Here is a 144,179-nt window from a genome sequence, read left to right as displayed (position 1 = left end):
CCATTATCTAATAAATTCTGTAGGAGGGTCTTTTCCTTGCAACTCTTTCCATGTGAATCCTGTAATTTGACACTTTTATTTTATTTTACTTTATTTTGCTTAATCTCTTCACCTTTTTCACCCAACCCCTTCACCCCTTCAACAGCTGTCAGTCTGTTGTCTGTATCTATGAGTCTGTTTCTATTTTGCCTATTAGCTTATTTTGTTCATTAGATTACACATATAAGTGAAATCATGGCATTTGTCTTTCTCTGTTTGGATTATTTTACTTAGCATAATACCCTCCAGGTCCATCCATGCTGTCGCGAAGCGTAAGATTTCCTTCTCTTTTACCACCATGTAGTATTCCATTGTGTACATGTACCACAGCTTTTTTATCCACTCATCTACTGATGAGCACTTGGGCAGTTTCTATATCGTGGCTATTGTAAATAATGTTGCAATGAACATAGGGGTGCATATATTCTTTCTGGTTAATGTTTGGGGATTCTTAGGATAAATACCCAGAAGTGGAATCACTGGGTCATAAGGCAGTTTCATTTTTAATTTTTTGAGGAACCTCCATACTGCTTTCCACAGTGGCTGCACCAGTCTGCATTCCCACCAGCAGTGTACTAGAGTCCCCTTTTCTCCACACCCTCTCCAGCACTTGTTGTTTGATGATTTGTTGATGATACCCATTCTGACGGCTATGAGGTAACATTTCATTGTAGTTTTGATTTGTATTTCCCTAATGACTAGTGACATTGAACATCTTTTTATATGTCTATTGGCCATCTGTATGTCCTCTTTGGAGAAGTGTCCATTCAATTCAAGTCCTTTGCCCATTTTTAATTGGATTGTTTATTTGTTTTTTGGTGTCATTATTTGATACTTTCAAACCATTTCCCAGAATAGGGATTTGGAACTTTATCAGCTAGAAGAGAAATTACTTATAGAGCTGAAGAGAAATTGCTCTTAAAAGACAAAGGGTTTCTTTTGAAACTCAGTTGTTTGCCTTTTATGTGCTGCCTTCACCTGGTTAGCACTAAGCATCTGTGCAGCTCAGAGGGGGTTAAATGCTTCTCGTTTTTCCCTGTCTCACATTTCTCAGTGCACTATCTACATATAAGCTCTGAAGTCTGGGCAGAAAGTAAAGTAAACTATCTCTATGACCATGAAAACAGAGTTTCACAGCTAAAGACTGCTATCTCTGGTTGTCCATAAGATAAAATGCAGGTCATTAATATATTCTCATAGGGAACAAATCCCCTCTTGTATGAAATGCTGCTGCATCTCATTTTTTCTCTTTATACTATTTTAATCTGGTTGGATTGGGGATGGGGCGGGGAACAGAAATGAGCCCGATGCATTCTAACTTTGTGTAGGTGTCTCCCTGGCTTGGTTACCAGAGAAACCATTCTGTTCCACACTATTCAAATAATGGCTCTACTAGAGCTCTAAATACTGTCTTCTTTTTGAACCTGACTGCACTGCAGATAGAGAGCCACCATCTGTTGGCCAGCAAAAATGAAGGGTTTCTGGAAATGCCATGGCCCTTCCCACTCCGTTCTAGAACTCAGTCTCAAGATTCCAACCTGAGAAGTCTGTTTCCATGGCCAACATTTTCCAAGCAAACCCAGGACGCTGTCTCTGCACCACTGCACTGCTAAACTGCATCAGTGAAAGGTATTTGCAGACATCCTGTGAGGCTGCCAAGCCTCCTGCCACCCGTGCTATGCGGCTCCTCTCCTGCTGCAGTGGTGAGGGCATTGCTGCTGCAGCCCTGAAGTCCGGGGGGGGGGGGATCTGGCTGCAGTGAATGTTTGCCTGTTATTCCGGGTGTTTAGACTCAGTCATGTCACCCTCCCTTGGATGTCCACCGCTGATCTCTAGAGCAATGACTATGACAGCAGAGACCACCTGTTTCCATGGCTGCCAGGTTAGGCCGTGTCCTCAAGAACCTCCCATTCCAAAGAAATCCCAGGAACCCAGGATGCAAATGCCCCAACAAGAGATTTTCTGGAAAAGGACTTGGTTTTCACCCCCAATTGACAGGTGCCTCGCACCACCCATTTTTTTCCAGCTTTAGTGAGATGCAATTAACATATAACATATGTAAGTTTAAAGTGTACAATGTGATAATTTGATACACTTACATATTGAAAAATGATTACCACAGTAAGGCTAGTGAACACCTCCATCACTTCACATAGTTATTTTGTGTGTGTGTGTGTGTGTGTGTGTGTGCGCGCGCACGCGCATTTAAGATCTACTGTCTTAGCAACTTTCAAGCATATAATATAATACAGTGTTGCTAACTATAGTCATCATGCTGTACATTAGATTCCCCGTGACTTATTCATCTTATAAATGGAAGTTTGTACCCTGTGACCAACTCTTCATATGTATGGAGGCACAATGCACGTGGTGAATCCACTATGAATGCGAGGCAGCCAGGAACTAAGGAATGAGGTCTTCCTGTACACCTCCAGGTCTCTGTCACACAGGGCTCTGAGCTACTCTCCCAAGCAGTGAGGCCACACTTTTGGAGTTTTCACACAGATGTTAAAGGGCCTCCAAATTTCTCTCTTTGGGGCATCTAATTCTAAATCTGGTGAAATTTTGCAATCTGATTGTAACTTAAAAACAAGCAATTATTCTTAAAGCTAGTAGTTGCTTCCACTAAGACAAACCCACAAACACATATACCCTTTCTAAAGCAAAACTTTAAGCCAGGGGTCTCCAAACTATTCTGGGTCAAACATCTGACACATACAAAGAAAAAACTGTTTGCACACCACCACACATATGTACCTTTACTTATAAAGCACATACATGTTATCTTACACTAACACATTATCACATTACAAGACATGCTCCTAGAATTGGAATCTTGAAAATATTCAAAGTGAAAGTGCAATGTTTTTCATGGTACTTCATTTTGTTTCATTTATTAAAGGTACAAAACTCACTCTTGCTCTCACTGGAAAAAATATAAACTTTTAAGAGCAATTTGATCAAACATGCTATTTTATTTTTCAATTCAGTTTAATTCATAAGTCTTATGCTAAGTTCAGTTTGTGTTGCTACTTGGTTTTTACATTTTTGACAGAGAGAGAGAGAGAGATCCCACAAAGATATATAGATCCACATGGAAGAAGTAAGAGTAATTTAAAAACTTGATAATACCTTCTGTAAAAAATCTAATATCTTTGTAACTTAATATATATAGTAATATGCCCTGGTTGGTTTGGCTCAGCGGTTAGAGTGTCAGCCCGCAGACCAGAGAGTCCTGGGTTCGGTTCCCACTAAGGGCACGTACCTCAGTTGCAGTTTGTCCCCGCCCCGGCTGGGGTTGTGTGGGTGGCAACCACTCGATGTGTCTCTCTCACGTCTCATGGTGTGTGTGTGTGTGTGTTTGTGTATAATGTGTTTGTTTTTTTGTTTGTTTATTTTTTAGCATAAAAAATATATTTTTTTTGCATTTATCTTCAGATAGAGCAGGGGGGAGAGGGGGGGAAGAGAGAGAGAGAGAGAAACATTGACGTGAGGGAGACACATCGAGTGGTTGATATCCACATGACCCCAACCGGGGCCGGGGACAAACTGTACGAACTCTTAGTGTGAACCGAACCTGGGCCTCTCTGGTCCACGGGCTGACGCTCTAACCACTAAGTCAAACCAGCCAGGGCTAAATAATATGTTTTTTAAAAACAGATAAGATTTATAAGCCCCTCAACCAGATACATGTAAATTACAGTGAGTGGCAACTCCCTGAAAACACATGTCTGAGTCATAGGACCACTGTCAACTCTCTTCCTGCAGGATATATGATAGGTGAATGAGTAACTTACGGACTGGGTGTGGGCATCTGTGTCCATTTAGATATTAAATACTAGTAGAGTTGCCGTATTTTGAAAATAAAATTACTGGATGCCTCATTAAATTTGCATTTCAGATAAACAACAAATACTATTTTAGTATAAATATGCCTAATGGGACATATTTATACTAAAAAAAATGTTTATCTGAAATTCAAATTTAACTGAGCATCTGGTATTTTATCTGGCAACACTTAAATACTAGAAAAGCTTAAATTGTTTCTTCTCTTTTTTTCCTTTCTTTAACCCAAAATAAATGTAAATAGGAGTTCTATTTTTTTTTTCTGCATGATCTGCAATGGAGACCCCTTCTAAGAAGTTACCACGAGAATCCCTGGACAAGCCAGTATGTTCCTCAAATAGCTAACACTGTCAGATGCTAATAAGAAAAACATCCCCCTTTCACTTAAGTTCCTGAAACTACTCCCTCCTCAAACCTCTCAGAACACTTTAGTAACCTCCCTAGTCAATGTTATGATTAACTGATACCAAACCTTCATTTTTCTGACCATTAAGTCTATTCAAGGAAAGAGAGAAAATTACAAGTAAAGCAGAAAGAGGCTTGAGCCATAAATGTGTCAACTCACCCACTCCTGTTCCACTCCTGGGGTATCAGCAGGCACACTACCTTTTTCACTCCCACCACTGGCACCCAGGATGCTGATCAACATCAAAAGAGTTCACAGACCCTGGCCAGTTTGGCTCAGCGGTTAGAGCATCAGCCCGCAAACCAGAGAGTCCCAGGTTTGGTTCCCGCTAAGAGAATGTACCTCCGTTGCAGTTTGTCCCCTGCCCCGGTTGAGGTTGTGTGGGTGGCAACCACTCAATGTCTCTCTCACATCGAGGTTTTTCTCTCTTCCTCCCTTTCTCCCTCCCTCTCTATCTGAAGATAAATGCAAAAATGTCATCAGGTGAGGATAAAAAAAGAAAAAAAAAAGTGTTCATAGTATGGGAATGCAGTGACTGTGGCATAAAGAATCCAAGGGGACACCTGGTTGGAAGATGTGTCCTTGAGCATTTATATTATAAAATTGTGAAAGGTGAATATAACGTGACCAAAAGTGACTTCTCATTCATGCCTCCCTGCATACTCTCAATAAGACTGCCCAGCATCAACAAAGCATGGGATATGACAAAGCCAACATTACATAAAGGGTCCTAGGGAACTGTAGGTCAAGAAGATCTATGTTGTTCCAATATAAATAGGTTCCAAAGAGCTATGGTATTGTGGGCCAATCTCTTTCTTATGAAGAGAACAAGGAGCAAGGCGATGTCATCCAGGAATGGTGTTTTGTTTTTTTATATCCTCACCCGAGGACACTTTTTGCATTTCTCTTCAGACAGAGCGGGAAGGAGAGAGGGGGAAAGAGAGAAAGAGAAACATCGATGTGAGAGAGACTGGTTGCCACCCACATGACCCCAACTGGGCCCGGGGACAAACTGCAACCAAGGTATGTGCCCTTAGCAGGAACTGAACCTGGGACTCTCTGGTCCATGGGGCGACTCTCTAACTGCTGGGACAAACCAGCCAGGGCGGTGTATTTGACAATAAAGATGACTAATAGATGGTAGCTAAACCTGAACAAGACAAGATGACAGCTGAACACAACAAAGACTCTTCATGTGGGTGGATTTGACAATAACAAATACATAAATACCACAACTCTACCCACTGTCCTAAATCTTCATCAGTAAAATGCTACAACTCACAGACATTCATGAATCTTTGTAATCGAATTTTTGTTTAATTGCTCACATTGATAGAGGCCCCCACACAAAATATTTTGCAGAGGCTTCACACACGTTAGGGGTGGCCCTAGCACTAAGCAGTCCCAAAGTTCTGTGCTGCTCCAATATGCAATTTCAAAATGGTGCATAGCCTCAGGACATTCTCATGAGCAAGGTCATCCTCCACATCATAAGAAATAACAATTACTGAGCACCAACTCTGTGCCTGGCACTGTGCTCAGAGCTAAGCAAGACATCCTCTCATTTTATACTCACTAAACCATGATGAATAATAAGTCGCATTGTTTTAAGCCACTGCATCTGAGAACAATGCGTTAAGCAGCAATCTATCATTGAAAGAGCTTAATTTGAAGTTTTTTGTTTTATTCATTTCCCCGAACTGCTGTGGAGCAGGCAGGTCTCAGACCTTTCCATCTTTCTTTTACAACTGCAGAAACTGAGTCCTAGGAAGAAAAAGAAGGGAGACTGGCAAGAGCAGGTCAACAGATTTCTCCCAAGGAGGTGTGAAGACTGCAGAGCTGAACAAGAAGGCCTTAGTATCCCAGACTAGATCCAGGTCTCTGGACCATCTTGCCTCACTAACAAAAGGGGGAAGTTCTAAAATGACCCAATTGCCCAGGGCTCTGCAGCACCTCAAATATACCATGCCCGGCCCTGGCCAGTTTGGCTCAGCAGTTAGAGTATGGGCCTGCAGACCTGAAAGTCCCTGGTTCGGTTGCCACTAAGGGCACGTACCTCGGCTGCAATTTGTCCCTGGTCCCAGTTGGGGTTGTGTGGGTGGCAACCAGTCAATGTGTGTCTTTCACATCGATGTTTCTCGCTCTCTCTCTTCCTCCCTCTTTCCCTCCTGCTCTATCTGAAGAATAAAAAAAAACATACCATGCCCAGACCAGGAAAGCCCGTCTTCCTTTCCCTAGAGCCAGAAATGGCTGGGGTCATTTGTGATCTCTGAAATGCCCCTTGTATTATCAAGCAAACCTTCATTCTTGTAGTTTAATTCATGCCACACAGAGGCAAGAGAGTAACAGAGAGTGTGGGCACTGAAAACACACCTGGGTCAGCTAACATAGGGTTCGGAACAGGTGAGGTGAACAGAAAGATCCTTGCATGATTCTCAATTCATCTCAGCCCAACAGCTCAGCCTCACTTACTGCCAGCTCCCTTCAGAGAGAGAATGACAGAGAACCTTTCTTCCCTCATCAGTTGACCTCTATCAAGACAATCCATGAAGGTCATCATTAGTGCCTGCTGCAGGAAAATAAGAACCATTTGCCAACAAGTTCCCATCACACAGGAAGCTCCAGCATAAAAACAGACCAGGGAATATCAGGAACTTTGTCCTTTTTCTTCCTAGCCAAGTGATTTTTAACCTTTATTTCTAAGGTGGGTTTTAATCCAGTAAGACAGAGGCCAAAGAGAAGGGAAGCCCACTTATAACAATATACATGCATATAGTGTTTGTATGTGTGTGAGAGAGGGAGAGAGAGAGAGAGAGAGAATGAAAAAAAGAGAGAGAGGATGAATGAATGAATGAATGAATGAGTACAGGCTAAAAGAGGAGCAGACATGTCTCTGTCACTGTGAGTCTCCCTGGTCATTTCTCTACAAGCTAAATAGCTTGGGAAGAATCAGAAGATCAGAAGATAGAGCAGTGAATGAAACAGACATTCCTCATAGAGCTTACTTTAAATTGTGGGGAGAAATGCAAGAAAACAAGCAATAAATACACATACATAAATCATACGGTATGTTAGACAACGGTAAGTGACATGGAGAAAAAATGAAGCAGGAAGTAAGAATGAGGAATAAAGGTTTGGGGGTGGGGTGCACTTTTAAATAGAGTGGTGAAGCCCTGGCTGGTCGCTCAATGGTTAGAGCATCAGCCCTCAGACCAATGAGTCGCGGGTTCGATTCTGGTCAAGGGTACATACCTCAATTGCGATTTGTCCCCGACCCTAGATGGTGTCGTGCAGGAAGCAACCAGTCAATATGTCCATTTCACATTGATGTTTCTCTCTCTCTCTCTTCCTCTCTCTCCCTCCCACTCTATCTGAACAAAAAATGGAAAAATGTCCTTGAGTGAGGATAAAAAAAAAAAAAAATAGAGTGGTTAAAGAAGGCCTAAGTGAGTATACAGCATGCAGTATTTGCCAAACTTATTTGCCCAAGGAAACTTATCACACAGCACCTCACATAAGTTAGGAGATGCTGTTTTAAAAAGTAGTTTCAACTAGGGATGAGAAGCGTATCAATTAGAATGGTTTTTGGCTGCTAATAAATTGAAGTAAAATATCATGGTTTAAGCAAGGTGGAGGTTTCTTCAATTTGCATACAAGAAGTGTGGGGACAGGCCGTTCAGAGATATAGTAGGTCTCCATGTTGGCATCAGGAACTTGGACTCCTTTCTCCTTTCTGCTCCACCCTCCTGAATTCCTGCATTCATGGCTTCCACCTCCAAGCTTGCTTCAGCCCAAGACTGTTGCTACATCTCCAGCCATCACATATGTGTTCCGAGCAGAACTCTCCCTCTTACAGAGTCTCGTCATTGGTCCCACCCAACATGTTTTGCCTACGTCTCATCATCCACCCGTACTGATAAGAGAAGCTGGAAAAGTATTTTAGCCAGAATATGACTTTCCACAATAAGATTAGCACTTTTTTTTTTTAACTAAGGAAAAAGAATGCCAATTAGCCATATGACTCAGGAAGGAAGGAGGGAGGGTAAGGTGGAAGGAGAGTTCCAGTATACAAAACAGCAGCTTTCCATTTGAATGCAGCGAACAGTTCAGCCTCCCACAGATCAGTACCTATGGAAGCCTGTGGTTCAAACTTCATGGGACAGAGCCCCCAGGAGCAAGATCACTAGGTCCCCATCAGTTGGGTCAATGCTCCACCCATCTCCTGTTTTGTCTTTCATGACATCACTGGGCCTTAAGTTCTTCTTGTTGTTTTTTCTTAATCCTCACCTGAGGATATTTTTTTTCATTGATTTTTAGAGAGTGAAAGGGAGGGAGGGAGGGAGAGACAGAAAGAGAGAGAAAGAGAGGGAGAGAGAGAGAGAAACATTGATCTGAGAGACATATCAATCAGTTGCCATCAATCAGCTGCCTCCTGCATGCCCCCCCTGAAACAGGCTGGGGATCAAATGTGCAACCCAGGTACCTGCCCTTGACCAGGAATTGAATGAGCAACCCTACAGTGTACAGGCCAACACTCTAACCACTGCACCACACTAAGCCAGGCAGCTGACCCTTATGTTTTAAGGAACCCTAAAGTTCATCTAGACCAAACCTCATTCAACACTTGAATCTTCCTTGAACATTTCAAAAAGATTTCAAGCCACAAACCTAGGAGTAACCTGGATTCTCCTTTCTCTAACAGCACCCTCCTAGTATAACCAACTTCCAAAAAAAAAAAAAAAGATCCATCAACTTCTTTTGCCTTCTAACTGCTACCAGTTTCCATAAGCTCCACCATCCTTCACCTGGTGGTTAGCAGCCCATACTGGTCTCTGTGGTTCCACACTTGCATCCCTAAATGCCATTCACCACACAGAAGCCAGCGTGCCATTTTCATAATGTAAACCCAGCCACGTCACTTTCCTACTCAAAACCTTCTGGTAGCTCTTCGTCACACTGCAAGTAAAATCCAAACACCATGATCTGGCCACTCTTCCTCTTTGCTTAAGTCCTTCCCACTTTAGGGCTTTTATCTGGAATGCTCTTCCCCACAGAGTTGGATGCTTCTTATCACTCAGATCTCCACCAAAATATACCACCTCCTCAGAGAGACCTTCGCTGACTTACCCAGTCCATGATGTTCCATCCCCACTAGACACTCTCCAGCACATCACTCTATTTTCTTCAGGCATTTAGAGCTAGTTAAATTTAACATGCTCAGACATTTATTACCTTGTTCATTATTATCATTATTAATTCCATGAAGGCAGAAGCACTGCTTCTTTTGTTCTCCTTGTATCTCCAGCACCATAGTGAATGGCACATAGTAGGCCTGCAATACCATTGAGTGAATGATGTTATTTGAAATGCCCTCACTTTCCTAGTCACTCTTCTCTGAACACCCCTTCTTTACTATAAACCCTCTTAAGCAAGCTCCAAGAAATAAAACTCAATTCTTAGAATTGTAACATTAACAAAGAACAGCATGGTGTTCTTGAGCATTACTGTATAATGTCCCCAGTCCTGAGTTTTTGTATATGGATTTATGAATCCATTTTGAAAAATTTCAAGGCTGGGGGACCCACATCAGAAACCACTGCCCCACATCATGCCATATTATGCTATATGATCATGAGTCAAGGCTCCCATAGCCCAGCAACTGAAAGAGTCTCCCTAAAACCAGGCTGAGATGCACAGGTATACACTGGACACACCTCACGGCCAAAATGCTTACCACATAACCATTCTTCTGATTTCAATGGTGACTTTTTATCTTAAGAAATAATTTAGCAGATTTTAGACATTTTACTGTATATTATTCCAATTTTTGAGGTGACACAGAGATTTCTATGCATTCACAAAACATCATTTCTTTTTTTCTCCTGGGCACACAGCTGAATTACAATTAGCAGGGGTCATGTCATTGAGTTCTGGTCAATGAAATGTGGATGGAAGAGACTTATACCACATGATGGAAGGGACTGGATCCCTGAATGATTGAGTGGAGTAGAGTCACCTACACCCCCTACAGAGCTGTAATATGACATGAGTGAGAAGTAAACTCCTATTGTACTAAGGCAGTGAGATTCTCTGAATGGTTTGTTATGACACTTACCCTACCCTGATTTATAGAGGCGTAAAAGAAAGACCCTTTGATGATAATCATGTTAAATGTTCAAAGAGAAGACAATTCAACTTTCTGCAATCTCAGTCATTTTGGGCTGTTACAAATTATGTAGTTTCAACATCGGTAGGTGACAAGCAAAAAGCTATCGCCTTCTTAGATGACATAAACATGCTGTATTTGCTTTCAAGTGCTGGAAATGTTTCTAACTAAAACATGAAAGAAATATTTGAACAGGCTGACTTGGGAAAAATGCTCAACATGAAGAGACCAAAATGTTTTCCCAAAAGGGAAACAAATCAATACGGTCCCACAGCCCTCCCCAGGCTTGAATAGAGGAACATCCAGAGTAAATTAAAATTGCTGGATGTATTCAGAAGTTTAAGGAAATTTTATCATGAGGGTAGGATGCTACATAGTTTTTATATAATTTAATACTTATTTATCTAAAGTGATAGTTTAAACGAAGGAAACGGTCCGAAGTCTTTATCCTTACTTCCCTGGGATTAATAGGATCAAACTGAACCACCCTTCAACACGACCACCCTTCAGATATTTCCTGTTAACACTGTATAATCAGGCCATTAGATCTTCCAAAGAATCAGGAGACATTTTTCTGTGTACTTTGAGTTTTTCCACATTGACTTCCATATATTTAGAAAGAATAATAGTAATTAATAGTAGTAATAATTACAGCATTTGCAGCGCACATTAGAATTGACAAAAAGCTTTCATGTCCATTATCAAGTTATAATACTGTAAAATAATCTGTTTCTTTCTGTGTTCCATGTGTCGTGTTTGTGAAATTCTAATTTCCCAACTTCCTAATGTTTCCTGGACTAACACAGTTCAACTCACTAATTATATACAGTAGTTAGCATGCATTATATTTTGTTCATAAAATATGAATGCATTTTACCAGAAGAGCCAAAGTATCAATGATCTCTAACAAAAATTTAACTTCCAATGTATATTTTAAATACACTCACCACATTTACAGGGTTCTTTTTAAAATCCTTTGCTTCTCTTGTCATTTTCCATACACCCCATTCTCTTCTCCAGGAGTATCAGGTTTCCAGCCTCTGGTTTGAAATCCATGGCCTGTGAATGTTTTAAATAAAGCAAAACTATAGAAAAATATGAAACGACACACACGAGAAGGTTATCTTTGGGTGGTGTGATTACTTCCTGATTTGTGTTCATTTGGGTTTCCCCAGTTTTTTGTACTGAGCATATAATTTATTTTGAAGTAGAGAAAAAGGAAAAAAGAAATAAACATAAAGCACTTCTTTTGGCCATTTAGCTTTTGCTACATTATTCCATGTAACGTTGGTCCGGATTCATTTCGGTCTTAGTGATCTCTTGTCCTCAACTTCATATTGAGTGACACAGCAAAATGCACTGTTATCGAGCAGAATTCTTTCTCCTCCAAAGAAGACTGTTTAGAAAGCAGCATCTTTTGGAGGTACCTGTTTCCTTTCAATGGCAATGACGGATCAAGTTTGATTGAGAGAAATGCCAATCAGGTCATGAAGCAGATTGAATAACTTTCTAATGTTTCTTTCCTGACAGCAAACCTCAAGTTTTACTTCTTTGCTTCACAAAATATTTTTAGAAATATTGTTTGTTCAATAGAGATGATGCATTGGACTACTTCTAAGAGCAAACCATTGATCCCCATCACCGTGGCATTAGGTAGGCCTCACAAATCATCCCGGCATCTGCCCTCAGCCTCAAATAAATCACTGCCAGAGCAGTAAAGAAAAGGGAAATGCCCATCGGAACCAGGGAGTCAAGAAGAAAAGATTTTGTGGTATCTCTATTTATGACATTTCCTTTCTCTTAAAGACTTGGGTTATTCTAATTCCTTTTGCAATTTCCTCTTGAGAACTTCTCTCTTGAAATATATTGTTGCATAGCACAAATTTTCCCAGCACGTATTTTTGAGTTCTTGAAAAATTCTATGCAGACTCATCCAGAGTGAATTTTAAAATAACAGTTCAACTAATCATAAACAAAAATGCATGAAATTTACATATATGTGTTTATACATACACACATCAGTATTTATTGATTCCGTTTTAAAAATGATCAATTTTGCAACATAAAAATGCTCATCTACTTTCTTTACATTTGTTTTATCATCAGGGAGGCCAGGAAGAAAATATTTAAACATAGATGAACTCCCTTCAAGCTCCTTAGGGTTATCTCTCAATTGCTCCTTCCTGGGAAAGTAAATTTCTCTCCCTTTTCTTTCACCATGTCCCACAAGTTTTTTCTCTCCTGAGACTGAGGGAACATTACACTTCTGGGGCTTTCTTAGCACAAAAGAAAAAAAAGAGGGAGAGGTGCTGGCCCTCAAATGAAGGACCCATGATTAGGTAGCCATGTCAAGATTGGTGCAGGCTCGACCTGACTGGTTTGGCTCAGCAGTAGAGCGTTGGCCCGAAGACCAGTGAGTCACCGGTTCAATTCCGGCCAAGAGCATGTACCCTGGTTGTGGTTCATCCCCGACCCTGGTCGGGATCTTGCGGGAGGCAACCAGTCCATGTTGATCTATTGCATTGATGTTTCTCTCTCTTACCCTCTCTCCCTCCCTCCTAATCTGTCTAGAGATAAAGGAAAAATATTCTCGGGTGAGAATAAAAATTTTTTAAAAAGATTGGTGCAGGTTCTACAGTGGTGTGTGTTCCTAATCTTGAAGATGTCTGGCTACCAATAACTGCCATCTTCCACTTTGCCTTGATAAAGAGTTTGGCTATAGCAAAAAAAGAATTCATAATCTGATTAGAACCTGATTATAATAATTTCACTTAAATATAGTTATTTTTGCCCTAGCCGGTGAGGCTCAGTTAGTTGGGCATCGTCTCATGCACCAAAAGATCACTGGTTCAATTCCTAGTCAGGGCACATGCCCAGATTGCACGTTTGATCCCTGGTTAAAGTGCATGTGGAAGGCAACTGATCAATGTTTTGTCTCTCACATCGATGTTTCTCTCTCTCTTCCTCTCGCTCTAAAAATTGTTTTCTCGCCCTGGCCAGTTTGGCTCAGCGGTAGAGCGTCGGCCTGCAGTCCAGAGAGACCCGGGTTCGGTTCCCACTAAGGGCACGTACCTCGGTTGCAGTTTGTTCCCAGCCCTGGTTGGATTGTGTGGGTGGCAACCACTCGATGTGTCCCTTTCGCATCGATGTTTCTCTCTTTCTCTCCTTCCCAATCTATCTGAACAAAAAATGGAAAAATGTCCTCGGGTGAGGATAAAAAAAATTAAATTGTTTTCTCATATAATATCTTCACAGAATCCCACAATAACTTTACTCCCAGCCACAAAAAGAAAGACAAAGAAGAGAAAATGGAATCAAAACAAGTGATAAACACAAATCAGAAAAGAACCAAAATTCTGATAAGTAAAGGGAATGGTGACTTGCTGATGGGACTCCTTCCTTCACTGAGCTGGCAGCCCTCTTGGGGGCCATGAACAAGAGAGTTTACATTGTAGCCACCTCCCGTGGTGTCCACTGGAGCACAAGACAGTCCCACACTCTGGTCATGCATAAGGGTAGGAATGCTGGCTGTGCCTGGTACTCTTCCTCTCAGTTATGCATTCTCATCTCAGCCATTACCTCGTATGCCCGAATCATCATCCCAGAGCATCAGGCACACTGCTGGCTTCATGGCTCAGGAATCTTGGTTCAGGAAATAATCTTCCTCTCAGATTTGGAGTTGGGGAGGTTGCAGCAGTTCTGTCACCCCCGATTTTATAGGAGTTGACAGGTGGAACACCCCATAGAGAGAGGAGGGAGAAGGGATGGTTAGCACTCCATGAATCTCTAATCCCACCCAAAGATGGCCTTGTGACCTACAGCTACATTTTACTCGATGGAGGGGGAAGCCAGCAGATGGATGTGGGGCGTTGATGCCTGTTCTGCTGTTCAGGCAGACTCTGGAGGGAGATGACTGTTTCTATACATTGGTAATTCTCTGAACTCAGAACACCTAGCGTTTGGTGCTTTTTGTTCTCAGATGTGAGTTCTAGTCAAAATTCCAGGAAAAAGCCTGTTTCGTACTTCACAACATGACGCTGAAATAATTTCTTTGTCAACTGAAACTCTGACATTTTGGAGCATTGAACTTGTTTTCTAGCTGCCTAATCTGCAGGGTATCTCCAAGGGGGAAGATAGAAGTACCTTAGGAAAAAAAAACCGGAACTACTCTGTAACAGATAATTCCTACTATTCCATCCAAGAAAATTGCTGACTTTTGGACATACAGCCTGCTCCCCCCCCCACCACCACCACCATCAGAAAAAAATCTAGAGCAGTTTTACTTTTATGTTTTATCTAGGATGAAAATAGAAATGGCTATGTGTAATCCATGTAGCACATGCCTGGGAAATATCATCGAATTGAGCCAAAGTATTTGAAAAAAAAAATGAAGCTTCTAATTGCTTTATATGATTTGATTATGAACAATCCGCCACCAGTCCTTTGCGAAAATACTTGCTAAGAAACATGTGTAAATACTTTGCTCCAAAATCAGGTCTGGGAAACCCGAAATGAGGCCCAAAATGGGAAGTGCCCATTTTTTAAAGTAAAGTGGAATGGGGTAGGCATACACATCCCTACCCCCCAACAAACACAATTATAAGTCTATATATTAACAACAGTTCTCTAAATGACAGAATTCTGTTATTTTTAACTTTTATTTTTTAGTATTGTATATTGTACACATTTCTACAATGAATATATATTAGTAATAAAATGAATGATAAGAGTTTTGAAATTCTTACATCTACCAGTCATTGTGATATATTTCCTTACATATACCCTATTTAAACCTCAAAGCAGGACAATAATGTAGGAACTGCGATTCGCCTCATTTTATAGATGGGAAAACTACAACTTAGAGATTTTTTTTTTTTATCCTCACCTAAGGACATTTTTCCATTTTGTTGTTCCGATAGAGTGGAAGGGAGAGAGAGAGAGAGAGAAACATCGATGTGAAAGGGACACATTGAAGGGCTGCCACCCGCACAACCTTACCAGAGCCAGGGCAAACTGCAACCGAGGTACATGCCCTTAGTGGAAACTGAACCTGGGTCTCTCTGGACTGCAGGTCAATGTTCTAACCACTGAGCAAAACCGGCCAGGGCCAACTTAGAGATTTTTCATTGCACAGTTGGAAGATGAAACAGCCAACAGGTGGCAACGTGAATATATGAGTCCATGTCAACCCGAATCTACACTTGTCTCTTTCCACTACACCACATGACATAACTGATGTGGTAGAATCTTGGTTAGACCATGGATCAAAAGTGGCTCAACCATGATCAACATGCCCAGGTTTATTCTCATGAGTAGGAGGTAAAGTGCTACTCTCCTTTTGAAGGCAAAATAGGAGAAAAGCAGAGAGGAGACACAAACCAGGTTTCTGAAAAGTTGGTTTTATTTCCCCTACAAAGCACATAAAGCAACATGGAGTGAACGGAAGTGAATGATTTAGATACACACTCAAGACAATAGTAACACACAGCAGCTGTGGATAGGAGGCCAACAGTTCGGGGAAAACCTCACCTACCCAGAGGTCCAACTTTCAACCAGTTGTAACCCAGGGGACGCCAAAGTTTAAGGGACTTCTGTGAAGCATAAATGCCCCCAAAAGCTATAAACTTAATAATATTTGAAATATGTAGAGATACCACTGGTCTCCTCCAGATGGCCATGTGTATAAAAACCAGCAGTGGATTAGACACAAAACACACTAACTGCTAAAGAAAGTCTACCAGGACCCAGCCAGTGTGGCTCAGTAGACTGAGCATCCTCCCATGGACTGGGAGGTCGCCAATTCAATTCCCGGTCAGGGCACATGCCCAGGTTGTGGGCCCAATCCCCAGTGGGGGGCACACAGGAGGCAGCCAATCAAAGTTCTCTTTCATTGATGTTTCTCTCTCTCTCTCTCTCTCTCTCTCTCTCTCTCTCTCTCTCTCTCTCCTTTCCTCTCTCTCTAAAAGTCAATAGAGGAAAAAATTTTTTTAAAGAAAGTCTATCAGGGATAAGGAACAAGAGATGAACAGAACAGGCAGAAGTGCTCAAGCAGAGCGGTTGGATGAAGGGTGGACATTCCATGAATGGGTCACCTGAGTCCTTGATGTTTCAAAAGCCCCTAAAGACATCACTGTGTGGCAACACAATAAAGAAACAATACTAGAGCAATAAAGGACACTAGAGGTCACTGGAGGCCACCTAGAACCTTCCTTCTTTTACAGTTGGGTTGAACTGACAAAACTATTGCTGCACATAATTCCAGATAATAGTGCGGTGATGGCCAGACAGAAGGGGGGGTGGGGGCTGAGTGGAGGTGGGCAAAGGTGGTGGGAACATTTGTAATAGTATAAATAATAAAAATAACGTTTAAAAATGAAGAAGTGATGGCCCAGCCAGCATGGCTTAGTGGACTGAGCATCTTCCCATGGACTGAGAGGTCTCAGTTTGATTCCTGGTCAGGGCACATGCCTGAATTTCGGGCTTGATCCCCAGTAGGGGGCGTGCAGGAGACAGCTGATTGATGTTTCTCCCTCACATTGATGTTTCTCTCTCTCCCTTCCTTTCTTTCTAAAATATCAATAAAAACATATTTTTTTAAAAAGTGATGATTGTATCAAAATACTATGTTTAACAAGGCTACAAAAAAGTAAAAATAAATATAATGACATTTACACACATAAACATATTTTAAGAAAATGTTCTTTTGCAAAATATCTCATTCTCTGATGAGGTCAGGTATATGGGTCATTATGGTAAAACCTGGTAATAATTTAAGTAGAGGACATTCAGCTTTTTCGAAGTCTACCATCTCTTTTCATTATCAAACCCTTCCTATGAACTTGCCAGGATATATATTTGGTACAATTATCCTCACTTAATAGATCTGTCTCAGTGAAGCCACTTAAGTTGGCAGACCCACTGCTCAAACCTGGGTCTCCTAATTCAGAGCCCTGGGCACTCCCTTCCACATTCCATAGCCTGAAATTTTCTTCTCAGGAGTCATGCTAGAAAAAAAATAGATAGCTAAGAACAGCTGTCCATGCAATACCATTGATGCATTCGTCCTTTCAACAAATATCCATTGAGCATCTGCATCAGTGAGCCATGGCCACAACAATACTCCAAAGCCATGCCAAACTAATTGACTTTAAACACTAGTCATTACACTCTTGCAAATCTCTGTTGGTTGAGTGGTAGATGATTTAAACTCTGCTGGTCTCAGTTGTGGATGGGCTGATCTTGCCTGGGCTTGGCTCTGGTGCTACATCTCTGCTCCATGTGTTTCTCATCCTCCTCCTGGGGCACACAGGGGGCCCAAGCATGTACCTCTCACAGCAACAGCTGAGGTGCAAGGAGATGAGCCTCATTTTCAAGTGTTTTCCAAGTTTTCAGTCTCTCTCCAAGCCTTTGGCCTGCTGATATTTAATTGGCCAAAGCAAGTCACATAGCCAAACTCAAGCCAAGAGGTAGGAAAACAGATTCTGCCTCTTTAATGGGACAAACTGCAAAGTCAGGTGGCAAAGGATGTGAATACAAGAGGAGTGAAATGTTGGGCCCATGAATGCAGTCTACAATAGCAGCTACCATATTTCAGGCACTGTGCCAGGCACTGAGGAAACAGTGCTGACCATGATAGAAGCTGGTCTTCTGGAGCTTACAGTCAAAAGCTGATGGTTAAAAGTCCACCCACACGAACTCCACTGCTGCCTGCTACACCTGTAATCAAAATCTAATAATGAAGGTAAATCTGCCAGCTCATCGTATTTTGCTTTTCTGGGGGGAGGAAGAGCTTTAAGAGATTATCCATTGATTCTGAACTCTTTTCACCACTGCTTTCCTTCCATTGCCATGCCTTATCAAGATGATCTCACAAGATACATTTCATTCAAGTGAATAACTGAATTATAACCAATGGACACCGACAATAGTGTGGGAAAAGGCGGGAGGGAAGCGGGAGTGGGGAGGAGGGGGGTCAATGGGGGAAAAATGAGGAACATCTGTAATACATTCTACATTCAACAATAAAGATTTAAAAAAATAAATAAAGAAAGAACTAATGAAATAACCCTTCTCTGCTCTTTTCGCTATGGGTCTATGTGAGAATCCATGGGTAGTATTGGGAAACCCTCACTTTAAAAAGCTGAAGATCTGTATTCCAGGGCTCCACCCCTTACAAGCATCCTGTTTGCATCACAAAAGTTGTTACTTAATCCAAAAGCATTTACTGAGAGCCATTTATGAACCAGACTCAATGATCAGGGTTTTTCCATCTAATGATTCACTGAATCCTCATGGTAAAGTTGTGAGTAAAGCTATTACAAAGTTTATCCCATATTCAACAAATGGTTAATAAAGCACTAATTAAATGCCAGGCACTGGGCCTGCCACATCAATACATATATTTCTAGCCACATCAATACATATATTTCTAGCCCTCCAAAAGCTTACTTTCTATTAACACAGACAGACCTGTGCAACACAGTTCAAATATAATGAGGTAAGAGCCTTTATAGGAGACAGTACACTTCAAGACATTATGCAAATATAAGGTATTATCATTACACATAGCTGTAGGTCTGAAAGACCTCATCCTGTTAGAGGTGTCTAATTTATCTACAAGGAAATCTGTGGTACTGAGACGATCTGAAGCAATGGAGGCATACCCTGACCCAAAACCAAATGCCACCCCACCCCCTTTGCCATCTTTCTGAGAAAATCTGATTAAAAGAGAGAGAGGAAAAAAAGCATGATGCTTGCCAGTCCAGCAGATAAGTGACAATCTTTGGGTATTCAAGAGAAGACTGAAGAAATATACATGCCCAGGACAAGGAATAAGAAAAGAGGAGTAGCCCCGGCAGGTTTGGCTCAGCGGTTAGAGTGTCGGCTTGTACACCGAAGGGTTGTGGGTTCGATTCCAGTCAAGAGCACACACCTGGGTTGCAGGTTCAATCTCCAGCTCCTACTAGAGTCATGCGGGAGGCAACCACTTGATGTGTCTCTGTCACATTGATGTTTCTCTCTCTCTCTCTCTCTCTCTCTCTCTCTCTCTCTCTCTCTCCTCTCTCTCCCTCTCTCTCTCCTTCCCTCCCTTCCTTCCACTCTTTTAAAAAAAATCAATGGAAAAATATCCTTGGGTGAGGATTAATAAAAAAAAAGAGGAGTAAACTTTTCAAAAATCCTATAGATTGAAGAACTCAGGGCATGAATCTAAAAAATGAAAGTAGAGCATGAAATGGCCTTATGTGGGTATTGGTTCTGATTTCCTTGATGTGAAATCTATGTCTGTGAGTTCCAGACTCGAAAAAGAGTTATCTGTTCTAGCACTTCACAAACAATTGTTGAAACAAATAATCAACACAAATATTTATCCTTCTCCCTGTAAACTTGTTTCTCTACTTCTTTCTTTCCCCCAATATTTCCTAAAGTAAAGCATGTTAATTGCTGGAAGGTACAGGATGACATCAGCCACTGAGCCAGCTGATCTTATCAAAAACTTTCACTGACAAATAAAAATGTTTTTAATAAAGCAATACCCTTAGACATAAAAGGAGTTATTTATCACAAATTTAAAACCCCAAAAAAGCCCAATCACTGATGATGAGAGATGTTACTTAGAATATCAGCACCACAATCTCAGTACTGCTTTCATTTAAAAATACTTTGCCAAAGTTATGAAACCTTCATAATTCCATGAAAAATGGGTGTCTCAAACAATACCATGTATAATGAAGCATACATTGCTTTGCAGTTGGAAAATTCCATTGTCACCTGCATCAACCTCAAAGATCAATTTGCATACATGGACCAAAGGGAGCCTTACAGCTTGCTGGTTCATTTAAAAGTGAACCAGGATGATTTTTAAGACCTTATTAAATCCCTCAAATAAATCGGAATAAGAATGCTTTGACTTATAAACAACAAAGTATTTTATGAGATTATGAAGGAGATGTCTTCATCTATTGCTTGAGTTGAACTTTTCTGATGTGTTCCTTTTCATTCCTTGTTTCTCCCAAGCCTCAATATTCTTGAACCATGTTCAAATAAATGATACATTTTAAAGTCAAAGAAAAATTATATTATTCCATTCCATTAAACATGCAAGGCTTCAGCATGTCCTGCAGAAGTACAGGAGTGGAGAGAATATTGCTGACATTAAGTAGAAACCAAAGCCCTGCCATCTTCACTTGGTGTGATAGCCTTCCCCCAGCAACGGGGACAAGCAAGGATCAGGACAAGCTGGACAGTTCTTTGTGGCCAGGATGGAGGAAAGGAATGGAAAGCACACACCAGGGTTAAAGACAAAGACCCACTGCTGTTGGTGATAGAGCATCACTGTGACTGTTTTACCTGTTTTCTCAAGCTTTCAGTCTCTCTCCAAGCCTTGGCCTGCTGATATTCCATTGGCCAAAGCAAGTCACATAAACAAACTGAAAGCCAAGAGGCAGAAAAATGGATTTTGCATCTTTAAGGGGACAAACTTCAAAGTCACATGGCAAAGGATGTGGCTACTGGAGGAGGGAAGAATTGTGCCCATGAATGCAGTCTACAACAATACCTACCGTATTTCAGCTCTAAGCCCTCTTTTCTGTGCACCTGGAGCTGGGACTCTGCAAACCACATCTCCCAGGCTCCCTTGCTAGCTGGCTTCCTGCCCAGTTCTATGAGTGAGAGACTGAACCCAAAGGATCTCCTGAAGGAAAGGTGAACATGGGAAGAGGGGAAAGGAACTTCTTACTTCTTTCCCAGTTCCTGTCAGCATCACTCCCAAGGTGCCAGCCATGGCTGGAGGATCGGTCATCTGGGCCATGCCATGTAGGCCACAGGGCATCAACTGGATCACCCCCTTGTGGGGCCCAGTGCCAGCAGCAGGGCATCTGCTCCACAGAGGTCCAGGCCCAACAGGATCCTTTTCCAAGCTCTTGGGTTCAAAGACACCACTTCTTCCTCTTATCCTCCCAGCCCAGGGTAGTAACTGCTTCCTGCAACTCTCCATCCTTGGCTTCCCTGGGCTTCCCCTTTTGCTCTCTAGCCTCCTCCCAACACCTGTGTAGCTAATTCCTGTACCAAACCCCTTCCATTAACATTCCTAGTGTAGTTTCTCTCTTTTTTGAAAAGATAGATCCTGATAGTCTCACCAAGGCAGTGACTGTCAATGAAGGAAGAAGGTGGATTTTTCCATTGCTAATGAGGGATCGGGAAGGGATCAATGTGTTCTTTCAGAAGCTGGTGATCCTGATAATATCACCATTTCCTACCCTTATTCTTTCTACCTGTCTTCCTCCTTCTACTGCAATGTAGTTTCCAGGGCATCTTACAAGGACAAATGGTGTTCATCTAAAGGTGGTGCCAATGAAAGAGATGTAGTGGAGTCCTCAAGGTGTCCCTTTATGCATTAACTCCATAGGTAAATCCACCTATAGCACGTGTCAGTAGTGGCAATTTGGAATGATGCCTGAGCATGGACAATCATCCCTCCCTCACTATTCTTTTCATTTTTATTTATTTTTTTAATCCTTACCAGAGGACATTTTTTCATTTTTTGTTCAGATAGAGTAGGAGGGAGGGAGGGTGGGAGGGAGGGGGAGAGGGAGAGAGACAGAGAGAGAGAGAGAGAGAGAGAAACATCGACGTAAAAGGGACCCATCAAGTGGCTGCCTCCCGCACGACCCCAACCAGGGCCAGGGACAAATTGCAACCAAGGTATATGCCCTTGACCGGAATCGAACCTGAGACTCCTTGGTCTGTGGGCTGACGCTCTAACCACTGAGCAAAACCGGCCAGGACAACGATTCCTTTCAAAGGCTGCCCTCACCTGCCAGTCATCCGAGGAGCATACAAGGTGTCAACCCTCACAGGAGTAAGAGGCAACACATGTAATCATGCCCATACTCTGCCATGAGGACACAGTCAACCCCACAGAGGAGAAAACTAAACAGAACCTTAGCCCAGGGCTCAGGAAAAGGTTCCCAGTCCCTGACATTTAACAACCCATCTGTAACTGCACCAAAATCAAACTGAACACCTTCCAGCCTGGCATAAATTATATCCCAGAAATGAAGTTGAGCTAAAGGAATCATTTAGAAAACTGGAAACTCTTTAGCATTGGTTTTTACACATGAATGCCAGAACTACATCATTTTATCTGTAGGGTATCTTTATTGCTCTAGTGTTTTATGTTGTATTTTGATTAAATATTAACCAACAAATATTTCAAGAAATGTAGGAAGAGGTTTCCCTAAATAAATAACTTTGGTTCCAAAAAAGATCACTTCTAAAAATTATTAATGCAATGAATCAAAGTGAGCACTTTAAAACTCAGCTTGGGCAGATGTTGACTGCATCATTTAGCTTCCTTTCTAAGCATCACTGAGCCGCCCACCCCGACCCCATCACCAGAGCTACTATGACCTCAAGAAAATGATGCCAGTCTGTGGCTCAGGGATTTCGAGGCAGTGGGGGGAATTGGCAATAAATGCCACTGGTTTCAGTCCAACCCAGTGCAAAACATAAGCCCGCCAAAGTAAATATTTTTTTCTTCTTATGCTTCCAGTTGACATTTGTGTGACAGGTAAGGCCTTACCCTGATAAATAATTGTCTGAGTTACCAGCCTCGGCTTCAGTTCACCTTTTATTGAGGAAAACACATGAAATGATAGAAAGGAAATGGAATAGGAGACAAATGTTTCACAGTGGTTCTATTTTATTTCCCAATTCCTCAGGCTAGGTACTGGTCCAGCTTAAATTCTAGCCTTTGCCCCCACCTAACCTCAAACACACATGATACACATCCCCTTCACACGTCCACATTCTCTCCAGTATTTTTTTTTTTAATCCTCACCCGAGGACATTTTTGCTTTTATGTTCAGATAGAGTGGGAGGGAGAGGAGAGGAAAGAGAAAGAGAGAGAAACATCGACATGAGAGAGACACATTGACTGGTTGCCATCCACACGACCCCAACCGGGGCTGGGGACAAACTGCAACCAAGGTAAGTGCCCTTAGCAGGAACCGTACCCGGGACTCTCTCGTCTGCAGGCCGATGCTCTAACCACTGAGCAAAAACAGCCAGGGCTCTCTCCAGTATTTACCACTGCTCTTCCCAGCTCTTCATCATACATTTTTTTCCTTTAAATTATTTTTTTCTTTATTAATTTTAGATGGAGAGGAAGGGAGAGGGAGAGAGAGAGATAGAAACATCGATGAGAGAGAACATGGATTAGCCGCCTGCTGCAGGCTCCCCTCTGGGGATTTGGCCCACAACCTGGGCATGTCCTGGCCGGGAATCAAACTGGCAACCTCTTGGTGCATGGATCAATGCTCAATCACTGAGCCACACCGACCAGGCCATCATACACCTTTTAAGCAAGTATCATAAACCCTCATTTATAGGGTGAACTGCACTCACTGGAACAGTTCTTAAGCTTGTATCAAACAGGCAGGAAAAAAATATTTTTGATACATTTGTCAGTTTAAATCCACTCATCTTTTCCCTGTAAATTGTTGGAAAGTTATACGCAAAGCATATAAAGGTTGTTAAGTACATTTTTCTAACAATCATTTTGTAATGCCGTTGATATTTCTTAAACCTGCCCTCCATCCCCCTAATCCTGCTAGTTTAGGATGGAAAAGGAGCTCATATTGACTGCTATAAATACCAGTTTGCATACAGGGTACATTTCTTCCTAATCCATCTACCTGTTTGTATTTGCTGAAGATATCCATATGTCCTGAGTACTTATTGTATGTGTCCTATATATCTGCCTGAATTATTATCCATTTGGACTTATAAACCTCCAGCAAAATATTTAACTTTTTGCCACTTCTAGCAATGTGGTAGACACACAGAAATACCCCAGGAGAGCAGATACAGCAGAAGCTCAATTCTTCTGAAAGCCCTCTAGCCACAGGAGTATGCGCTGTCCACACATGGGGCAAGCAGGAGAGAGTCAGGAGCTAACACCACCCCAATGCTATCAACTGAGGAAGAATGGGAGTGGGTGGATGCACACCCCAGCTTCCTGATCCCTCAGACGGAACACCTCTGAGACACATTGTACACAGTCTCCCAGAGGCCTTCAGCAGGACTGAGGGGCGCTCACCCACAATAGCAGTGCTACCATTAACATGTATCTGTATCGGCTTCCTTCCTTTCCTTGTCTTACTTCTCCTCTGCCCTGGCAGTGCTTCCCGGGATCCCGCCCAAATAAACGACTTGTATCCGTATCTCATCTCAAAGGCTGCTTCTGGGGATCCCATGCTAAAACCACTCAGCAAGTGTTTTCAGTGATATGCACGATCTTTCTGCCCCACACACTTGAAAACTGAAAGCTCTCATATTTGGGAACAGGGGAATAAGAATGACCTTGGCATAAGAGAGCATTATGCTAAGTGAAATAAGCCAGTCAGAGAAAGACTAGTATCACATGATCTCACTTATTTGTGGAACCTAATGAACAAAATAGACCCAGAGACATGGAAGTAGCAAACAGACTGAGGAACCTAAGAGTTTGTAAGGACGGGGGACAGGAAGAAATAAACCAAAAAACTTACATGCATATATGCATAGCCCATGGAGATAGACAACAGTGCGGTGAAGGCAGTGGGGGCGGGAAGAGGGAGGAGGGTGTCAATGGGGAAAAAAAAGTGGAAGACATATGTAATACTTTCAACAATAAACATAAAAAATTTTAAATGACCTTGGTCCTGGCAGGTTTGTCTTCAATGGTCAGTGCACCAGCCCTCGAATCAAAAGGTCGAAGGTTCGATTTCTGGTCAAGGGCGCATACCAGGGTTGCAGGTTCAATCCCGGGTCCCAGTCAGGGTCGTGTGGGAGGCAACAAATCTATGCATCTCTCTTGCATCAATGTTTCTCCGTCTCTCTTTTTCTCTCTCTCTCGCTCTCCCTCCCTCCCTTCTTTCCACTCTCTAAATAAATAAATAAAAATTCAACGGAAAAATATCCTCGGGTGAGGATTAACAAACAAAAATTTGACCTTGGAGCTTTGTTTTCTAAATATACCACCCATTCCTGCATAGGAAGTGTGGGCAGGCACCAAAATCATACTCTTTATTACTATTAATATAATCTCACTTTTGACCCATAGGCCAGAGAAATATTTTGATAATGAAACACCTCGACTAAATTGGAGCCTGAGCGAATGGGGTTGAGTAAATCCCCCACCAACACAGACTGGTGATGCTGCCTGAACAAGTGGCCCAGGATCCTTAGCCCATGTATGAGTTCCTGTCCAGGAACAAAGAAGCACAGGAGTCTCCTAGAAGGAACAGTCCAGACCCCAACCCTTTCTGTGTGTGGTTCACCATTATTAATGTGACTCTGAGGTCCTGACCAAGGCTCCATGACAGAAAAGTGCACTGAGGCCATGAGGGCAGCAGAGACTGACCACTTAACTGGATTCAGCACCAAGGACCCAGGTGGGAAGAAGACTGGCACTTGGAGTCCTCTGGAAAGCTGGCACTGGAATCTGGTCCGCTCCTGAAAGCATCTAACACAGAGGGAAGAAGTGTTTGCCATTGCCCTCATTCAACAAATAGCATTGTGCTGGGCTAGACACTGCGGATTCAATGGTGAACACAACAGACCTATCCTTGCCTCTGGGGAACTTACAGAAGAGTATGGAAGACAGATGTTCAACAAGCAGGCCGACAGGTAGATACCTACCAAAGGTGCCTCCAAACAATATCAGGAGTCAGGGTCAGAGAAAGGAGGGCAGGCTGGAGGAAAAAGCATATGGGAAGGGCCCGGGGAGGCAGGGAAAGTGTGAATTTCAAGGAACAGAAAGAAGGCCAATGTGACCAAAGTCAGAGAGAAAAAGAGAGGGAAAACTTAGGACATTTTGTGACACACCAACAAGAATACATCATAATACCCAGCTGGTGTGGCTCAGTGGTTGAGCAAGGACCCATGCACCACGAGGTCACTGATTCAATTCCCGGTCAGGGCACATGCCCAAGTTGCAGACCCGATTCCCAGCGGCGGGCATGCAGGAGGCAGCCAATCAATGTTCTCTCTCATCGATGTTTCTATCTCTCGCTCCCTCTCCCTTCCTCTCTCTAAAAAAAATCAATCAAAAAATAATAATAAAAAATATATAACCATCCTGGCCAGTTTGGCTTAGCGGTTAGAGCGTCAGCCCGTAGACCAGAGAGGCCTGGGTTCGGTTCCCCCTAAGGGCACGTACCTCGGTGGCAGTTTGGCCCCAGCCCTGGTTGGGGTTGTGTGGGTGGCAACCACTTGATGTGTCTCTCTCACATTGATGTTTCTCCCTCTCTTCCTCCCTCTCTCCCTCATGCTCTAGCTCAAGATAAATGCAAAAAAAATGTCCTTGGGTGAGGAGGAGGAAGAGGAGGAAGAGGTGGAGAAGGAGGAGGAGGAGGAGGAGGAGAAGGAGGAGGAGGAGGAGGAGGAGGAGGAGGAGGAGGAGGAGGAGGAGGAGGAGAAGGAGAAGGAGAAGGAGAAGAAGAAGAAGAAGAAGAAGAAGAAGAAGAAGAAGAAAATTAAAAACCTATTTTAAAAAAAGAATACATCATAAGTATGCAAAAAATATTAGTTACAGAGGGATTCTTTTTTTTCCTAATAGAAAAGTTCTTACTTCAAGTAAAAACTCCAGCTTAGGGTGAATCTTTACAACACCTAACATTTTTTTTTCTAGAAATGCTGGTAGGTACTTGATATCCGTTAATTAAACTGAAACTGTCCACTAACTTAACAGGGCTTCTCCAACCTAGCTGCTGCTCATTAGAAATACCTGGGGAGCTTTTAAAAATAATGATTCTCTGATACCCATGGCCAATCACATCAGAAACCCTTTATCTACTACCCCATACTGCTTTCTAAGAAAGAGGTATATGGTTGCAAGCCTTGAAAAGCCAAAAAGGAAATTAGAGACCGAGAAGGTGGTAGCATTGAGAAAGGTCACAGGACAGGGGGGTCCGAAGACACAAGACACTGTACATAACTCACCATTTTCCCCTCGCTCAGAAATGTCTCCCCACATTACTGAGGAGCCATCCCTGATACCACTCTTCCTCTCATACTCCTTATCTAATTCCTCAGTAATTCCTACTGTCCGTGCCTCTAAAATTTCTCTGGAATCAGGCCACTTCTCACTACCTGCACACTGTAACCCTAGTCCAAGTCACAGGACTCCCCACTGGGAGACCGTATCTGCCTCCTTCGCACTCTTGCCCTGGCCAGTTGTCAGCGCCCAGCAGAAAGAGCTACGGCGGGATGCAGAAGTCAGTGTGCTGAGCAAGCAGGCTGCTTTGTTTTGAACCCTCCAGAGTATTCCCCTTGCACTCTGACTGAAGTCCTGCATCCTCACTATGACCGATGGGGTGCTCCGAGCTCTGGGCCCACCCCTCTCTCTGGCTGCATCTCCTGCAATGTTTCCTCTCTCACCCACAATGGCCTTCCACATGGCCCTCAACACTTGCTGCTCTCTCAGGACATCCCTACATGCCATTTCTGCCATCTGGGATGCTTTTCCCCGGATCTTTGTGTGGCTGCCTGCTCCTCTTCATTTAGCTCTCAAGTCCAACAGCACCTCTTCGGAGAGGTCTTGCCTGACCATCATAGCTGAAGGGGCTTCCACCCTTAGCTGGCTGGTCATGTGCCAGGCATTCAATAATTACTTGCTTACTGGTGGGCATGCTCTTAAAAGGGTAACTATGCCTGGCCAGTGTGGCTCAGTGGTTGAGCGTCGACCCATGCACCAAGAGGTCGCTGATTTGATTCCGGTCAGGGCACATGCCTCGGTTGTGGGCCCGATCCCCAGTGGGGGGCATGCAGGAGGCAGCCAATCAATGTTCTCTCTCATGGATGTTTCTATCTCTCTCCCTTCCTCTCTCTCTAAAATCAATACAGAAAAAAAATTTTAAAGTGTAACTATCTGCATGGGGCCAGGAGGATTGTGATTGTTTGGTTGGAAATTCTATTCATCACATTCTGTTTGACGTGTTCTACAGCCTTGAACTCATTGCCAGTCCTCTTTCTCTGTTTGCAAAATAAGAATAATGATTAACATGAGTCTCAAGGTGACCTTCCGACTGAGGGCTCAATGTGAGTTTGCAATGAGACTCCCAGTGCCATATTCAGAAAGAGGGATAAACCCCAGATGGTTTGGCTCAGCAGTTAGAGCATCAGCCCACGGACCACAGAGTCCTGGATTCGGTTCCGGCTAAGGGCATGTACCTCGGTTGCAGTTTCTCCCCGACCCCATTTGGGGTCCTGTGGGTGGCAGTCAGTCAATGTGTCTCTCTCACATTGATGTTTCTCTCTCTCTCCCCCCTCCCTCCTGCTCTATCTGAAGATAAATGCAAAAAAATGTCCTCGAGGATAAAAAAAAAAAAAAAAAAAGAAAGAATGAGGGATGACCCAAAGCCAAATCTTTTTTTCTTGCACCTTTCCCTTTGCATTCGATGTTGGCTTTGCATTTGCATTTAGCACATTCAGGAAGGAGGCAAATGAACATTACACCAGCTGACACCGTGTGAATGCGCATCAGATCCAGTCAGGACAGGAAGGCTGGGAGCAAACGTCACCAGAAACCCTCACAGGCTTGGACCAGACTCCAAGTCCATTAATCTCCTGCAAGATCACCAAGTCCACTGCCAATAAAAAATTAACAGCGCCGTTTCCTGGAAGTGGCGTTATCTAAGAGTCCGAACAGACCCAGGAAATGCAGCGCGGCTTCTACTCCAGGCCCTTCATAAAAAGATGGGCAGTGCCCGGGACAGATGACCAAGTTGCTGCCATGGTTAGTGGCTGGTCTTCTACCTGCCCTCCATAACTGCAATATTAATCTGCCACCGTGTGGTCCCCTCTTGTCTCCACTCTGTAGCTGGTTCTATACCTCTGGACCCCTAGGAGATCTATGGGTAGAATTCAGAGGGGTCCATATCTTGGATGGGAAAATATTTACCTTTTGTTTTTCATCTCTTTTTTTTTTCCGGTGAAATTCTATTTTGTTATTGTTCTTACCACAATTTACTTTTTTTTCTTTTTTATTGAATTTATTGGGTGACATTGGTTAATAAAATTATATAGGTTTCAGGGGTACAATTCTATAATACATCATCTATGTACTGTATTGTGTGTTCACCACCCCAAATCAAGTCTCCTTCCATCACCACCCCTCCCCCCTTTACTCTCTTCTACCTCCCCCCACCTCCCTTTCCCTCTAGTAAACACCATACTGTTGTCTATGAGGTTTTTGTTTTGTTTTGTTTTGTTTTGCTTAATCCCTTCACCTTGGCAGTTTCTTCAACTCAGCAGTACTAGCAATGCCTGTGACTTTGTCACCAATAAAATTCACAGTTGTCATCCTATCACATTTCAGTTGTTCAAATATCTCACAATACTGTTAACACTCATTGCTATGTCAAAATCACAGCAGTTCTTAGACCTTTTGCTAGATTTTGTTATTTAAAACGTTAATAAAGAAGTACATGTTGGGTGAAGGGGGCAGGGTGGGGAGGAGTGTGTCTAGGCGGGGAAAAAAGAGAAACATCTGTAACAAAAATAAATTAATAAAAATTGGGGGAAAAAAGAAGTATGTGTATCACTTTTTCACAAATCTATTTCTTTAATAGTTTGATAACTGTATTTCAGTATAATTGATTTCCTTTGTTATCCTAGGAATTTGATTTTACGCATTAGAAAACACTTTCTGGGAGGGAATTCATAGGCTTCACCAGACTTCCAAAGCCGAGCTCCCCACCTTAGGTCCCGCATTGAATTGGCCAAGGCCTCTCACTGATGCTTCAGAGAAGTTTTTGTCTTAAGCAACTGCAGCATGGGTCAAGTTTGTTACTTGTCTCCAAGGATGCCCTTCTCTGTCCTGTATCACTGTCCCTAGCAGTGTTTCTCAGCCTTTGTGGGCCATGCTGCTTTTGAATAAACATCCTTGTCCACTTTTAATACTCTGAAATGCAAAATAAATTAAACATTGTGATTCACAAACACTCAGTGGGGCAAAGTGCTGCTGTGTTTTAAACCATCACATGTCAACTTCACCAAAAATTCTGATTCCCCAATCTCATCAGCAACCTTGGTTGAGAATCACTTCTCCATGAATGTCCTTGTGAAAGGACACTAGACATCACCCTTGTCCTGGGCTCCCCTCTCCCAGGTATTTACCTCGCTAACCATTCTATTCTTACCAGAATCACAGGCCAGGCCAGGTTGGCTTCTCCTGTTCTTGGCCGGGGAGGTAAGGGAGAGGGTTTCACTGGTGTGATGTGGGCAATTCCTTTTTGCTTTAAATTCTGAGGTGACAAGGGCAGGATTTCTGGAAAAGTTTAGCAAGACAGTAAAGGGAAAGGCAGAAGCCATGGAGAAAATGCAGAAGTCCAGAATCCAACGTGTCTTTAGAAAACAGATTTCTTATCCCAGGGTAACTCCCGTCTGGCTGCACACTGACTGGCCTGGCAAGATCACTGGGCACTCAAGCCCCTGTTATTTTCCTCCTCTCTGTCTGGCTGGGATGTGAGACTTGGCAACTGTGAACCATACCCAGAGGGTGCTCATAGTTGGCACAATTTCTAGGCCTGGCAGGAATCTCAGGCCCTGCCAGTGTCCGCTTTCTGACTTCTCTCCAGGTGTGGCAAGAGTTAGAAGAGAAGGTGGCCAATGATAGAATTGTAGAGAAAGCCAACATCTGAGGGGCAGGACAAGGATATGGATCCTGAGAAGTGATACAGAATCAATGATGGTGAGCCTGGGGACCACAAAGAATCATGAAATGAGCACTGTGTGGGGCCCAGCTGCGTGGCTTTCTCTTTGGTTCCCCCTTGAGGCCAATACTGGTATTGCACCCAGGCCCAGGCTGTAGGTAGTCCTAGCAAAACACACACACACACACACACACACACACACTTCTGACAGACTGAAATCCCTAATCTCTTTCTCAGACTCTTGATTTTCGTTGTGTTCCTGTACTACAGGTCTGGCCATTAACACATGGGGGAAAGTCTGCAGGGTGCTTCTGGAGAAAATACTACTTTCCTTATTTAAGGAACAGACACAACTGCTCCTTTTCCTGACTAACATGCATATCTGATGCATAGAACTGAGACAGTCATACTTCAATCATAAGGCAACAAACATTAAGGGGAGGCCAAGAGAAAGGCAGAGACCCCATCTCGGACTTTCTTGACCTACTGAACCACCAATACCCCAGTGTCTACCTCCAGAGTTTGCATTCTGCAGGAAAAATCTGTCCTTTTTTTGTTAAAGCCACTCTTAGTTGGGTTTTTCTAACTGGCAGACAAAAGCATTCCTACCTCATACACCAGAATAGCTTCCTCCTAATATCTATCCATCAACTCAAAGTAACATGGCTCAATTCCCAAACCCATACGATGTGAGGCCCACCTCTCCCTCACAAACCCTAGCCCACCCAAACACTGAAGACACAGGTGACAGCCCTCAGATAGCACTACTAGCTGGGTTCATATTCAATATCATATCCTTTTCTTGTGGTTAATTATATCTAGCTCCAACCTATAGTAGATACCAGGCTTGTCTCATCACCTCAACTCCCTGTAGAGAGTTTCTACAAAGTACATTTGAGGAGTGGCCAGGAATGTGCAGTTTTGACAGCAATTTTCACAGTTTATCTCAAACCCCACTTCTCCATGAAGTTCCTCATCATCACCCCCCAATGCAGTGACCTCCCTGACCTTTGAATGCCACTTACACCAGCATCATTTGTCTAGTGCTGACCACTAATGGCACTGTTATGCGTTTCTCTTGGTTACCTTCCACCTCCAGGAAGCCTCCCTAACTCTCTCAGTCTGAGTTAGATACTCCAATACCATATCTTGCAGTGTCCCATGCTTTCCTCTACTGAAGTCCTCATCAGACTTTTGTCACCTTCTGTCAACCTCTCTACATTCTCTAGTAAATCATGACCTTCTTAAGATAGAGATGATCTCTTACTTACAACATATATCAGTTCTCAATTTGGAGTTCTTTTTAAAAAATATATACTTATTGATTTTTTTAGAGAGAGAGACAGAAACACTGATGTGAGAGAAAAACATCGATTGGCTGCCTCCTGCACAACCCCTACTGGGGATTGAGCCCGAAACCCAGGCATGTGCCCTGACCAGGCATCGAATCGTGACCTCTCAGCCCATGGGACTTATGCTCAATCCACAGAGCCATACTGGCCAGGCTCAATTTGGAGTTCTTAATAAATTTTTGCTGAATAAATCAAGAACCTTACCTCCCCACCAATATATCAAGCTAGGTGAAAATAGGAATCTGTATTTTTGCCTCCTCCCATCCCCCTAATGATACACACAGTGGACTTATAGTATTTGATCATTGATTTGCATAGAGAGACAAGTGTAATTTACTTCAATAATTTCCACTTGACAACTAAGGAACATGATTTTGTTTGTACATGCACATATGTAAACACTGAATCATGAAATATGTATGTATAAATATATACAACACTTTGCCAAGAAATGTCAAATGAAAGCTTGGCCTGATGATGTCTTTCCCACCAAATTGTCCAGTGGTTTGACTCAACTCTCATATTGTTTCTGCATTATGCAGATATAGCCTCTATTATCTTCTTACAAAAAGCTTTGCAACAGAAATCCTCAATAATTAAGAGGAGACATTTCTGGGAAATTTCTCAAATGAAGCAAAGCAAGATGAGAGAGTTTACCACAGGTAAGAACAGAGTGCCTTCTAAGACCAGTTTAACACTAATGCAAATTCCCTGTGACATTACTCACCAAAAGTTTACCAGAGCATTGCTAATGATGTTCTCAAGAAAGCTGGCCTTGCAAAGCACCATCCATCACTCACAGCAAGGGCTGACCACTCAGACATGATGGTTCTAACCTAGGTATTTACGATGTTTAAAAGGATGACCTCTGTCCTTTTTTCCAGGTGGGAAATGGTAGCCAAGTGATTCTCCCAAATTCAAACAGAAAGTCACATAAGGGGGAGGATTAGATGACCATGGGATTGACTGAGGAAGGGGATGTAGCAGGTAAACTGGCAAGTCGAGTACATATTTTCAAATAAAGTAGAAAGAAAAACTCTGAAAGGATGTTTATTAGGTTCAAAATACAAAATACAAAAATTTGGGTGGTGGGAATACCTCTTGTGGAGAGAGTAATTTTATAAAAAGGAAAAAAACAAAAACAAACAAAAAAAAACACGTCAGACCCCAAAGTTTAAAGCAACTCTTAATCCTAGTCCTTCAAATGCAGAGAGGAGGCATCAGAAGAGCATTAAGGGAAAAACAGGATTATATGTTCCTAGCATCTGGTTGATGGCAGAGTTCTACTTGCCCTTATCTTAGCACAAAAACATCCAATCAAAGATGATTTTTACCAGAGTTCTGTGGAGGCGGTATTGATCTCTAACCAAATGTTTTAAGCTGAACTGTGTCCCCTCCAAATCCATATAATAAAATCCTAACCTCAGTACATTATTTGGAAACAGGGTAATGGCAGATATAATTAGTTAAGATGAAATCATACTGGAGTAGAGTGGACCCCTAATTCAATATAACTGATGTCCTTAGAAACAAGAACACACACATACACACACACACACACACACAAAGTACACCATGTGAACACGATGAGTCTACACTAAGGAATGCCAAAGGTTGCCAGCAAACCACCAGAAGCTAGGATGAAAGCCTGGAATAGATTCTCCCTCACAGGTCTCAGAAGGAACCAATCCTGTGAACATCTTGATCTCAGACTTCTAGCCTCCAGAATTATGAGACAGTAAATGTCTATTGTTTAAGCCACCCATCTTTTTTGTACTGTGTTATGGCAACCCTAGGATACTAACACACCAGATTAAGAAGTGTATCTCCAGTTTTTGAATTGCCAAGTGCCATCTCCTGCACAGATGATTTATCAGCACTAAAGAATACCACTACCTCAGTTTTCAAAGTCATCTTTTAAGTTGCTTTCTGCCTCTAGCCCTTTTTAGGTATTTACTTCTTTTTCACTGTTAGAAAAATCTGTGTTTACTAATTTCTAAGATGGGATTGATGCAAAGCCATCTGTTAAACAAGAAAAATTTCTATAGATGAGATCATCAACAAATATGTTTCCAATTAATATTTTTAATTACTATTTAAATGTTGACTTGGACTGTGCCCATGTGATGTCAAAATAACTGATTTGCATGTGAATAATCCAGTCAATTAGCTGTTTTGCCTACATGACACCAAATAATGTGGTTGATTGTTGTTCTATTAGCAAGTTGACTGGATTAACCGATGGTTTTTGGCATCATAAAATATAGCCTTGCCCTGGCCAGTTTGGTTCAGCGGTTGAGTGTCAGCCTTCGGACTATATATATATATATATATAGCCTACATTCCTTTAAAAGTACCAGGGGACCAAGCCAAAGAAATAAAAAGGTGTGTCTTTTCTTTTAACTCCCAAGTACTGTTAATAATAAAATACTACAGTGGAGGGAATTTTCACTAAGAAAGTATCACTTAATAACATTAGTTAATAGTCCTTCCTGTGGGATTTTGTCACCACCTTATTTCATCTTATTGTTCTACAGGGGAGTTCACTACCATGCCTCAGGTGATACCACTGCTTATAGAGCCCACAGTTATCGCTTCAGGTGAGGCAAATTAAACAGAATGCCTACTGAACTAATAATAAATAGGGAAGCACCTTAGCCAGTTTGGTTCAGTGGTTAGAGCATCAGCCTGCAGACCAGAGAGACCCAGGTTTGGTTCCCACTAAGGGCACGTACCTCGGTTGCAGTTTGTCCCCGGCCCCAGTTGGGGTCGTGTGGGTGGCAACCGGTAGATGTGACTCTCTCACATTGAGGTTTCTCTTTCTCTCTTCCTCCCTCCCTCCTGCTCTATCTGAAGATAAATGCAAAAATGTCCTCGGGTGAAGATAATAAATAAATAAATAAGCAAAGAAGTGGGGGAAGGGTCGGGAACACGTTCTCATTTTTCCCATTTCCTACTTTTCCTCACCACCCACTGGCCACAGTGATAGGTACTAAATGGATAAATGTAGGGTGAAACTTGAAGGAGTAAACTGGGGAGAGTAGTTTGATCTGGAGATAGGGGAAAAAATGCATTGGGCAAGCTTTGGCCAAGTGGGTCCAAACTAGACCCATTATTGGACCTCGGGCACTAGCCCTCTGGCTACCGTCAAAGCCAAAAATAATTCGATGTCTTCGTGGCCTTCCCACAACTCTGAGACTTTCAGCTCCTTTTGGCTTCTCCCACTTTCTTTCCTCTTCCCAGTCTAACAAGAGAGAGAGCATCACAGTGGTCCCCATATTCCACCTTTACTGATCCGCAGCTTAAAGAATTCCCCAAAGTGGAGATTCCGCAGGTTTGAGTTTCCACAGCAAGATGTGGACATCGCAATCTGAAACTCCTATATCCCCAAACAAAAGCTTCCCACATCCATCTAAGTGACATTATCGTGATTCTTAGTAGGATACTATGGAGATTTTCAAGTAATATTTTTTCAGATGTGAAAAAAAAAAAAAGTCTTTCACCACAAAGGAGAATTTAAAAATTTAAGAGATAGACAAATCAAGAAAGAAGACTGCAAAGGTTTTGTTAAACTAAAATCTAATAATAAGCAGAGAAAAAAACTAGCATATATAATGACTACAACAAACAAGCAAACACATTGCTGCTGGATATGTCAAATGATTCAGGCTCTTTGGAAACAATTCAGTAGATGCTCAAAACATGAAGCATAAAGTTACTCTATGACCCAGCTATTCCACTGCTAGGTATATGCCCAAGAGACATGAAAACATAGTATCCATACAAACACTTGTACATGAATGTTCACAGCACATTAATTTATAATAGGATGAAAAACATTTTATTAAAGTGCTCTCATATTTACAGTGCCCCCACGCAGGCATCAATAAAAGAATGCATGTATAATATTGTAAAATGTTGGTGATCGTTTTCTTCAATGTGATTTCTAATTGTGTGAATTGAATCATGTGCAGTGTGTGTGTGTGTGTGTGTGTGTGTGTGTGTGTGTATGTGTGTGTGTGTGTTTCCTAACACAAGTATAAACTGCTACCAGGGAATAGAAGCCTATGTATAGACGGTATGGTCTTAGGTCACCTTCAGAGATGGATAAGTTCTAGAGGGTCAACAGAAGGAAAATCCTCAGGTGAACACTCTAAAGGTGAAGACAATTAAGATGAATCAAAGAGGGAGGTTTCCATGGAATCTCACCTATGAAGGCCACACCTTTCATTTTCCTCTCCCCCCACCTCCTCATTTATGTCCTTACCTTGTCCTCCAAATGAAATCTCATTTAAGCAACTAGCCTTAAGATATAACTCAATTTCCTTGGGAGCAAGGACATTTAGTAATCTACATGAATCACCATATGATGGATTTAACCTAATGGATTTTAGCCTCCACCCTGTGGACTCCTTCAGGCCACTAACTTCTTTTGTCCAGCTCTCGTGTCCAAATCATTACATTCAATCCCACTTTGCTGTAACTTAGAGTTTAACACAGTCCACCTTCACTTCTTCCTCACCCTAAGAAGCTCTGTTCTCTAGTAGAACTTGGTAAAAATAAACTAACATCTCTAGGGTTGGATATGGTTTAGCATAGCTCTTCAGAATGACACTATGTCTTCAGAAACCAGGATGCAGTATCTTAGCTACATTCTGCAATCATCTCAGTCTTGCCAGTTCTATCTCCCTAAAATCATATCAGTCCTTCCCTTTCGTCCATCCTACGGGCCTTTACTTTGCTTCAGGCCCTAATCTCTTCTTGTCCTAATTATTATCATGACCTCCTAACTGGTCTCATTGCTTCTAGCCTTGCCCTTCTTTTAGCCACTTTCCATGGGGCCACCCAAGAAACTTTATAAAACATAAACCTGGCCATAAACTCCCCTGTGTAAAGACCTGAAATGTCTCCCTGTCACCCTCAGAAAAAAACATTCAGCTCTTTATTCAAGTTTATAAGTCCCTTTTTGTTGTTGTTGTTAATCCTCATCACAGAATATTTTCTCCACTGATTTTTAGAAAGAGAGGAAGGGAGAGAAAGAGGGAGGGAGGGAGGGAGGGTGAAAGAGAAACATCGATATGAGAGAGACACATCAGTTGGTTGCCTCCTGTTGGAGCCCTGGATAAAACCTGCAACCCAAGCACATGCCTTTAACCTGGAATCAAACCCCAGACCCTCTGGTGCATGGGCTGATGCTCCAACCACTGAGCCACACCAGCTAGGGCTGTAAGTCCCTTTTTAACCCAACTCCTATCTGCTTTTCCAAACTACTACCTATCCAATCTGGACTATTTGTAGTTCCCAAAACAAGCTAAGCTTTCTATCCCATCCTTATCATTTCAAATGTTATTCCCTTTGTCTGGAATATTCTTTCTCTACATGGTGGGTTGACTAATTCTTTTTCTTTTTCCAAACAGCTTTACTGAGGTATAATTTACATACCATTAAACTCACTAGGCCTCACTAACTGCTAACCTTTGAGACTCCACCAGAATGTCATCTATTTTCAGTTGGGTTCTCCCAAACACAGATCCTGAAACAAAGATTGGGTGGGAGTGGTTTATTTGGGAGGGGAGTCCAAAAACAAAGTGGGGAAGGAGGAATGCCAGCAAAGGGTGTGCTCATGAGTGTGTTCCTGAGGTGGGCAATCAGAGGACAACTGTTCTGGGAAGTCTTTCCGAGCCCGTGTGAGCACATCTCTGAGTTGTCCCTCAGAGAGACAGAGAAGTTTGGATCTTTATTTATTTTTCCTGTTCCTCATTAATGGAAGGTCTTTACTAGAGGTGTTAGCTCCCTGGTACTTCCTGCCTGCTCCATGGCCAGATTTTTTTTCTTTATTAATTTGAGAGGAGAGAGAGAGAGAGAGAGAGAGAGACAGAAACATCGATGAGAAAGAACATTGATTGGCCACCTCCTGCATGCCCCCCACTGAGGATTTGGCCCACAACCTGGGCATGTGCCATGACCAGGAATTGAACTGGCAACCTCTTGGTGCATGGGTCAATGCTCAGCCACTGAGCCACACCAGCCGGGCTCCATAGACAGACATTATCTCAGACAGAGAGAGGCAGGAAGCCATCAGCATATGTGGGAACTACCTAAAATGAAGTTCTACAGTGGGCCAAGAGGGTAAGGATGGAACACCAGACAGCAGCTCTATAAATCCTCCTAAAAGCTTTTCCAAACCCCACCTCTGCCTTTCGGGCTGGGTTGGGGAATCTTCTCACTGGCCCCATGACCCATATGTCTTTGCCACATGAGACAATTTTGTTATTTCACTTGTTGGCCTCAGTCCACTGCACTGGACACCTCAAAGGCAAGGTCTTTACATGTCTTCATGCTCCACATTTAGCAGGTGCCTTGGACCTATCAGGCCCAATTATGTGTGTGGCTGTTTCAAAGCACTTTACATTCATTATCGTGTTTTATACCTGAAGATCTCTTTACCAGAGAAATATTGTCATCATCTTTATTATTCTGATTTTGTGAACAGAAATCTGAAATACAGTGATGAGACAGAGCTGGATGGAAGATCTTGTTTGCCTGGCCAATAACTAAACTATTTTCTGTTGCTTGGCACACTACCGGAGGTAATGGTATTCACCTGAGGCTCAACCTTTCCACCCATGGTAGAAAGACTTTCCCATATGTAGAATAATCCCCTTTATAATATTCAGAAGATGCCTGAAGGTGGAAGCAAAGCATCCCTAGAAATGCCAAGTACTGTGCTTTGTCTGAAAAAGGAACCTTTCCATTTTTTTCTTTTCTCACGTAACTTCTCCTAGGAGCTACCTCCTGATGTAACTTCCCTACAATTCTATTTGTTAATATGTAAATCAGACTTTACTATTAATTAATTCACCAACATAACACCATTCACTAGAAGGAAGTGATCAACCATGGGGAACAGAATGCCTTGTAGCTCTGTCATTTTGAAAAGTCAAAGCAAGAAGTACACAGTTCTAATAACAGAAAGGATGAAGTGCTTTGTTCTTAGGTTATGCTCTGGAGTACAACTTTTAAAGGGATTAAATACATAAACATCAAAGCTAAAAGTTTTATCAAGAAACCCCCTGCTTTCTTTTTTTTTTTTTTTTTTTTTTTTTTATCCTCACCGGAGGACATTTTTTTTGTTCAGATAGAGAGGGAGGGAGAGAGAGGAAGAGAGAGAGAGAGAAACATCGACATGAAGGGACACATCGAGTGGCTGCCACCCGCACGACCAACCAGGGCCGAGGACAAACTGCAACCGAGGCACGTGCCCTTAGCGGGAACCAAACCCGGGTCTCTCGGGACCGCAGGCCAACGCTCTAACCGCTGAGCCAAACCGGCCAGGGCCCCCCCTGCTTTCTTATGTCCCCTATGTTCACACATAAGACAATGGATCTGGTAGTTTAAATGGTCTCTGTTCACTTTATACAGTAAAGAAAAAGAATTAAAGGAACTTTCCTTTTGCAGTATAATGACTACTGTTGAACCACTAAAAAATGGAAGAATGTCAACAGGCATAAGGTCAGAGTCTATTTGGTTGCTTTTTCTGTTATGTATTTTGGAACCACTTGACAGTTTTTCATTTTAACATTTTGAGGGATTTTTTTTCATGGTAAAATCCAGACAAGGACTGCAGAAGTTTTGCCATCTGCAAAAGGAGTGGGTTGGATTAGATCAGCAAACACTTTGGGTTCCATAACAATATTTTTGTTGGTCTACAGAACTCCTCTAAGGAATACCAACATCAGAAATGAATCCAAACACTGAAAAATCGATTAATGGATAGGCCACAATATTGCCACTTTACAACACTATTCAATGAATAGCAAATACAGAAATAGCATTAAGTTGTTTATAATATTCATGGCATATTATGTTATATGACTAAGATGTTTTTGACATATTATGATATCCAGTCAAGGCATTGTGGAAGTGGAAACAAGTAATTTTCTGCTTAAAAGAAAAATGACTGACAGAAAAACATGGATTCTTTTAAAATTTGTATTGAATGTATTGGGGTGACATTGGTTAATAAAACTATATAGTTTCAGGTGTACAATTCTCTAATACATCATCTGTATATTGTGTGTTCACAACCCCAAGTCACATCTCTTTCCATCACCATTTATCCCCCCTTTACCTTCTTCTACCTCCCCTAAACCCCCTTTCCCTCTGGCAATCACTATACTGTTGTCTGTGTACACTACTCAGCCATAAAAAAGAAGGAAATATTACCTTTTGCAACAGCATGGGTGGACCTGGAGAGTACTATGCTAAGTGAAATGAGCCAGTCAGAGAAAGACAAATACCATATGATTTCACTTACATGTGGAATCTAGTGAAAAAAATAAACTAACACACAAAATAGAAACAGACTCACAAATACAGAGAACAGACTGACAGCTGTCAGAGGGGAAGTGTTTGGGGGACTGGGTGAAAAAGGTGAAGGGATTAAGCAACAAAAAAAAAAGAAAAACATGGATTCTGATATCAGATAGGCCTGGGTTCTATTTATATTTCCCTTGCAGGTAACCCTACACAAGACATTTAATCTCCTTAATCCTCAACTTCCTCTCTTTAAAATGGGTTTGACATACTTAATAGCCTACAGAGTGATTTTGCAAATTACATAGGCCAAGACATGTGAAAGTACCTAGGGCTAAACTTAGCACATAAAACACATATTCTTTCCCCCTTTTTCTATCATTCCTGTAAGTCTTTGGCACAAAATTCAAGAGATTATATTTTAGAGTCAGTTCTAACATTTACCTTTAAATGTCCTGCTCCCAACCCAAACATATCACAAGGGCATAAAAAAGTTTTTAAATATGAACATATTGGATTTAGCAATCCACTAATCTAAATTTCTTTCCATTTTAATTGTCCTGGATTATATTAAGATGATTAACACCTTAGATAATATTCATTTAAATAATCTCTTTAGCTCTGAAATTTCTCTAAAACCAAGTGATGGGGGCTGGAAGGGGGAGGAGTAACTAGGATTAAGTGGCTCTGTCCTTGGTGCTGAAACTGAATACTATACATAAACTCATTTAAATGCAGTGGAAGAAAGGCTAATTTAACTTAATGAAAAACTTCAGTTGCACTTAATTGAATGTCAAGAAAGTGGCATTACTCAGGAATTCCCAGAATGAGGAGTTATCACCTTCTTTGGCCAAGCTCAAAACTTTAGGACTATCCCAAGGGAAGGGAGAACGGGACCTCAATCAGTCTGGCGCAGTGATCAAGGGCTATCAAAAAAAAACTGATATGTAACACTTACATATCATATATTTATAGATATAGATATCTATAGACCATATGTATAAAACATTACATAATGGAGAAGCTCAAAACAGCAAGATATTAACTCTAGGCTAAAGGTATTCTAAGACTAGAGACAAACCAGATATCACCTATGCCTTTTTTGAGCTTTCCCACATTGTTGTGACCTCTCCTCTAGCATTTCCTTTACTTGGGCTTATATTTTAATCTTCAGTAGATTTATTCAATCCTATTAGACTACAAATTCCTTGAGCAAATTCCTTGCTCAATTTCTCCTACTTGTAGACCACAGCAGGACCTTGCTCACTGAAATAAGTCAAATAAAACTGCTCACTAAAGTTAAGTTTAAATTAATCAATGTTGGTGTGGTGTGGTGAGAAAGCTTATTAGATATGTGAACTAGAATTTAAGAGAACTTTGAGGTACGGAAGGATTTCGAAAGGTGGAGAGAAGATAAAGCCATGCTTTCTGATAGGAGAAAAAATGCAAACGAAAATTTTGACCTGGCCACCTCAACCTTCTGATGACATGATGAGCACAGACACCAAGACAGTGTGTTCCAAAATGTTTCTCCCTGGATGCATGCATGAACTATACCTCCCTTAGCCCTGAGTCTTATATTTATTCAGGAAAAAAAGATTTTGCATTACTTCTTTCCTTATGTTAGGATGGATCATTCTTCCAAAAGATTCATGACAATATTGAGAGCCTACTGAAAGACTCAGATATCCAATCAACACACTTTTGAGTAGGAATCATCTACACATATAGTGTGTCTCTTTACCTTAAGCAGCAAATTAAGACTTGTTGCATGAGTTCTCTTTTCAACGGCAAGTTTAAACTATCTTCAGTAGTCTCCCTTTGGGTAAAATATCAGGAGTATAGTGTTGCTCTGCATAACACAGCCTCTTGGTCAAAACAAGGCTGAGTCCCAGTAGATATTTCATGAAAACATTCCTACTCAAGGTAATGCTGATGGTTGTCAGGGGAGCTTCCCCACTACGAAAGGATAATCCTTGTTATACATTGGCCTTCCCTGCATGTGTTTCTATTCTCCAGGATATCTTACCTAGATCTTTTAGAATGGCAGAAATACTCAGCACTTTTATAAATATTTTAGTGTTACTGAGATCAGGAAAGTATAAAGTAATGAAAAACATACTATACTAAGTGCCACCCTCAACTGCAGCCATCCAAATATCTTTTCCATGATCCTGCTATGCACAGGCATTTCACAGTTGACATAGACTTCTTTAGATTTAAGATATATGCATGAACATATTTTTTGTTTCTCAAGCAGAAAATGGTGGTTGGATTATTGAAAGTTAATGCTTGACAAACTTGCTAAACAAAAGCAGACCCTTGTTTCTAACCTACCAAACCAAATAAGCTTTTCTTTTGATCCCACACTCTCTCCATACCATGATAAATGTCTTTGGCATTTCTGAGAAAGACTGAGCCAAGAGACTAAGTGTAACAAATGGTAGAAATCCCCTCAAGTGGGAATACTCCATTTATTTTTATCAACAAATTTAATCCCTGTGAAGGAATGCCCTTGTCCTTTACCATTTAACAATAATTAGAAAGACATCTGTTAGAAGCAGCCTATTTAAAATGTAGTGCTGGATATTTGACCCTAAGAGAATAGAGACGCAGGCAGATATTTCTGTACAGGATGTTCAACTCAGTGTTATTTATGTTAGTAAAATGTTTAAAAATGAAATGTCCAAAAAATGAAAATAAAAATGAAATGTCCAACAATATGGTATAAAATAAGTAAATGAAGTTTCAGCCATATGATAGAATTCTACACAGCTATTCAAATGTTTAAAAGCAGTATTAATTGACATGAAAAAAATGCTCATGATCTATTTAATGGAAAAAAATGGTTGCCAAACAGAATGTTTATTATGACTGCCAATTTTAGGGAGGGAAAGTCCATAAACACTTTATACACATTGCCAAAGCCCTCCTGCCAAAGAGTACCAGGAACATACCAGTAGTTGAACAAGCTGGATTTATCTTTCTTTGCAGTGAGGGAAAACATGCACCATAGAGAACTGAGAGGTGTCTCAATAAGGTGTTAGAAAGGACTTATAGGATTTGGGCTTGTGTTAAGTGATTTTTAAGGATGGTTTAAGGCAGCGGGGCTTGCTCGGGATTGGCTGCTGTCAGGATGCAGGATGCCTTTTATGATTGGGTGCCTTAATAAATCTTTATCTAGGAGAAAAGACTAGACCAAGGCTAAAGCTGCAGTTTGTGTTTTTGTTTTTTTAAACCACAATAGTCACACATATTAGCTTGGATAGGGACAGGTTTGGTCATTTTTGTGATTTGGAGAGGTTCATGTTTTGTCTGTGTTCAGACATGATTATGAACTGGTGTTAATTTTGTCTGGACCCATCACAGTTACAGAATGACATTATCTGACATCTGTGCTATGGGGAATTTTTTTGTTCAATAAGAGACCACCAAAGCTTACATGTGAGTCCCAGGACAGCTCTTACCAACACCAAGTCCCAGCTGACAATACCAGGCCAGTTTCTGGATGGCAGGGACTGATTTTCTTTTTTACACACACATATTCAGAAAATACTAGAATTATAACAAGTATTATTTACTAGGTGTCTGTGATATTCTAGGCCATGTTTTTAGCACCGTACATCTTTTAACCTATTTAATCCTTACCACAACTCTATGGGGTAGGTACTATTATTGTTGCCATTTTCCAGAAGAGAAGAGTGTGGCATAAAGAGGTTGTTACTTACCCAACGCATCATAGTTAGTAAGCAGTGGAGCAAGAATTCCACTTAATGGCTATGGAACCAATAGCCCTAACCTTTATGTTATGTTGTCTATGTGTAGAATAACTTATCAACAGAGGTTACCTTTGAAAAGTGGTGGAAGTAAGACATACAGGTGTATTTTTGTTTCATTTTTCTTGTCACTCTTTAAATTTTCTTGCAATTAGTATGTATTAATTTTTAAAGAGATAAAGGAATAATTTACAAATGTACTGATGAAAACTATGTTCTCAAGGTCACTGTCCCAAATGCAAACTGGAGTCTTTGGTGGTGGCAATGCTCCCCTGACCTTCTAATCAAAAGAGGAGACAACACCCTCTCTCCTCTCTTGCTTGCTCCAACTCAATTTTGACAATACTACCTGGATTGCCCACAACAAAAAGTGGCAGAAAGATCAACTCTAAGGCCTGCGCTGGATGTCTCGGAATTAAAGCAGGCAGGGTGGAAATTTTCCCCAATATACAGAAGGGCAATTAGGAAGAGTTGGGAGAACTAGAAGCAAATGCCTCGGTCTCAAAGGAAAGGTCCTTTCCGCGTGGGAGGACAACACTCCCACCGGCCAGCTGAGCAATGCTGGGTTTCTAAGGCTCTAAGGCTCAGCCCAGGAGCAGAGAGAGGGGACGCCAGCGCTTCAGCCAGCATGAAGGCTAACATTAAAGGGCCGGAATTCTGGGGATGAGAGAGAACCAAGGTTAGGAGGGAACCATTTGGAAGGACAAAGACTTCAGAATAAAAAGAGCTTCGCTGAAATGTTCAAGGCTCCCAAAGAGACCTGTGGGCTGCTTTCCCTTCTCTTCTGCCGCTGCACTAAACATCAGGGCACATGAAACATCCCTGCTCCCGCACAGAGACCGACTTTAGGCCTCCCCAGAAGTGCCCACCCACCAGCTGCCACTGGCTCAGGGGCTAAGAACTGGGCTCTGCAGTATTTCCCACCGAGCCGCGCCCCCACCCCCCCACCCCCCGTGTTCAGTTCTTCAGTCTGCCCTACTGAGAGCCACGCAGGGCATCCACCCTGCCATTTAGCACCTTGGCTGCGCGGTGGTGGGTGGTTTCCCAAAGCGTGTGCCCTAGCAGCCACTCGCGCTCGCCTCACCACTTGCAGGGGCACAAGTCAACGAGGCTTTTCCCTCTGCGATCATCGTGAATCAGCAAAGCGCTGCAGAGCAGCAGCGTAACTGCAAGCAGAAATTAAGATGCTGGGGGAAGGGCATAAGTGGAGTGCAGCAGGGGAATTTCTAGCCCCTCCCAATATGTACCTCCTGGGGAAGGCAATACGGGGTGGTGGGGGGAAGGTGTTGGCTGATGCTGCTGGTGAACTTGGGCGCCCAAGGAGAGCCTTTGGAAGCAGTGAGCCGTGTGGAGAGTAGGGAGGGTGAGCAGAGAAAGTGACCGAGAGTACAAATGGATAGAAGCACCTAGGGAAGGCAGGCAGAGCAGAGCGGTTGCACACGGGCGGGCGCAGCAGTTTCAGGTGCTGCTGAGGGAATATAGGAAGGAGGGTCTGGTCTGGAGGAAGGGAGGAGAGAAACCAAAAAAGGAGGATTTCCCAGCCCACGACTTCCTGTTTCCAACGTGCAAGTTCCCAAGTTCAGTTGGAGAAGTGCAGGGCCACTTGGCATTGGGGAGTAATACCTCCCTGAGTCGCATTCTCCCACCCATTTCCCTCTCCTCCTCTTCCCCTCTCTTTTTCTTCCTCCTCTTCTTCCCCACTTCTACCTCTTCCTCTTCCTCGCCCCTTTCCCCCTTCCCTCAGCTTTGATTAATATGCATGTCCGTGTTCAGTAGCTCGGGCCACAGTCCAAGAACCTTGCCTCTATTCGCGGCAGCCTCTGGCTTGACCCTTGGTACTAGGAGGCCAAGCAGGAACGACCAGAGGTGTGCGATGTGAAGGCCAAGCACTAAGAGAGCAAAGCCTGGGGACTCCTCGCCACGCCCCAGTCGCCACTCCCATGGCCAGACTGAGCAACTCAGTGACCCAGACTCCGAGATCCAGCTAGGTCTGCCTTGCAATGGATGGGCCCCGGGCTTGGAGAGCGCAATGAAAGCGCTAAATTGTACCTGTGCATGGCTGTTCCCTCCGCCGCAGGTCTATCCCGGGCCCGAAGCCGGCGCCCGCCTTCTCGGGGAATTCTCTGGAGGGGGAGTTCGAGGGGAACCACAGTGGCTGCCTGATAGCTCAAGGCTGGCGCGCACATGTACACGCCCAACTTTGCCGAGCCTTCGGCGCCCCGGGGCTCCCCCGCGCCCCCTGCGGCTCGGCACGCTCAGAGACCGGTATCTCTCCAGGTCTGAGATAAGGTGTCCCCCACTCCCCACACTCGCGCATTTGAGGAGGAGAAGGCGGGGTGGAGGAGAAAAGGAGAGTAAAGCTACTGACTCCCTGACCAGCTGTTCACAAACACTATACACCCGCAGGGGCGCCCGCTCCAGCCCCGCTGCACCAGGTCCCCCAGACCCGCGTGTGACGACAGAGGGGGGGAGGAGGAGGGGGAGAAGGAGGAGGAGGAGAAAGAGGAGGAGGCAAGGAGGAGAACCGGAATCCGAGAGCCCAGGAGCCCTGGCGACCCGCGGCTCCACCGACTGACCGTCGTTATCAGCACTTTTATTACTGGGGGACGGACGGGGCGGGGAGGTTGAGGGGCGCGTAGCAGAACTGTCCAACCCCAATCCGTCTGGAGCGATCCTAAATGAGGGTTAGTATAAAGATCCTCCACGGGCGCCTTTTCAGTGGACGTGCCCCAGACGCACACCCGGACCCTATGGTCCCGCGGAAACTGCAGTGTTGGGATATTTTAAATGGCTCTTACTTGAGAGGAGGCGTGATTTCCACGTTCGAGCGTCTTCGCTCCCCACCCCCTCTCCGCACCAGCCAGTGCGCGCCACCACCTGAGCTTGGCGAGAGCCAGAGCGCACGCAGTCTTCAGCCTCCTCTTTTCCGCCTCTGGGGGAGCTCGGCTCTGAGTGGGGCCGCCTGATGCCCCCCGGGAGAACTCTTTACTTTTTGTTTGGAAAATCGGGCTCATTTCTTTATTCATATCTGGGTCTCCCCGGAGGATACAGGGGAGAAGGAGGCGTGAGCGGCGGGCCGGGGGAGGGGAGCATGGGGAGGGGAGAGGACTGGGTGTAGCCTGGAATTCTCCGTCCTCGTGTTCCTAGGCTGGCGCGCAGAGTCTCCCCGAGATAGCGCCGCCGCTCCCCGCGCCACCCCGTCGTTGGCCTTCGGGGTCGGGTGAGTGGGGTCATGGTGCGCAGCGGGGGCTACCCCGGGCCCCTTCCGCGCTGAGCCGGGACTCAGCCCAGCGGAGCGGAGCCCCTCGGGCAGGGAGGCGGCGGAGGGTGGGGAGGGCGCACCGGGTAGGGCGGGGTGGGGGCAGCCCGGAGGCCGCCAGGCTGGGGGGCTCTCCGGGCCAGCGCAGCCGCGGGCAGGAGGGCGTGTCTCTGGCCCGAGGGGACCATCCCGAGGCGCGGCGCGGGACTCCCCGATGGTGGTGCCGCGGCGCCGGGAGAGCTCCGGGTCTCGCCTTCACCGCCGCCGCCGCCGCCGCCGCCGCCGCCACCGCGGGCGCCACCACCGCCACCGCCGCCGCCGCCGCCCGAGCCCGCGCCGAGCGTGCGCCTCGCCCTCCTCCCGCGCCCGCTCTGCTCTAGGATGCTGCGGCAGGTTCTGCACAGGGGCTTGAGGACGTGTTTCTCCCGGCTCGGCCACTTCATTGCCAGTCACCCGGTCTTCTTCGCCTCGGCGCCCGTGCTCATCTCCATCCTGCTCGGCGCCAGCTTCAGCCGCTACCAGGTCGAGGAGAGCGTGGAGCACCTGCTGGCGCCCCAGCACAGCCTCGCCAAGATCGAGCGCAACCTCGTTAACAGCCTCTTCCCGGTCAACCGCTCCAAGCACCGGCTCTACTCGGACCTACAGACCCCGGGGCGCTACGGCCGGGTCATCGTCACCTCCTTCCAGAAAGCCAACATGCTGGACCAGCATCACACCGACCTGATCTTAAAGGTGAGAGAGGGGCGGACGCGGACAGCCTCCGCCGGCGCCGCTGCTGCGGCTGGGCTGGCTGTGCGCGGGGTCCGGGCTGAGAGCGCCGCCTCTCCTATCCCAGGCGGCTGCCGCAGGGGCTCCCCTGCACAGCGCGCCCCTCGGAGGCCGCCCAGAGCCTCCCAGCCTCCTGGGCGGGAGCGTCAGAGTCCGGGCCCTGCCCTGCCCTCGCCGCCGTCGTCGCCACCCTGGCAGCTGCTGCAACAGTTGGGGCGGCGGCAGCCAGGGTGCTGTGGTCAGTGCGCTTGTTTTGGTTGCAGTGGTCTTGGGGGTTGGGAGGCTTTGGGGTAACTGGGCCAGGAAGGAACAGAACAAGAAAATACGTACTAGAAAGTCCTGCTAGTTGAAAGCAAAATACTATGCATGGGGGATTCAGAGACCCCTCTCCCCTTCCTCTCTTTTTCTCTCCCTTCCTCTGACCCTCGGAGTGTTTTGGCAAAGGCTGTTTGGAGGGCATGCGAGGGGGAAAGGAATGTGAGGTGGGGTGGTGAGGAGAATGCCTCCCACCCACCCAGAAAGAAGTGTGGTTGCTGGCAAGGACAGGGGCTGCCCTGCTGCCCTCTTCCCAGGAGCGAGGTAGCCATCTCTGTCTTCTAGGGTAGGAAATGATGTTTGTAATTCGCAGTTATTTAATCTTTCACAATATCTCCTCTTCTCTGAAATGCAAAAACTTCTTCGGGAAAAGAGGGATTCCGTTGATCCACTTTTATTTGGGCGCATTTGGACGTGAGGGTGAGGGGCAGAGCCAGAGGGTGAGGACAGACGCCAGGCTGTGTGGCTCTGAGAAGAACACAGGAAAGCAAGAAACAGGTTGTGCCTGCCATCAGCCTGAGGGGGGAATTTGATGTGAAAAGTGAGGTGAATGGTGGCAACTTTCTGGAAGTTCCTTAGAAAAGCAGAGGAGTGGGGACCAAAGATGGAAAAGTGGAGACATTGGGAGAGAGAAGCAAAAATAGATGAGAATGTTCCATCCAAGTCCTTGGTAGGGATTATGGGGCTTGTTTACCTAAAGTGCTCCTCTGGGGAGGGCAGACAGGAACCAGTCCCAGACGCAGCCCTGGGGCAGAGGGATGGGCGCTGCTGCTTTTGTGTGGGTCTCTGGTCTAGAGCTGGGATTAAGCTGGTTAGATTTCTAGTCTTTTTATCCCAAGGGCAGTCAACCAGTGAACCTGGGGAACTCCTCTTTTCCTCTGCAGGTAATCCTTCATCCCTAGAGACAAGCTAATTTCCCTCTCTCTATTTGTTGACATATTATCAATCAGCAATTAGTAAGGAGGGGAATCTGACTAGGGACTCGGTGGAATTAGGACATTCCCACATTGGGTGGCTGGCGATATTTTCAATGGCACACACGTATCACACATACTCACTCATCACAGAGCCTTAGTAACATTAATCCCAAGATGTTTGCTCTTCTCATGAATATATTTCCAGCATCAAAGTGTTTCCCCCCAATACCTCCGTGAACATATTTTGGCATACAGACAAATACTGCTCCAAATGCTTTCTCAAAACAACACGTAGTAGTTTCATCACGGGCTTAAGGAAACTATAATTTAGCCAGTCTTGACGGTTGAAAAGCTGCCCCATGTTCTGATAGATGAGCTACTAAATGACATTTCTCTTTGTATCCCCCCAGGTGATGTTTCCACTGGCTTTTGCCCCCCCCCCCCCACAAACCCTCATGCCAGTGTGACAGGCAATCACCAGTTACATTCACTCTCAAGGTTAATGAGACATCAACAGGCACATCAGATCTCTTTTCAACTGGATTGTTTCTCTCCTATTTGACTTTGATGTGTTCAAGACAGAAAACTGTATTATAAGAGAAAGTTGGAGAGAGGAGACTGGCTTTGCCTCCATGTCTAAAGGGCAGCTTTAAAGGACAGCAGTCTTGTCAGTGAATTGTTTTAACAAATGGGATGGTCTTTCATGTTCTAGGTGTCCAGGAAAAATCAAAACCCGAATAGTGGTCAGAACTGATTTCTAGCTGTTGGCTCTCTGGTCAGATAAAATCATACAGCTTATGAAAACTCAGACTTCTAAAACTGAGAGGATTGCCTTTGATTTTATGTATCCATTTTTTTTTTTCTTTCTACACTCAAGTCCTATATTTGGTAGGTATGGAGCCGGAGGACAGAAAAAATGGACCTTCAGTAGTCATGGTAATGTAAAGTGTGAGAATGAGCACTTATTTGTTTTTCTTTTTTTCCATTAGAGGCATGATGAAGATTTGTCCTTTACACAAGGTGTTAGTGTGGGAGTCACTGTTTCTGCCCTTGCTAGTGTTCTTCTGATACTTTGTTGCTGGCATCAAGGGTAGCACTGACAGTTAACATTGTACACAACACCAGGCATCTCCTGCCTGTTTTATTGCATTGCATTAGAAGTGAAGTGGACAAAGCATAAGCAGGGATAGATGCTTTTTCAGGCCCCACTGGGAAACTAGAGGAAGTAACTGACAGGACTGTCCCCTTACTCCTTGTAGTGTTCTCGGTCACTCCTATTCAATGAAGGAGATCCTTTTTGGGATATTAGTCCAGCTACTTTCTGATAAAAAATAGACGGGGGTAAGATGACCAAAAATAAAAACCCAGGTTGATTAAAAAAAAAACAAAAAAACACACACACAATACAATTGAGAGTATCACAGAAAAAAACAACAACCCACATGTGAAAAGCCAGCTAATCTGGTTTGGAGGCGCTTTTTCAAATGTGTGCAAGGGATGAGATTGCCATACTCTGTGCAGCGTAGAATTTGACCCCAAACTAGGAGAGGGGTGACACTCCTTTGCAAAGGTTTCCTCTGAAGGCTGTGTGGCAAATATGTCATTTTGGGTGAAAGTGGGTGGGGCCTGATACTGCTGGTAAGGGATCAACCATGAATTTCTGAACCTCTTTAAATAAATGCTGATCACCAAGAGTTTTCATTTCACTACAAGATGAAATTTAGCACATCATCATATTTTCACAGAAAATCCACGATGTTTCTGTCAGAGCAAATTTCTGGGTAGTGTCTCACAAGCTATTATAGATAGGTTTGTTTTTTTTCTTAATCACCTAAAATGAAGCATATGGTCTTATTGATAATTGATCTGGGCTGTGACCAAGAAGATACTTGATTTAGCCCAGTCCTTATAATAATGCTATCACTTTTATAACATTTAAACAGTATGTTTAAGTACAGTAAATGCCTCAGGTTAGGCAGGAAAGTGCTGTGATCGCATTTTACAGATGAGAAAACTGCTCTTTAAAAATTAACTGACTTGTCCATGGAAACAAGACCAAAACAGAACTAGGACTGGGACCCAGAGTTTTTGACTCCCAGCACAGTGCTCTTTTCACTATAATTTACTGCCTCCCATATGATAAACTACTTGAATGATTTAAAATGTACATTTTTTGCCCTGGCCTATTGGCTCAGTGGTTAGAGTGCCGGCCCACAAACCAATTAGTCGTGGGTTTGATTCCGGTTAAGGGCACGTACCTACCTCGGTTGCGGTTCGTCCCCTGCCCTGGTCAGGTCGTGCAGGAGGCAACCAGTCAATGTGGTTCTATCACATCAATGTTTCTCATTCTCTCCCTCCCTCCCACTCTATCTGATGATAAACAGAAAAATATCCTCGGGTAAGGAATATAAAAAAATGTACATTTTTGTTATCCAAATGAAGTATATCTGACCAAAGTCTCCTATTCATCCCATACCGTTGTTCTCACAGTGGTAACTGGATCATAAGAACATTCTCTTGACTGACTCCTCCCGATGTCAGTGAGAAATCCACATACAGGGGTAGGCAAAAGTAGGTTTACAGTTGAGTGTGCGAAACACAAAGTTTATTCTTGTATTATTAATTATTATTGTATTATTTTCCAAATGAACAACTATAAACCTACTTTTGCCCCACCCTATCTAGAAACTATTAAGTGCTCAAAGTAAAGTATAAAATATTTGTAATTAGCAATATCCAAAGATAGGAAGACCGAATATTTTACTGGAAAAAAAATCTCTGGATGATTGAACATGGCAATTTGAAGTTTGAGTGTTGTTCACTGACCGGGCTCAGGTGGATTCAGCTCCAGTGTCTTACACAGTCCCTGGCACATAGTGGACCCTCAATAAATATTTGTTGGATGGGCCTGCCCTGGTCTACTCAGATCTTTATGTGGTGGGTAAAGAAAATTCCATAGAAACCACTTTCAAATGTATTTTCAAAATGACAGTTTTATTTTTACAAATTTATAGGGAGTTGATAGGCTTCTCTTTTTCCAAGCTACCATTTTTCTTTCCTTGTTACTCTCTGTATATTTCAGTTTTGAAATTGGGTAGGGGCACTTCCTTTGCACAATGTCTTCTTCTCGTAGGATATTTTTTTTCTAGACCAAGGGAAGGACACATCGCTGCTCGGCAGGCATTCCTTACACCTACTGGGGACTCTCATTTCATTCAAATACTGAGTTTCTATTTTATTTCAACGTTTTATGTTTTCCAAGAAGGGCAGAATAATTGCTAGCTCAGGGTCACGAAGACCTGGTAGCTGGATCGAGATCCCAGTTTTTCCAAATACTACCTCAGCACTTTCCATCATTATGGGAATCGCCAACATTTCTTTCTCTACAGCATAAGGATCAGCATATTCTGGCCTATTTCCGAGCTTAGAAGTTTTTACATTTTTAAAAAATTGTATTAAAACAAAAACAAAGACGAATATGAGACAGAGACAGCGTGTGACACTCAAAGCCCCAAAATTTACTCTTTAGTGCTTTGCATAAAGAAGTTCCTATGCTGTATTCCAAAACTTCTTTTCAAGAAGTTAATACTGTTCACCTCCAAGGCAGTGGTTCTCACCCAGGGGCGATTTTGCCCCTAGGGGACACTTGGCAATGGTTGGAGACATTTTCGATTGTCATGACTGGCAGTGGGTTGCTAACTGGGCATCTAGTGGGTGGAGATCACGATGCACAGGACAGCCCCCACAGCAAAGAAGTACCTGGCCTCAACCCCTACTTGAATGGGTTCATTTGTCTGTTTCTTCTGTTTAATTAGGTTTTTTGTGTGTGTGTTTTTTTTGCAGCTGCATTGATTATGTAAAATGAAAAAAAAATGCCAAAATCTCACAGAACTTTGGGGACAAATACTACAACCTCTGAGGAATTAAATACTCTCTTGGGCAGTTGGGTAGAGACCAGATTTTCCAGTGTGACCTTCCCCAAAATGCAGTTATCTTGCTCTCTCCTAGCTCCGTCCTTTATGGTCGAAGTCCCACTGTAGAGGAACTCAAGAGAGTGAATGCAGTCTAACTGCTTGAATGGCAAAGCTGCTGACTTGACCCTGGCCTTGAGACTTGCCAGAGTGTCCATTATCAGCAGGTCTGACCGTCAATCTGTAGCAGTCACCCCCTAGGCCGGGCTTCTCCGGACAGTGTGGAAGAGTCCACTATGAGTGGTGACCTGCCAAGGAGGCAGGAGGTGGCACTTTGTTGCCTAGACCGGCTGCTTTGCCTTTCTGAACATGAAATGTCAAAAGCAGAACTTGCATCCCAGGAACAGGGGATCAAAGACCCTTGGGTTCAGAAGGCACCTTAAAGGTCATCTCCGCAGATGCTGCTCTTAGCATCTCAGGGCACTTTGTCTAGTGCCAGGTGCTGTGACAACTTGGGCAGTCCAGTCCCTTCGGTTTTCTGAGTAGCAGGTAATCTTAGAAAAGATTGAGCCCAAGCCTGAAAGGGCAACATCTGTGCATCCGCTGGACCAGCTAATGGCTGTTAACTTTTTTTTTTTTCATTTTTCAATTACGGTTGACATTCAATATTGTCTTAGTTTCAAGTATACAGCATAGTGTATACTTTCTCTTTGCACTAGGGGAAATTTAAAGTGAGATTGAGATTGCTTTTCATTCTCCTTTCATTTCATGGGCGGTATATCCAAATTATCCAAGCATAATATTCTAGGGTTGTCTGATTTCTGAGCACATTTCATTCGAGTGACTAGTATTCTCAAATGCCCACCTTGCTCCTCTCATTTAGATTTGGAGAGCAATCTTTTATTTCCCCATGCATATACACATTTGGGACAAACTTTGGGGAAACTGCTAATCAAAACTAAAATTTAAATGTAAAGCAGGAGTGTGAGAAGAAGCCCACCTTTCTAAGGACTCCTAGTATCTTGATTGGTGGTACATGAGACTTAGAGAAGGATGATTTAAAAAAAAAATTAACACAAAAAAAATGCATGTCTCGGGATTCACCAGACTTAACAACCCTCACAAAACAGCTGAACATTTCACTGGCGACCCCTTAGGAAAACTAAGAGAAGAAGTAAGCTAAAAGAAATTGTTTCCTGCCTGAGAGGTTGCAGCCTCTCTTGGCAGCAGAGCTAGAGAGATGCAAGGTGCTGGGGAGCTGATCAACTTTGACTTTGTGGGATGTGCCATCTGGTACCTGACTTTGGGGCTCAGTGTGAGCCCCAAGTGATACTTGAGCTAGGCTTGAAGCAGACCTTTGAAGTCACCTGCTCGGTTCACAGCAAGCAGGCCTGCGCCACCACCACAAGCCCGGAAGGCCACAGAACTTCCGAGGAATCCTGCCAGACTGATTTAATGACCAGCAGGGGAGGTGAGTAATCTCTAACCTTTAAAAGAAAAAAAAAAAAAAAGAAAAGAAAAGAAAAAAGAAATCGACACCAGTTGGTATTTCATATGGGAAACCCTGAATAATATGTCGTGCCTTCCACTTCGGAATTCAGATTTTGAACAAAAGGAGGCAATGAGGGAATTGGGAAGCTATTTTTAGCTCCTTGCTCTCTAAGAAATCCTCTTGAGAATATTGTTTCTGGTGTTTTGAAAGATGCCCATTGTTAGGACTTCTCCTTTGGGTTTAAAGCATGGGCTCCATGCACAGTGGAGATGAGGATTTGAGTGCCAGCAGTTAGCTTGGGAGGTAATGTCCGAAAACACCAGCGAGGATACAGAGACATGATGGAGGGCGTAACAGGAAGCCAGTCAAGCAAGTGTCCACTGCGGGCAGCCCGGGCTTGGTCTCACTGGGGGACTCTGGGAGACCATAGGACATGTGGCCAAGTTATCCCAGCTGTGGGGGAAGAAGCTGGATAATCGTCTAGGATGTTGATCCAGCTGTATCCGGGAACATTAAATAAATATCTGGCGCCCTGGCCAGTTTGGCTCAGCGGTTAGAGGGTCGGCCCATGGACCAAGGAGTTGCGGGTTCGGTTCTGGTCAACCGCACGTACCTTAGTTGCGATTCGTCCCCAGCCCTGGTGGGGGCTGTGCAGGAGGCAGCCACTTGATGTGTCCCTTTCATGTCAATGTTTCTCTCTTCCTCTCTCTCCCTCCCACTCTATCTGAACAAAAATGGAAGAAAAAGTCCTCGGTGAAGATAAAATAATAAATAAATAATAATAAATAAATATCTGGCAATTCCAGATGCCGTATGTGTCCCTATAATCAGAATTGTTGTTTTAAAAAGCGTCAGGTAAAAGAGCTGTAGGGGTCTGCAGTATGTGGAGGTGAGTGTGAGCTGACAAGGAGGACATGGGTGGGACCTGGGAGCATCTGCCCTAAGGGTCTTATGCGCCCCCCTGGAATTATGCATCTAGAAGTTGAGGGCCCAGATCCCTAGGGGATCTCATCCTTTCACTCAACAACATGGCCGTGACCCAAGCTCCATTTCGCTGACAGGCAAGAATGATCCAGCATAGCTGTTTGGTTTATTCTTGAATTTGATAAGCAACTGTCATTTTCAGTTTTGTCACTGGATGGTGGTAAAGATGATGCCAGACAGGGCCTGAACACCACAAGGCCTTATGGCTTTATATGCTAAATCCCCACATTTCAGTGTCCCGTCCCTCTTCCCTTTATGAATACAAGAGATGCCTACAGGCCCCATTTTCACATATCTACTTCAAAAACTTTTTAAATAAATTTATTGGGGTGACTTTGGTAAATAAAATTATACAGATTTCAAGTGTACAGTTCTACAATACATAATCTGTATATTGTATTGTGTGTTCACCACCCCAAGTCAAGTCTCCCTCCATCACCAAATATTTGACCCCCTTTACTCTTTACTACACCCGCCCTTTCCCTCTGGTAACCACCGTACTGTTGTCTGTGTCTGTGAGTTTTTGTTCATTTATTTGTCTTGTTTGTTCACTTGTTGCTTTCAGTATTATACCCCAATTAGGAATGAAATCATATGTTTCTTGACTTTTTCCATCTGAAAGGTAACAAGAGATACAGGTGGTTATTTCATACATTTAATTCTGTTCTCATCTCCAGAAATGTACTCACTCATTCTGACATCAAACTCTCGTCTCCTACTTTATGAGGCCTTCCCAGAATGGCTCCTTCCCTCCCTTAAATCTATCTGACTTTCAGTCACATCCATGCTCTTGAACACTATTATATAATTTGCTGTATTGTCATGTGATAGTTTCTCTTCAGCAAGATCATAAGCTCTTCAAGCGCAGGGACAATGTCTCTCCTAGAACCAAGCAGAATGTGGAGTGTGCAGTAGGTGCTTAATAAAGTGTTGCTGTTCGACGAGTTAGAGAATGGAAAATGCTCTCTCCCTTCCCTATTGATTTACTTTGGTCAAATATAATTTCATCTTGTAGCATGACTATGTGATTTCTTTACATCTGTCTTCACTTTTTTATCCTTGATAAATGTTTGTTCTGAACTTGATGATAAGCAATAAGCATCCATTCTGCTTTGGGATCTTCCGACGTTTACTTTGTATGGGGAGAAATTCTTACAAAATCAAACACCTGACCATCTTCTCTAATCCAAGTACACTTTGGAAAGGCGTAAACTTGACCTCAGTCTCCAGTGGTCCATCCCCATATACAAGGGCAGAGCACTCTGCAGTTCACAGGGAGCACCGTTGAAGTCAGCTCTCCACTACACGTGTCCTTATTTGCATGAAGTAAAGTCTCAAAACTTTGGCCACAAGTAAAGTCTCAAAACTTTGGCCACAACCATACTCAAATATAAACATGAAACACATTTTTTTTTTCAATTAAAGACGAGTGGTTTTTCCAGCTGTAGTATCAGTGTTCAAGAGATCACCACTGTGATGTGACTGAGTCTCCCTCTTCTTAAGAGGGAGCCCATGTTAGCAGAAACATTTATTCTAAGAGGTGACCTTAAAGAATGATACTGGCGCCCTGGCCGGTTTGGCTCAGCGGTTAGAGCGTCGGCCTGCGGTCCGGAGAGACCCGGGTTCGGTTCCCGCTAAGGGCACGTACTTCGGTTGCAGTTTGTCCCCGGCCCTGGTTGGTCGTGCGGGTGGCAGCCACTCGATGTCTCCCTTCACGTCGATGTTTCTCACTCTCTCTCCCTCCCACTCTATCTGTACAAAAAATGGAAAAATATCCTCGGGTGAGGATAAAAAAAAAAAAAAAGAATGATACTGGCACAAAAATCAGTGTATCTCTGGTAAGTTTAACAGAAACACGAGGACTACTAATTTCTCAGCATTGAAGATGACATTCCTTTGCTCATCTTCGGTGGGCTCCACAAATTTGTCAAATACCACAGCTTTGTCCATTCTTTCTGTCTCAAGAAAAATGGCATCTCTGCTCATTAGAAGCACTCCAAAAAAACTTTGTGGTATTCAGTACCTCAATTTTGTGAAGTTTTCACTATTTTGTGTTTGTTCTTGTTTTGGTATAGCAAGTGGTCATACTGAGTCAAGATTGATTGCTCTTAGGCTCTTTAAGGTGCCTACACATTGCCTGGGAAGCTAGTGAAAAGACAGGTTCGGATTAAGCTTAGGGTGGGACTGTGACTCTGAATTTCTAACAAGCTCTTTGGGATGCTGATGCTGCTAGTTCAGCCAGTGGAGCACACGTGGAGTAGCAAGGCTCAGATTCAGCTGTTGTGAACAGAACACTGGGTTTGGAGTCAGGAAAACCAAGCTCTAGTCCCAGTTCTTTGAAATATGGGATTTGGGGTAAGTCCCCCAACCTCCCTGGGAAGCAGGCTCCTCATCTGCATTGAATGCAACAGCATCCCCCACACCTACTTATGGTAAAGATGCATTGAGGTACGGTACATGAAGGCACAGTGTAACCCTCTTCCTCGGTGTTTTGGAAGGTGTTGTTATTGCTGTTTGCTTTGAAAATGACTGTTACTTCCTCATATGTGTCAGCTTTTTTGGAGCCATTATTGCCTGTTGAGTAAATACACATGTAGGCATTTTTTGCTTTGATCCAACAAACAATAATGGGTGCTCAATCTGCATTCTCAATACTCAGATTGGCAATTTGTTGGTCTTTAATGACTCCGTCTGAGTCATTATAGATGATTGGATTCATCCCACTGTTGCGCACGCAGCTCCTCAGTTCTTAGGAAGGCAGAGCTGTCAGTGGGGATGGGCGGGTTGCATCCCAGCTCATCAAGGTGGTTTCTTGGTGCTCAGAACAGTGCTTTGCACACAAAGGAAGCTTTAGTTTCCTGCCCAAGGAAGTGTCTTTGGAATTAAAAGTTCTGGGAGGCTGTGGGCTCCTGTTTCCAGGTTCTCTTAACCACTCCTCAGGGCTGGGCATGCCTGAAAGGGAAGGGATTCTCCAGCAATTTGAGTGAGAGGGTTGATAACACTTCTCTTTCACTTAATTTGCATGACTGCAGTGTTTCCCTTGGAAATCTTGCCTACACAAATAGATCTGCAAGCACTTCAAAGGGAAGAGTGTGGTCAGAATTGCTAGAGATAAGAGGACCAGGCAAAGTGATCATTGTAAAACCCCCCTTGAAACTATGAAATGGAAGATTTGGCTTAATTGGGGTTTTCATCATTTAGATCAGTGTGTTCCCCCACCTCCTTTCTAAAAGTTGTTTTTATAGGAAATAAGAGAAATCGATAATTATTTAGGATCAAAATCAAATCCACCAAAGAAATTTTTTTCTGCCTACCTGGCTCTCTCTGCCTAAACTCTTCAAACAAAATAAACCTCAGTGTAAGTGAGGATTAGCAGTTCTTCTCAAATGTGAATGTGCTTTCCAGTTCCCTGGGGATTTGATGAACATGCAAATTCTGATTCAGTAGGTCTGAGATAGCAGGCCTGAGGTCCTGTGCTTCTAACAAGCTCCCAGGGCTGCTGCTGTTGTTAGTCTGAGGACCACAGTGGTGAAGGAGTGGACTGGTGGGCCTGAGGAACCTTTGTGTGTTCTGCCTAATTAATTACTCAGTGCCATTTAATTGCCTCCATACTCTAAAGCACTGATTCTCCAACTTGAGCTGCTATCTCCTAGAGGTCTTGTCCAGACACAGACTTTAGGTCTCAGTGGAAGAGCTTCTGATCTACAGGTATGGGGTGGAGACTGATAATTTGCATTTCTAACAGGTTCCCAAGGTGATGCTGTTCCTACTGATCCAGGAACCACACTCTGAGAGCCCGCCCGTGCTATAAAGCATCCTAGTAATTGGCTGCCAGGACTAATTCCAAAAATGCAGTCTCTTTCTGTGTGTGTAGGACCTGACCAACAGACACAAACAGGATGCAAAAGTTACTTGTGCAGCAGTTAATTCTGAATGATGCTGTAATAGCTATTTGCAAAGGGTACTACCTACGTCGGAACCTTTTAAGTTTGTAGTTTAAAGCAAGCATTTTGGACAGAGGGGCCTCCTCCACTGCCTCTCTCCAGGTGTCAGAGTTTAGGAGAAAGGGGCTGAATAGAAGAAATCACACTCTGAGATGGAGGGGAGAGAGATAAGCCACACACACACACACACACACACACACACACACACACACACATCCTGTGGCTGTGGTTGCTACCTTCACTGTGTGATTGCCAAAGCTTCCTTTCTTCCAAAGACTTCCCACACAGGGTCACCTGCCACTTGCCTTTACAGAAACTTTTTTTTACATCAAACCAGAAGACACAGCAGGTATAAATAGGAGGTACGTGTTGCATTTCTGAGACAAGGACCCAGCTCTGTGGTCGCCAGAGGTGTGGTGTCCACCACGAGGGCTCTGGCAGCTAATGTTCAGTTTCAACTACTGTGTGATGTCAGTGCAGTTAGATAGAGTGGAACTGCAGTGAAGTTCAGTAAGTAGTGGTTTGGGCAGAGTGGAATAGGGATGGTTTCAGAGCTCCCATTTCTGTGTTTGAAGCTGTTAACCATTCGAGTCACTTAACCTCTCTGGGGTCTTCATTTCCTCACCCACAAAATGGGATCAACATATCATTGGAGGGTAAAGGGAGATCGTGTGTGAACATACTTTATAAAGCATAGAGAGCCTCAAGCCACACAAATCTCAGTGTCTGCACTGAATGCACACATGTTTGTCTGGGGCAAAGATGCCCAGGGGAGAAGAATAAACACCTTAGTCATCCAGTTGACATATTTCACATCACCATCTTCTTTTGTTTAAAACAAACAAACAAAAAAAAAAAAAAAAAACATTGTCTTTAGAGCCAGGGCTACCTTTTACTAACCAGAAGCTTTGCTGCCATGGCCTCATACTTCCAGATGATGCAATATTTCATCAGTCTATATTTTTTACTTTGAATGACCCATGGAGAATAAAAATAGCATATTTGATCATCCACTGTCTATACTTGTAAAGCCTTAGTCCTGCACTATCCAATCCAGAAGTCACTAGCCATATGTAGCTATTTGATTTAAATGTAATTAAAGTAAGAAATTCATTTCTTCGAGTGCTTAATAGCCACATGTGCCTGTAATGGGCAAAAGAGATAAAGAACATTTCATCAGAGAAAGTACTAGTCAACAGGGCTGCTTTTCACAGATAAAAAAAAAAATGATACATCAGCTAGCTTAACTAATAAGCAGTGGGGTCAAGATTCAATCAGGTCTGGTTTCTAAAGTATCATTTCAAAAATAATTAGACCAGACTGTCTCCATAAAGTACAGAAATAGATGAGTAAGGTATGGCCCCTAGTGTCTGATGGTCTTGAAGTAGTATTTGAATTAGTAACAGAGTAAGAGGGACCTTTTAGCTTCAGCTTCAACATGTCAAGCAAGACCTTAGAAGTTATCACTCCGATCCTTACAAGAAGTAAAACCTAAATGAGCTGAAAACCAATGACTTTTCTTGCACACATCAGAGAACTGAGGTTATGGCAAAATACCATCCCAACATCTGTAGAGGCAGGCACATCTATAGAAACACAGATGCAGTCTGTTTACCTGGAGCAGAAACCTTGGGTAGAAACACTTAAATGGTAGTTTGGACCAATTGCTGGAGTTTGAGTGTAGAGTAGCATGAGAGGTCCAGGCTCCTGGGAGCTGCAGTCACTATCTTTGTAGGAGCAGGGGTCAGAGGGCTCACACTTTCTTAGGTTTCCCTTCCAGAAACCCCATCACATTCCCAAGGCAAAGATCGGCTGGGAGAGGTATAAGAGTAATCATTGTGAAATCTATTCAGTCTTCCCCATAACAAAGGCCTACTCTCCAGGAAAGAGGACTTGGCCAGGGCATGATTCTGAAATTTTATCCTAGGTTCTCCCCCAGTTGAAGCCCCCTTCTGTCTTCTGAATGTGGGGGGATGAGGGAAAGAGTCCTCAGATGTCAGGGCTTCAAGTAAATAGATTAGGAGAACTGCAGCCAGAGAAGGGACTAGGGGGAAGGGGGTGAAACTATACCACTGGATAAATATTTGTGAAGGTCACAGCCTCAGGGCACAGGCCCACTTAAAGACTGAGATCTCATCAGAAGATTATATAGCATTTCCTCTCCCTACACCTTACCATCACATTAACAGAGCTTTGGTATAGTAATAGTAGATTACAGCTGAAAGAGCTGCAAAACACAGACTCTCTGAGGAGGAATACTTAGAGAAGTCCAAAGTAAAGAAGAGAAACAAAAACAATGACAGAAGAGAAATTCAAAGTTTCTGGTACCTAAAGCCACAACAAACAGATACATCCTAACTCCTGAATTAACATAAGTCCTCACCACAAGGCCTATATACCTCAGTTCCTATTAACTGATATATGTCCAGCTTTGGGGGGAAAATTACAAGGCATGACAAAAAATATAGTCTGAAGGGTCAAAGGAAGCATAAAAACAAAGGAATCATACTCAGATATGATGCAGATGTTAGAATTACCAGACAGGACACTTAAAATAACTATGATTAATATATTGTGGGTTTTAGTGGAAAAAGTAGACATCAATAACAGACAAATAATATAAGTAGAGAAATGGAAACTCAGGATCAATCAAAAAGAAATTCTAGAAAAACTAGAGGGAATGAAGAATGGCTTTGATAGACTCATCAGTAGACTCAACACAGTCCAGGAAAGAATCAGTGAGCTTGGATACAGGGTAATAGAAAACTTCACAAACTGAAACACAAAGAGGTCAACGAGTGAAAACATCCTAGAACATCCAAGAATTGTGGGGAAATATCAAAAGGTATATAGTTAGAAAATGCTAAAAGGAGAGAAGAGAACGTAGGAAAAGAAATATTTGAAGTAATAATGGCCAATAACTTTCCAAAATTAGTGACAGACACCAAACTACAGATCCAGGTAGCTCATAGAATGCCAAGGAAAATAAATACCCATAAAACCCCACTTAGGCATATCATATTAAAACTATAAAAAAAAGCAAAGACCAAAAGCAAATCCTGAAAGAAGCTTGGGGGTAAAGGGAGACACCTTAAATATAGAGAAACAAGGATAAAAATAGACTTCTTCTCATCAGAAACCACACAAGCAGGAAGAGAGTGGAATAACATATTTAAAGAGTTTCAAGGAAAAACGACCAACCTAAAATTCTATATCCAGCAAAATTGGGCTTCAAAGTGAAGGAGGTATAAAAACTTTCTCAGAAAAACAAAAACAGAGAATTCATTGCCTGCAAAATTTTCCTGCAAGAAATGTCCTTTAGGTAGAAGGAAAATTATATCAATATAAAAGAATAAATGAAGGTAAAACAAAATCTTTTTTTAGTTTTCTTATTCTTAATTGATCTAAAACATAACTGTTTAAAGTAATAACAGTAGCATGTATTGAGAGATTATAAATATGCATAAGTGGAATGAATGTCAGCCATGTCACCAGGGATAGGAGAGATGAATTGGGAATACTCATTTGTAACCATATTTCACATGAAGCATACAGTATTATTTAAAGGTGAATTTAGGCTAAGTGTAAATATATATTGTAAGTTCTAGGCAACCACTAAAAATGTTTTTAAAGGAAGTTGAATTGGTATACCAAGAGTTATGTAAAATGGAATAATATCAAATTCTCAAAATCAGACAAGGCAGAAAGGGGGAGGAAAGGAAACAAAGAACAAATACAACAACTAGAGTATAGTTACAACCATGGTAGATATTAAACCAACTATATCAGTACTTTAAATATGAATGATAGATACATGCCAATTAAAAGACAATGACTATCAGAGTACATTAAGAAAAAACTAGTGTGGCTCAGTGGATTGAGCATTCTCCCATGGACTGAGAGGCCCCAGTTTATTCCCAGTCAGGGCACACACCCGAGTTTTGGCCTCAATCCCCAGTAGGGGGTGTGCAGGAGGCAGTAAATTGACGTATTTCTCTCACATGAATGTTTCTCTCCCTCCCTTCCTCTCTCTCTAAAGAAAAATCAATAAAAACATATTAAAAAAAAAAAAGAAAAATTAAGACTCAACTGTATGTTATTCACCAGAAACCCACTTTAAATATAAAGACTCTGGTTAAAAATAAAGTGATAAAGACATATGCTAACACAAATCAAAAAGAAAGCTGAAGTAGCTATATTTCAGATATGGCTAACTTCAGAACAAAGAAAATTATCAAGAATAAAGAGGGGCTAAAGGGATCAATTCTCCAAGAAGACATAACAATCCTAAACATGTATGCACCTAACAGATCATTAAAATACATGAGGCAAGAACTGATAGAACTAAAAGGAGAAATAGACAAACCCACAATTATAGTTGGATATAGAGTACTTGGACAGAGGTAAGGAGCAAGATGATAATACTCCGGGCAGAGTCATGATCCAGCTTTTATAAGGATAACTCTTATAGAAGTCTAGAGGTTAACTTGGAGAGGCAAGATATTGGAGATAGGGAGATCTCCTTCACCCAGGGAACTGACAAAAGTCTGTATGCAAGAGGCTTTGAATAGGTTGGCGGCACAAGGAGAAAACGGGATTAGATCATCATTTCCAAAATGTGTTTTAGTAATATTTCTTTTGACGCTGAAAAAAAAAATGGTCCTGTGGCCAAATAACTTTTTGAAACAATGCATGTGGTATCCCCATGTCAGTTTCTCATACATTAGCATATCAACAAAAGCTTTAAAAAGTTCCTCTGTAAAAGAAATCTATTTAACTGTCCAGCTCAGCATTTCTTAAAGTTATTTCAACATAGATACTTTTTTACATTTTTGCTGACTCCTATTAACATCCCAAAGAACTAATGTACTTCAGAACACACACTGAAAATACTATCCAAGAAATAGGGACATGGAATCAATAGGACTTGAGGTTTATTGGATTGTGAGTAAACAAATGAAAAGGGGTGATATTGGCTTAGAAATTTCCCACCTGGGTAAGTAGAAAAAGGATGATGCTGTTAATCAGAACAGGAAATAGGTGGAAAAACAATTCAGAGGAAAAGATTCAGCTGTTGGATATATACCAGTGGAAATAGTGCCATTAATATATATTCATAAATCTTTAGAAGGCAAATGGAAATTCAGATCTGCAGTTAGGAAGAGAAGTGAGGTACTGGTGTGAACTTGGGGTTGGTCAACATAAAGATAACAAGCCGAAACATGGAGGTGGAATTCATTGCCCAAGAAGAGTTTGTTTGAACATCACAAGATCAGAAGAGCCAGAGAGAATCTTGAGTAATGTCAAATGTACAAGGTAGACAAATATAGAGGAGTCAGTAAGACACACTGGAAAGCCAGGTTGAGAGGTAAGAGGAGAGGAGAGAAGTCATGTCGTGGGATTCATGGAAGAGAGGCAGGATTCAGTCAAACCACACATACTGAGCACTTTGGTTTGCCAGGTACATAGGAGAGGACACAGTAGTGAAGAAACCACAGCCATGCCTTAATGGAGCCTACTGGATTCCCATGAAAATCTCCACGTGTTTAACCATCCTACATATTTTGAAAGTACTGCCTTGACCCCACATTATTGACTTAACTGTGGAGAGTTGATGAAAATGAGGAGTGAAAAGTAGCCATTGGATTTACCTGCTTAGAAGTCATCGTTGAGTTTTGGTTCATGCTGGGATACAGTCTAGACTGGAGTGGTTTGAGAAGTGAGTGGGAGGTGAGGAAATGAAGTCAGCAAGCATGAATCTCTAAAGTGTAGTTGGAGACAAAAAATGTAAATAGTTCCTTAAAGAAAGAGAGATGTGGCAGAACTTGGAAGGGAAGTGGGGTTAATGAGGCCTTTTTTTAATATGGGAAAGACAGCAGATTTCAGAGCTCTTGGGAAGGAACTAGTAGAAAAAGTTTGAGGACATGAGAGAAGAGCGGATAAACAACACTAGGAAGAAGGAAAGGAAGGCCAGAACCCAATGGAAGAAATTGATCTTAGAGAAAGGGTGAGCCATGGCCTTGATTTTCATGGGAGGGGAGGACTAAAAAGATAGATATGGTATTTTTTAAAATTATTTTTTATTGATTTATTTTTGTTACAGATGTTTCTCCTTTTTCCCCCATTGACACATTCCTTCCAATCCCGCCCCACCCCACCCCATCCCCAGCATTGTTGTCTATGTCCATTGGTTACCTCTACATGCATGTAAGTTCTGTGGTTTATCTCTTCCCTCCCTACCCCTTCTTCTGAGGTTTGTCAGTCTGTACCCTACTTCTATGTCTCTGGGTCTATTTTTTCATCAGTTTGTTTTGTTCATTATATTCCACAAATAAGTGAGATCATGTGATATTTGTCTTTCTCTGATTGCCTTGTTCTGCTTAGGCTAATACTCTCCAGGTCATGGTATTGTTATGAATATGTTAGCAACAGTTTGAGAGTAATTCTTATATGAGCTTCAGGTTTTCTCTTCAAGACAGCAAACAAGGTCAGTAGCTGAAGGGGACCTCTGTTAAGTGCTAAAGTGATCATCTGTCTAATATCTATGGGCTTGGAGGCCAATTGACAAGGGAATGAAAAGAGACTAGGTAGTAAATCTGAAGCGATCTCTTTCGCAGAATTTGGGTATGAAAGCAAAGAGACAAACTCTCCTTCCTTTTTGTCTAAATATGGGCAAAAGTATAATGAAGAAATTGAAGTGGAAGTGAGGGACAACTTGAGAGAGTTCACACTGGATGTATTTCAATTTCAGAAAAAGAATGTCAATTATATAGAAGGATCTGTTCACTCCAGTAGCTTTCTGTCATTTGAATAGAGACTGAAAGGACCTAGAATGCTTCAGATAGAGTTTCAGATGGCATGACCTCCAAAGGTGACACACACTTTGAATTCTGTCACATATCTCAGTGGTTCTCAACCTTAGCTACAGGTAGAATCAGTGAAGGAATTCAAACATAACCATGCCTAGGTCTCACACCCATAGATTCTTATTCCATTGGTTTGAAACAGGGTGGCCTGCTCTAAATGTGACCCACAGACTGGCGGCAGCAGCAGCATTCCCTGAGGCCTTGTTAGAACTTCAGAATCCCAGGCTCCACCCAGACCTACTAGATCTGAGTCTATATTGTTACCAAATCCTCAGTGGAGTTATGTGCACATTAAAATTCTGAAAAATGCTGGACCAGAGGATGATAGAGCCAGACATGGCTACTTTTTTAAAGCTCCCCCAGGAAATTCCAATGCACAGCCAGAGTTGAGAACCAGCCTAAGTAGAAAAAGAGATACTTTTAAAACTGTATTAAGCTCATATGATAAAAATGTCACAGTATTCTACACACATACACGTGCATGCAAAGAGTGCATGAAAAACTGGTGGAATCCAAATGAAGCATGTAGTTGAGTTAATAGTGTACCAAAGTCAGGTTCACAGTCTTAGTCATGTACTAAGGTTATATAAGATGTGATCATTAGGGGAACTCTGAACTATATTTACAACTTCTTGTGAGTCTTCAATTATTTTAAAACAGAAAGTCAAAAAGAAAACATTATAAACTAAAAAAGATCCCGCCTAGCTAGGATGAGGAGCAGCTGTTCTCTATCATCATCTAAGAAGTAAACAGGCTCCATCATTCATTCGGAGGGGAGCCACTGGAGGATTTAAAGCAGAGGGGTGACAGGTTTGGATTTGTGTTTTCGAAAAATAAATCTGGTGGCAGTTTGGAGGACTGACTCAAAGGAAAAAAAAAAAAAAAAGATGTGTTGGGAAGCTGTTTCTGTCATCCAGATAGATTATCAGGGCTAGAACCAAATCAGGAGCGATGAAAACAGGGCACAAGAGGATGGATTTAAGAGATGTTGGAGGTAAAATCAACAGGATTGGAGAAATGATTCAGAGATTGTCAACCATGGCTGTGTGTCTAGGCCACTGGGAAGCTTTTTAAAATACAGATGCCCTTGCCCTTGCCAAGAGATTTTGATTTAGAGGTGCAAAGGTGAGCCCAGGCATGTGTGTGTAGATTTCTGCACATGGTTCAGATGGGCGAGGTTCAGAGCAGCTGGCTCCAACTGAGGAGGTGGGGTGTGCAGGGTGAAGCTCACAGGTTTTCAATCCCCTCATGCCCGAACCAGCAGAGGAGGAGGAGGAGGCAGCAAACAGACAGCCAATTAGGGAGGTAGCCCTTCTTCTTCCACTTCTTTTACGTTGAGTAAAATTGTAAAACTTGGAGTTAAAATGTGTAAATCCATACTCCTTGCAGCCTAGCTATCTTCTCCTGGCTTATCCAAACAACCATATATATTTTAACTCATCTTTATTGTTGAATGTATTACAGATGTCCCCCCTTTTTTCCCCATTGACCCCCTCCCCTCCCATCCCCTCCTGCCTTCCCCACACTATTGTTGGTGTCCATAGGTTTTGCATAGAAGTTCTTTGGTTTATCTTATCTTGCCCTCCCTCCCTCCTTCCCCTTGAGGTTCATCAGTCTAACAACCAATTTGTACTTCTTAATTTTTTTTTTTTGGTACGTGCCCCTAACGGGAACCGAACCTGGGACTCTCTGGTCTGCAGGCCAACACTCCAACCACTGAACCAAACCGGCCAGGGCTGTACTTCTTCATTTTTAACTGAAAATGAAACAGTTCAATTGTGCCATCTGAATATAACCTCATCTTACTAAAACAACAACAATTTTCTATTAACTCCCAATTTTGACATATTTATACAAAGAAATCTTTAGCAAGCTGGGCTGAATGCCTTGAGAATAAGATGAAATTCTTTGCTTTTGCTGCTGTCAGCCCCTGGGCATATTCTAGAAAGCCCCTCCCAACCTGTCTCCTAAAGCCACACAGATACCAAGTCTTACAGTTGGGGTTGGTTCGGTTTTGCTCCTGGGAGACTGTTGTTTGGAATCCATCCAGATGCGGAGTGTGGTTGCTCTAGTCCCTGCTCTCCGGAGTCAGGGCGGCAGGCAGGGTGAAGCATGGAAATCACCACTCACTGCTAAAAAACCCCCAGATTCCATGAAAGGTGTTCTGGGAGCACGTACCATGCCCTCAGAGCCTTGAGTGGGAATGGCTAATGAATTGTCTTTTACAGGGTGACCTGCCAAAGCTACTGCTCCACCCCATAAAAACAATCTGAGCTTCCCCCACTGAGAGTTGCTTGCTACCCTTTGGAATAGCTCTTTCTAAAGCTATGTGCAAAGCATCGTGAAAATGTTTCCATTTCAAAATGGTCTGCTCTTCAGCATTTCAATTTTACCCCTTTAAGGGCATTTTTCCCCTTTTTTACTAAAAATAAAGAAGTTACAAAGTCCACTGGTATCCATTATAATAGTGCATAAGTACCTTGTATCATAGTAAGCACATTGCAGAGTTTAACAATTATTTAAATGGTTAATGTGAGATAGAAAACATTAAGATGGCATTTACAGGCATTCTTAGTTCCAGGTTCTTCTGTTACATCATGTCTCAGCTTTCTGCTACCTATGTTATTCACAAGGTAACAGGGTAACACCTATGCTCCTCCATTTCCTAAAGGAGCCAAAATTTCGTTTGAGATCTGCAGGCTGGTTTGTATTGATTTAGACAAAGCTACTTCACCTTGGGAAAGGAGAGAGGAAATGAGAGACTGCGAATTTAAAAACCTCTTCATTCCTAATTTCAATGTCCTATTCTTTCTAGAACTGCATATATTAATATCTGCCTGTGTATTCCCTTGAGAGTGGGGTTGGAAAAGCATTACTCTGCTGGGTTTTTGTGTTTAAATGGCCACAGCATCTTTACTTTTAGACATAAAAGTAATCATCTTATTCCACATGTTCTGGTTCCTCTTATTTGCTTGTTTTGCTCCGCCCCCTCAACTACCTCCCCCGAGCCTTTGAGAACTAGCTAGTACTTTTGTTTGATCCCTTCTCAATATTGAACTAGGCTGCAGGGCATGCAGGTGGAAACTTTCGTGCATGCTGCTGAAGCCAAGGTGGTTAGACAAGAGTGTGTTGGCTTGTCCAGAACGTTTCTGTCTTGAGTATTGTGTGCCTGCACTGTGCTGGGAGTGGAGATATAATAAAGACGGTGACTCAAAGATCTAAAAGACTATGTCCTATAATATGGCAAGGGATGAGACAGATGTGTTGACACACAGGGGTCCAGAGGAGATTTCATCTGCATTTCCAGGGCAGGCTTCCTGGAGGAGGTGATGCCAGAGCTGAGCCCATCACTCCTCACAAGTCCAAACTCCTACCTAGAAGTACAACTTCACTGCTCCCCCTGCAGCTCTTACTGATGCAGCCGCACCTTCGTCCCCCAGATAGAGGACAGGGCTCTAAAAAGGGCCCTGCAGATCCTTGCTGCCACACAGCGAATAAGACCCTGCAGAATAGCGTGTTTGCGCCTCCCACAAAAAGACAGATATGCTGCTTCTCCCGAAAAAATAGAACCCTCACGGCCTGAGACAGGCAGTTGTTCTATGACAAGAACACCACGAGGCAGCCAGGAAGAATATGGGATGTCTAGGCATTAGGTTAAAACTATCATGTGTCTCATGAATAGAAACCCATGAGCAAAGGTGCCAGCCACACTTTCTGATTGAAATGGGGAGAGGTTCCACCATTTACTAAGAACCTGTGATGTGCTCCACTGCCAGGCCCTGTATCTCTTTCCGAGATTAGCAACACTTCTAGACAGCACTCCCCATCTGGTGATAAGGAAACTGAGGCTCAAAAAGGGGGATTTTCGCCCTGGCCAGTTTGGCTCAGCGGTTAGAGCATCAGCCCACAGACCAGAGAGACCCGGGTTCAGTTCCCACTAAGGGCACGTACCTCGGTTGCAGTTTGTCCCTGGCCCCGGTTGGGGTTGTGTGGGTGGCAACTAGTCGATATGTCTCTCTCACATGGATGTTTCTCTCTCTCTCTTCCCCCTTCTCTCCCTTCTGCTCTGTGTGAAGATAAATGCAAAGATGTCCTCGGATGAGGATAAAAAAAAAGAAGGGGGATTTTCTCAAGGTTGTCAGGGGATCACTAACTTAGTTAGCTATGAACACAAGTCTGTATGAGCCCAATGTCAAGCTCTTTCTAGCAAGACAGGCTGCCCCTGGAGCTCTTCTTGCAGTCTTTATAGCCAGTCTCACTTTGAATTTAGATATTTTCCTACAAAGCAATAAAGAAAAGACAACACAACCCAATAATCAAAGGGGCAAGAGGTTTGAGCAGGCACTTTGGACAAGAGGATTGCACATGGCTAATGAGCACACACAAAGACGCTGAGGTTCAGGCATCATGGAAATGCACATTCAAACCCAAATGAGATACTAGCATACACCTACCAGAATGGTTAAAAAAATTTTTTTTAATTTTTTTTTTAATCCTCACTCGAGGACATTTTTTCATTTTTTGTTTAATAGAGAGAGAGGGAGAGAGAGAGAGAAACATCGACGTGAAAGGGACACATCAAGTGGTCGCCACCCGCACAACCCAACCAGGGCCGGGGACAAACTGCAACCGAGGTACGTGCCCTTAGCGGAAACTGAACCCGGGTCTCTCTGGACTGCAGGCCGACGCTCTAACCGCTGAGCCAAACCGGCCAGGGCAAAAATTTTTAAGATCTATATGGGGCAAGTGTTGCTGAGGAATCAGGGCAACTGGAACTGTTGTGCATTGCTGGTGGGGATGTAAAATGGTACAATCACTTTGGGAAATTAAACTAAATGTGTTCCTCTTCTCTGGTCCCGAAATTCCCCTCCTGAGGCTTTATACCCAGTGGTATGCTCAGGCTGGTGCCTACTGGCTCATGAAAGCTGATTGGACACATCTCTTCCTAACATACAGTCCCCTGGTAGTTTGAAACTGGCCATGGAAAGGATATTTACAAATGCTTACAAATCAGAGCTATTTGTGTTAGAGAATTCATCGTTAAATATTTACCAACACGTCACTGCATATACCTGAGAGAAATGAGCATATATGTCCACCAAAGGATGTGTACAAAGAATACCCATAGCAGTTTTGTTTCTAAAAACCCCCAACCGGAAACAACATAAAAGGACTACCAACAGGAGAATGAAAACATAAATTATGATATCCTCATGCAAAAATAGATAAAAATAGCAAACTACTGATAAACCCAACCTAAATGAATCTCACGGGCCATGAGCTAAGCAAAAGAAGACAGACACACAGGAGGAAGGCTTAAGAACAAGCAAAGCTAATCAATGTTGATAGAAGTCAATAAGTCTCCTTCAGGGGTTGTGGGGGTATTGACTGGATCTTGAGCTGAGCAATGTTTAGATGTGTGTGTATATATAAAGTTTATTGAGCTGTACACTTAAGATTTGTGCACACTACTGTATTCAGCGACCTTGTTAATAAGGTGGCTGAGACTACCATCCCAGCACTGCAGAGCACCCAGCAATGGTTAGTAACGACAAGAAGAAAGGCAGCCTGAATCTTGGCAGACAAATCAGCTCAGTTTTACCGGCAGCAGAGCTGATGCATGAAGAATTTGCCTCCACCAGCACATATCCCCAGGCACATCACTGCCCGGGAAGGAATCCAGTGAACACATCAGCTGTCTCTCCCACACACCTACCGCCATAACAGCAGAACTCCAGAAATGTAAAGATAGGGACTCGCATCCAATTTGGGCAATATTCTAGCATTTGCTGTCAACAGAGAACACTGATGCCTGAGACCTGACCTGCTGAGATGTTCTAGAAGGATGCAAAGAGCCTCTGAGTGTTTTTTTTCCAATAAAGTAAAAGCCAAAGAAATGCCTGCTTCCTTTAACATCAGCAAGAAGAAAGATGAGAGACCATGTCATCTCACAGTCCTCCACTCCTGGCAGGATGCAGGCCTGAGCCCGTGAGGAGTTATAGTGCATTCCTGTCATCGACATACCCTGGACCCAACATGAGATTTAGCTTTAAACTTTAATGAGACGACTGGACTATGCCCCAAGTGAGGGAATGTGCAGTTGATAGCATCTGGCCATATCCATTCATGAACTTATTCAAACCACTTGAGAAATATTCATTGTATACCTATTGTGTACAAGTTGGCCTCATCAAAAAAAAAAAAAAAAAGTGTCTGCCATCAAAAGACTGAGTACAAAGAGATGCTCAAAAGATCCTAATGTGCCCTGGCCAGTTTGGCTCAGCGGTTAGAGCGTCGGCCTGCGGTCCAGAGAGACCCGGGTTCGGTTCCCGCTAAGGGCACGTACTTCGGTTGCAGTTTGTCCCTGGCCCTGGTTGGTCGTGCGGGTGGCAGCCACTCGATGTGTCCCTTCACGTCGATGTTTCTCTCTCTCTCTCTCTCCCTCTCTCCCTTCCTCTCTCTCCCTCCCACTCTATCTGTACAAAAAATGGAAAAATATCCTCGGGTGAGGATTAAAAAAAAAAAAAAAAGATCCTAATGTTACACCCTAAGGATTGAGCTTTATTTCAACACACCATAGTTGAATATACAAGAAATCAGGGAGTTGGTTTTAAAGTGGTATAATTTTCTGAGGACACTAGGAAACTCTAATTCCGGAGGTTTTGAGTATTAGGCATCTTAGTTGGGTTTCCCCAGAAGCAGACCTTGAAATAAGAAATCAAGGCCCTGGCTGGTTTGGCTCAGCGTTTAGAGCATCGGCCCGTGGACCAATGAGTTGTGGGTTCGATTCCCATCAAGGGTACGTACCTCGGTTGCAGTTCATCCGTGGCCCTGGTCAGGTAATGCAGGAGGCAAGCAGTCGATGTGGCTCTATCACATCGATGTTTCTCTCTGTCTTTCTCTCCCTCCCACTCTATCTAATGATAAATGAGAAAATATCCTCCGGTGAGGAATAAAAAAAAAAAAAAAAAAGAGAGAGAGAGAAAGAAAGAAATCAAGTACAGGCAGTTTATTTGAGAAGTGAAGGGCAACCAGAAGGGAGCAGGGCAGAGACAGAAAGGGGAAGGAGCCTAAAAGGCTATGTGATCAAGCAGGCCAGGGCTGTGGGCCACTGGAGTGCAATCCACCCAGGAAGCTCTGGAACCAGCTGAAAACACACTCACCCATGAATAATCCCACCCATGGAGAGGGAGCTGGGTATTTACATGCCAAATCCCATCTGTCATTGGTTGAGGTCTGCTCCCAGGGGATGTTAATTCTCCAGATCTTCTAGCTGCCAAGCAGATGGCAATGTGGGCTTTCTGACAAAGAGGCGTGGGTGCTGGCATTCAAAGTCAGGCAGGTGTGCTCTCAAGAGGTAAGGGCTAGAGGATATGAGCAGGGTGCCAGCTGCCATCAGAACTTGAGGCCATTGGCCAAGAACTTTGTATTTGCATGTTCCATGGCCACACTTTAGAAGCATACTGACAGAGACCAGACATTGGCTAGATCTGCACATCTATAAATCTACAACCAACAGACGACACATTAAGACCCAGACCTGGGAAATGCAGTTCAAATGTTTAATTAGTACTACGGATCTAAAAGTTTTCATCATATTCTACTGCCTGGCTTACTCCCTGGGCTGCACTCTCCAGAGCTGGAAAAGGAGTAGAGATGTCAGATGCCTCCTTCAAGCTGGTTGATTGTCGTGGTTCAGACCTTCACTTCACCAATGAACTCATTATTGCATTAATGTTTTAATCATCTCCCTGCCTCTGATCTCCACTCTTCCCAATCCAGCTACCACACCACAGACAGAGTGATCTTCCCCAGACACAGTTCTGACCTTCTCATCCCCTGTCTGAAACCCTTCATTGGCTCCCAGTTCACCCCAGGTCAAAGCCAATCTTCTGAGTTCAGTAGACAAAGCCTTGTATAATTTGGACCTTGCTTGCTTCTCAGTTCTCCCACCAGCCTGAATCACTTCCATTTCCCCTGACATCTGTTTTGTGCCTCTGGGACTTTTGCTCATATTGCCTGTGCTGAAATGGCTGCATGACATGACTCTCTCCACTGGTTCCACACCCCCATGCCAAGCCTCTGCCCTTGGTTACTTTCTCTTCATTCTTCAGGTGCTAATTTAGAAGTCACCTCCTCCAAGAAGTCTCCCCTTGTGCCTTTAAGGTTGGCGTAGGTGCCCTTCCTTGAATACTCATTACATCTCCCATCTAGAACTCCACGCAGATTTTGTAACTGTCTCATTGCTCATCTGTATCTCCCAAAGTCTGAATACACTGTGAAGGCAGAGCCGTATCTGTCCTGTTCACATGGCTTAATGTAAGATGTACTAATGGTTACTAGAAATACAGGGGTGGGCAAAAGTAGGTTTACAGTTGTTCATATGGAAAATAATACAACAATAATACAAAACTAAACTCTGTGTTTTATGTACTCACAACGGTAAATCTACTTTTGCTCCAACCTGTATTCATTAAATGGGAAGATCCTCCCTTATCTGGCCCCTGATTCCTCTTCAACTCTGTATTTTTTTGCAACCCCCTGCCACTGCTACACAAACGTGCATGCACATGCACACATATAACAGACTACACAAACGTGCATGCACATGCACACATACACGCACATATAACAGACGAGATTTCTCTCTGTCCCCATTATGCCCTTCAGGTCATCCTATCATGGAACTGTAACCCTTTACCTCACTTCGTGTTTCGTCTGTGTGAACCAATTTGGAGAATCTGCCTAAAGTCCACTAGACTCTAAGTCTCTTGGGTAAAACTGTGTCATAGTGGGTTTTTTTTTTTTTTTTCTTATCTTCCCAGGGCTTATATTAATGTCCAACAGAGGGTACATACTTAAAACATGTTGAGTAAATGGCTCATTGCTATAACTAGTGATGAAATGCAGAAGACTTTCCTTGCATGACCTCTAACTCCCAAAACAAAGCAAAAATGCTCTGACCTCCCACCTGCCACCTGTCTGAGACCCATCAGAGATTTCACATCTGCAAACCTTGAAAAATTGCATCAGCCACGTCTGTGAGGCACTGTCAGCGTTAAAGCAAGAGAGAATCACCCAGAGTGACATCTTTTGGACACGACAACAATCTTTGCTCCTGGCTAGGCAAAGCCACATGTCAATGAGACAACCAAGTGGAAGCCATCTGTCATTTCCAGCTGGGCCACTGTGCTCAGGGCAGGTGGATGGACTGTTCTGAGGGTGCTAAGGATTCCCTCCTCTTCTGCAGTAGTGAACAGAACTGGGCTACAGGAGAGCTGAATCTTGCAAAACATCAGAGCCTTGACAAGGAAGGACACTGCAATGGAAAGAGGTTAGATGTGATTGGAAATAGTTAGAGATAGAAGTTTTTCCAGATTCCTTTCCTGGCGGCCTATCTGATGACAGCATAGCATCACCTGTAATAGTCAAGGTCCTGGCAGCAGTGATGGGCCTGCAAACCAAAGGATTGCCATCTCGTGCCCACTGTGAGGCATAAAGGAGTGAAGTCACATCAGTGTTCCCATCCTCTGGGACACCCATAAATAGGGAGAGCATCCTGTTTTGCTTGTGATGGTCCCATGTTATGCCTAGTGCTCCTGTGAAATTAATAGTGCCCTCTTGCACTCTCAAATGTGTTCCAGTTCGGATGCTAAATTATAAAGTCACCCTACCACCAACAGTATTAACAGTGAGCAAAACCTTCAACTACACATGACATTGGATATAGGTACACGGGCATTTTCATATTAGTTTCTAAACTTTTTTTGCTATTTAAAAAAAAAAAAAAAACGTTTCCCCCTCAACAAAAGAAATCCAACAAATACACAAAAAACAAACTATAATTATACATAACACAGAATTATTTCAGTACCCAATCTTCTACCTAAATTGTTTTTCTCCTCTTATATTTTTTAAATTAGAGTCTAACCATATCCATTTGTCTAATGAGACCAGCCATTTGTCTGCAGTGTGTAAACGACAGGACTAAATTCAATGTCATCTGTTTATTTAAGATGGAAATGATATGCATGTAGCACAGTAGCCTTTGGGTACAAATGAAATATCATTCAATGTCACCAGAGAAAATATAAATCAGCAAGAAGGAATAAACACTGAAGGTTCTCAGTCAGCACATCCTTGTTGGGCTTCCTCTATGTGCCAGGGATACAGGATGCAGTGAAGCAGAGTACTTGCTTCATAGAGCTAATATATTCTAGTTTAAACTGCCTTTGGGAAGGAGTGATACCCAAATCCTTTAGTCCCCCTAAATTCAATTTGATATTTTACAATAAATTCCCAAACTGCCCGCCCTTTTCACTAATATGTTCTATAAAGTATTTTTTTTCTTTTCCCGCGTGTGTGTGTGTGTGTGTGTGTGAGAGAGAGAGAGAGAGAGAGAGAGAGAGAGAGAGAGAGAGAAAGAGAGAGAGAGAGATGGCAGGGGAGTCACATAGGAAACACACAAGATGCAAAGGATGCTATTTGGACAAAGTCTTATCTCTTCACACATCTGTTTTCCTTGTCTCCACCTGGTTGCACGTGCTTGTCATTGGTAATGGGGTTGTGGCTTCTCTCTGAGGTCTTTGTCCTAGATGTCTGGCATTCAGTGGGCCTCACTATTCAGTATAGGTCAATCTTGCTGCTTCTCCTAGGCTGCTTTGTCAGGTTTGACCCCTTAACTTTGCTATGTCATCACCACTTTTAATTCATAACTGCTGCTAACATCTCATGCTGTGGCTTAACTGTGCTTAAGCCTAATGCCCGAAAACAAGTTTATCAATATCCAGATGGCCAAAGCAGAGAGATTAGGGGGTAAAGTCTTTACTTGGCCAAAGGAACTCCCATTAGGGAACAATCTTCTGAGCCCCGGATTTAAATCTAGGCTGATCCACTTCTGAAATTTGTTACTGTGGGCAAGTTATTTAAGCTCCTTGAGACTCAGCTTCCTCACCTGTAAATGTAATATAACATCCACCTCCCTGAGTTTCTGTGAGGATTAAATGAGATCATAGATGCATCATTCTTTGCACATAGCCCCAACACTTAGTAGATACTTAAAAAAAAAAAGTTATTTCTTTATTGATTTTAGAGAGACAGGGAGAGAGAGATAGAAACATCGATGAGCAAGAACATTGATTGGCCGCCTCCTGCATGCCCCCCACTGGGGATCGGGCCCACAACCTGGGCATGTGTCCTGACCGGGAATTGAACTGGTGACCTCTTGGTGCATGGGTCGATGCTCAACCACTGAGCCACACTGGCCAGGTGCAAATGCTTGATACTTTTTAGTTTCCTTCTTTTTCCCCCTCCATAGTTCCCTACCCAGTCTGATGCATATGGTAATCTAACTGGGCAGGTAACCTGAAAAAAGGTGGGACAGTGTCAGGCTGAGATCTTACCCTAGAATTAGAGAGCACCAACTTTTAAACACATACTGGCCAGCTGTTCTCTTCCAACATTTTTTTTTTTTTTTTTATCCTCACCCGAGGACATTTTTTGATATTTTGTTCAGATAGAGTGGGAGGGAGAGAGAGAGAGAGAAACATCGACGTGAAAGGGACACATCAAGTGGTTGCCACCCACACAACCCAACCAGGGCCGGGGACAAACTGCAACCAAGGTACATGCCCTTAGCGGGAACCGAACCCGGGTCTCTCGGGACCGCAGGCCGATGCTCTAACCGCTGAGCCAAACCGGCCAGGGCCTCTTCCAACATTTTTATCGATGCATACTTTTTTTTAAAATCCTCACCCGAGGACATTCTTGCCTTTATCTTCAGATTGAGCAGGAGGGAGAGAGGGAGGAAGAGAGAGAAAAACATCGATGTGAGAGACACACATCGACTGGCTGCCACCCACATGACCCCAACCGGTACTGGGAACAAACTGCAACTGAGGTACGTGCCCTTAGCAGGAACCGAACCCGGGTCTCTCCGGTCCGCCGGCCAACACTCTAACCACTGAGCCAAACCGGCCAGGGCTCAATGCGTACTTTTAACCCCACTTAATATCTAGTCTCTCAGTAAAGATGTGAACAAAAATATGTCACCCATACATTTCATTGAATATACTTTTCAAGAACAGCTGAGGAAGTTCTATGGGTTAGAAAGAAAACATTAAGAGAAACACAGGAAAACAGGATAGAAATTTTTTGTTTGTTTGTTCACTTTGTTTTTGCTCACAATGCTTTGCTGGGTACCAGTTGTGTGTTACAGGCTCAATTTCTCAATTATCCTCCAACAATCCTAATGAGATAGGTACTATTATTTTCCCCATTTTACACATGAGGAAACTGAGGCACAGAGAGAGCTGTGAAGTGACAGCTTAGTGTCCAGCATCAAACATCTACTACCTGCCGGCTGGTAGTTGAGCCCCGCAGTGTATGTTCTCTACACCACACTATGCATCATTAGCACCTTGCAGAAGGTTCAAGGCCCTAGCAAGCTGAATTTGCTCTGTAAGACTTGAGATCTGGAAGAGGGCAGTGGCTAAAGCATGCCTGTGACTTATAAGGTCAGTACCTTTATGTGAGAACAAAAACAAATATTTCCAGGGGAAAATTGTACTATCGGATAATATGCTCTTCTGTGAATCACATCAAGTACCTGTTCTTGTACAGCTGGCGGTCCGCCATTCAAGAGTGCCATTACCAGGTCACTAGGTGGAACTCTTTTCTTGTTTCTTCTTTTATCAGCCTTAATTTTCATTGTCCGCAAGCTCAGCGCCCAGTGGAAACTTAGTAAATCCACTGAAGGAAAAATAATCACCAAGGAGCTCTTCTTGATGGAGACACTTGTTCATAATTTTGCACAGTTAACATTGTTATTAATTATTTGCAGTTTTGAATAGTTCAGGGTTGTGGGTTAAATGGAATGTCTCTCTTTTACTTAAGCTGAAGCTGTTAGAGGTGTGAATTTGAGTTGCACGCAGGGGCTCATGTCCATAGTATTTGCACTCTTATTTTTGCTTGTGGAAAAGGGAATAAGTGGATATGTGGGATCTGTCCTGGCCCAAAATTGTTGTCCTTTTTCCAGAAGTCTGTCTGGTACCTCCAGACTGTCCACTGGAAACCAAATAAAATAGTCTGTTACCCCCATATGAAAGCTCCAGTTCTGACCAGGCTCTCAGAAAGGAGGAGGGGCTGGCGGGGGGGGAGAAGAACAGACCCTTATGAAGGTCATTTAGGTGAACCACATAAAATTGCTAATGTCGGCCCGGCCAGTGTGGCTCAGTGGTTGAGCATCAACCCATGCACCAAGAGATCACCGGTTCAATTCCTGGTCAGGGCACATGCCCAGATTGTGGACCCAATCCCCAGTGGGGGGCATGCAGGAGGTAGCCAATTGATGTTCTCTCTCATCGATGTTTCTATCTCTCTCTCCCTCTCCCTTCCTCTCTCTGAAATCAATAAAGAAAAAAATTGTTTTAATAAAATAAAATAGCCCAGCCAGTGTGGCTCAGTGATTGAGCATCGACCCATGCACCGAGAGATCGCTGGTTCGATTCCCGGTCAGGGCACATACCCAGGTTGTGGGCCAAATCCCCAGTGGAGGGCATGCAGAAGGCGGCCAATTGATGTTCTCTCTCATCAATGTTTCTCTCTCTCTCTCTCTCTCTCTCTCTCTCTCTCTCTCTCTCTCTCTCTAAAAAATCAATAAATAAAATAAAACTGCCAATATCAAACCACTTTTTTACCCATCCAAGTGGCAATTTCATATGGTTTAGCTCAATACTAAATGCCCAGGCCAGATACCTTTATATGTCATCACACTTGATCTTTATAATGATCCTATGAGGTCAGGTTTAGCCCAATTTAAAGGTAATGAAACTGAGTTAAATGCCTAAAGTCATTGTCTTCATTTGGATTTCCCCCAAAAGTTGACTCAGAGTCAAGGATTCGATGTGAACAGTATACTTGGAAGACAATCCCACAAAGCACTGGTAAGAGAATGGCAGCCTGAGTCAGGAATGGAAGTGGGAAGTTACAGAGATATTGTCAAGCCCATTATTTTGGAGCCTAAACCCTCTGGGGAACTCTGGAAAACAGTCAGAAAAACACACGCCACAGGGTCATCCCACCTTGGGGACAAGGAAGCTGGGTTATTTATACACGAACTATTTTTAGCCATCAGTCCAGGCCTCTTGGGATTGAGAGTATGTTAATGCCCCAGTGTTTCTACAGAAGGCTTGAAGATTTTTTTTAATATTCACTCGAGGATATTTTTTCATTTATCTTCAGATAGAATAGAAGGGACAGAAAGAGAGATATCGACGTGAGAGAGAGACACATCAATTGGTTGCCTCCCGCATGACCCTGACCAGGGCCAGGGATCAAACCAAAACAGAGGTACGTGCCCTTGACTGGAATCGAACCCCTGACTCTTCAGTCCACAGGCCAACACTAACCATTGAGCAAAACTGGCCAGGGCATGGAGGTCTGAAAATGTAAAGCAAGGAAGCAAAGCGGCATGGTCTGTGTTTGCTGGTGTGCACTGAAGTGGGGAGGAGACAGGGGCAGGGCCGGGCTGTGTCTGCTATAGTCCCATAGCCAGAACTCACAGAGGCAGAATTTGAACTTGTGGCATTGTGACCTCATAGCCCATGTCCTTCGCACTAAAGCACAAGATGTTGTCAAACCCTGGGAAAAATCGGGGACTCTGGGAGAACTGGTAATCAGTTTTAGGATTATAGCTGGGCAGCTGTAAGACACCAGAGGAGAGACCATGGCACACTGCCCTGCTCTATAACCACCGCTGTGTAGGTCTCCACTTTCGCAAAATGCATGCGCAGCTATTACGTCATTTGGCTCATCATGCCCCTAAGACAGACAAAAATCCATTCATTTACAAGATTATTATATTCATGTGTTTGCTCCATAATTATTAAGTATATGTGCCAGGAAGTGTTCCCCATAATGGAGATGTAGTAGACCAGATACACACTTCAGTATGGTAAAACTCGTATTCTAGTGGGGGCAGCAGACTAAAGAAACAAAGAGATTTATAAAGTAATGTCACAATTGGTGCCATGAGCCCAGCCAGTGTGGCTCAGTGGACTGAGCATCACCCCATGGGCTTAGAGGTCCCGGTTCAATTCTAGTCAGGGCACATGCCCGGGTTGTGAGCTCAATCCCCAGTGGGGGGCATGCAGGAGGCAGCCGATCAATGTTTCTTTCTTACATCAATGTTTCTAAATCTCCCTTCCTCTCTAAAAAAAAAAAAAAAAAGAATCAATAAAAACTTACTTAAAAAAACAATTGGTGCTATGAAAAACTTAAAACAAGCAAAGATGATAGTGATGGCAAGAGATGCTATTTTTTTCATTGGGGTGGGGTCAGGGAAGATTACTTCATTTGAGTAGAGAAGTGAAGGAAGTGAAGACATCTGGAGGAAGGACAGTGCAGGCAGCATGAAAAGAAAACTGGGCAGTGTGATTAGGGCGTGGGTGGGCATGAGTCTGGAGAGCTGAGCAAGGGCAGTATACCATCTTGTTGGCTAGAGTCAGGACAGGTTTTTGCTCTCAGCACAATGGGGCAGCATTGGAGGATTTAGAACTGGGAAGTGACATGGAATATGTTTTCATAGGTTCGTGTTTTATGTGCCTCTAACTCATATAGTCAGCAAGACCCAGAACCAGGACTCAAATTGAAGTTTTCTGACTCCTGATCCAGTGCTCTTCCCACTCAGATCCACAGTTGTTCTCCAGACCTGGATAGCCTTGGCGTCCTGTTTCTCTTGTTGTTTTATTTTTTAATTGAATTTATTGGGATGACATTGGTTAATAAAGTTATACAGGTCTCAGGTGTACAATTCTATAATATATCATCTGTATATTGTACTGTGTGTTCACCACCCCAAATCAGGTCTCCTTCCATCAACATTTACCCCCCCTTGCCCTCTTCTACCTCCTCCAATCCCCCTTTCCCTCTGATAATCACCATACTGTTGTCTGTGACTCTGAGTTGGGTTGTTTTGTATTGTTTTGTTTTTTTGCTTAATCCCTTCACGTTTTCCTCCCAGCCCCCTTATATGTGGAATCCAAAGAACAAAATAAACTAACAACCAAAATATAAATAGACTCATAGATTGGTATCCTGATTTTTTTCTGTGCCTTGCATAGTTATTTGTGGTTTCCCGACCAAATCTGAAAACTGCCGTTCCCTGTTCCCCAGGCATTTGGCTCCTTGGGACTCCTACTTGCCTCTTGGCCAATCAGCTTTAACATTCTTCCATATCTGAGAGCATCTTGTCCTCATTACCCATCAAACGCATGGCCCACAGACCTGCTCGACCAGAGTTGAAGCTTGACCACGAAAGTCAAGTGTGGACAACAGAAGGAAAAATAACCACTCTAATCAAAAACTTTAACCTCACAGATTTCCAGAGCTCTTCAAGATATCAAGGAACTTTTTTGGTATTCAAGACCACGTGAAATTTTCTCCCCCTTTTCTCCCAGACAATGGAAAAAGAGAGAGTATTGGACCTGCGTTCACTGCATTCTTTCTCATCCAGACCAGTGTAGAATCAGGCAGAGGATGCAATGAGAAATCATAGTTGCCTTTTCCTTCATCATTACTAGTCTCTGTTTCTAAAATCTCACATAATTTGCTTCAGATCCAAAGTGGCTTTGTTTTTTCAGCCAAGGGTGGGAAGACAAACAGCCTTTTTGGGGAATTATAGTATAGGGCTCTCCTGGCTGCTTTTTAGTGTCAACAACCACCAAAAGAGTGTTTATCCCCTGGTAAAGCAAAGAGAAAAACAAACATTCCCCTCTCCCAGACCTGCACCGACACTACCTATTGACAGAAGTATCCATTTGTCTTTTGTCACTGCAGCAGGTCAGCATGACACTAGGCACACATGTACAGGATAAATGTGTGGATAGATCGTCACTTGTTTGACTACATCCACAGCTTAAATTTCGTGTTCTCCGAACATGTAATGTTTCAAAGGCAGAATGATATTTCTGTTCACTTATTAAGGGATGACTAACTTGCTTTTGGCTGTACTACAAATGAATCACGGTAACAATCCCCAACTTGCAACTTCTGGTGTTCTGATGTAATGCATTTCTATTAAAAGAAGAGGAAAGAGAGTGGGTGAGAGTGAGATCATGCAGAGACAGAACATAACACCCAGGGAGCTAGTGTAATTGATGAACTTCAGAGACCAGATCCATCCACTTTAGGGTGTCTCCTTGTGTCCTGGATGAGGAAACAATGCCAGTCATTTACAGTTGCAGAATAGAGACCCAGATCAAGACCTGAAAGTTCGAGGGACTCGGCGAAGAAAACATTTCATCTGGGGGTGAAAACCAGATATTCCTTGAAAGCATTGTTAAGTAATGTTGATTCGTATCACCTTGAAGGTACTATTAGAGGGGGCATGATATAGGTTCGAAACGCAAACCAACCACCTCCCTTTTGAAATCGTTTTCCTGTTATGCAGCGGATTTGGAAGCAGCAGAAGGAGGGAGTGGGAAGGTGAGACAAGGAAGGGAAGGCAGCCTAGAAAGGTCGTATCATCAGACACTGCCTCTGGGGAACCCCCACCTCCTCCGAATGTCTCCTCACAGGTGAGGTTGCTGGGGGACAGCTTAACGTGTTAATTGCCCTGCCTGGCAGAGTGGCCTTCCTGCCTTCCCTCTCCCCCTTTTCAGCAAGAAGCAAATTACAAAAAGAGCTGAAAGGTATTGTAAAAGATCCTCTGAACCCACAGGTATTTTTCCTATGTTAATTGCCTCTCAGGAGCAGACATGCTCCCCTCCCAGAGCCCTTCTGTACTCTCCTCTACAAGGTGCCCTGCTGTCTTCTGAGGAAGATCTGAGTGTGCCAAGGAAAGGCAGAGAGGAAATTAGACTCTGGCCTGTCGTGACCGGCAGCCCACACTGGCTTTGTCCCAGGCTCTGGCAGAAGGGGATTATAGAAGCCAGTGCCTCCCAGAATGGGAAATCACTCGTGGAAGTGAATCTTTCTTTTTTCAGTAATCCCATCTCCCCTACCCTGTCATTTTCTTTCTGGGTTTCATCTACTATAAGATCTGTCATCTACCTAAAAAGAACTTCAATGTGTTGTAAAAGCATACTTCAAGCAGTATAATAACTCTCAAATTGATATTTATGCAGTTAACTCTCTCTCACCCAGGAGCTGGTTGTATAGTTTGTGGATGTCTCCCAGTTTAGGATTATGTTGTGTCAGAACCTAAAGGATCTGTCTGTAAGATTAGCTGGACCAACCTCCTTTTTGACTGAAAAATCTGAGACCTGAAGAAGCAGAGTGACATTCCTAGGGTCTTTGTCACTCCTTCCTACGAAGCAGAAACTTAAAGCCGAAACTTCTCATTACTGAATTCCATTGTGCCCGTGGCCTTTTGTTCTTGGTAAGCCTATCTTTGACAAGTTTTATTTGGCAACTACAGAGGTTGGAGAATTTTTAAAAGTCGGGAAGCTGAAAACCTATCCCCTTCATCACTTCTTAATATCACTGTGTCATGTTGCTGTCTAAAGATGAGGTTTGGTGTTTTGGATTATTTCTGGTCTCTCTTAATGGACCCCAGATCCCCAAGTTTGGCCATCCTGCAGCTCAGTCATATCCACAGCTGATCATCTGAACCAGGTGGGCTGACAATTCTTCATTCTTCCCCAAGTCCTTGTCATCCTCACTAAAGCTCTCAAGTTGTGCTGGTCTGTGGCCTCAATTACTCCAGCTATAAAATGGGAATCATGATTGAAGCATGTCCATGGACTCTGATATTGAGGGAATTTTAAAAGCCATATAGAAAGTACTTAGCAGATTAGTTACTATTACTATCATCCTTCTTAACCTGGAAGGTGATGAGCGGGCAAAAAAGCTAACAATTTTAACAGTACGTTCAGAGCCTTAGAATGAATCTCAATTTAACATTCAGTTCTGGTCTCTTTGGCAGAAAATACAATACTGATTTTTTAAAAACAAAGTACTGTGATCAGGATTGCCAATGGATTAGTACAGAACACTTGGGTTATCTGCTGTTAGGATCTTTCCATTGTTTTGGACATTGTATCTCTTCTATGATTTTCCATATATTGAGTGTGATGTGAGTACCCTAAACTCAGGAAAATTATCCTGTTATTGATAACACAGTATATTTGATAGTAACTTATTGAATATACATTGACTGAATAATTCAAAATCTATACATAGTTATAGAAACATGGATTACATATTGATTCACATGACAGAGTGAGACTATATGATGGGCCAAGCCTATTACCTTGTGTCATTTTCCCCTTGTTTTCTTTTCTGGGAACAGGGTTTCCCATGTAGCCCAATAATAAGCTTGTGCAGACTGAGATTGTCCATTTTGTGGACTGAGGTGTCTTGGTCACCATTTCATTAACATGCTTTGATGTTTTCCTGTCTTTCTTTTCCCCTTCTGCCCCCCAAAAGAAAGATTAAGTTAAAGCCAAAGCTAATGTCACTGTAAGCTAACTTATCATCACTTTTACTTTCCTTTTCTTTTTCAGTGCAGAAATTAAAAGTAAGTATAAAGCAAAAGAAATCATAAGTTTGATGTCTGGCTTCTTTTTTCCCTTGTGAATGTATCTAAGAACATCTAATGTATCTGCTGTACTGAGTGGGGCTCCTTTATGAAAGTAAATCAGGGCATTCTGAAACCCTATATGGTAGATGTCCAGGTAGCATGTGCAGTGTTTCTATGCGGACAGCCAAGAGTAGATGGTGTGTGTGCTTGATATGAAGACATAAGATCCAAAGATCAGAACTGACTTATTTCAGAAGTCCCAGAAGGGAGTCTTAATTCTCCTTTCCCATGCCTCTTATTATCTCTCACCTCTTATCCCATAGACTCTCGCTGCCAGGTGGGTGGCCTCAGCCAACACCCCCTCTCTGGCTGCTTTGTCACTCAGCATCTCCATGCCACTCAGAAGCAAGAGTGACACATGTTCTACCCACCTCTCCATCAGAAATTCAAAGCAGCTGCATCTCACAGCAGCTCTGATTCTAAGAGTTAACAAACCTTCCCTGCCAAACTTCAGTAAGTTCTCATTTCCCAAGCCTCCCTCCTATGATTTTGTGGTACAGGGGTTAACAAGGTATCTGCTTCCTTTGGTCAGTGGTCCCAGGGGTCATAGCGGTAGATCAGCAAAGTTGGCAGATCACTAAATAGTTTACAAATCCTTACACAGCAGGGCGGCATGGCCGCCTTAGAGAATGGATGGAAAATATCCCCTTGCTATAATTGGGTTCAGCCCTGTGGCTTAACACCATCTTATTGGGCAATCCTTTTCTCTTGACATATTTAGTAATCACTCTAAGAAAGATTTATTAGACTGTTCATGGGAACAAACAATGCATTAAATATTACACATATGCATGCTTTCAATACCACTCCTTTTCTAGCCTATTCTGAACCTTTTTTCAAAGTCTTTTCTTTTAACTCTTATCAAAACGCTCCCTTGTCTTTAAATTCCTCTTGATTCTTGTCTCCTCCAAAATAATCTTTTTATATTTTGAAGTGCTTTTGTAGTTAGTTCTTTTAATCAAAATTCACTGGGCCATGCTTAGAGAAGGATGGATGAAAACACACTCTCACAGTTTAAAGCCACTGAAGATCTTTTGCTCATCATTAATTTCAAAACAAAAATTTGGCACATGGTTCGAGTTTTGTGAAAATTGTCTCCTGGGTATCTCTGGGAGAGAGAGACAGAGAGACAGAGACAAAACAATGAACTCAAAATATTTCAGCCAAACACAATACAATGAATTGTTTCCTGAACCTGAGAGTTGGTACCCACGAGGAGATGTGTGGGAGGGGCACCATGAATCAGGATTGACAACTCATGCTCTGCACTAACTAAAGGATTTGGACAGCCGTACCCCTCAGACAGTTTCAAAAAGCATAATAAATATCCCACCCATCCTGGCACATGCACAGCAAAATGTCTTAGCAAATAATCCATCTAAAGCAGATTTAAGAGAAAATGTATCAGAATCACGAGCTGCTCAGAAGGTGGTGAGTTACAATGACACAGCCACAGGATGCAACCCTGGATGTTATCCCCTTTACGTGTGAAATGTTCTTCAGTCATCACATATGCAGTATTGGCTGTCTCTGCTCTTGGAGGGGCCCGCTCAGTGCTACACACCATCCTAGATGCACTCATTTACTTAACGCTCAACTACATATCTTCCAGTGGCCTGATTTTGCACAGTGGCCACAATCCACAAACAGAATTCCTTATTTTCTCATCTTAGACAGTACATGACACATACTCCTCCATATCAGAACTCGAACACTTGGGATTACTTTAGGGGTAGGGCAGTAAAAGCACAGATTCGGGAATCCATTGCTAGCAAGGACCTTCATTCACCTGCTGGTACTGCCAACTTAGAGGTGTATTGTGAGGGGCCAGGAGCACAGGTTCTGGAGCCAGACTTCCTGGTACAGCCCAGCTCATTCTCCCTTACTATGTTTGTGAACTTGGGCAAGTAACTTGGCTTCTCTCAGTTTCCTGATATGTAAAATGAGGCTAGTACTTGGACTTTATAGTTTCCTATAAGGATTAAATGAAATAATCTGTCTAAAGGGCCTTGAACTGTGCCCGGCATGTCGTAGGGGCTGTTAAATGAGTGTTTGTATGCCCGTGTGCACTTTGAGCACAGGTATACAGACCTGGGCGGAGCAAATACCACTGAAGGTGAGGTGTATAGAATGAATCCCACTGTGATCCCTTAGCATGATTCCCATGGATCCCAGCCAGGTTCTTGCAGTTATAGCTGCAAAGAAATATAAGCAGACAAAGGAAGTCAGAGAAAACGAAGGCCCTCAAGGTGAACCTGTTGTCTCTTATGGCACAGAGTGATTGGATTGGATGCAGAAATTGCTTAGCTGCCCTACAAATCAGCAGCAAGGGCCGGGCCTGCAGAGGACCTCTGTACCTGGAACTGCACCTTAGTTCACTTCTTACTTGACATTTTCGGGAGAGAGAAACTGAACAGTGGACCTGTGTAAGGTTTTCAGACATTTATAGACCAATTGAGTCACAAATAAAGAATGCGACTTGTGGAAATAATGTTGGTACTTGAACCCAGCACTTTTCAAACATCAGCTCTATCAGAATCTCCTGGAGGGCTTGTGAAAACACCAACTGCTAGGCCCCACCCCAGAGAGTCTGATTTACCAGGTCTGAGGTAGGGCTTGAGAATTTTCATCTCTGGCAAGTCCCCAGGTTGTGCTGGTGCTGCTGGTCCAGGGACCACACCGAGAGAACCACTAGTCAAATGTGTGTTTTGCATCCTTCCTACCTATTTCTCATGTAAGGTTATAACATTTAATTTGAACTCTTTAGCTTAGAGATGACATGAGTGAGTCCCCCGCCCCAATACAGATATTTGCATCCACAGAGCTAATGTCACTTATTAATGTGTGTTTTTGGTAATAAACACTGACTTTCATTTTTCCCCCCATAGTTGCATGCTGCTGTGACCAAGATCCAGGTTCCAAGACCTGGTTTCAATTACACGTTCGCCCACATCTGTATCCTGAATAATGATAAGACTTGCATCGTGGATGACATAGTGCATGTTCTGGAGGAGCTAAAGAATGCTCGGGCCACCAACCGGACCAGTTTTGCTATCACATACCCGATCACTCACTTAAAGGATGGGAGGGCCGTGTACAATGGGCACCAGCTTGGAGGTGTCACTGTGCACAGCAAGGACCGGGTGAAATCTGCAGAGGCCGTCCAGCTCACCTACTACCTGCAGTCAATCAACAGTCTCAATGACATGGTGGCTGAGAGGTGGGAGTCCAGCTTCTGTGACACTGTCCGACTATTCCAGAAATCCAACAGCAAAATCAAAATGTACCCTTACACGTCCTCCTCATTGAGGGAAGACTTCCAGAAGACCAGCCGTGTATCCGAACGTTACCTGGTCACCAGCCTGATCCTGGTGGTCACCATGGCCATCCTCTGCTGCTCTATGCAGGACTGCGTCCGCAGCAAACCCTGGCTAGGCCTACTTGGGTTGGTGACCATAACCCTGGCCACTCTCACCGCGGCCGGGATCATCAATCTTACTGGTGGGAAATACAATTCCACCTTCCTGGGAGTCCCTTTCGTCATGCTAGGTAATTACTGCCCTTCATTTTTCTGGGTCCTCCTGCTGGTTATGGTGACTGGGCTTCTAAAAGGCAAAGAGTAGCCATCTAACGACTTTGTTTCATTTATAGTGTCTTCCTTTTGCCTAGAAGTCCTGGGACCAATTGCATAAAGTGCTGGTGGTCAGCAAGAAGCAACCGTATCTGGTAAATGTGCCAGAAGTCCAAAGTCCTGGGTCCCAGCCCTGCTTCTCCATTCAGTACCCATGTGACATTTAGCAGATATTAATCTTTGTGCTGCAATGTCTTCGGTTGAGCCTCCCCAGAAACAGACCCTGAGACAAGGACTGAGATACAAGCAGTTTATTTGGGAGGTGAGCCCAGGAAGCCCCAGTGTAGGAATGAGAACCTGAGGCAGTGAAGGAAGACAATTCAGGGCATGTTAATAAGTAGGTTACTGCTGTGGGCACCCGTGGCTCAATCCCACTGGGGACCTCCGGGAGACCTCATAGAACACTCCACAGAGAGGCCCTCCTTCAGGAGTGAGGAAGCTGGAAGCTGGGCTCTGTACCCAGAAGCCCTGTGTATGACTCACTGAGGGCTCTCCCCAGGGTCGTTAACACCCCAGAACTTCCCAGGGAAGACTGAGCACATTCCTGCAGCTGGAGAAATCCCTCTGATTACTGGTATTGCAGTAAGAAGCCTACAGTGAGCTCCAGAATGGTGCACGGGAGGGCACGCGGGTTGAGCACTGACAGTGTCTGCGCCCCTCAGTTTCCCCACCCTACAGACAGAGTGGACGTGAACACCACACAAGAGGACATAAATAAATGTACAAGCACTTTAAAGGCAACAAGTGTGACATAAATAGAAGGAAACTTTTCATGTCCTTGCTGTGAACTCAGGCAAATATTTTAAAACGATGGCTTGAGAATTCCACTATATTCCCTCTTGGGGGCTGCAGGAATTTCCTCATAGAGATAAATGCTCCAAACAAAGGCACAGTGTCCTGGCTGGTTTGGCTCAGCAGTTAGAGCATTGGCCCGCAGACCAGAGAGGCCCAAGTTCGGTTCCCGTTAAGGGAACCTCGGTTGCAGTTTGTCTCCAGCCCTGCTACGGGTCGTGTGAGTGGCAACCAGTCGATGTGTCTCACTCACATCGATGTTTCTCTCTCTCTTCCTCCCTCTCTCCCTCTCATTCTATCTGAAGATAGGTGTAGAAATGTCCTCGGGTGAGGGTTAAAAAAGCAAAACAATAAGGCACAGTGGTCATAACAGCACATCAGTTCCTCTGTCTGCTATTGGAGATGGCATGCCCAGCAAGCCCAGTGGCAGAGTCGTTGCAGGCTAGGATTCAAACTGTTAGCTTTCCCCCCTTTTCTCTGGCAACTTCTCATCAATTCCTTTAGCAAAATTAAAATGTCATCGGGAATCAGATACTGACATGACAAATGAAGTGGCACTCTTCGCTGACTGAGAAATAAGTATGGTGAAGTTCATCAGTATGCCTGATGCCCTGTTGGGGGTAGCCGAAAAGAGAAGAATTTCCTTGGGAAAGCTCAGCTGCGTTATGGTTATGTGGAAGGCGGGGCTAGCGACCGCATGTGCCTGGATGCTCCATGGCCTTTGGGAACTTAGACCCAGGCAAGACACATATACTAGCAGCTTTGTGGGAAAGGGGGCACTGTGCAGAGACTGAACAAACTGTGGCTTTACCGGGCTGGTTTACTTATCACCCTGAGCACAACAGAGAAGGAGGTTGCTATGCTTCCTCCTGATTTCAATCTGTTCAGAAGGCAGCTTCATTTGCCCCTTTAAAAGAACCCCCTGACCCTGTGGATTGATTGTGGAATACAGGGTGGTTCCTTGAAGGGTGAGTAAGGACTGGGTATCCGTAGCTTCCACAGAGGCTTGAGTCAAAATTTAAATTAAGATGTTTTGCTCATGATTAGTCACAAGCTGGTGTGTGTGTGTGTGTGTGTGTGTTTAGCTTTTCACTTTAAAAATAGTGTTTTTTGTTGTGATTGTTTGTGCGGGGCGGGGGGAGATAAACAGGAATAAAAAAAAGGGTAGGGAACGGAAGGGAGACAGTAAGGTCCTTAAGGTGAAGAAAGAAAGATGTTAGAGCTAGAAAAAGGGCTATTGTCCGTGGTTTTATGACACTGTAGGACTAGGTAGTAACCAGTAAGTTCAAAGTATGATATAATATTTAACACTCCCAAACCTGACTGTTGAGTCAGTGCACTGACCTCTTTTCCCTTAGATTGTCAAGTTAAAAAATTACAACAGCCCCCCCAAACCTCCCTAAAAACTAATTGCACCACCCAGCTGGTGTGTCTCAGTGGTTGAGCACCGACCCATGCACCAAGAGGTCGCCAGTTCGATTCCCGGTCAGGGCACATGCCCAGGTTGTGGGCCCGATCCCCAGTGGGGGGCATGCAGGAGGCGTCCAATCGATGTTCTCTCTCATTGATGTTTCCATCTCCCTCTCCCTCTCCCTTCCTCTCTCTCTAAAATCAATAAAGGGAAAAAAATCTGTTTAATTAAATTGCACTAAGTAAAATAAAATTACAATATTTAGTGCTTTTTTAAAAGAACAAAATAAATAAATAATGTTTTACTGATTTTTTTTTTAGCAAGAGATGAAGGGGGAGGGGGAGAGAGAGAGAGAGAGAGAGAGAAAGAGAGGGAGATTGATGTGAGAGAGAAACATTCATTGATCAGTCACCTCCCACACTTACCCTGACTGAGGATCAAACACACAGCCCTGGCATGTGCCCTTACTGGGAATTCAACCGGCAACCTTTCAGTGCACAGGATGACTCTCAACCAACTGAGCCACACTGGCCAGGGCTATTTAGCACTTCTTAATATTAACTTTTAAGTAAAATAAAATAGTAATATTCAAAACTTCTTAAAATTAATTGCACCAAAAATTCCACTTCAATAAGTACAATGAAATTAAATATTCAAAACTTCTTTAATTTTATTAAGCAAAAGAAATGACAATATTTAAAATATCTCAAAACTTCTTTTTGTACTTTTTAGAGAGGTTTTAAATACTGTAAGTAAAAGTCAACACAGAGGAATATACACGATAGTACTGGGGCAGAGAACTATGTAAGAGATGGAAAGATACTGTTAATAAGGAAGTGCCTTTAAAAAACAAATCCGAAATAGTAGAGTCACAACCCTGCAGAGACCAAGTATCACTGAATTTGATGTCTGAGTTCAATTCAGAAAAATCTGGCAATTGCAATGAAAGAGACCAAGCACTGCAGGTGCCCAATACTCCCTTGTTTGCAATTTGTGAGGAATGTTACAGGCATTGATTTGATGGCAGTTTTCCCTGCTGACAGTCAGTATGCAACCTTTCTGTACATTTGCAGTCCAAAGAGATCTCAAATTACTTAGTCACAACATGAAAGGAAGCTACGTGTTTTAGTAGCTAAGGCCCATTTGCAATAAATACTTTGCACCATGTAATGGGTGCTTAATATGCTCATAAAGCCAACAGTGCTGGGATTTAGAATGCCTGTTGCCCTTCTGTATTTCTCAGATAAACTCTTCGTTCTCAGAGTTTGATTGTAAAAATAAAATCTAAGCGATAGCACAGTTGAAAATGTTGCATTCAGTGCCAATGTTAAATTCTGTTTTTTTGATAACCAGTCCTAAAATGCCAATAAATATTTTAAGTGACCAAGGAGAAAAACAGTGCTACATTTGTGCTGTCAATAAACTGTCCAGTTTTTTAAACTGCCTGTCTATAATCCAAAATGACTATGCTTAACCTAAGCAGATTTAAGCAAAACCTCTTGATTTTTTTTTATGGTACCTAAATACAACATCAAATAAAATTTTTTAAATATATGGCCTCATTTTGAAGGAAAAGCATCTTAGAAAAAGTCTCTAATACAGACATTTCCTTGGCTGACAATAGGTCTACAATGTGATAAACATTATAGATTTGAAATTCAAGAAACTAAACATTCTCAGTACGATGCTGGCCACATAAGGCCAGACCCACCAAATGCCAAAATAGCAATAGATTTAGAATGGAAAATGTTAAGACCACGTGTGTCAAGTAGTATTAACCTGACAAAATTCCAGAATAGGAAAGAATTTGGATAAACTCTGAGAGTTCACCATAATGGGATGTGACTGTGTGTTTCTTGCCAAGACAGTACGTGACATCTCTGGCAGTAAGAATATATCCTACACAGATGAATCATTTTGGCAATGATGTAAGCAGAGACACATCATGATTTTGAATGTTTTAAATCACCGTCATGCATATTAGACAGTCCCACTTCTAGCAAAACCTCTGTCCATATGAGTCGGATCAGTTTTTTTAGAACTGAGATCCTTCAGGTTCTACAGTATTATACATACTCATTGATATTTTTCGGTTATAATTTGAAGAGGAGTTTATTTCATCCATACCCCTTATGTATTCCCAAACTATATTGATATCAGGCATTAAGATATTTGAACTGACATTTGAAAACATATGACATTCATCATTTTGACCCATTATGGAATTTCCTTTCCATAGGATGAGGATTTACACCATTTTCCTACAGTTGTGTGTGATTTAAGAAATTGGTGTAGGTTTTGTACGTGGAAGCTCTCCTTACAGGCTTAATACTTCCACAACTTTGCTGAGCAAACACAAACAAGGCAAGGAATGGAATGTGGGAGAATGTAGAAGGGAACAGAAGGAAGGTTTTCTTCCTTCTCCATCTGGGAGGTTTGTTGCTTCGTGTATATTCTGACCAGCTGAAAAGGGGGAATTGAACTGGTGGCAAGAGGTAGTTTGGATATTAGTTTATATGTGGTCATCTAGTTTATAAGGGTTGTTTTGCATTTATCAAGATACAAGAGTAATGAAGATCAGATAAGATAAAAAATATTCTTTTTTTTTTTTTATCCTCACCCGAGGACATTTTTGCATTTATCTTCAGATAGAGCAGGAGGGAGAGTGGGAGGAAGAGAGAGAGACAAACATCAATGTGAGAGAGACACATCGACTGGTTGCCATCCACACAACCCCAGCCAGGGCCAGGGACGAATTGCAACCAAGGTACATACCCTTAGAACAGGAACCGAACCCGGGACTCTCTGGTCCACAGGCCAACACTAGCCGCTGATCCAAACTGGCCAGGGCCAAAAAATATTCTTTCAAATGTTTGGGATTTTTAGAAGGTCCAATGCCAGATCCTCTTCCTTCTGAATTATCCAGCCAGGCCACTCATATTCAAGGATGGGGAAAAAAAAGAAAGGATGTGATTAAGCATTAGGAGGAGAATAATAGCAGGGCTGTTAGGCTTCTTTCAGATATACATTCTAAGATCATCTGTATTTAGCAGAAATTAGAAGATCAGGTTCAGTTCTCCAAGAATTTGTTGCCATTTGATACCACCTGGAATATGATTTAGTATATCGAGAACAGGCTTATAAAGGGGTAAACGTTCTTGTGCAAGATATGTAGTTCTAACCTTGGCCGGTATGGCTCAGTAGTAAGAGCATCACCCACAGACCAAAGAGTCCCAGGTTCGATTCTGGCCAAGGGCACGTACCTCGATTGCGGTTTGTCCCCAGCCCCAGTTGGGGTTGTGAGGGTGGCAACCAATCAATGTGTCTCTCTCACATCAATGTTTCTCTCTCTTTCTTCCTCCCTCTCTCCCTCCAGCTCTATCTGAAGATTAATGTAAAAATGTCCCATGGTGAGGATTTAAAAAAATGTGAAGAAATATAGTTCTAAATGAGAAATTGCAACTCAGTTATTTTTACTCTTAAACTTAAGCAAACCTGAAAGTGTTTGCTTTCTTGATGAGTATTCTGATATGACAATCTACATGATGAAATAGAAGTATATTAAAGTGTTGTGGAGATACTCTGCTTAAATATAAACCAATAATGGGTGCAGCAGATTATAGGAGAAAAAACTTGTTTATAGAGGTCTTGTTGTTCCCGTTTTTGTTTATATCTGAATGGAAATAAGAGTAATTCCATACAATAATTTCAAAGTTGTTCCTAAAAATCTTATTTATAGTGATCTATGGTCATTGGGGTACTAATTTACGAAGAGATTGTGTAATTTTGTTTTGTAGAGAATTCTCAACTTCTTATTCTTATGCTCCACCAAATCATATTACAGTAAGAGGTGGGTGGGGAGAAATAGGTTTGGGGAGATGGAACAAAATACATTTTATTGTTCTATTCTTTTTTTTTATCCTCACCCGAGGACATTTTTGCATTTATCATCAGATAGAGTGAGAGGGAGAGAGGGGGGAAGAGAGAGAGAGAAACATCAATATGAGAGAGACACACTCACAATGTGAGGTGACTCACTCAACTGGTCACCACCCACACAACCCCATCCAGGGCTGGGGACAAACTGCAACCGAGGTACGTGCCCTTAGCAGGAACCGAACCCAGGTCTCTCTGGTCCCCAGGCCGATGCTCTACCTGCTGAGCCAAACCGGCCAGGACTATTGTTCTATTCTTAACCATAAAGGAAGCCAAGAACAGGACTGGGGTTGCAGGTCGAGAAGCTAGAGCTCAGTTACCTAGAGGAATACAAGAGCACCTCCTTTTGACCCAGGCCTCCTCGGGTATACTCTGGGTGGTCTAGCCACCTACTTTAGGGAATGGGGGAGTGGCAGATTCCACAAAGGTCTGACAGCAGGAGACAAATCAGGACACTGAGCTGGTAGAAAGAAAACCATGAGAAGAAACACCTAGTTTGATGTTGCACTTAGACTCACATCTCAGAAAGTCACTGCTGAGCTGAGTAGTCTACAGGAGTTCACAACACAAGTCGATTCATAGTCATAATTAAGGAAGTCCTGCATTTCACGTAGACTACTTCACCAGGCAAGAACCAAAGAGCAGACAGAACCTAAGAGAGGGATTCTATCCCCTTCTCTGCATTGATTGGTATAGCAGCACTAGCATGTCTTTTCCTTACCAGTAAAATATATCTCAGATCAGCCTGCATGGGCGTGAGTGTATATAATCTGAATGCATAATATATGTTATATATCATATTAGCTGTATTATATATCATATACAATATGATATATTATGCAATAAGCTCATGTTGTATTTATATAGATGTATTTTATGTGTTTTAACATACATTATGGTTTGAATGTTTGGATATAAATAATATATATTTATATAGTATATAGTATAGATTCACACATTTTATATGTAAATATATAAAATATGTTTGAATAGGATAAGTCATATATACCTATATCTATATATTACATGTCTTCTATATGAAAAGATGTTGCACAATGACCATAGCATATATTATGGGCCACATTTGCACACACCGATTTTACATAGTGCTGCACACACTCAGTACCTAAATACCTGATCTTTAAACAAGGAAGAGCTATTAGCAAACTTATTTCTTGGACTTCTCTCTGCAGCTCCTTAGTGAAGGAAAATAATTTCTCAGATTCAAACCCCCCAGTACTGTGATGAGAATTACCAAAATATGACAAGTCTCTGGTGGAAAGAATAAGATGTGTGTGTTCGTCCTGATGTGAGCATCCGTCTTAACCTAAGCAGAGTAGAGCTTTACTCTCACTCTCAACTGTGAGACAAAACAGGCTGTGATAAACCAAACAAATCAGCATGGAAAGTAAATGTTTATAACTGGCAAAGTGCAAATGTAACCCAATCAATGAACTTCTCTCTGAAAATAGATGTTCCTCAACCCAGATAGATCTACACTTTAAATTTCTTCTAAAACAACAAAACAAAAATTATAAATTAATGTGGATGTCAAAGAAAAGCATTTTATAAACATGAGCTACTTAGTAAAGCTCATTTAAAAATAAAATATGTCTTAAGCGGGTTTTGCTCATGCAGTCGTTACACCCTGGCTTTTCTAAAAGAATGTAATAATTTTATTTCCATGTATGAAATCTGGCACTGCCCAGGCCCCACTGTCACCTGATATTAGATGTTTTCGCATTGAAACAGCAAGATCATCCATCAGCAAGCCGTCCCATTTCACCTCCCCATCAGCTATTCCTTACTTGTAGGAAGTCAGAGTGAGGAACCCTGCCAGTCTGAAAAGGATTAAAATGTGGAGTGCCTACAGGCGTCAGCCTCTGGCCGTGGCTATGTGTGCCGGGGAAGGCAAGAGAATCTGGGCCTAAAGAAAAATCTGCCTTACAAAATCCACATGTGCAAAATAGATCAACTTGCCTGATTGTTTATTGACCAAAAAAAAAACAAAAAAAAACAACCACATCCAAATCACCCAGATTGCCTCCGATAGCAAAACCATTAACTACATTTAAATTATGGTTCACTTTCTGAACAACTCTCCAGAAGTATATCTACTGGGTAAAGTTAGGTTAACTTTCAGCTATTTGTCAGTGGATTCCTTGTGTTAGTGGATTATAAACAACCCTGAAGGCTTTGGTCAGGCCCCAGAAAAGGGTCTGGACCAGAGTGAGATTTCATCTGAGTGTTCCTGAGACTCACCCTAAGTAACTGCAGGATTAGCCAGTTGAAATTTTTCCACCATTAGTGTTATTTATCATCTGTGCTGCTTTTTCCCTTCATTGGCTCCAAAGCCTGAAAGTTAACTGCACATAAAGATATAAAATTCTTCAGAAAAGAGGAAAAATGATTAGTCTAAATCCTTGAGTTGTTGAGTTTACTAGATGACAATTCCAAAGTCTGCTGCTAATAAAATTTCAAATGCACTCCTGGTACCAATTGTGTCTGAACATTGGTGAAGAGCTAGCTCTACCGTCCTCATCCCAGGGCCTGGCTAGAAGCCCGCGTGGCCTTCAAAGCATTCACTCATGAATAATTAGAATTTGGACCTGTGTGTATGTCTTAACACATACTGATATGCCTGTAACTATACAGACATGCAATGAAATCAAAATAGAAATGATCTTCAATGTGCTTTTAGAAGACAAGTGAATACTTTCAGAGCGTCTTTATCTTCCAAATTTGATAGCATCAGTATGTGCTATTTAACAGTCCCTTTTGGCAACTGTTCACAGCCTTAAACACTGTGCCTGTAAGAGGGAATGGCCTGGGATAGTGGTCAGTTCTGGGCATGCTCACTATGATATATTCCCAAGCCATGGACCTGCTCCTCTGATGATGAGCGCTGGCTCCCATTACCACTGCAGGGTCTCTGGTCACCAAGAGCCAAATCTATTTGGAATTTCCTGTTTAGGTAGCTTCCAGCATGGATGCTGCTACTGGGGAGCCCTTGTGAACAATGCAGATGGAAAATGGTCCCTTGCCAAAGTGATGCTTTGTGCCAATGACATAGGCCCCTTGGTCAGATATAATAGGGAAGCTTATGGAGCTCAGACTTCATAGAGAAACTTTAATAACTCGAGTTCAAAGCAGACATCGATCCTTTTTATTTTAAAGCACTTTTTAAACATGAGTAAACAACAGCCAAACCTCTGGAAAGTCTCTTCAATCTACATGCAGCATCTGTTCGCCTACATCTGTAAGATGTGGCCTCAGAGTCGTGCTTGCTGGATCCCAGCCCCGAAGTTAAGGGAGTGATGGATGATGGTGATACTAAAGAAGGGAGGCAACTGCTGAGAGAGGAAAGTGGAGAGGAGCAGAGTCTACTGAAATCTTTCTTCCCTGCCTTTTTTTTTTTTATTTCTCCTAGCCCACTTTCAGAACTGGCTATAAAAGACAAGGTCTGGGCCCCGGCTGGTTTGACTCAGTGGTTAGAGCGCCGGCCTGCAGACCGGAGAGTCCCAGGTTCGGTTCCCGCTAGGGGCATGTACCTCAGTTGCAGTTTGTCCCCGGCCCGGTTGGGATTGTGTGGGTGGCAGCCAGTTGATGTGTCTCTCTCACATGAATGTTTCTCTCTCTCTCTTCCTCCCTCTCTCCTTCCTGCTCTATCTGAAGATAAATGCAAAAATGTCCTCAGGTGAGGATTAAAAAAAAAAAAAAAGACAAGGCCCGGGCTGGCTGGAAGGAAAAGTATGTAGGTATCTGTCCCCATGAAATCCACCTACGTATGATCTGCTCTTCACTGCCTCCTCATCTCTACTCTCTGGCCCATTCCCCAGACCTAAGGGAAGCTGCTTCAGTAGATCAGTGTCCCGAGGGGGTTGCATTTAAAAGGATACCCTTAAAGGCCAGAACCAAAGGGAATGTGGCTATATTATGGGCAGAGTAGGCATCCCAGGGTGCAGGGCATTCTTCATGTCCTAAGGCTCTGGGAATATGTCTCCCCTTGAGTACAGACCAGGAAACAGGGGCCCTACAGTTCAACTCTCTTTCAGGGCAATAGAGCGACCTCTTCAACATCAATATGCAGCTGTGCATCAGGTCTAGTGCCAGCTAGGCACTCCCAGCTGCTAATCACTGGGAGGCACCTGCAGCTATGTTGGCACTCATCCCTCCCCTGATTGAGCTTCAGGGAGAAGGCTCAGTTATGGTGCAGGCAGTTGTCTCTGAATTCCAGAGAGCTCTTCAAAGATACTGCACAACTACAGGTTGGGGTTTACTCAGATGTAGCTTGAGAAAGAACAATCTGGCCTTTCAGGAACGGGGGAGGGCAAGGCCAATGATAACTTTCAACCAACGCTGAGCACTCAGTAGAACAGGTTCCTTCTCTGGCTTGGGAGTGTCTATGCACGGCCCTATAGCAAGAGAAACAAAGGAAAGGCATTGTTCCCAAAAGCCCCTAAGAATAAAATCTGAATTCTCTCTGGAACTGCCCCCAAAACCAACAGCATATGTGAAAAGAGTTAAGTTTCAATAAAAATAATCAAACTATAAGATAAGGTATTTATAATGCAGCAACAGAATTCATGAGATAAACAAACAGCCTACCTTTCCCTGAGTTTATTTTCATTCTGGACCTTCAAGTCTCACCCTTTTCACCTAATAGCTCTGTTAATTCAAATATATTTTCTTAAATAGCTTCTAAGATTGTTCAACAGCAAGGTAAGAAATGATTTTTTTTTTTTTATCCTCGCCCAAGGACTTTTCTTTCCATTTTTTTGTTCAGATAGAGTGGGAGGGAGAGAGAGGATGAGAGACAGAGAGAAACATCGACGCGAAAGGGACACATCAAGTGGCTGCCTCCCGCACGACCCAACTAGGGCCAGGGATGAATCACAACCAAGGTACATGCCCTTGGCTGGAATCGAACCCATTACTCATTGGTCCGCAGGCCGACCCTGTAACTGTTGAGCCATTTTGGCCAGGGCAAGAAATGGACTTTTATTGTAGTTTCCAATCAGGGTCAGATGCTATCATTATAAAACACTACAGCAATATTAAGAAAGGATTGTAAAAGAGCTTTCATTTACATTCTACTACATGGCTAAGGCAAATCCTTCTACATGCATCCTTATTTTCTTACCATATTTAATGATTCAGTACTAAAGCCCTGTCTGAAAACTTTTTTTGTTGTTTCTAGCTAGTAAATACTGTAAAAAAATAAAACTTCCATTTGCCATGTTCAGTGACACTCGAAATTGTTTTGCCCATTGGAAGTTATTCTACATGGCTCTAGATAAAACGGTCAATAATGTTCCCCAGGGTGCAGATGCCTCAGAGATATTAATCCTCCTTTTACGTTCATTGTCAAGGGATCAGTTACTTTTGTTGTTGTTAATCCTCACCCAAGGATATTTTTCCATTGATTTTTAGACAGAGTGGAAGGGAGGGAGGGAGGGAGAGAGAGAGAGAGAGAGAAACATCGATGTGAGAGAGACACATTGATTGCTTGCCTCACACATGACTGGACCAGGGACTGGGGATGGAACCTGCAACCCAGGTATGTGCCCTTGACCAGAATCGAACCTGAGACCCTTTGTTCCAAGGGCCGATGCTGTAACCGCAGAGCCAAACCAGCCAGGGCGGATCAGTTATTTTTAACCAAAGGTCGGCTGGTCCTTCCTAATAACACAGTGGAAACAGAGTTAACAGTTTTCCCTCCTGAGACTAGATGTTAACTATCTAAAACATAATTAACGACAGGCTGCCAGTCAATGAGTGCATTTTTTGCTTCATGTATGGAGAGTTTAGGTGCCTCCAATTTAATAGGGGCCACGGAGCTAGTTATCAAATTGACAGTTTTGACCTGACCTCTAAAAGTGGCTGTAAAACGACAGCTAGTAAATTAAGATAAATGCCAAATCCCTCCGAGGAAACAGGCCTATGTAATAACTATAAAATGGGCATTCAGGTTTGCGGCCAAGATTTCACAATAAGGATATAAATACCAGCCTGGGCACGAGGGAAGACGTGCGCTCAGTTATTGTATACATAACATAACAGTGACTCACTTCACTCAGCATTATGCTTGACTGGAGATTTTCAATTCCTTTTTAAAAACAAGATTATTGTACCACAGGGTAAAGATTTTATTATCCTCAATAATGGGACTGAATATGCCAAGGCGTAGAAGCAGAAAATTAGATCGGTTGATCCCAGTGCCGAGACAGGGGTCATTGAAAGCCACCATGGGTCACTTCGGTGGGCTTTGCAATGTTGCAGTGGCCTGGACAGCCAGGGAGGCCCATCTTGGAAGTGTCTGGCTCCAACTAGGAGAGGTGAGAGAAGTCAAGCGAGATCTGGTCTCAGGCAGTATAATGGAGTCAAAACATGGGCATTTACTACTATGCCTCTGCTATGCTAGTGTTACTGAATAGTAGCCCAGGAGGCAAAGGCTCTCTGTAGTTAAGGAAAGAGGTTACTGATCTCCCTCAGAGGCTATTGTCAAATAGTGTAGAGAATCCAGAAGAGTCACCACCTGCTTAGTTCCTTGTCTTTGAATAACAGAAAGTGGTCAAACAGATCCCTGAAGACAAAATACAAGCCATAAACCTTCAACCTGAGTTTTAATTTTTATCAATTGCAGGGAGAGTTCACATGACTCTGGTCCCTTCTTTCATTTTTCCTGTTCACTCAAACGTGTTTCTACTTTGTTGGCTTCCGTCTGTTCCTCAGATTTATTGCTTCCTGCACTGATACTTAAGGAAGGAAAAAAAATGAGGCTGTGATTTAAGTTCCTGTCAAAGCTCAAATTAAATACAGTGCCTCTTTCTCCCTAAAGCCCTCCACTTGGCCAGGCTTAAATGAGATGATGAGATGTAACTCAGAACCCTCCGCCCACTGCCTTCCTCTGTGCTGACCTCCAGCCAGACTTGTGGGGATGACAAGCAAAATGATGAGTGGCCAGACAACTTCTCTGGAGTGTTCCACCAACCAAGGGAAACAGATACTCTGCAAACTACATCAACAACCTTAGTCTATCAATGTAGACAATCCCTAAGAGACATAGGCACAAGTCTTCTCAGCTTTCCATAGGCAAAAGTCCACCCAGCTCCCTTAAGCCAGGAGGGAGCACGAAGACCTCAGCTCCTCCGGCTGACCTTTAACTATCCATTAACATCGATGATTCACCAAAACATGGGTCTTTCTCTCCTCAGGAGAAATCACTGGCATTTATCTGTCACCGGTCACACTAGGGCTACTTTTATTTCCCTTGCCCCAGTAAGTTTCCCCATGACCGAGTCGATTCCTCTCCTTAAAGAGATTAGTCTTTCCAACTTTTGATCTGGTCTTTTTGTGCCCCCTCAGGTCATGGATTATATGGGACTTTTGAAATGTTATCCTCCTGGAGAAAAACTAGAGAAGACCAACACGTTAAAGAGAGAACTGCAGCGGTCTATGCAGACTCCATGCTCTCCTTTTCTCTCACCACTGCCATGTACCTGGTCACCTTTGGCATAGGGGCCAGCCCTTTCACGAACATTGAGGCAGCCAGGATTTTCTGCTGCAATTCCTGTATTGCAATCTTTTTCAACTACCTCTATGTACTCTCGTTTTATGGTTCCAGCCTGGTATTCACTGGCTACATAGAAAACAATTACCAGCATAGTATCTTCTGTAGAAAAGTCCCAAAGCCGGAGGCATTGCAGGAGAAGCCGGCATGGTACAGGTTTCTCCTGACAGCCAGATTCAGCGAGGACACAAGTGAGGGTGAGGAAGCGAACACTTACGAGAGTCACCTATTGGTATGTTTCCTCAAACGCTATTACTGTGACTGGATAACCAACACCTACGTCAAGCCTTTTGTAGTTCTCTTTTACCTTATTTATATTTCCTTTGCCTTAATGGGCTATCTGCAGGTCAGTGAAGGGTCAGACCTTAGTAACATCGTAGCAACTGCGACACAAACCATTGAGTACACTACTGCCCAGCAAAAGTACTTCAGCAACTACAGTCCGGTGATTGGGTTCTACATATATGAGTCCATAGAATACTGGAACACTAGTGTCCAAGAAGACGTACTAGAATACACCAAGGGTTTTGTGCGGATATCCTGGTTTGAGAGCTATTTGAATTACCTTCGGAAACTCAATGTGTCCACTGGCTTGCCTAAGAAAAATTTCACAGATATGTTGAGAAATTCCTTCCTGAAAGCCCCCCAATTTTCTCATTTTCAAGAGGACATCATCTTCTCTAAGAAGTACAATGATGAGGTCGATGTAGTGGCCTCCAGAATGTTTTTGGTGGCCAAGACCATGGAGACGAACAGAGAAGAACTCTACGATCTCCTGGAGACCCTCAGGAGACTTTCTGTCACCTCCAAGGTGAAGTTCATTGTTTTCAACCCATCCTTCGTGTTCATGGACCGATACGCCTCCTCTCTGGGAGCCCCCCTGCACAACTCTTGCATCAGTGCTTTGTTCCTGCTCTTCTTCTCGGCATTCCTGGTGGCAGATTCCCTGATTAACGTCTGGCTCACTCTAACGGTTGTGTCCGTGGAGTTTGGAGTTATAGGTTTCATGACATTATGGAAAGTCGAACTAGACTGCATTTCCGTGCTATGCTTAATTTATGGAATTAACTACACAATTGACAATTGTGCTCCACTGTTATCCACATTTGTTCTGGGCAAGGACTTTACAAGAACTAAATGGGTAAAAAATGCCCTGGAAGTGCACGGGGTAGCTATTTTACAGAGTTACCTCTGCTATATCGTTGGTCTGATTCCTCTCGCAGCTGTGCCTTCAAATCTGACCTGTACACTGTTCAGGTGCTTGTTTTTAATAGCATTTGTCACCTTCTTTCACTGCTTTGCCATTTTACCTGTGATACTGACTTTCCTGCCACCCTCTAAGAAAAAAAGGAAAGAGAAGAAAAATCCTGAAAACCGGGAGGAAATTGAGTGTGTAGAAATGGTGGATATGGATAGTACCCGAGTGGTTGACCAAATTACAACAGTGTGATAGTGTCTGCTTGTTATATTTTCACCCTAGGTCTTATGAAGAGCAAAGAGATTATGTTAATGAAACAAATTTAAAGTTTTTCTCTCTTTTCTAATGGATAAGAAACAGGCATTGATTGCAAAAAAAGTAAAGGACAAGGGGGGGATGGGCATCGCATATTTCCAACCTTTAAAACAAAAGGTTGTTATCAGAAAGGATTTACACTTACACACACACACACACACACACACACACACACCACATAGTCTCCTAAGATCAAATAGAAGAAAGCTTATGAGCAAGCAGAATCCTGTTTTATTCACACTGCAGATGTTGCTGGTATTGTGACAAAAACCTACTGATTGAAAGGTCAGCTGCCAAGGCAGAAATAGCTTTAAGCATTGTTCAAACAGCAAGGCTTCCAGAACTTCTGCAGAGCAGTAGCTCCAGGCAGGGTCTGTGGTTTGAGGTTTCAGCCGTCTCATCTAGCTCCCCAGCACCCCAAGGAAATGCTTGTAGAGGTTCTGGCTAGCAAAAGCAAGTCAGAACCTCAGAAGCAGACACATTGGAATGGACTGAAATTGAGTCACCCCTAAATTCACCCAGGTGAGGCAGTTTTGTTGTCTAGAATGCATTTATCATACCCCCCCCCATCAATATACTTTTAACATTTGTATGGTTTGGTTAATATACCTTTAAACCAGTGACAGCTCCAGTACTGCAGAGTTGGGCGATTCTATTTTGGAATATCTTGTTGCTTGTCACCAAATGGATCTGCTTTATTAGTTACAGCTCTTGGCAGGAGGCTCTGAGTACCCAAAACCACAGAGTCAAACCCAAATACCTGGCACAATGGAGGAAAAACAGGTGTCTCCTTGAACCCAGAGACAGTGTTTCCATTTTAACAAACACATGGCCAGCTGGTACAGCTGTTTGTGGTCTGGTCCTACATGCATTTTGCACGTGGATGCCCAGAAACAGAACCTGCCCACACCTAGCCGAGGAAGGGGAAGGGAACACTGAAATGGTTATTTGCCATAGCTTCCAACTGTAGTGCCAGTCTGCCTTTGCTACGATACATGCCTGCTCGTAGGCACAGAGGAGAAAGGGTGCTTTGGTGGGCGCAAGTCCCGAAGCTGAGAAACTGAGAAACATCGCAGGCGGGGAGATCAAGGGCAGAAAGGGAGCTAGATGGAATGACTGGAAGATGTGATCACTGATACAAATCTATCAATGATGACGTTCAAACTTTCCTGCTCAACTGGCTGCACTTTCATCTTCCTGCCCCAGCCCACACCTTTGTTAGTGCCCGTCTACTTCATTGCATGGCCCTTCTGCACGTCAATGAGCCTAAATGTTTATACTGTTGACTTGCAGTATCTGCAGGATCTAAACAGAAATGGTTTGATCTGCAGAGGCTATGTACGTTGCCCCAGACCCCTGCATTTCTTTAAGTGTATACAAATGAAGCTAAAAGCTGGTCACATTTGAGGCAACTGTCTACAGTGTTTTTCCCTTCTAGAGATGTAGCTTATTTAGACATCTATAGTGATAAGCATTTCCCAAAAGCACCTTACCTTCTTGGACCTTAGCGGATGTACTGTGCAACTTTCCCATCCTCCACAGAGGAGGAAACTGAGACCTAGGAGAATAAAGTGACTCACCCAGGGTCACACCACTAGAGAGTTTCTATTATTTTAGCATGCCTAACACAGGGCAGGCCAATTTTAGATTTTCTCATAAGAGGGCTATTACTCCCTTCAAAGTACATTTCCAAGGAAGGAACATAGGACTTTGTTGGCCACAGGGCAGATTTTTTTTTTTATGTCTGGGTAATTGTTTGGGATTTAGATTTGCCATTGTCTTTCCAAACAGCAAAAATGCCCAAATGATTCAGATGTAACTACACCAAGTGCAAACCTGTGCTTTCTATTTCATGTACTGTTGTTCACACAGTTGTAAATACATGTGCAGGAGATCATAGCTAGTGCATTACACACTTGTTCAATCTCTCCTGCAGACACACTAAGCGATCATACCAATGTGTTATGCACTCAACTAGAAGATAATGAGCTTTAATCTGAGGACAAGCACAGTCCTCAAAAAAGGGCAAGTTCGCATAATAGATCTGCGATCAATTCTCTCTCCAAGGGGCCTGCAACTAGGCTATTATTTATAAAACACGGCTGAAGAGGGGATTGGTTTTATTCCTAAATCATATGTTGCTAAATCATTTTCTGAACAGTGTGTTCTAAATCAGCCATTGATTTAGTGTCGGCCACGTGGAGCACCTCGGGTTAAAATGACTCCACAAAACTGATACGACACACCAATTAAGTGGATTTCGTTGAGAATTTAATCATTCAATTTGGTCAACCGGAAGGACTTACTGTGGAACTCTGTTTTATGACAGATATTTTTCCAACTTGATTGAGTCTCTGTATTCCTTGGGATAATGTATTTTTAAATGAAGGGCATTTTCAACCTTGTCAACTTCTCTTTTCAACACTTGAAATCGAGGCTTATGAAATTCTGACTGTGGAATGACTTTTTTTTTTTTTTTACTGGGGGACTCTGCATGCCAAGATTTATTACTGATTATTTATTGTTAGATTATTATTTACTTGTTAATGTTGATTATTGATTATTGGTCTGACAGCATTGGTTTAGCCCCAGTTCAGTCCCACCATGGAGAAGACACTTTAGCAGTAACTCGGAATCACATCCCTATAAAATTTCTTTACTTCATGAAGTTCTACTTTTTCAATTGCTATAAAGAGGGAAGGAACTCCTAGCCTATACTTGCAAAAGTCTTCATTTTCAATTAATTCCAACCAAGACATTAATATCACTTTACCAAAGAAACTTATTTGGTTGGTTTTGAGTTGGTGTTTGGTGTTTGTTTACCAAAGAAAATATTCCATTCATCACAAACATTTCTCCTGGTCAACTTAAAAATAAAACTGTGATACTTGGGCTTTCTTGGCCATTCATAAGGAAAAAACGCAAAGTCAGGGTAAGGGTGATAGTCTCTCATTGAGTGCAACTCAACAGAAGACATAAATTCCCAAGAAACTTGGGTTTTGCAAGACAGAAAACCGATACTTGAAATGGGGCATTATTGTTTAGTCCTCCAGCAGTGGTCCAATAAGCAGCATAAGGGCTCCTCAGGCTAAAAGGACTACATGTGTTCCACAGAAAACAAGACACACCCTCATGAAACTCCCTCTCCATTGTTCCAGCTCCATGAGTTTTTATGTTTAGGTCTGGTTTGGGGTTTGGGGTTTTCCCTACCACTTTTACCCTTCAATTTCCAGTCACAAGTGAGATAATCTGAATCCATCCTCCATGGCTGCAGTTATTTATGCAACATACTGCTCTCTACAAGGCCCTCAATGGCCCTTTTGTTGTAACAAAGCACCACCCAGTTGTTCTAAGTGGTATTCTGGACCCTGACACCACTTTCCTCCAGCCCCAGCTGTGTCTATCTCAAGAACAGGTGGGCTGGGGCAGCCACCTTGGGGGTTTGGCGAGAGGCAGAGCCTTTGGGACACAAATGGTATCCTCCTCCTAATGGCTTTATTCCTTCGGATCCTATTAAAGTAGTCCTGCACTTGTAGTGTTTGTGAATCTCTGCTTTCTCGTCTGTAAAATGGGGATAATGACAGTCAGTATCTTTAAATCCAGCAAATACTTACTTAATGCCTATTATCACACAGATACTGTTCTAGAGACTGGGGACAGCAGTGAACAAATCAGACCAAACACCCTGCCCTCGGAGAGCTGACATTTGAGTGACCGTGCAGATTCACTGGAAGGATTCAGTGAAGACCTAGCATAGAAGAGGAACTGAAGACATTATTATTTGTAATCGGTCTATACCACAATGGGGCTCAGGATGCAGAGCTACAGAGAAGTAGACTTCTGCTTCTTTGGCCCAGGATTAGGGCTATATAAAGATGTAATCAGTTGTCCTGGTCACTTTAAGACATTCACAATTCAGCGAGATCACCACTGAGTAGGGCAAATGTCAAGGGAGACATGTTGCAGTTGGATTTTAATCCTTGAAAGAATAGGATGCAGGCACTCGGGGATGGGAGCAGGCAGGGGAGGGCACTTACTATGCATTTAATTACTATGCCTGGTGTGTCTGGGGACATTTGAACGTTCCTTTTGGGCAATTTGCTTTTAAGTTTGTGCTACCTAAACAGCACCAGGTATTTGGAGAAAAAAAAAAAGTTCCTACTTTGAAAAGCACGCTAAAGCTGCAACCCAATGGAGAATATTGAATTAGTACTACTGGAATCTTTGGTAAAGAATTGAGAATGGCTTCAGCCAACACATTGCAGAGTTCCTCCCTGTGGTGGTAAAAACTGTTTATTTCTCTGTCGTGCCAGTTCAGGAGAAAGCAAAGAGGAAAGTGAATGAGCTAAAATCCTCCCAGCCTGCCTGTCACCTGCCCCGCTTCTGCCCTGGTGATCTGTTTGAAGTCCTCTTTGATAGCTTTGAGGACACTGTGCAAAGAAGAGAAAGTTAGGGAACCAGAGAGCTACGGCCTCTATGCAGATCTTTCAAGTTAGATTAAAATTAGAACCACAAGGGTTTGGAGGAACCCTACCTACTGGGGAAAGAAGACTTCTTTTCAAAGTACAAAGAAAACAATGTGTACCAAGGAGGCAACACACAGAGGAAGCTGGGTGGAAGGAATGCTGTTCCTGCGGAATGTGCCAGCCTCTTCCCCTCCACAATGTTGACACTAGATGAACCTTTGGATAGAATTTAGCTTACCCCACCCCCCTTGTTCGTAACGTAAGAAAACTGAAATCTGGGGAAGTGAAATGACATGCACAGAGTTAGTTAGAAGCAGATACTGGATTATAATTGAAGTCTCCTAGTTTCTAGTCCAGTCCTTTCTCCATCCTGCCATTTACTGCCAAATTCTATGTACCTAAATTATGGGGTCTTAACCTGGGGGCCATGAATGAGTTGGTGGGAGGGTGCGACTCTGAATGCCCTACAAATAAAGTATGCAAAAATGTGTGTATATGTTCAATATGTGCATTTTCCTAAAGAGAGAGTTCATGGTTACCATCAGATTCCAAAAGAGGTCTGTGGCTCAAAAAGGATGAAGAACCACTGTCCTGAATTAATAAAGACCTCATTGGGAGTGTGATCCTGGTGTCCTCATTTTGACTAATGGGCAGTCAAAAAATGTCTCAACTATCTTTTCTCTAAGGAGCCAAAACTGCTTCCAAATATTGGTTTCTTCATGCCCAGCCAAGTACCTACTTCCATTCATTTATTCCTCATGCATTCATTTGTTTATTGATTCTGCAAACATATTTTCACTGTCCAATTTATGTTCCAGCACCAGCTAAACATGCTCTCTAGGACAGGACTGGAGAAAAGTCCCCTCTGCGCTGTGCTCTTGTTGACAGAAAGAATACCAGGTTTTGCCACAGTCTCACTATTGCAACAAAGTATATATAACCTCAAAATTACAGTAACCACACCCCATACACATACATACATATATATGGGGGGGGGGCAGCAAGGCCAACATAAAGAAGTGGGCCCAGCCAGTGTAGCTCAGTGGTTGAGCATCGACCCATGCACCAAGAGGCCACCGGTTCAATTCCTGGTCAGGGCACATGCCCAGGTTGTGGGCCAAATCCCCATTGGGGAGCGTGCAGGAGGTGGCCAATCGATGTTTCTCTGTCTCCCTCTCTCCCTCTCTCAAATCAATAAAAGAAAAAATTAAATAAATAAGTTTTTTTAAAAAAAGAACCAGGGGCAGAACAGCCTATTTCCAAGTTATACAGGTATATGCTGCATGGCAGTAGCATATCACATCCTTGGAAGAGCTGCTCCCAGGTAAGCCCTATTCTGAGACATCCGCAACAGGCACGTATGCACACACAGCAGCTGACTCCAACAAACAAGGAGAGAATGTGTCTCACTCATCTAGATAATACTTATAGTGGGGAAAATAGGAAATCATGGCCATGGACATACAGTTATATTTTATGACAGGTGTGTCTTAGACACAGACTGCAAATAGAAGCCCAGTTCTCTTGACTCCTAGCCATCAGCCAGATACAGTGTATGCTGATAGAGGAAGTTGGACAATAAATGACTCTATTGGTACCTGTCAGTTGTGCTTTCTCTGGTATAACTTTAGGCACAATGGAATGCACCTAGGCTATCCTAAGGGCAAGGATGGGGGAATCGCTGGCTGGCCTTCCCTGAAGCACAGAGGAGGCACTGGCTGCTGACCAGTGCCATTCATATGACCCTCTGCGGAGACGTGACAAGGGAAGCCTTCTATTGAGATGGAGAAATATTAGTCCTACTATGTAGCATCTGCGTGAAGTTGGAAGACTTTGTTCCCTGAGATCTATAAAGTGCTTTGTTTAATTCCTAAAACAAATGGCAAAGATTCGGCCCACTTCCATTACCCAATCCAGGCTCATTGGAAAACACATATGATTCTCTTTGGCAAAACAATGTACTTAACTTTCCAGGGTGAACCTTCAACATATTTGGCTCGGACTTTCAGCTCTTTATTCTTTTTTTTTTTTTTTTATTGATTAATTTTTGTTACAAATGATTCTCCTTTTTTCCCCCAGTGGTTCCCCCCTCCCCCTTCCCTCCCCGCCCCTTCCCCCGATTGTTGTCCATGTCCACTGTTCATGCCTATATGCATATAAATTCTGTTGTTCATCCCTCTCTCAGCTCCCCACTCCTTAGGGGATTGTCCTCAAACTGTTATGTTCATTATATTCCAGAAATCAGTGAGATCATATGAAATTTGTCTTTCTCTGCTTGGCTTGTTTCACTCAGGATGATACTTTCCAGGTCCCTCCATGTAGTCTCAAAGGACAAGAGATCTTTCTTTCTTCCTGCCAAAATTGCCCTTGCTCCCTGGCCAGAATCATCAAGGCAGATCCCATGTCTCCCAAGACCATGGATGACTATAAAAAGTGGTAATGACCCATTGGGTCTGCTTCACACAAATATATACATCTGCACACATAATACATGTACACTCAATACACCTATAACACATGTACACACATAAACACATACATGTATACACATAATGCGCGTATCCATGCACATTGTCTTTTACAACATACCTGATACATTTGAGGTACATTTAAACTGCCTTAGCAGGCCCGACCCTGTAGTTCTGTGAGGTATGACAGGCCAGGGCTTCAGCTATGTGCAGAAACCATAACAAATAGTACCTTCCCCTTCTATGTTTCCTGTGAGCACATCTGAGACCAGCCAAGCAATACACTAAAAAAGAGAAACCTGGGCACACGAATGTTTCTTAGAATTTATACATTATTAACTAACAGCTTTATAGTAGGAAACTGCATTTGATTAAATTTTCTAAGACAAAGATGAAAATAGCAAAGTTAAAATCAGCAGAGATCTCTCCTAAGGTCTGGGGAAGAAGGAGGAAGGACATGTCGAATGGTCATTCCATCTTGCCAAACTCCAGCCTTAAGACGGAGTGGGCATTTATCCCTCACTTTAGTTAGGACGGCCAATGTCTTTCATCCACCTCAAGGAAAGTAGGTGCCATCCAAGGAAGTCTGGTGATAGGAAACATAAGTTTGGGATATAAGTCACACAAGCCCTGGCCAGTTTGGCTCAGAGGTTAGAGTGTCGACCCACGGACCAGAGAGTCCCGGGTTCAGTTCCCGCTAAGGGCATGTACCTCGGTTGCAGTTTGTCCCCAGCTCTGGTTGGGATCGCGTGGGTGGCAGCCACTTGATGTGTTTCTCTCACATCGATGTTTCTCTCTCTCTGCCTCCCTCTCTCCCTCCTGCTCTATCTGAAGATAAATGCAACAACAAAATATGGCCCTGGGTGAGGATGAAAAAAAAAGTCACACAAGTACCAGAACCATCTAAGACCAGAAACTTACAGCTAACACACACACACACAAACAAACACACACACACAAACACACACTAAGGAAGTGAACATTAAAAGGAGTTGGGGAAAGGAGCCCTAATGTATTTGCAAAAATTCAGACAGTGTGACAGGAAAAAAGGAATTAATGGGAAGGTGAAATGAATCCAATTTGTGTGGAATGACTGAAAATATTGCAGTTGTTCAGAAATCTCTGTAAGATAAAAATACAGAGCCTGAGTTTATACTTTTTTGAATAAAGTAAAAAGACCCCACATTTTCTTTTAAATTCTCCACCCATAATTCCTCCCCAGTAACTTGGCAAGAATATACTTGAGTTCTACTCCTATTGTCTATGATTCCATAATTCAACCACCCACTCTTGGTCATGTACTCTAGCTTGGAGCTGTGCACAGAATTATTGAATGGTAGGTCCAAACAAGAACAATTTCAGCTTGGGTTTAATTGTTCCTTGGTCAAAATTCTCTCATTCCCTCATTCCTCTAAAGCTGTAAAAAAAGTGCTTCTAGATAGCCAATGCATTCCGTTTTGTTTTTTTAAACATCAAAGATAACCCATACCAGTAATTATTAACAGTGAAATAGTCATAACAGTTAAACACTCCTTTAGTAGTTCAATTTAAGTGGGTGACAAAGGGAAGAGAATCCAAATATTTAGTGATATTGGGAATGATCCTCACCTTTAGACATAAAATAGTTTAAACATCAAAATGTGGTCCCTTGCCTATTGTCATGGCTAATGAAAGAAATTCCTGAAACTGCATATTATTTTGTAAAGTTTTTGGCTAAATCAGAGTGAATTTTTTTTTTTTTAATCCTCACCTGAGGACATTTTTCCATTTTCTACTCAGATAGAGCAGGAAGGAGAGAGAGGAAGAGAGAGAAACATCGATGTGAAAGGGACACATCGAGCGGCCGCCACCCACACAACCCAACCAGGGCTGGGGACAAACTGCAGCCAAGGTACATGCCCTTAGCGGGAACCGAACCTGGGTCTCTGTGGACCGCAGGCTGACGCTCTAACCGCTGAGCCAAACCGGCCAGGGCCAGAGTGAATTTTTAAGTTGTATCCATGTCAAGTGATCATAAGATCAAATTTTGGCGTTCAGATTAATCACTAATGCAGCATTCAGAAATCTTACCTATTTCCCCAAAAGAGACCCCAACATTATGGTGTTTCCCACTGTTTTAGTTGGGTTTTTCACACTAGCAAATAGGTAATTCTGGGAGTAATAAATTATTTTTATTACTAAGAAAGAATATCCAAATCCTAGAGCATAAAATTAGTTCAGCATGGTCAGTTTTCAGACAGATAAACATCAAACCCTACAGGGAAAACTACCACAATTTCACCCAGACTGTGACAAAGTGTGAATCACATCACCTTGATCCATGACAGGCAGCACCTGCTCAGGTGGAATTAATTGAAAACAGCCAGAAAAATTTCCCACAAATAGTTAAAACACTTGTCCATCAAGGAGCATTAATAAAGAATACGTTTTAACCTACAGTCAAGATATTTTTCAGATGTCCAAGGAAAATCAATGTAATGAAAAAATGATCGTCTTCCAGGAAACAATGATGTCCTATATTTTGTATCACTTGAGTTTCTCTGACACCTAAAATATGTATTTACGTCATCCCACACCTACACAAAAACAAAATCAGCAGGGAAAACCATCCCACTGATGATTGGCAATCCCACAGCTCCTCTCCATCTGACCACTTTCAGCAGAGGGCAAAATTTCAGGCTTGCACATGGAATTTAGAGACTGTAGAACCCTAAGCACTTAACACACTAACCCTGGGAAAGGCTCATGCCAAATGCATGGAATCCTTAGTTGACTATCCTTTCATATTAAAACTTCACCTTTTAATAAAGCATTCTGTTTTCAAACTAGATATCAAATTCCAAGTATAAAGAGGATTTCAAACTTACTGCTTTCACTTTTTCGTACAGGTTTCCAATCTTCTTCTTTTTTTTTTATTTTTTGGGTAGAGTAGAAGTGAAGCAGTGAGGTAGGGAGAGAGAGAGAAAGACGTCGATATAAGAGGCATTGATTGGTTGCCTTTTGCACGACCCCAAACAGGGCCAAGGATCAAACTTGCAACCCAGCTACGTGCCCTTGACCAGGAATTGAACGAGCTCAGGCTCCAACCACTGAGCCAAACTGGCCAGGGCTTTTTTCCCCTTTATTTACTTTATTTTTATTGTTTACACTCTTACAGATTCCATTTTCCCCTAGATACATACCAAAAAGTGAAATGGCAATGGGCCAGGGGAATATCTTCAGTTTTACTTTTTTTTAATTTTCCTTTCTTTTCTACATCCAGCTATCTCAATGCTCTTGAACAGCAATTAGCATGTGTTCCTCTTTGTTGGTCTATTTTTTCCAGATGAGCAATCAGAAAAATGTATATGACTTTGCTTCTTGCAGATAGAGGTTTAGGTATCCTGTTTGTTTAACAGCAGATGTCTTTTTATAAAACCTTGCATATGGTGCCTTCTTTGGCTTAATGGTCACAGTATTTTACCTCTATCTCTGAAGAAAGAAAAACCCATGTCCTGGCCTTAGTTTAGTATGGAACCACAAACAGGGAAATAAAATTGTAGCAGGAAACACCCTATGTACCTATTTGCCTGGGCTTGAAGGAAGTGAACATAGGCCTAGGAAAAATATAAGTTTGGCCTATCGTTCCTATAGAAATCTGGTCTTGTACAGGCATTTAGGGTTGAGGAGAGAGGAAGTGTGGGATACATTCATTATAGGTCACAACCTGCATGGAGAGGGAGGAGGGAAGCCTGGGAGGGGAGTGACAGAGTGATACAAATGCATGCGGTGCCCAATCAATTGTTGGGGGGTGGGGTTCTTTTTTAGTTGATTTTGCAAGGCTAACTGAATGGATACACAATTCTCACCGTCACCAAGAACGTTTGAATCTAAAATTATATGCCACAGGTATCAAATTACAATATTGATCTTGTAATGTAAAGCACTGGAATGATTTCAGATTTTGTCTCAATAGTTCTGAGCTGGGAATAGCAAAAAGTTACACTCATACTGCTGTCTGTTAAAGTCCTTATTTAGCCTATTCCCATGGAAACTGAAATCAGATCTCTCTTTCTCTCTCTCTCTCTCTTTCACACACACACAGAGAGAGAGAGAGAAAGAGAGAGAGAGAGAGAGAGAGAGAGAGAGGAAAAACTGTCTAGAGTTTGTGTGTGTATGTGTGTGAGTGTGTGTGTGTGTGTGTGTGTGTATGTGTGTGAGTGTGTGTGTGTGTGTGTGTGTGTGTGTGTGTGTGTGTGTAAGCGTCCACAGGATGGTTTCTGCGTAGACACTCTCTCATCAGTGATAATTCTCCAACAAATAGAAGAAAGGTCAGGCAGACTTCTTTTATCACAAGCCAACCTATAATGCACATGAAAAACCCAGGTCAGAAAAGTAAGCATATCACACCAGGCCTTCGCTACCAATTTCTTGGAGAATTCCATTTCATGAGCACATGTTCAATTAATTTAGTTAACTAACTTGGAAATATTTTATGGTAGGAAGACATCCACAGGAACTAAATTTAATCCCTTGGATTTTTGCCCACTTTGCTTTACTCTCAAGCATCGACATTTCCCTAAATAGCCCAGAAAATAAGAACCAAGGAAAAGGAGAAAATGAATGAATTCATTTTAATATTTCAACATATACTTAGTTAAGTTTGCACCTTAATGGCAAAATAATATGAGCACATTCCAGATTGGTGGAGATATTTAGTAAATTATTTTTAGTCTCTGTCTCCCTCGAAGATAGACCAATAGTTAAGTTTCTGCCTATAAAAGGGCACTACTGAAACCTACAGTCAGTTTGGAGAAAGAATAAAGAACTGCCTCTCTCTATCCCTCCAATGATGTCTAGTTTGTGATATGAAGAAATACTTGACTTTCAAATTGTTCCCTTTTTCCATAAGAAAAGATGAAAATTGGATTTCTTTTAAAATAATTTCACTTTAAATGGAATATAGATGATGATTTTGGATCTTAAATTAGATTCTCTTACTATACTCCTTAGCAAAGTGGGTGAGTTTTACAACTCAAGAAGTATTTTAGCTTTTTCTGGAATCCAAGATGGCATTTCAGCTGTGTTTCAGCTGGCAAAGATCAGCAGGGCAGCAGGACAAAACTCATGTCCGATCTTAAACATGAGAGTTTTTTAAACCTTACTGCAGCATGTTCTCATTTGTGCTGCAGAGTTGAATGAGTAGTCTTATATGGGGAGGAGGGTGCTGGCAGTCTATATGTAAAACCTGGGGGGGGGCAACAATTTTACTTTACAAATTGGAAAAGCCATTTCTTAGGATTAAAACATCAATCAAGAGCGAAGAGTTAGGGGTGGAAAAACTAAAAGTTCTCATGGCTAAGGTATGGCTCAAGATTCCAGGCCCCTCCCTGGTGGGGGCAAGTGTTACCTTCCCTAGGGTACTACATTGATATGACATGTCATCATCTACATGAAAATCTTTATTTCTGCAGAAAGCATCACTGATTCACGAGAATATAAAAAACAAAAAAATCCATTGAGTCATAGTACTTACGTCACCAAATTCGAAAACATCCATTGACAGGAAGCCCTAAAAGAATGTGTAATAAATATCCATAAAAACAGCTTGAATAGGAATACAGATGTTAACTCTGTAAGAATGCTGAGTCCCATTAATTGAAAGCCATGAAATAAAAGATCCCAGGCTGCTATATTTGTCTGTGTTTATATGATTTAAAAATGTAAGGTTGTTAGCAAAGGGGCCCACTTAATTTTTTACTTCAGTTGACCTTGCATTGCAGAAAAATGGTCAGGGGCGGGAAAAAAAACCTGGAAGTACTACTGAATGTCATTAACAAGCCTTGATAATTGACCTTCCATGGCTAAAACGTGGACTTTAGAAAGAATCAGTACTAGTCAATAATTGTAATAAACAGACATACTGAATCCAGTGCTTACACTTGAAACAACTATAGTTGTGGTATTCTAGATTTATACCCCTGCATGCCTCTTATGAATATGAAAAGAAAATCCTCTCTATCCCTTCTTTTACTGTTGTAGATGTTTCCAGACATATCCCTAGACCTTAGCCAGTGTGGCTCAAATATTCCCCAAACTTTCGCAAATGTGAGCCCTCAGGGCTTCCACTAAAGGGTGGCTGATACAGCTTCTAGATGAATTGTATCCTAAAAGATATAGAATGATACACCAACAGCTAAAGAACTCGATTACAGACTGAAATATTGGGACACACCATGTAATGTCATACACCCAAGTGCACTGTTTAGGATTAAAATCATACACCTTTGTGTCATTTTGTATTTATTTATACAGAATTCATAATAAAGCACAGGACTAAAAACAAATATATGTGTATCCTGTCTGCATTACTTTGATGATGGTAAAGGAAAGTACAACAAACACCACTTAGGAACCACATTCTGAAAAGTGCTTGAATTATAATACCGGAATTAAAAGATTCTTGGTCGGCAAATGCCAATTTGAACATTTTTGAATATGTGATCTGCCCACCAAGAATCTTCTAATTGAGATAGTTTTCTGAATGTGGTTCACAAGTACCTTCCAGTCTGTTATTGGCATAAAAATGAGGGTGATGAGTGTCTTAGGCTGGGTCTGTCCCAGATCAGACTGGGAAAATAGGATGTGCGTGCAAGTAGTTTATTTAGGAGGTGATCCCAGGAGCACTGGCAAAGGATGGGGAAAGTGATACAGGGAAGGGAGGGAAGACAATAGTGAAAGTGTTCATGAATGAGTTACCTCTATGGGCAAGTGGGGCCAATCCCACTGGAGATGTCTGGGGAATGGTTGTGAAAATGCATCAGGGCTGTCCCACCTGAGGGATGAGGAAGCTGGGGTAATTAACTTCCAATTGCCATCAGACATTGGATAAAGGTTCCTTATAGGACACTAACCTTTAGCCTGCCCCATCTGTGACCTGAAGAAGAGCCCCTCAGGGAGAACTTCAGGTGTTCTATAGATGCTGTTGCATAAAATAAACTGGTGAGGAAATGAACAGAGCACCAGCAGTGTCTGCTACAGTGAGAAGTAGTCCTCAAGATATATACAGATAATAAACAGAACCTTGCTTAATTCTCTGAGACACCATGGTGTTGGGGCTTCAGGGTAAGTGAGGACCAAAGACAGGCAAACCAAGGTCTGGTTAAGGCCTCCAGCCGAGCAACACCACCAAGGGAAAAGTACAAACTGGTTAAGGGTATGGAAACACCCAGGCTATAGGCACTGTCAACACAGATAAAGATCATGGCCCATCATCAGGTGCTCTGGAAACTAAGTCATTCTGAGGTATGAAAAGAATTAAGAAACCATATAACTCTAGAAAAGTCAGATCTTCTTTCGTGTTCAGATCAAGAAGAGCTCCAACTCTAGGTTTATCTTTGTCTATACAAGAAGCTTTGTATGGCCCTGGCCAGTATGCTCAGCGGTTAGAGCGTCGGTTCATGGACCAAAGAGACCTGGGTTCAATTCCAGCCAAGGGCACGTACCTTGGTTGCGGTTTGTCCCCAGCCCCGGTTGGGGTTGTATGGGTGGCAACTAGTCAATGTGTCTCTCTCACATCGATGTTTCTTTCTCTCTCTCTCTCTCTCGCTCTCTCTCTCTCTCTCTCTCTCTCTCCCCCCCTCCCTCCCTCCCTCCTTCCCACTCTGTCTGAAGATAAATGGAAAAATATCCTTGGGTGAGGATTAAAAAAAAAAAGAAGCTTCGTATGCAGTGCTGTGCTGACAGACTTTGGCAACCGGCTTTCTGGGGAAGAGGGGGCATAGCCAATTTTAAGGTACTCACAGTTTAATGTCTGGCTCACAAAATTCCTAAAAATGTAACAATTGTCTCACAAGCTGGCACGAGCCAGCTCCAGCACACTGCTGCCTGAAGCTCCCTACCCAATACCCAGCCACTTTTTGAAGTTTGAAAAGCTAATGGCTAACCACTAAAATACCCAGTTGCTGATGTTGGAGGTAATGCCCGTAACTACCTCAGCACATGTGTGGTGAACAACACTATGGATTTGGGTCTTGGGGATATTCACTGGAAGCTGACCTCTTGGCACCCTCTGAATCCCTTTCATTGGTATATTCCTTAGGGCCTTTGAAGCCCTGGTGTCTAGAATTAAGATTCTGGCAGAAGGGCCCGTGGGCCAGACTTTAGCAGTCCTAGATTCCCACCTGCACATTCCCATCTACAATGTGTCTATACTCCATTCCATTCTACATTCTGCCCCCATAGCTTATTCACTAGTCTTTGCACTATGTAATTACAAGTAAAATAAAAACTCATATATAAAATCAGAAGACCCTGGAACTGTCATGAGTACTTAAGGTAAGGAGCGGTTAGGGCACCACAGCCCTGAGCTCTCAACCCTCTTCTGGATATTGTAGTTAATGCAGGTTTTGCCTGCCTCAAACCATGAACAAAATGTTGCACCTGCAATTCAACAGAGGGGCATGTTCAGTTCATACAACATCGAACTTCCTCCTCACCCACAGTTCAGGGATCCCTGTCTCTCCCCATGACACCCTAACAGAGGTCACTGTCAGCCACAGCTATACGAAGCCTCCACTTTTCTGCAAGCAATGGCGCAATCACCTGCACACCACTAGCTGGAATTCACCATAACCTCCATATTTTAAAGCAATCATTGCCTTCCAAGTGATGGCTACTCATTAAAACCTGTATTTCTTTTTATACATATATTTGTATTGATTTTTAGAGTGAGAGGAAGGGAGAAGGAGAAAGAGATGGAAACATTGATGTGAGAGAGAACCAGTGACTGACCATCTCCTTCACACATCCTGCTGGACCAATCCCGCAACCTGGGCATGTGCTCTGACCTCGGAATTGAATCGGGACCTCTCAGTGCACGGGACAATGCTCAGTCCAATGAGCCACACTGGCTGGGCAAAACCTGTATTACTTTAACTAAGTTCTACAGTTTTTAAACTCCCTGATAGATAGTGGCAAGTTCTACTCTGGATTCATGCTGAACTGTGTTCCCATTTCTTGGTTGTTTCTTCAGTACCCAAAAAGAAATATAGATCTATTTTCAAAGTAAAATATTCCCCTTTCCCTGTCTCTCTCTGTGCTGTTACAGAAGTTTAAAGTTACTAAGACACCTCTCACATAGTCTTCAGATTGCTTTGCACCTCAGTAAATTCTCCCCACAGCTCTTCACTGCTAAGGTGGCAATGTGGAGTTGAGGTCTTCTGTTCCTATGTTTTATGACAAAGAACTTCTTAATTATTCCTTTAAAGGATAAATGAGTTCAAAGTTCCAATTATTTATACATGGCTGCTCTGGAAGTTCTAGTATTCAGAAGGCATCTCAAGGAAGACCTGGAAAAGAAGGAGCTATCCAGAAGCTCACAATTTTTCTTTCTATGGCTTCTCTTTACAGTACCTGCCCCTTGGCTCTGATCAAGGCTATGATTTTGCCCCTTGAACAATTTTCTGCTCTCATCTGAACCAGAAAATAGCAATGTGAATAACAAAATCTTTTCAATATAGTTCCAACACTTCCTCAAAGGTATTCAAATAGAATCATTTCTTTATTATTCCCTCACAGAATTTCCTTTGGAGAAATTGTGATCTACAAGACATTGCATTTTCGACTACATCTCTCCTATCATTCTGTCCACAGCAGCCAGAGAGTACTTCTTATTAGCACGAGAAATAATCAGACAAGAACAATTGGCTGTTGAGCAATTCGGAATGTTGCCTGATGTATTTTTCCCAGGTACTCACTCTTGGTTCCAGGTAGCAAGAAGGTATCATCTTTAACATGTTTCAGAATCTTAAGTCTCAAGGCAACACTTCTAAACCCTCAGCTTCATCTCAAAACTGAACTGAGCTCCAGAGACAGTCATAAAATTCAAGATGGCAGGCTGTCACTTAGGAATCACCACTGGATTCACTTAGGAATCACCACTGGATTAGAGTACTTGAGAGACAAGAAGGAGAGGGGATGGGGTGGAGGTGGGGAGAGGAAGAATGGAATACCTAATCTATATATTTGAAAACTTCATTTTCTTAACACATTATTTGTTTTACAGTATTTCTTCTCACCAGGTATTCAGCAATTTGTAACTATCACTGCTAGCTATCCTACAACTTGTAAATGGTGGACGTTTACCTTTTCAAAAAGATGCACGATATTATTAAAAGCTCCCTAAATGGATTTGGATTCCTGTTGAAACCTTCCTGATTTATATTATCATTACAGAAGGTTTTTTCCTTAATTTCAAATTAATTTTCAATTAAGTTACTCTTGGGTGTAAATTGTTCTGCCTGCCAGTCTTTCAACCAATGTTTGTCAAACTAGTTCCTTAATGAACTAGGGAACTTGCTATTTCAAGGAACTTCTCAGTTAAATGGGATCACAACCTATATCACTATAAAAGAGAGGTTCTATGGAGCAATATTATTTCCACCAACTCACAGGGAGATTTTTTAAATGCTTAGGCCCTGGCCAGTTTGGTTCAGCAGTTAGAGTGTCGGCCCATGGATGAGAGGATTGCAGGTTCAATTCCCAGTCAAGAGCACATACCTCAGTTGTAGGTTTGATCCCCGACCCTGGTCAGGGTCGTGCAGGAGGCAACCAATGAATGTGTCTTTCACATCGATGTTTCTTTCTCTCTGTCTCCCTCTACTCCTCCCTCCCTCCCTTCTACTCTCTCTAAAAATCAATGGAAAAAAATATTCTCAGGTGAGAATTAACAAAAAAAACTTCAAACCATACAGGCATTTTTTTTTGGATATCCTATATTTTAAAAGTCTTAGAATTGTTGCTTACTTCTAACCTGGTGATTCAAAAAAATCTATTACATTCATTGCAGCATTAACTTGAAGGCCTATTGTCACATCTGTTTTGGAAACAGATAGTAAGGAAATTATTTTTAAAGGCAAGTCTACTTAGATCAGCTGTCAGCCCTACACTGTGGTGGGCATGATCTATGATGGAACCCATGGAGAAGGCAAGAGGGTGTGAAGGATAACATGGGACCCCCTTCCTCAAGAGAAACACATCTCAGTCATCTTACTGGCAGCATGTACTGGCAGCATCCCATAGGAGCAAATGGTGTGTGGTTTTGTTCTTGACTGGTTTTACAGAAAGTGGAAGTTCCCTGACACATACTCCATCAGGAATAATGAGTAAATAGCACAAGCGACACTGAAAGATGCGGGGGTCAATATAGCTTAGAAAAGAATTAAAGGGGGCAAGGGAATAACAAAACATTTTTGGAAGCAACCGCAGAAAGAATGAAGGCTTAATTTGTGCTGCCTGCCCTTCCTCTGCTCTATGGCACTATCTGCTTTCAGTGTCCCGCAAAGGGTCATCACCCATAATCCCAATGATCCACTCTTCACTAAAAAGCCCAAATGACTCAGGATCTGATGGCCTGCGGAAATATGACCTCTTTGGAACACTACTAAATTAACCAAGTGACTGGAGGAGGTGTACATGCTTTCTCAGTAACACAGCATTGGTTTCATTTCATTATATTTGATAGTCAATGAGTATCTGCTCAATAACAGGCAGCTATGGCAGAAACTCAGGCCACAGGGAACCTATACCTAGAGAGAAAAAGATGATAGGCACATCAATACGAGCATCCAAGAAACTCAAGTATGCAATGCCTTCTACCCACCTCTGAATTCTACCACTCCCAAGATGTCTCCCCTGCTTATTTGAAAACATGATGGACATTTGTTGTAATTTAACCACACACCTGAAATCCCATTTCCACTCACTGTATTAGGATGAATTAGATTGCAAGTGACTGAAAAGCCAACTCAAAATAGTTTAAACAATAGAAGACTTATATGCATAACCCATGAACACAGACAATAATGTGGTGAAGGCCTGGGAGTGGGGCAGGAGCAGGGTCATTGGGGGGAACTAGAGGGGTCATCTGTAATACTTTCAACAATAAAGTTTTTTTTTTAAATCTTATGTAATTTCCAAGTCCAGTGTTAGGGCTTACAGATTTCAGGGCAGGTTTGATTCAGTAGTTCAACAGTGAAATTGAAGTTCAAGGTTCTTTCCTCCATGTGTCAACTTTATTGTGAGGCTGCTTTCCCCTTTTGGTTCTCAAAATAGCTCTAGTAAGTCTCATAGCTACATGGTCTTCAAGACAGGGAGAGTCAACCTAGCCTAAAGAGCCCAGAAGCTTTTGATCCAGGAATACCTAGCACTGTGTCACAAATCCATCCCTGAAGCCATATGTATGGCCAAGGAATGGGATTATTTTGAGTTCAGTCCAAAGTGATGTATCTCACCCCTAGTGCCAAGGGGAGGGTCAGTTTCCCCAAAAGCAATTGGAGGAATGGAACCAACGCTCTCAAGGTTGAGGAATAGCTACGCAGAAATATACTTGTGGTTACCAAGATGGAGAAGGAAGAGGGCAGAGAGGAGCAATCTCCTCCTACAAGGAGAAGCCTCCATCCACATTCCATTCTTCCTCATTGCTATTCTCATCCTGTAACCATGTAGGGAGCCCAGGCTGGGTGTTTTGTGTTGTGGAAGGTAAGAAATAGGTGAGGGGTGTTCACAGCCCCGCTGTTCCACCATCACTCTCTAACGTCAGCGCCACCTCTAGCTCATGATGCTCTAGCCGAAGGAGGTGGGGTAAGTCAGGAGGTCTCTATACTGAGGCTCTAGAAGACCCACTGCCCACTACAAAAGCTGCTCACATGACTACAACCTCTACTGGAGGGGGGGAAGAAACTTTATCATTATTGGCATAGTACTTGCACTTTGTGAAACTAGATGTTATCAGAAGTCCACTGAACTTCTGATTCACAAACTTCCCTTGTAGCATCTAGTACAAGAAATTGCTCAGGACTTAAAACAGATCTGTGCCTCCAGAGTGTAGCTATTGGTGCTTTGCAGGGGCAGGTGAGGCCCATCTGATTGGCCTTTGTGAACACACCAACCCGTGTGCTCTCCACGCCAAACGTGTAACAATTACACCAAAAGACACCCAGCTACCACGCTGTGTATGTGGAGAATGTGCTTAAGAATCCACTATGATTGGAAGTATTTCATTCTTTTAAAAAATTTATCTTCCTATTATTGGTAGTTCTGAACTTTAAATATTTTTCCATGGTGTCAAAATGTACCTAAGTATATGACTGCGAGTGGAAAACAGGATAAGAAATCAGGTATTGGTCATTTTTCCATTTTTGTTTGTATGAATTTTTAAAATATAAATGTGGAGACGTAAAGCATTAATGCAAGTCAAAATGTTTTGGTGAGCTCTGGTCAGTGAGAGCATTGGGCCGCAGACCAAAGAGTCTCAGGTCCAATTCTGGTCAAGGGCATATACCTCAGTTGTGTTTTGGTCCCCAGCCCCGATCAGGGTCATGCAGGAGGCAACCAATTGTTGTGTCTCTCTCACATTGATTTCTCCCTCTCTCTCTCTTTCTCCCCCTCCCCTCCACTCTATCTGAAGATAAATGGAAAAATATCCTCAGATGAAGATTTAAAAAAATGTTTTGGTGCACAAGTTTCAGCAGTTCAACTTTGTAACAATATAAATAAACCTGTTACATTTTTCTGGACAATGCCAGAATTTAGATGTTTCTATACAAGTAAATTTCTTCCTGATGACAACTAAAAAAGAAAAAGAAATAAGTGAGGACATGGTGCATACATACCTGAGTTCAGAAATAGTCCTATTCTGTTTAACAAAATAAGCTATTTTTTAAAGCTGGGTAATTTTAGCCAATAGTGGGCCACGGGCTAGACAGTGTCAGTGAGGGCTGTGGCTACAACAGGATTCTGATTGACACACATCCAGCACTCCAGACAATTGGATGCATCAGTTATTTGGGAAACATAAGCACATGGAACAGAACTTCTCAGTAGAATGGTGGTCAAAGAACTCAAGAACACAGGACCGTTCTATACCACAGCCAAGGACAGAGAAGAGCACCCTTGAGAAGTAACTCTCAAAATGCACTTGTCTGGGAACCCACCACTTTCACCTGTGCTCATCACCTAACCTCCACATCCCTGCCATCCTCACCTCTGCCCACTCCTCAGCCTTCACCTCTCAGTGGCAAGGAGGACAGGAGCACCCCCATCGACAGAGTGGCCATCATCCTACTGCTCTTCTGATCTCTCACCAGGCATGGCCCCAGTTTCAATCAATTAATCCTTGTACTTATTTTTCAAGCAAACACTGGAGGTCCTAGGGATGTCCCATTGCATTAACAGATGAAGTGACTGAGGATCAAGAAGCTATAAAACCAGCCATAGGAGTAGCTCATTGGCAAGAAGGGTAAAGCCAGCCCCTCTTGTGGTTTCTGCCCTACTGTCATTGCACCAATGCCTACAGTGCATGCCAGGCTTTGCTTCTGAAATACTTCCCTTCTGAAAGGAGTTAAGTCATAATTTATCCCTGTAACTCTATGCCCTAACACTGCAAAAACTACTTGAATGGCCTATCCTAGGGCAGTGAGTAGATCAACAGTATCTCTCTATATGGAGGCCAACATGTTACAGAGCCAAAAAAGATTACTTCCTTTAGGGGATTTTTTTTCTATGTTCTCTTGTCTGTGTCACTCCGGATCCTTGCTTGCCTTTCAAGCTTGATAAATGAAGGGCTTATGGTCAGAACGGTTATTTGCTATCAGCAAAATTTAATAGCACTCAGTTAATTTATAGGAAACAATAGGCTTCATTAAATGCTGAAGTCGGACTGCAACAGAGGTGTGCTTGGCAGCTAGTGGGTTATTTTTGTTTCGGATACATTGTGGCAGGCTGCCCTGACATTACATATTCCACCAAAGAAGTGAAAGCTAATTCAAGAAGGAGCTGGGCCATGGAAGTCCAGCATGCTGTGTATTTATTTGTCCCACTCAGACTTATTTATCATTTCTGGTTTATAAGGAAACACTTCTGCATTAAGAACTATAATTGTGCACCTTACAATTGAGCATGGGTTAAAGAGAAAAAAACAGTACAAGTCATAAGTACATGATACCATGATAAAATATATCTGACCAATCCTGAGGACAATGATTCTCAAACTTACAAAGTTATGGCAACTTTGTTTGTTTAGGTTTTTTTTTTTCCTTTATTGATCTGAGAGAGAGAGGAAGTGAAAGGGAGAGAGAGATAAAAACATCGATGAGAGAGAACATCGATTGGCCACCTCCTGCATGCCCCCCACTGGGGATCGGGCCCACAACCTGGGCATGTGTCCTGACCGGGAATCAAACTGGCGACCTCTTGGTGCATGGGTCGATATTCAACCACTGAGCCACACCAGCCGGACATTTGTTTAGTTTTCAATGACTCCATATTATGTCCTCAAGAGGCTGATTTTTAACTATATAAAGTTTTGTTTTGCTTTGAAGGTCTCAAATTGTTTTTAGAATTCCATGAGAACATTCAAGGTCACTGAAAGACAGCTCTGGCACTGTAATAAAATCTGAGGTGAATAATCAGTGATTCAGGGTCTTAAGAATTAAGCAATATAAATTTAAACTAAGCCAACATTCTTTACATTTCCATGGCTAAAAATAGTTTGCCTCTTTTTAAAAGCATGTTGTTATAAGTCACCCAGATTTAGCAAGATTCTGGATCATTGGGCTTCTCAAACTTTGGCACAGGAATCACCTGGAGGGTTTGTTCAAACAGATGGGTGGGCCTCACTCCCAGAGATTCTTCAGTAGGTCTGGGGTGCAGCACAAGAATTTGCATCTCTAATAGTTCCCATTTGGTACTGATGCTGCCAGCCCATGGATCAGACTCTAAAGGATTTTTCACAAACCTGAGGTCTATATTATGTGACAAGACAAAGCCCCAAATTCCTTACCTTTATTCATGGTGTATAATAAGGACAAAAAAGCAGCTGCAATATTTGGTCTCGTTGTCGTCATTGTCATGAGAGCTATAGAGATGCATCTAGAGACAATGACCATATCCACTGAGGATGTGGAAACCATGGCAAAACTAAAATCAGGTTCCAGAATCAGCCATTTAGGTTAATGCCATAGCCCCAGGGCACAGATGATCATTTGGTTCTGGTTAATTCTGAGTACCTACTTTCTTGCCTCCAATTCACAAATACCTAGCACAGGTATTTAAATTAGCACAGGAAATTCTGTGGACACAGAATATTGCTTGCGAATGTGAATGGTCCCTAGGAATAAGTAAACCAACCTAGACAGTAATACAGGCAACATGAATCCAGATGATTATAGAGTGAAAAGTTCAACCACCTGTGTGTTTCATTCTCCAAGATGCAGAATACACAGGTTGATTTTTTTTTCTTTACCAAAGTTCCACTAAATTAACTGATTGGCATGGGTGGGGAGGTGATGAGAAAACATTATCTTGATTAAAATCAGCAGTTATTGGTTTTTTTGTTGATAGGTTAGGAGGAAAGAAACAAACGTTTGTCTGTGCCTCCAACTACCAGCCCTGCCTTCATTCCATGAGCAGTTCAGCCCATAAGTTGGTATACTTATTAGTTTCCCCCATTTAATATAAGAAAATGCAGTCCCAGAAAGCTTAAGTAACATGCCCAAGGTTATTACACTACTAAATTGCAGATCTGGGTTTCAATGAACTCATGCTTTTTTCTCTACACATACTCGTCCTCTTACTACTACTACAACTACTACCATTTACTGTGTGTTTTCTGAGCATTTGATATATACAGGGGTGAACAAAAGTAGTTTTACAGTTGTAATACAAATAAACAATACAATAATTAATAGCAATACGATCAACTCTGTGTTTCATGTACTCACAACTATAAACCTACTTTTGCCAACCCCTGTATTGTCTCCCAATACTCACAACAGCCCCTCTAAGATAGGCACTAATATTATTCCCATTTTACAGATGAGAAAACTTTATTGGGAAAAACACCACTCATCTTTCTAGAGACTCTTTCTCTCTTTTACTGTGGGGTCACTCAGGTGAATCTGCATGTGTTAAGAATAAGCTGTACTCTGTGGATGATTCCACAGAACCAGACACACTGAGAGTTCAAAGCTGCAACACAATTTGTCAGAAAGACCATCAGGTGTCACTGTCTATCAGCAGGTGTCACTGTCTATATTTGGGGCCCATGCTTTGACTGTTGAGGAGCATTGATTTCTATTTTCCTTATGTCATTTTACTGCATTGTTCCCCATTTACATCTCAAAAACAGTGTATTTAATTCATTTGACTCCTCAAGAGGCAAGTATCTTTTCCTTATTTGCATCCTTCTCATCTGGAATGTCCAGCTTCGGGAAGCTTGAGACTTGATTACCATAGTCCTAAGTGGTTAGAGCAGAAAATCAACACCCAATATGGCAGAAGCATAAAAACATTATGCAATACATAGATATGAAATAAAGACAGAATGATTATGGCAGGTCAAGCCCCTAAGGGAGATACCTTGTTGAATGATAAACCATTAACACCAGAATTCAGAATTAGGCCCTACCTCCAGTCTTACTCACAGTCCTTTTCCCATGCTAACTAACACCTGGTTTTCTCCTACAGAACCTAATTTGGCTTGCTCTGAAATTAGCCTTTGCCCTTAAGAAAACACATACAGTCGTTTGGCTGGGCCAAATTTGCCTTTGTTCCAGGATCCCTTAGCATAATCCCATCTGCTGTCTTGACACCTTGCCTCCATTTCTGGATCCTGTCCATTCTCCATTCCCTGATTGCAAGCCTAAGTCATTTTATAAATTTTCTTTACTTTTTATAAGAACACTTTACATTTTTTTTCTTTATTGATTTTAGAGAGAGAGGAAGAGAGAGGGACAGAGGAATAGAAACATAGATGAGAGGGAACATCGATTGGTCGCCCCCTGCATGTCCCCTGTTGGGGATCAGGCCCACAACCTGGGCATGTGCCCTGATCGGGAATAGAACCAGCGACCTCTTGGTGCATGAGTCGACACTCAACCACTGAGCCACACCCTTTACATTTTACAGTCCCGTGTTTTAATTATTTTGTCTTCTAAGTCTTAAGTTTTTGATTCCCTTGTCAAAGACCTCTTATATGGTGATTGGTCTATTCATATTTTCTCCTCTTTAACCTTTTTATGCTATTTTTCTAACCTAATTTTGATCATATTACATAAGTAATTTTGAATCTGACTCTTTCCCCTTAGAATTACAGTATAAGCATTTTGCCATCATGATGGTTTTAAAATATGTCCACATGTCCCCTTTGATACTCTTCTGTTCACAGGATAGAACCTAACCACCTCCCTCTCTAGAGTACAGGCTGTAGTTAGTGACTTGCTTCCAAGGAATAGAATATGGCAACAAAAGGTTTATGACTTCTGAAACCAGGTCATAAAAAGCACTGCACCTTTACCTTTGCTCATTCTTTCACACAACTCACTCTGGAGGAAGTCAGCTGCCATGTCATGAGGACGCTCAAGCATCCCAGTGGTGAAGTCTCCTGACGACAATCAGCACTAACTTGCCAGGCATGCAGGTGAGCTACCTTGGAAGTGCATCCTCTAGCACCTGTCAAGTCTTCAGATGACTGGAGCCCAGGCCAACATCTTGACTTCAACCTCAAGAGAGACCCTAAGTCAGAACCACCCAGCTAAGCTGCTGCCGGATTTTTGACCCACAGAAACTTGGTCCAATAATAAATGTACATTGTTTTTGTTTGTTTCTTTGTTTGTTTGTTTTTATCCTCACCCGAGGACATTTTTCCATTTTTGTTCAGATAGAGTGGGAGGGAGAGAGATGAAGATAGAGAAGGAGAGAAACATCGATGTGAAAGGGACACATCGAGTGGTCGCTTCCTGCACCACCCCAACCAGGGCCGGAGACGAATCGCAACTGAAGTACATGCCTTTGACCGGAATCGAACCCGTGACTCACTGGTCCAAGGGCTGACTCTCTAACCGCTGAGCCAAACTGGCCAGGACTAAATGTGCATTGTTTTAAGCCATTACATTGTGGACCCATGAGTTATGTAGCAGTAGAGAACAAACACAGCTATCTTACAAATTTTTCATAAACATTATTTTAATAATTGTGCTTTACATATGTTTTGTATGTGCATGTAAGTATACATATCTGCTTTGACAGGAAGTTATTTTGACAGGTGTAATGTCAACAACATGAAAAAGTTCAAATCTCAGGTTTTGCCTAATACCTTTAGTTTCTTCTTCAAATCAAAATGCTGAAAGGCTATTTTCCTAGCTATTATAAAATTCCTGCTTAGATCTTCAAAAGTTTCTTTCTTCCCATGCTACACTTAAAATGCAAAGAAAATTGCAAGTTTTATATCTACAAGGAGGAAAAATTAAAACAAAATGAAAATCATTTCTCTTTTAAAGTATTTCTTTCATGTTATGATCAGAGAAATGATCTATTCTTTCTATTCTCTTTCAAGATCTGAGAACATATATGGCTTTTTTGATAATTACTCTGTAATTTTGATTCATTCCATTTATCCCAAAAAAGAGAAAGTAAGAACCATGTACATATGCCACTTCTGGAATTACTGTAGAAACATACCTGCCACGTGAACTACTGAGATAAAACATTATTCATTTACACAATCATCAAATATCTTCGAACACTTATTTATATGATCAGCATGGGGTACGGTTGTGAACATGGCAGATGCTGTTGCCATCACAAAGCTTACAATCCAGCATGATTTCCAAACAAGTAAACAGATTATTAGAATACAGAGTACTGAGGATTATAATGGGTGTGGAGTAGAATGCTATGAGAACACATAGAGAATGCAATTTACCGAGGCATGGCAATAAGTAAGGCTTTCTAGGTGAAATGACCTTTAAAACAAAGTAACTGCAATGATGGGTTGGTAAAATGGCTTTCCAGGCAAAAAAATTTTTAAAAACCCTGATTTGTAGTGTTTGCCAATTCTTCTAATATACTATGGCCAATTTTAAGCTGCTAAGGTGATGTCACAGATCATGGACTTGGGAAGAGAGACACAGAATCAGCTCTCACAAACTGGTACAAGCCAGGCCCAGCAAACCACTGGAAGTGCCCCATTCACTGTTTTATCCTGTCTTCAAGATTACTGCAATAAACCCTATGACCAACCATGGCTCTTCTCCTAACCTCCTCCCAGCTGTACTGACATTGTGCCTCTTTTGTGCATAAAAACTTGCAATGACTCACCATCTTTGTCTGTTTGGCCTGCTATAACAAATAGATTTGGTGGCTTATAAACAACAGAAATTTATTGCTCACAGTCCTGGAGGTTGGAAGTCTGAGATCAGAGTGCCAGTATGGTTGGGTTCTGGTGACTACCCTGTTCCAGTTTGCAGACTACTGAGTTCTCACTGTGTCCTCAAGTCATGGAAAGGGACAAGGGATCTCTCTGGGGTCTCTTTTATAAAGGAACTAATCCTATGGAAGGAGACTTAACTTGGGGTGGTGAACATACAATACACTATAGAGATGATGTATTATGGAATTGTACACCTGAAACGTATGTAATTTTATTAACTGATGTCATCCCAATAAATTCAAAAAAATAATAAATAAATGAACTAATCCCATTCTTGAGGGCTCTGCCCCCATGACCTAACCACCTGCTATAGGCACCACCTCCTAAGACCACCAGCTTGGGCATTAGGTTCTCAACATGTGAATTGTGGGTGAACACAAACATTCAGACCACAGCACTCACCATTGTATATAAAACCAAAATATATTGGCATAGCTTATAAGACTCTTCATGGGCTGGCCCTGCCTGCCTATTCAGCCTCAACTCCTAGGATCTCTTCCTATGCCTGGTATGTACTAGCCATGCTGAATAGTCATCACTGACCTGTTAATCCTAGAACATACCATCTGTTTTTCTCACTCCCACAAGGATAATAATATAATATTCATTGAGCACTAACTAAATGCCAGGGAAGGTGTTAAGTCCTAGAAACACAAAGATAACTAAGACAGAATCTCTGAACTCAGCAATAATAGGATAGGCAGACTGATATCTAAAATTCTCATAATAATGGTTTGAGATTATCACAGTGCCTACAGGGATGGATACGACACATAATCAGGGACAATAAATACTAACCAAACCCTATAAAATAGCCTGAATGTGGTAGGTGCTAAATAACTATTTGTTAAATACATAAATTAGTGACATAATGCCATACCAGACTGAGTCATGTACTATGTACAAGAATTATTATAAGCTTTCAGAGAAGGGAGAGCTCACTATTTATATGAGAGAAGACAAGAACATATTTTTATAACATGATTTATAAAGAAATGGGACATCTGTAATATTTTCAACAATAATGATCCATTAAAAAAGAAAGAAAGAAAGAAATGAGTCCTGCAAGACATCGCTAGGGACCTACTGAGCCTCCAGGTCTCCCACACTTTGCAGATTCACGTAATTAGCTATGGCTTCCAATGGTTGCTGATGCTGGCTGACCATAAGAATCACCCTTAATGCTTAACATGACAGAGATTCCAGCCAGTTTACTGAGAGGTGCTTCTCAGGCATCTTTATTTCTAAAAAGCTTTCCAAAGTTCTGATGTGTGTCCCTGATTTAGAACCACTGCATAGACCTTACACCTCCAAGCAAAAAGCAGCATTGTGGTTATTTATTGAGAAGAGAAGGAAAGGGAGACAGAGAGGGCCTGGGCAAAGTCAACCTTTTGGTAACCTTTCTCTAATGGCAGCTACTCACAGACCTTCCCTGCAGCAGAGGCTAACCTGCTGATGGCCCCTGCCCACCAGGATTTCCAGTGAGGCTTGCTATAATTACAGTTGCCTTAAATTGAAGTTGGTATGGGTTACTTATTTATGTTGGTCCCATGAATATGCAAAATAAGTTGTTGTCCAAAGGTCCTTGAGAAGAAGGACTCAAGTATCTGTTCTTGTTATAATGCTGCTGTTTAACAGGGTACAAAAAAGAAGTGGCAAAACAGAGGGGGGAGAGTGAAGAAGGACACATTTAATTACGGCTCTGCCAAAAAAAAAAGGCCACTGTCGAGGTATGTGTACAACACTTCAATCTGGTTATGACAAAGCTATGAGTGTCTTTTAAAAGGACTAAAATCAGACAGGTTTTTATCACCCCCATTTTTCCTCTCTGAGAAGACTCTTCAGCCCAAGGTTTCTTATCTACCTTAGTTATTTACTTACAGTAATTAAAACAAAGCCCAAGAGCCCAGCCAGTGTGGCTCAGTAGTTGAGCATCAACTTATGCACCAAGAGGTCTCCGGCTGGATTCCTGGTCAGGACACATGCCCAGGTTTTGGGCCTGATCCCCAGTGGGGGTCATACAGGGGGCGGCCAGTCGATATTCTCTCTCATCGATGTTTCTATCTCTCTCTCCCTCTCCCTCAAAAATATAAAATAAAATTAATTAATTAATTAAAAGAAAGAAAGAAAGAAAAATAAAATAAAACAAAGCCCAAGTGATCCAAGGTAACTGTAAAATTCTGGTATTTCATGGAAAACAGTTACATTTAATTTCCAATTTTATTCAAAATGCAAACTTTTATTGTCTTTTCACAGTTCAAAGTAATACATCATCACTGTAAAACAATTAAATAACACAAAAATGAAAAAGTGAAAGCAAAGTCCCATCCACCTCCAAAAGAAACGTCTCTGCTATCTAGCAGGTGTTAGTCTTGCTAACTTTTATATGCATGTAAACTAAATGTGCTTATTCCATACATTTTATTCTGTAACCTTTTACAAAAGTACTTAGTAGACTGTGGTAACATTCCCTTGTTAATGCCTATAAATACAGTCTGGCTTTTATCTTTTAATCTTTCAATTTTAAATAAAAGTTGTATATATTTAAGATATACAACATGATTATTTGATATACACATACATAGTGAAGTGTGATTACTGCATTCAAACTAATCAACATAGTTACCCTTTTTGCTGTGTGGTAAAATAGTTACCTTCTTTTAGTGTATGAAGACAGCACCTGAAATCTCTCTCAGCAAATTTTCATCTTCAATACAGTATTATTAACTACAGTGACCATGCTGTACATTACCTCTCTAGACTTATTCATCCTACGTAACTGCAACTTTGTACCCTTTGACCAACATCTCCCCATTTCACCCACCTTCCCACCCCAGTAACCACCCCTCTCCTCTCCTCTTCTATATATTCAATTTGTTTCAGATTCCACGTATCAGTGAGATCGTGCAGTTTTTTCCTATCTGTACCTGGTCTATTTCGCTTAGCATAATGTCCTGCAGATTCATCCACCTTGTCGCAAATGGCAAGATCTGCTTTTTTTGTTTTTAATCCTCACCCGAGGATATTTTTTCCATTTTTCTTCAGGTAGAGTGGGAGACAGACAGACAGAGAGAGAGAGAAACATCGATATGAGAGAGACACATCAACTGGTTGCCTCCTGCACAACCACAACCGGGGCCAGGCCTGGGAAGAACCACAACCAAGGTATGTGCCCTTGACCAGAATCGAACCCCCAATTCATTGCTCTACAGGTTGACGTTCTAACCACTGAACAACCAGCCAGGCCTGTTATTTGTTGTTTAAATTTGTATTAGTGTTCTCATGTCAATAATTTACTAGTGGTAGTAGTAGTATTTCTATGTGGTCAAACTGACTCAGTTTTTTTTATTTTTTATTTTATTTTTTATATCCTCACCCAAGGATATTTTTCCATTTTTCTTCAGATAGAGTGGGAGGGAGACAAAGAGTGGGAGAAAGGGAGAGAGAGAGAGAAAAAAAAACTGACATGAGAGAGACACATCGACTGGCTGCATGACCCAGACCAGGACCAGGGACAAACAGCAACCGAGGTACGTGCCCTTGACCAGAATCAAACCCCGACTCTGGTCCATGAGCCAATGCTACAACCACTGAGCCAAACAGGCCAGAGTTTCTTTATTTTTTAATTGAGTTTATTGGGGGACATAAGTTAATAAAATTATATAGGTTTCAGGTGTACTGTGTGTTCATCACCCCAAGTCAAGTCTCTTTCCATCACCATTTATCCCCCTATACTTTCTTCTACCTCCCCCATCCCCCAGTTTTTCTTTAATGTGGTAAAGCCTTGAGGCCAAACTAAGAAAATCCTTCACCCCCTTCAAAAATTCAAAATAATTTTTCTATTTTTTCTCTAATATTTATACAGTGCTATCTTCCACATGTAAGTATTTAATCCTTCTTGAACTTACTTTTCTAATGGTTGGAGGAAGAAAACAACATTTCCTTTCCAAATGGATAGCCAAATGTCCCAACACTATTTTATGAGCGATCCTTGTTTTATTTTCAGATAGCTTCATGTATTTAGCTACATTCATCTTGTAGGTAGGTGTTAAATGTCAACCGATTTAGTCTGAGATATTGCTTTTTTTTTTTTTTGTAGTTATAAGCTTATATCCTTTGGTTTATGGGAGGCCAGAAGTAAATTTAGGAGATCTATCTATCACATACTGATCTCTACAGAAGTAAATGGTCTTATTATATAACCCATGTATACCAGGTAATGCTCAGAAGAACGAACACTTACATAGTCTACTCAATTGCTTTCCAAACTGCTCTGAAAATATACCAGACATATAATACCGAGTAATGTAAAAGAAATTGCACTGATACTGAATGTAACTGCAACACCCAACTCGCTTAAAATCTGGCATTCTGCCTTTTTTAAAACTAGCATTTTCCTTTATTTACTTTTCTAGAGAAGGCTTCCCATTCTCCAGTGTGAGACAGTTTATAGCAAGATTTTCTCAAAGCAAATGGCAGGATTCTACTTTTTTTCCATGTACAACAACATGGATGGACCTTGAGGCTAAGCAAAATAAGTCAGATGGAAAAAGACAGGTACCATATGATTTCATTCACAGGAGAAATATTCAAAACAAAAACAACAAACAAACAAAAAGAACAAACTCATAGAGGCAGACAACAGATCAGTGGTTACCAATAGGGAAGAGGGGTCAAGAGAAGGTGAAATGAGTAAAGAGGGTCAATTGTATGGTGATGGATGGAAACTAGACTTTTGGTGGGGAGCACAGCATAGTATATACAGATGTCAAATTATAATGCTGCACACCTGAAACTTGTATAATGTTATAAACCAATGTTACCTCAATTAAAAAATGTGTAAGGGTTGATCAAAGCAAGTGTCAAAAGCCAAATGATACCAAGAACATTTATAAGTACCTATAACATATTCAGTAGTGAACTAGGGTATTCAGAAAAATTAACATAAAGATGAAAAGAATCACAGCACTAATTTTGAACACCATGGGAAAAAAAAATGTGTGTGTGTGTGTGTATCTATATATCTATCTATATATATATATATATATAGAGAGAGAGAGAGAATATTATTTTTACCCATTGATATAAAAAGTAGATATCAATCTTTTTATAAAGTCAGGCTGACAGACAAAACCATTTTTCAATGATAATTATCAATGGGATTTAAATGGCTGGTTCCACTAGCTCCTGAATCATATCTAATTTTTTTACATCTACTAAGACAAGTAAAATTAGTCTGGTCTCTAAGACTAGTGGATCATAGATATTTGGGGTTCTGTGGAATAAGCATGAGACTTCATAAATCTAAACTGTTTCATTTGCCTCATACGTATAGATACTACAATTTTTTTCAGCTGTAGGTAGATGCTGTTTGATAAATAAAATACATATTCATTTTAAAGCAATGGTGAAATTATAATGGCCTTGGGATTAAGCATTTTAAATTACCAGATTAAGATGGTTTTTCATATTGAAATTCTATTTTAAAATGACTTTCACCCATTCAAAGTCTGGGACATACTATTTCAGTTATAACAAATTACCTGAAAATTTAGCAGTCTAAACAGAATTTTTTTTTTTTTTTATCCTCACCTGAGGACATTTTTGCAATTTTTGTACAGATAGAGTGGGAGGGAGAGAGAGAGAGAAACATCGACGTGAAGGGACACATCAAGTGGCTGCCACCCACACGACCAACCAGGGCCGGGGACAAACTGCAACCGAGGTACGTGCCCTTAGCGGGAACCGAACCCGGGTCTCTGTACCGCAGGCCGACGCTCCAAGCGCTGAGCCAAACCGGCCAGGGCCAGAAATATTTTTTTAATGTCTCAGAATTTTGTGGGTTCAATTAGCAAATGAGTTGGTCTGGAGAGTCCAACCTTGGCAGGGAGGCCTTGAACGCTGGATCCAGCTGGAACTATCGAGCAGAGTTCCCACATGCAGCCTTTCCAGCCTAGTGGCCTCAGAGTAGTTGCATTTCATAAATAGTGGCTCAGAGCTCCCAGACAGTGTTCCAGGAGACAGAAAGTGGAAACTGCCAGGCTCCTAAAGCCTGGGACTGAAAACTGGCACAGTTGCCACTGCCACCATTTCTATTGGTCAATCACTCATAGAAACTGCCCAGACTCAAGGGTCAAAGACATCAACTCTTGAATGGAAACAGTACAATGAATTTACAGACATCTTTAATTTACCACATATGCTTACTTCTGGATAGGAGCTATCATAGCTCTTGAATTCAAAAAATGTTCAACTATTAATGAATAATCTTACTTACCCACCCTATTCCTACCTCATCCACCTCCTCTCCAAGTTTAGGTCAGCCATACAGAACCAATGAAAATCTCAATCAGAAAACCATAGATCTACCCAGTACTAATGGTCATACTCATTTGCAGAGAGCATACCTATATTGTAAGGCTATAGTAAGCAAAAAAGTATGGTACTGACATAAAAACAAGCACATGGATCAGTGGAACAGAATAAAGGGCCCAGAAATAAACCCACACATATATGATCAACTAATTTTTGACTATTATACCAAGAACACACAATAGGAAAATAATAGTCTCTTCAATAAATTGTGTTAGGCAAACTGGATATTTACTTGCAAAAGAATGAAACTGGATCCCTATCTTACACTGGGCACAAAAATTAATCCAAAATAGATTAAAGACTACTGTAAAATCTGAAATGATAAAACTCCCTAAAGGAAAAACAGGGAGAAAGCTTCTTGTCATTGGTCTTAGCAATGCTTTCTGGGATAAGACACCAAAACCTCAGGCAACAAAACCTAAAATAAACAAGTGGGGCTACATCAAACTAAAGAACTTCTGCACAGCAAATAAATAAAACTATAAATTGACAAGACAACCTACCAAATGGGAGAAAATATTTACAAACCATAGATCTGATAAGGGGTTAATATCCAAAATATATAACTCATACAACTCAAAAGCAAAAAAAAGAGCAAATAATTCAATTTTTAAATGGGGAAAAGACCCAAATACACATTTTTTCCAAAGAAGACATATAAATGGCCAGTAGGTACAGAAAAAGGTACTCAACATCACTAATATCAGGGATATGCAAATCAAAACAATATTAAGATCTCATCTCATACCTGTTAGAATGACTATTATCAAAAAGACAGGAAATAACAAATGTTGGCGAGGATATGGGAAAAAGGGAACCCTTATACACAGTTGGTTAGAGTGTTAATAGGTCCAGCCAATATGGGCAACAATGTAGAAGTTCCTCAAAAAATTAAAACTAGAACGAACATATGACTCAGCAATCCCATTCCTGAATATATATCCAAAGGATATGAAATCAGTACCTTGAAGAAATATCTGTGCTCCCATGTTCATTGCAGCACTATTCCATTAGCCAAGATACACAGATGGATAAAGAAAATGCAATAGCCTGGCTGGTGTGGCTCAGTGGTTGAACATCGACCCATGCACCAAGAGATCACCGGTTTGATTCCTAGTCAGGGCACATGCCCAGGTTGTGGGCCAGATCCCCAGTGGGGGGCATGCAGGAGGCGGCCAATCAATGTCGTTTCTCATGGATGTTTCTATCTCTCTCTCCCTCTCCTTTCCTCTCTCTCTAAAATCAATAAAGAAAAATAATTTTTTAAACCAAAAAACTGCTCAACTGGGAAAAAGTGTGATATATAATGACACAAAGAAATATTATCAGCCATACAAAAGAAGGAAATTCTGCCATTTGCAACAACATGGATGCGCCTGGAGGGCTTACGCTAAGTGAAATAGGGGAGACAAAGAAAGGTAAATACTACATGGTATCTCTTATACCTGGAATCATTTTTTAAGTTTATTTCATAGAAACAAATAATAGAATGGTGGTTTCCAGGGGCTAAGGGGAGGGAAAAATGAGGTGATGTCGGACAAAGGGTACAAACTTTCAGTTATAAGAATAAATTCTGAAGCTCTAATGCACAGCATGGTAACTATAGTTAATACTGTACTGTACACTTGACAGTTGCTGAGAGTAAATCGTAAGCATTCTCACAACAAAAAAAGGGGGGTATGTGAAGTGATGGATGTTTTAATTATCTTGATCTTCGTAATTATTCTACAATGTATATGTAGATGAAATCATCACATTGTATACTTTAAATATATACAATTATGTTTGTCAACTTCCCTCTAATAAGTTAGGAAAAATGATAGCAATATATAGTCATTTATATGAAGATAAGTAAAATTTATGAACCATAAATAGCAAAGTTGGGCTACTCCCATTAAAAATGAATGTTAGGTAGGTAGATAGATAGGTAGAAAGGTAAAGCACAGACAGATGAGAAAAAGAGAGAGAGAGAGAGTAAGAAGGGTTTGCTGTTGGTAGTGGATAATGTATCTCCACTATCTCTTTTTTTTTAATCCTCACCCAAGGACATTTTTCCACTTTTTGTTCAGATAGAGTGGGAGGGAGAGAGAGGAAAGAGAAACATCGACGTGAAAGGGACACATCGAGTGGCTGCCACCCACATAACCAACCAGGGCCAGGGACAAAATGCAACCGAGGTACGTGCCCTTAGCGGGAACCGAACCCGGGTGTCTCTGGACCGTAGGCCGACACTCTTACCGCTGAACCAAACCGGCCAGGGCTCTCCACTATCTCTTTACTCACAAGCTCTTTCCACACACACATAAACAACACTCATTCTTTCTTCTTTAAAAAAGAATCCTCATTCAAATGCATGCTCATCTCCAAAGAAGTGATCATCCCCTCTCCTTTTTCTTAAAAAGAAAAAAAAAAAGCTTCTAAAAAGAGTAATAATATACATTCACTTTCAGTACCTTATCACCTCTTATTCACATTTAGGTGATACAGTTTCCACACCTACCCCCACCACAGAAACAGTTCTCAGTCAACACCCCTGAGCCACTGACATTGGTGATCCTGCTTATCTGACTCTGGTCTTCCCTGGTTTTCCTTCCTTCCTCTTTAGTCACACAATTTTCTTTTTATTGATGAGAGAGAGAGAGAGAGAGAGAGAGAGAGAGAGAGAGAGAGAGACTGATTTGTTGTTCGACTTATTCATGCATTCATTTTTTGATTCTTGTCTATGCCCAAACCTGGGATCAAACCCACAACTTTGAAGTATCGTGATGATGCTCTAACCAACTCAGCTACCTGGCCAGGGCCTAAGTCACACAATTTTAGTTGCCTTTCAAAATGTGCTCTTTACATGTGTCTATCCTGAATGCTGTTTTTTCCCAGGCCCTCTCTTTGACCATTGAGAGGACTGTTGTCATTCCTTATGGCTGAACTTTTTCTCCTCTTCTTTAAACAGAGCCTGTCCCTCAGCATGCATTCTGAAATCGTCAGTGGCTTACTTCCCCAGGCTCCCTGAGCACTAAGACATGGTCACATCATCTAGGCTCTGCCAATTATAGTTTGAATTGGAAGCTGTGCTGGATATTCCCCTTCACCACCTTTTCTACAATGCTCTGTGCCCAAGAAGCTGACCTCTAGGCCCCCTGGGCATCCTTTGCCAGCTGCCTCCCCATTGTGTTTAGCCAACAAGAGACACTGGCAGATCTGAGGACCAGAGGAGAATGAGACTGAGGTATCTATCCTCCCTCTTTCTTCCTTGCTGGGATGCAATTTGGCACTGGCTGTATTCCACCAGATAAGGCCATGGCATCTCTCCTGTGATACTAGAGCTTGCTGGGTTCTTGTAATTGCTCCAGAACTTGCCCTTGCAGACCTAGGGATGGCAAAATCTCTCCCCTGCTGCTAGCTCCTGTGTGCTTCATCATCTCTTCTTGTTCCTTTGAAAATAGTCCCTTCTTTAAATTATCTTTGTTGTCCCTTTTGAGCATGCCATCTATTTCCTGTCAAAACCCTGCCTGACACAGAAATTAATAACAGAATAAAGCAAGAACCTTGCTAAACCCATCCTGGTGAAAAGTGGCTCAGGTTTGGTGAGGTCTATGGTACTAGCAGCAAGAGGATCTGTAGCGGACCAGAAGCATTTATCCTGGCTGTGTAACCTTCGTGCTTCTATCTCAATTTCTATTGCTTGGAACTAAAACCTTGACAGACATAGCCCTCCTGTTTTCTCTCCTCAGATCATAGTTCATTCTCTCTTTCTCTCTCTCTCTCTTCCTCCCTCCCTCCCTCTCTCCATTGAATTTTTTATTTTATGTTTTTTCCTTTATTGATTTTAGAGAGAGAGGAAGAAAGAGGGAGAAATAAATAGAAACATTGATGAGAGAGGACATCTACTGGCCGCCTCCTGCACACCCCCCACTGGGGACCAGGCCTACAACCTGGGCATGTGTTCTGACCGGGAATCGAACCGGTGACCTCTTGGTCCATGGGTCGATGTTCAACCACTTAGCCACACCAGCCAGACTCCATTGAATTCTTTAAAAATATTTTTTCTTTATTGATTTTTAGAGAGAAGAAAGGAGAGAGATAGAAACATCAATGAGAGAGAACATCAACTGGCTGCCTCCTGCATGCCCTCCATTGGGGACCGGGCCCACAACCTGGGCATGTGCCCTGACCGGAATCAAACCAGTGACCTTTTGGTGCAGGGGTCGACGCTCAACCACTGAGCCACACTGGCTGGGCTCCATTGAATTTAATTGAAATCTAGGCACTGGTAGTTACCAAATCCCTTTCTTTATCACAATTTTCCTGAACTCCAAACCTGTTAACTCAGGTACCTACTAGACATCACCATCTCACCATTTAAGTCTCATATAAACTCCTGAAATCTAATATTTGGATGGTGAACACACACTACAATATACAGATATGTATGGTAGGATTGTATACCTGAAACATGTCTAATTTTATTAACCAATGTCACCTGAATAAATTCAATTTTTAAAAACCTGTCATTTCATCCTCTATCCTAACTTCTCTTATTCTTCAGCCCCTTACCCTGGTACTCTGCTTCATCTGGGTAGATGATACCACTATCTGATTATTTACACAAATGACAAACCTGCTGGTTTTCCTAGACTTCTAGTTCCTTCCTTTCCTTCAGCTCCACCACCACATGCAAAGAGTAAGATCCTCCTATTTCTACCTCCTCCAGTCCCACTGACATCTAACTGCCAATTGCAGTTCAGTTCACATCACCAAAAATGCCCTCTGCCCACTTACACTCACTGCTTTACTCTTCTACCTACAGTATCCAAAACTCAGTCTCAAGCCCAGTGCCTCCATGAATGTCTTCACAAGGGCCTCCATGACCTGGTCCTATCCACCTCTCCAGTATCATTTTCTTGGATCATCACCCTAGGCTCTGGCCAGCTCACAAAAGGTTCAAATCATCCTCTTCATCTCTGTGCTACAAATCATACAGAGGCACTTCGTGTTTCTTCAATGTCAACTAATCTGTTACCCACTTTTCCTTCAACACGCAAACATCAGCATCTCCTGACCATCCCCGTCTTACAGATGGCCCATGTCTGTGCACCCAGGAATGCCTCTCTCAGAGTAGTTATCACACCAC

The 144,179-nt window shown here is 42.4% G+C and overlaps 1 protein-coding gene across 1 annotated transcript; it reads left to right on the top strand.

The window, feature by feature from the left end:
* Nucleotides 1-48,235: 48,235 nt before the first annotated feature.
* PTCHD1 (patched domain containing 1) lies at nt 48,236-105,542 on the top strand. The gene is made up of 3 exons (XM_036271512.1): nt 48,236-48,588; nt 89,524-90,184; nt 103,774-105,542. Exons 1-3 carry the CDS (start codon nt 48,238-48,240, stop codon nt 105,426-105,428), a joined length of 2,667 nt encoding a protein of 888 aa, XP_036127405.1. The 5' UTR covers nt 48,236-48,237; the 3' UTR covers nt 105,429-105,542.
* Nucleotides 105,543-144,179: the final 38,637 nt, after the last annotated feature.

The sequence above is a fragment of the Molossus molossus genome, unplaced genomic scaffold, assembly GCF_014108415.1.
Source record: "Molossus molossus isolate mMolMol1 unplaced genomic scaffold, mMolMol1.p scaffold_m16_p_2, whole genome shotgun sequence".
Classification (NCBI taxonomy): Eukaryota; Metazoa; Chordata; class Mammalia; order Chiroptera; family Molossidae; genus Molossus; species Molossus molossus.
The sequence above is the reverse complement of the archived record's forward strand: the minus strand, read 5'-3'. Positions and strand labels throughout refer to the sequence as shown.

What these genes read in the sequence shown, in the direction of transcription:
- PTCHD1 (XM_036271512.1), top strand. Translation starts at nt 48,238, where the DNA reads ATGCTGCGGCAGGTTCTGCACAGGGGCTTGAGGACGTGTTTCTCCCGG. An exon ending in ACACCGACCTGATCTTAAAG is followed by an intron (nt 48,589 to 89,523) that starts GTGAGAGAGGGG and finishes TTCCCCCCATAG; the next exon opens with TTGCATGCTGCTGTGACCAA. An exon ending in AGTCCCTTTCGTCATGCTAG is followed by an intron (nt 90,185 to 103,773) that starts GTAATTACTGCC and finishes GTGCCCCCTCAG; the next exon opens with GTCATGGATTATATGGGACT.